At 39.0% G+C, this 120,647-nt stretch overlaps 1 protein-coding gene and 2 pseudogenes across 6 annotated transcripts; all 3 read right to left on the bottom strand.

Moving 5' to 3' along the window:
* Positions 1–13,980: 13,980 nt before the first annotated feature.
* RGS7BP (regulator of G protein signaling 7 binding protein) lies at positions 13,981–120,285 on the bottom strand. 6 transcript variants are annotated; one of them, XR_948251.4, is made up of 7 exons: positions 119,511–120,285; positions 118,423–118,589; positions 50,396–50,526; positions 31,443–31,590; positions 27,865–27,935; positions 24,811–24,895; positions 13,981–17,139 (listed from the first exon to the last, which is right to left on the bottom strand). XR_948251.4 is itself a non-coding variant. In NM_001029875.3 (6 exons), the coding sequence occupies exons 1-6, from the start codon at positions 119,673–119,675 to the stop codon at positions 17,048–17,050; spliced, it is 774 nt and encodes a 257-aa protein (NP_001025046.1). In that variant the 5' UTR covers positions 119,676–120,285; the 3' UTR covers positions 13,981–17,047. The 6 variants fall into 6 exon arrangements, 4 of the variants coding, with proteins under 4 accessions (NP_001025046.1, NP_001258819.1, NP_001258820.1 ...); NM_001029875.3 differs by lacking the exon at positions 24,811–24,895; NR_073511.2 differs by lacking the exons at positions 118,423–118,589; positions 119,511–120,285 and having other exon boundaries at positions 50,396–50,618.
* RNU6-294P (RNA, U6 small nuclear 294, pseudogene) lies at positions 52,630–52,731 on the bottom strand (annotated as a pseudogene).
* On the bottom strand, positions 86,511–86,795 carry RN7SL169P (RNA, 7SL, cytoplasmic 169, pseudogene; annotated as a pseudogene).
* Positions 120,286–120,647: the final 362 nt, after the last annotated feature.

The following is a 120,647-nucleotide window of genomic DNA, read 5'->3' as shown; positions in this document are numbered from 1 at the left end:
TAAAGAAACCTTATACTCACTAACCTTCAATTCCCATTTCCCCTGCAACCTCCCTACCCCCTATACTAGGCAACTAGCAATCTACCTTCTGTCTCTACAATTTGCTTATTCTGGATATTTCACATAATTTGAATAATATAATATGTGGCTGAGTTCTTTCACTTAGCATAATATTTTTGGGTTTATTTATGTTGTAGCATATATCAACACTTCAATCCTTTTTATTGCCATTATTATTTTGTTGTATAGGTATACCACATGTTATTTCTCCATTCATCAGCTTCTTGACATTTGTTTTTTTCTAATTTTTGGCTATTGTAAATAATACTGCTACAAATGGTTGTGCACAGAGTTTTGTATGGACATATGTTTTCATTTATCTTGGGTATATTCCTAGGGGGAATTTGCTGAGTCATACGGCAACTCTATGTTTATCTTTTGAGGAACTGCCAAACTGTTTTCTGAAGCAGCTACATTATTTTGCTTTCCTACCTGCAGTACACTAGAGCTTCAATTTCTTTACATCCTAGCCAGCTGTGCTATTTTCTATCTTATATGATAGCTCCAGTAAAATTTTAATAGGAATGGTAAAAGTGGACATAGCTACCTGTTTCTCTTCTTAGAGAGAAAGTATTCAGTCTTTCACCATCAAGTGTTATATTACCTATAGGCTTTTTGTAGATGCACCTTATACTTTTTTGGAAGTTTCCTTTAACTCCTAGTTGCTGGGAATTCAAATTTAATTCCTAGCTTGTTCATTAAAAAAAATCGTGAATGGATATTGAATTTTATCACATGCTTCCCCCCACCTATTGAGATTATCAGATGATTTTCTCCTTGGTTTCTTGATATAGGGAATGACATTGATTCTTGAAAGTTGAACCAGTCGTGCATTCCTGGCATAATCCTCCTGTTGGTCTGGCTGTATTGTCGTCTGTCTGTCTACCTATCTATCTATCTATCTATCTATCTATCTATCTATCTATCTATCTATCATCTATCTATCTATCATCTATCTATCTATCTATCTGGTTGTATTTTACTCACTAGTGTTTTGTTCAACAATCCTTTTGAATATCTTGGTGATTGTTTTGAATTTTCATTAGCTCTTTTTTTTTATTCTGTTGTTGTTTTTCTAAGAATACTCTATCTTGTTTGTTGAGGATGCAATATCTTTCCAAATGTACTAGAGTATAATTAGAACTATATTTTCTCCAGTGTCAGTGTTTCTGATTTGCTTTTTTGATAGTCTTTCTCTTTCAAGTTGTAGACTCTCCTCAAATATCTAGTGATCCTTGTTTGTTTGTTCCTAGTTAAGAATGAGCTGGTTAAAGCTGATTGTCATTTAACTTATGGCTTCATCTTTGGGTAAATGTATGAGGAGCACAGAATAGGTTCTGACATTAGAATTTTGTGGCATAATAGGTTTTAAACTATCCACCCAGCTGTCCTTTAACATTGTGCCAATTTTTAGAAGAACTATTCAGTGCCATGACCACTCTCTCCTATATACTCATGAAGCAAAGCTACTATATGTCCAGTAAGTGCATAATCTTTCTTTTGCATCAGTTTGATGTTTTCTAAGCCTTTTATCTCTCAATAGAAGATGATATCTTGCTCTGTAACAAGTCATACAATTGGCTCAGCTCAGTGAGAGACTCACCATAGCAATATGTAGCAAAAATAAAAATTTCATCTTGATCAAAATTTGAAAGAAATGTGCAATGATACCAATGTTCTAATGAATTTGTAGAAATCTTTTCTAAATCTGAGAAAAGAAAACACAAAAGAAGTTGATTTCTGAATTGGGGATGGGAAGAGGGTTATTTTTAAGTAGAGTGGGTTGCTGAAGGAGGTGGAAGAGGCAAGCCTGGATCAGGTGCCACAGTCAGGTTTCTGAACATTTGGGGGCAATGTGAATGCTGGCCCCACACTTCACCTCTCTCACTTGGGGTGAGTACTCCTCTCTTCACCTATATGGAGGATGGGTTCTGATATAGATAAGTGACAGAATGGAATCCCTAGAGATAGACAGTGTACTGCGTTAAGAGATGGAATTTTAGTAGGAGAGTTAAGGGGATTTCTTAAAAAAAAAAAAAAAAAAAAAGAACTGAATGCAGCCAGGTGCAGTGGCTCACACCTATAGTCCCAGCACTTTGGGAGGTCAAGGCAGGCAGATCTCTTGAGCCCAGGAGTTCAAGACCAGCCTGGGCAACATGGCAAAACCCCTTCTTTACAAAAAAAAAAAAACAGCAAAAAAAAAATTACCTGGCATGGTGGCATGTGCCCATAGTCCCAGCAACTCAGGAGACTGAGGTAGGAGGATCACTTGAGCCTGGGGACGTAGAGGTTATAGTGAGCTGTCATCACACCACTGCATTTCAACTTAGGCAACAGAGTGAGACCCTACCTCAAAAAAAAGAAAATTGAATGGAAACAAATTCTCCATGGGAAAATTTTCTACGTGATGTAGTTTCTTCTTTTTCTCTCTTCCTTCTTAGATACCTAGTGCAGTAGATGGGTTTGTGATAGCTTTTCCTTAGGCATATTATTTCACTTTAAACAGGAAGTTTAAAGGCATAGTGACCCAAGATCACAGGCATAGTGACCCAGGATCACATAGAATGAGAGATAAGTTGACTTCTGCAGTTATGTGTAAGCTAGAATAATACCTCATATCTATGAAGCCAAACTGAGAGCACTCTCCACCATGTTACAGTTTCCTGCATTAAAAATAATATAGACTTTCACCATGTGGAGTTTTGTGGAAGAATTTCTTCATAGGAAAGTTTATCTTGCAGAGTCAAAGGGTAACAGCTGAGGCCGAGCACTGTAAACTTATAACTCAATAGTGGTATTTTCTGGCATCTATTTTAATTTATGGATCTTGGATTATTTTCTGCCAATATATAGTGATGAAGACAGAATTTAGAAACTAAGAAGAAAGCATAGTTAGTCTCTTGGGCATTCTCAACCTCACTTTTGATAGGAAAATGGTAGTTGCTAATTTGAGAGCAAAATACTCTGATGAAAGCCCAGAGTAGAGAATGATGGTTTTGTTGATTCAAAAGAGATCTATATGTTTGACATGTCAGACGATCAGACAGTAATATCAACAACATATTCACTCAAAATGTTTCTTCAGAGATGACTGTGTGCCAGGCAGTCTTCTGGGCACTGGGGATCTAGCAGTGATTAAAAACAGACAATAAACCCTGTCCTCATGGAACTTATATTTTAGTAGGGGGAGACATGATTATAAACAAATTCTGTCATATGTAAGAAGCGGATAAGCTCTCTGGAGGAAAATAAATCAAGGAAGGGCGCTGGAATGCTCGGCCTCCTATTTTAGATAAGATAATTATATAAGACCTCAATTAAAAGCTATTGTAGAAGATGCAGTTGGTGTCTTGCCCAGATCCCCCCTCCTGCGCTAGTGCACCTTCCAGATGCCACTTCACAGCCCACCGCCCCTCTCCTGAGAACTGCCCTCTGCTGATATGCCATCTTTCCTCAAGAGGTTATTCTGCACAGCTCCCTTGCCAGATGGTCCACAGCCAATGCCCCACAAGCATGAGGGTCAAAAGCTGGCTTCTTTGCCTCAAAGGGGTGCAATTAGACAATGAAGTTTATGCCCCAGACCCTGTTCCTTCCACCCCTAACAGTGGATCAGGCTAAGCCTAGATTTTACCTAAGACAATGTCCTTGCTCAGCTCTTTCCTCTAAGATAGGAAAAGAGGAAAGAGCTGAGCAAGGAGAAGAGTATTCCTTCAAAAATATACTAATACATGCATACAAATCCTTATCTTAGGATCTGCTTCTATGAAACCAAGCCTAAGACATTGGGTACCAGAATGGTCCTAGGAGGCTGCTTCTAAGGATAGGATTACTCACCAGACAGATGGCAGTGAGGTTCCTAGCCTGATAGCAGGGACCTAATAGCAGGCTAGGAACCTCACTGCCATCTGTCTGGGGAATAATCCCAATGCTGAGCTTTGGCATGTTCTAGCAGTGTAATTTCTAAGGCATTCACCTATCCTGTTGCAATTTGGACAGGATATAGGTAGGAGGGGATGCACTGGCTCTAGCATAGGAGGACTAACAATTAGGAGGGCTGTGGAAGGGGATGGTCACTGATGAGGGAAAATAGGCTCTGGGCAATCAGTCAACAATCTAAAGCAAACTGTGAGAGTGAGTGGGCCTTTTGGGAAGAACATAAAGAGAACCTCATCTTCTGTAGCTGGAGGGCAGACATACCTGAAGACTAGACACACTAGATTTAGTTTTAAGAGGGGCAGAATTTCAAAGCAGTCTGAATTCGCAATACTAGAGTTAGGGTCCCCATAGAGATGGAGCTCTGGAAAGGGAACTTCTAAATATTTTCCCTTGAGTCTGTTAAATTGCCCAGATTCTCCAGAACCCTCCGAGCCTGCAGAAATGGCTCATTCCACCTTGTGGAAAATAGAGCCACCACCCTCCATTTTGAAGACAATGCAGACACCTCAAATGACACTGGGGCCTTACAAGACAATGCAGGTCTTCCTCATAGGAAGGAAACAGGATCTGCCTGTGTTTCCTTTTCTGGCTGCCAGACCAGTAACTAAGGTGAGATCTACAATGGACATATGCTAGGCTTATGAAAGGAGGTGATGAATTATACACCAAAGGAGCTGACTTATGTGTACCAGCAGAAACCAGAAGAACGTGGATCCTAAGGGTGCTGGATCAAGGGGTGACAAAATATAAAACTGAATAAGAAACACTCTTCTGTGACATAAGATTTCACACTTTCGTAAGGGTCCTGGAAGATGGTTTAAACAGCAGTTAGGGCACTTGGAAGCTTGAAAAAAATGATGGGCCACATTAAATAAAGCTGTGATACAAGAATGACCATGCAGAATATAGAGGAAGGGATTAGAAGACTCAGAGAAGTAAACATACTGGCATAGATCTACTATGAGACTGGAAAACCCACCAGCTGACTCTGTTCCTTGGGAGGATGCAGAGGACACTTTATTTTCCAAGACAATAAGGAATGTCCTAGTGAGGGAGTAGCAGTATTAATAACGAGTTTTGTGGTGTCCATCCTGTGTAGGACAGGGCTGATAGTAGAAGAAGCCGTTATTGAACTGGGATCCTACTAGCAATGGAGATGGTAGGATCCTGGATTAACAAAAGCCAGGGGGAATCATCTAATCATCAGAAGCAAGGTGGGCATAATTGCTGTAATGGGCAGCAGGATCAGAATAGAAGGAAGAGAGGTAAACCTGCAGGGATCTTTGGAGATGGCTGATAATGGTCATCATGTATTCCTATAAGTAAGATAAATGGCAAAGGTTTACTTAAAATATAATTTGAAGGGAGCAAAAATGATGAGCAGAAGGCTGACATCACAATCTCTTATCCAGTTTCCAGATATGAGCCGGTTTTCTCTCCTCATCTACTGACTGGGGGGATACATGTCCATTAAGATGGTCTCTGCAAACTTTCCTCTTGCAAAGTTTGTGCAGTAATGATTCCCCTAGTCCTTCCCCAAATGGCCCTATGGCCATTTATTCAGGACACCAAATGATGGGAAAAGGGGGATACTCTACTCTTTCAAGTGCTTTGGATAAAGGTTCTAAGCCGACACTAATATTCAGGGGCCCAACATCTGTTAGAGGAAGAACAAGTGGAGTCCTGACCAAGATTGGCCTCACAGTGTGTCAGTGGCATCCATGGACCCACCTAGTAATTATTTCTTCTGCTATGAAATATATAACTGAAATGGATATACTTAGCAATTGGCAGTACTATCACATTGATTTGTTGACCTATAGAGGAAGAGCTATTGTAGTAGAAAAGGCCTAGTGGTAGTTTCTCAAACCTTCCAGCCTCATCAAGATAGTTAATCAAAAACATTACATATCAAGGATAATGGAAGAAATTCATGGATGTTGATTCTTATCATATCCCTATTTAATTCACCAGTTTGGGTTCTTCACAAACTGCACAAACCATGGCAGATGCAGTGAGCTGACTGCCACAAGCTTACCCAAGAAGCTCCAATAGTAGCTGCTTTGCTGAATGTGGTACCTTTACTGTAACTGATTAATACAGCCACAGGTATGTGTGTTATGAGAGTTTAAGACAATTCCAAAGATCTCTACTAATTGTAATTATAATAAAAATTATTACAGAAAAAGATGCAAGAAGTTTTAAGAGGATCAGGATTCTAGAGATATTACAGGTTCCCAGTAAGAATTGCTAATTTTATCTTCCCAGAAACAAATCAACTATCTTTACGTGTCACTAGCAGAGGTTTTCGGGGAAGAGATGGGGAGGAAACCTTTAAAAGCCCAGGCTAAGTTTTATCAACAGGAAAGTACATGTGTACTATTACAAATTATGCCACAACATTATGGGCTTTTATCTAACAATGAAAAAAGCACTCTATGTTCTCATTGTATAATATTATTACTCAGCAGATGTATACCTGGGGTATAGCCAAACTCCATGTCCTCAGATGACTTTTTGGAACCCAGCTTCTCCATCTCCAGTAGACCTCACATGTCCACAGCACACTATGTTTTCATAATATACTTTTTAATCACTGAGCGGTTGAGTACCTGAGACATAGCATAACTCCGTGTCCTCAGATGATCTTTTGGAGCCAGGCTTTTCTCTCTGTAGAAAACCTCACCATGCCTCATGACAGCACAGTCTGAGCCTATTAATTTGAGGGTTCTTTCTAGGGAACATCGCCTCTATCCACTAAGTTGGTGGCATCATGTTAACTGGACTTGGTGACCACGAAGTACTGTGAATGCCATGGTAAAACACATGAACTCCAGGGGATGGGAAATAACCCTTGCAAAGATTAAGGGACCTACTACATTGGTAATGTTTTTAGGGGTCCCATGGTCTTGGGGATGCTGGGACATCCCCTCCAAAATGAAAACAAGTTATTGTGCCTTAAATTTCCTATCATTAAGGAAGAACTATGAAGCTTGGTCAGACCCTTCAGGGTTTGAGGCAGCTTATTTCCACTTGGGATGCAGTTGGTCCCAAGACGATATAGCTGATTCTTATCATCTTCCTTAGGGATGGAGTTCTGACCCGTGTATCAGATGATGTTAAGAATGTTAGTTTTAAGTGGGTCCCAGAGCAAGGAGCAGCCCTGCAGCAGGTTTAGGGTACAGGATTAGCAGCCCTGTCACTTGGGTTATATCTGGCAGAGGCCATGGTACTAGAGGTATCTGGGTATTTGAGGATGCTAATGGAGACTCTGGAAAACTCCTGTAAGAGAATCACAGCAGAGACCCTTAGGGTTTTGAAGCGAGGCCATGCAATCTGCAGCAGAAAATTCTAAACCATTCAAAAAACAGCTCCTGGGAGGGATGAGGCTATGATTGGGCCCAACAGCATTGATTTGTGGTAGACAGAATAATGACTCCTCCAAAGATGTTCACATCCTAATCCCTTGAACCTGTAAGTGGGTCATTTTACATGGCAAAAGGAGCTTTGTAGATTTGATTATGTTAAGGATCTTGAGACAGGAAAATTATCCTGGATTATCTGGGTAAGCCTGATGTAATGACAAGAGCCCTTACAAAAGGGAGGCAGAAAGGTCCAAGTCAAGGAAGAAGTGATGATGGAAGCAGGGGTTATAAACAGAGAGGGAGGAGAATTGAAGATGCTACACTGCTGGCCTAAAGATGGAGAAAGGGGCCATGAACCAAGAAATGCAGGAGGCCTCTAGAAGCTATAAAGGAAAGGAAATAGATCCTTCTCTAGAGCCTCTGGAAGGAATGCAAGTTGGCTGTCCCTGGATTTTAGACCAGTGAAACTGATTTCTGACCTCCAGAATGGTCTGTTGATAAATTTATATTGTTTTTAGCCACAAAGTATGTGGTAATTTGTTACAGCAAAAACAGGAAACTAATGCAAGCCTTTCTCACCAAGGCTGGCAGACATTCGGCCTGCTGAATGTCCAACCTATCGGTAACAGAGATTGACACTGTGCCCATGATACAATGTCATTTCTCGATAGGAACTACCTGCCACTTGATGGTAAGTTGACGGCATCTACCCGACTAGGATTAACCTGTTTTCTGAACGCAGGTTTGCCCTTACTGTCTGCAGGGCTTCATCCAGCACCATTCTCTGTGGACTCACTGACGTGTGATCTACTGAAATAAGATCCTGCATACCACTGCCTCAAACCAAGGGTCCCATTTTATAGGAAACGTTATCAGAGAAAACATGACTACTGGATTCACTGTTCCTATGACATACTCCACCCTGATGGAGTGATGACATGCTCTTAAAGGAGAGGATACCTTGTAACATTGGGTGTTATCCTCCAGGATGCACTATTCTCCTTAAACCAATGGTCGCTATATGGTTGTGTCTCCAATAGATAGAATATATGGGCCCAAAAATCAAAGGCTGAAAGTAAGAGTGGCCTCAGTAATCCACTGTATGCTTCCCATTTCTATAACTTCAGTGTCTGTAGGTCTAGAGATCCTGGGTCCTAGAGGGGAGAAAATGAGTCCCACTAAACTTTAAGCTACAGCTGTTACCAAGTCACTTTAGATTCCTTATGCCAGTTAACTTGTAGGCAAATAAAAGAGTTATCATACAGACAGGGGTAGCTGGCCCTGATCTTCATGGCATGAGAGGGCTACTGCAAAATAATCATGATGCAGGTAAATATTTGGCACTCAGGTTGATGCATCCTCTCTTGGTATTCTCATACCCAGGTTTAACTGTAAGTCAAAAAGAACAGCAAACACAGTCCAATAAGAGCATGGTAACCCTCAGGACCTCATATTCCTTGGTGAGGGTCTAGCCATTCTACCAGGCAACCCAGAAGGGCCAGCCTAGAATGAAGGGTTCTAGAATGGGTGGTAGAATAGGGAGATGATGAGGATCAGCTATACAATCTTGGGACCAAATGCATAAGTGGGGGCTGTGGTTTGTCCCACTATCCCTCTTTTTATTTATGGCTCCAGGAATTGTGACAGCAGAATTCAGAAGAAACTGTATCTGGATGGAGCAAATTTAATGTGAGAAGCAAGTGGATCTGAGCAATGCAAGGGGTGAATTGTCATAAATGCTGTGGTGCCTGCCCAGATTTGTGTCACGGGGCCATAATATTGTCTCTCAGCTGCTGTAAATGTTGGCTGCTGTAGCACTATGCATTCTTTCACACTTAGCTTTTGTCCACTCATCATTGTTATGGTTATATTCTTTCATATGGTTGTAAGTAGCTGTAATGTAGTTCATTTATTTGTTTTTACTGCTCTATAGCATTCAACTGCATGAATATACCACAATTTGCTCATTCCATGCTTCTATTGATGGATCTTTGAATTGTTTACTGTTTTTGGCTGCTGCAAATAATGTAGCTATGAATATTCTTTTACCTGTCTGAATACACACACATATGTTTTTGTTGGGTTTCTATCTAGGAGTGAAATTATTAGATCAGAGGGTACACAAATGTTCTAGATAACAGATATTGTTGAACAGTTTTCCAAAGTGGTGTGTGTCCTGTTAGGAACTATTTCACAATTCTACAGGTGTGAAGATATTCTCCTATATTATCTTCTGTACTTTTTACTTTTTAACTTTATATCAGTAATCAATTTGGAATTAATTTTTGTGCATGACATGAGGCAGCAGTCAAGTTTACATTTTTTTCCACATGGAAATCAATTAATGTTTGATTTAAAACACTTTTTAAAAGATTTTCCTTTCCCCAATGTTCTCCAGTACGGTATCGTGCAATGTTTTGTTTGTTTGATTTTTTCTCCATAAAAGAGCTTTAGTTCTAAGCAAGTAATTAGACAGTTATTTGGTTGAACCTCTTATGATGTTGGTGTTATTATCCCCATTTTACTATGAGGAAACTGAGGCATATGGAAATTAATTTAGTGAACAGGCTCTTCTGTACAAAGATGCACCTCATAATGCCTTAAACAAGGTAGACATTACTTTATTTATTTATTTTTGTGGGTATTAGGATGGAGGTAGGTGGCCCAGGGCTGCTAGATATGAAAATAAATAAAATTTAAGAGCTATTGGAATCCCCCAAACACTTTCAGCCTTGAGAGAGATATGACTGTGATCTGAGTTAAATATTGTTACCATCTCTGCTCTTAGATTATAGATTAACTCGCTTTCTTATTTTTCTTGTTTAGTTCATTGGCTGGAGAGAATTAAACACCAAATACTTTAAGCCTTGAGAGAGATATGACTGTGATCTGAGTCAAATATGGTTACAATCTCTGTTCTTGTTTTATAGATTAACTTGCTTTCTTATTTTTCTCGTTCGGTTCAATGGCTAGAGAGAATTAAACATCAGGAACAAAACCTCCTGCCTTCTTAATTAATGACTCTTAGATTAATTTCTCCTTTGTTGTCCTGCTTTGCCTAGACCAGATGACAGAAAACCCATGGTTATTACACCCTCTGTAAGAGTGTGTCAAGTGTACCCTTCCCAGAAAGAAACACTGCCTATAAGCAAATTGCTATGTGTGCCAACCTTGTATGAATAAGGTAATTCTGCTAAAATCTCCTCTGTCTCTGCCTATAGAAATGAAATCTTAATTTCCTTACTTTCGAACACTGACTCTATTCCTTTGGAGGTGGTGTTTCTGGGTGGTACATCTTCCCACTTGGGCTTCAAGAAACTCTCTTTAAGTTAGATTTTGATTATTTTAGGTTGACATAGGGAACCTCTGCCATCTTCAGTTGGTGTCCATTTCTGGATCCAGCATGGTTGCTTCAGTTCCCACGCTCGTGTTCTCATTGCACAGGGAAGAAAAGAAGATCACGAAAATGCATGCCCTTTATTTAATGAATGTTACCTGGAAATTGTGCACTTCTACTCATACACTTCTGGCCAAATTCAGTTATACAGCCACACTCACATGCAGAGGAGCCTGGGAAATGGGAGTCTTACTTTAGGTGACTAGTGGTGTCTTTGGGTTCTCTATTACTAAAGAAGAAAAGGAGAGAATGGATACTGGAACTGCTAGCCATAGGCATGTACTTGGTTGCAGCACATCTGAGATTCACATGAAAGTCTATGAACTCCAAGCTGTACTGTACAGCCCTTGGCATCCAGCTGGACCACAACAGTTTGCCCCTTGAAAACCTTCTTGGGATACATTCCTGTCAGAATTTCATTTCTAGATATCTCTCCAGGAATGTAGGGGTATGTGTGTGCGTGTGTGTGTGTGTGTGTGTGTGTGTATCCTTTTATTAGAAAACAAAATTATTTAACTTAATGTATTTCTTTTTCTTGCTGTAGCTATCAGAAACCCTGAGCTAAATTTAAAGACATTGCTCTTGTTAGTGAAAAAGTTTCTAAATCTGTTTTACTCCTTCCTCTAGTGACTTCACTTACCAGGTTTTGTTTCTCTCTTACCTTCTTTTCCAGGCCCTTCCTTCCTTTCTCTCTCTTTCCTTCTCACCCATCTTTGTGTCTCTCTGTCTCTTCTATTCTCAAAAGCTCTGGCGCCCTGTTGTTTCCTCTCCATATCCCCACTGCCCATATTTTGACAAAGAATAAGCCAAGGAGGGGATGGGAATAGGGTGGGGAAGAGGATGAAGACAAGTAGTGAGTCAAAAATGTCCCTCTCACATATTCATTTTTTAAAACTTTTATTATTAGTTTTTATTACACAAGTAATACATGTTCATTGTAGAAAAATTAGAAAACACAGAAAAGCAAAAAGAAAAAATAATCACCCATAATCCCACTACCCATAACTACTATTAACATTTTAGTGTATGTCCTTCTAGCTTTCTTATGCATATATATACATACATAGATATATTTATATATAATTTTCTTTTTTACAAATATTGTGTCATACTATACATACTGTTTTATAACATGTGTTTTTCATTTAATATATATTGTGAACATCATTGTTTATTCCCTGAAAAATTTTACAGACACTACATGCTCATTGTGGAAAATTAGAAGTTACAGATATGCAAAAAGAAAATATAATTGCTCCAAATCTCACCTCCCAGAGATAAATGCTTTTACACTTTGGCAAGTATCCTTTCAGACTCTTTAATGCACACATGCATACATATATTTTTAAAAAGGGATCGTACTATAAATATTCCTCTATAACTTCCTTTTTCATCTAACAATATAGCTTGTACATTTCAATAAATACACATATGGTGCTTATTCTTAACTGGTACACAGTATTCCATTGAAAGGATGTACCATATTTAACCAACCCTATAAAGTAGGCTTATTTACATTTTTCTGCTTATCCAAATAATGCTGCTATAAACATCCTTTCTTGCATATACTTTTTGAATAATGAATAAATACATCTTAGCTCATTTTATTTTCTGACCCATTTAAAGGAGAATTTCCCTAAAGTGGAATTACTAGGCATGCAGGAAAACTATATTACCAAAATATTTTTTCAGAAAGGTGGAATCAATTTACATTCCTGTTGACTCTGTAAGAGGTTTATTTCTGTACTTCCTTTTTGTCCCTGGGAATTTTAATTCTTTATACCGTTTGCCTTTCTGACATATAAAAAGGAATATATCATATTAACTTGCATTTTTTATTACTAGTATATTAAAACACTTTTTCATATTTATTATTAGTAGGTTATTTTAGTTTATTGTGCATTGCCAGTTTGTGTTCTTGGTCCAATTTTCTGTTGGAAAGTTTGATTCTCCTTGAATTATAAAATGTCATTTATTCATTCATTATTCACTCATTCAATAAGTATGTTTTCAGCATTTGCTTTGTGTAGCACTGTGTTAGGTGTTATGGATACAACAATAAGCAAAATAGACATGGTTGCTGCCTTCTTATACTTCCAATTTAATAGGGATAAACAGGCAATTAAACAAGCAATAATGAAAACGTTCAATAAGGAAAGAATGAAATGGAAACACTTGGTTGAGAAGGGGATTGTAGATCATGGAAATGTCCCAAAAGTAGTGATGTTTAAGCTCTTAATATGTATTTGAGATCTATACTTTTTGTAGCATATATTGTTTTCTCAATTTGGTTTGTTATTTTTTACTATATAGGAGTTTAGCATTTTTAATCAGTCAAATTCCATCCATCCTTTCTTTCTGTTTTTTTCCTTTGGTGTCACTCAAAGAAAGGCTTCTTTCACACTAAAATTATATAAATATCCATTCACATTGCCTGCTAGTCTTGTTGTATGTTTATTTATGTGCTTGAATATGTAAATCTTTATTTCATCTGGAATTTATTCTGATAAAAATTATGAGGTATAGGTCTAATATTTCTCTCAAGAAATAGCTAACCAGCTATCCCAATATAAATTAATAATCCAAACTTTTCTGATAGATCTGAAATGTCATTTTTATAATATACCCAATTCTTTTATATTCTTAGGTCTATTATGGTCTATATATTTAATTCTAATAATTTATCCTGAGGCCAATAGTATCACAGCTTTTTCTCATCCTACCTATGGTTACCTGAAAGTTGAGCATTTTGTATTTGGTGACATTCCTAAGACAAAGAAATGATAGACGTTGCCTGGGTATGTGGGTAGGGTGGGAAGTTTGACCGGATGATATGCTTAATCCTTTCAATGTTGACACTTTCAGAGTTTTAAATTCCAGATGGGATCATTGTTAATCTGGTCCATTTGTTTGCTGTTTAAAACAAAGTAGATGCTTTTACATTCTGTCTTTATTTCACCTCACTCTGAAGCTCAGCTTTCAGTAGGTGGCAGTATTGCCAAACACTCAGTATCCCGACTGGTTTCGTAGGAGCACAGAGAAACAAAATGGTCTGGCAATTTTAGAATTTCCCCCAAGAGCTTTAACTCATTAGAGGAGGCATCAGGACTATGCTACTTCTAAAGCTTTCTTTATACCCCTGAATAATGGCATAACCAGAGGTTTGCAGTGAGTCTGCTCCTAGATGCGTGCAAAACATTAGCGGACAGAATTTTTTTTTTCTGGCTTGTTTTTTTTGTTTGTTTTTTTAAGTGACACCTTGGCCTTGTGGGCATTTCTTCACTTATCTTACCCAAAAGTGCCTTTGGGCCCAGCCACTGACTGATTTAAAACCCAGAAATGTGGTTTTAAACAATGTGGTCGTGGTGGAATTCAGGTGATTTTTATTTTCTATTTGGTAGTATTTTTCAGATTTCCCACAAAGAACATGTATTGTCTTTGTAATTTGAAAAAAAAATCAACACAGGATAGTAAAGATATGGTGGGAAAATGGGTGAATGTATGCCACAAAAGTTTACATCATTTTCTGTTTCAAGCCTGTGGGTACATGCGACAAAATGAGTTCAATGTTCTCTTCTTAACCCTAGAGATCAGCTCAGTGTTATTGCTAATCTGAAAGCGAATTACCAGCAGGAAGCCGAGACAGTAGAACTTTATCGCTTGGAACCACACCTGAGAAAATCCTTTGGTAGGTGAGAGGAGAGTGGGGCAGCTCCTAAGGGATGCATTGGCCTGTCTAATGTGAGACGGTGAATTACCTACTGTAACCTTGGGCCAGTGTAGGTTACCAGGGTTTTGAGCACTAAACTTAATTTTAGTATATGCTACTGAAAGAGGATCTTTAGATCTTGGAGTTTATCCACGGGAACTACAAAACTGATCAAAGGCTGGAAAACAGGCACTATGAATAAAAGATACGGTAGCTGAATATATTACCTTAAATATGCAAACTCTGGCTAGGTAATTAGACAAATTCCCATCTCCATGAATAGCTACTATAGCCTTTTCAGACATGGAGGTGAGACCTGAATTTATTAACAGTCTTCAGTTGTACAAAGGACAATTGCACAGAAGGTAAGTGTTACTTTCACACTGAGGCTAAGGTGAGAATGAACACAAGTTAACCAAGCAGAAGTTATTTAGGTCAGGCATTTAGAAGAACGTGCTGAACAAGATTGGGCTTATCAGTTAATAACTTTTGCATGGATTAGTAGGAACTAGATTGAAGCTAGAGTTCAATATAGTTGAAGTATAGGAGAGGGCAGAGGCAGGTGCTGAGAGCTGCCAAACTGGGCTACTTCAAAATTTCAAAAACAATGGATCTTAAATGAAATGACCTTAGTGGGTGAAAATGAATTAGATTCAGGAAAGGATATTAAGCTGAAATCAAGGTTTGCAGACCAGATAAGTCTGGATTGCTTGCTTTTCCAGGGAGTATTTACCCTAAGAGTCTTTAAATAGCCAAATTGTTTTACAAATATTTGATTCAGAAAATTGTGATTTTCTCATATAGCTTTCCACGGCTACTTCTTTTTTTTGAAGCCAGGTATACCTATAACCATGCATTAATTACTGGTTCCTTGGAACACAACTCTAGATTCAAAGAATAAGGCCAAAAACCAGCTGGTATGATCTAAATAGAGACCTGTATAACGTTCTCTTCCAACCCTTTAATTCTTTCACTTTCAATCAAAAGAGCTAGAAGACAATTCCAAGTATAATTTCCACATTGGATATTAGGGTGAACTATAAGAAATTGCCATTTTGTAGGTCAAAACAGTCACATATAGGAAATTTCATATAATTCAACCTAATACAATAATTATTACAGTAGTTCATCTTCACTAAAGCAAAAGGCCTTAATATATTTAGTTTTTAGGTAAAAATATTGGTATACATATAAATGCCTGTGCACATAAGTATTGGTAAAGAACAGGGTTGGGACTAAAGATGTGTCTTGGATAAACCACTTATCGGCATCTAGCTCATCCTTCTATTGTACTGGACACTGGTGCCTCCTGTCTGACTTGAAGGTTTTTCAGACTATGGAAAACAAGAAAAAAAGTGCAAAGACTTGATCTCTCAACCCATGGGAAATTCTGTCTGGGAAATGGGCCAAAGGAAGAACAGGAGACGGTATAACAAAATTTGTACCATGTTACAAGTTTAGTGAAGGAAGATCACAACAAAGCTGTGAGCAGAAAAACAAAGCATGTGGCTTCCTCCTTTCTAAAATATAGTATTGCTTAATGTGTCCTGCTTTCAAGAGTCTAAGCATAAGACAAGACACCAAGTACACGTTGGAAAAATCTTATCTGCATAGTCATCTAAAATGAGACAAGCTTAGCTTAACTAAAAAACTTTATTAACAATGTAAAATGTTAAATATTTTTATAATCTGAGCTAATTCCAGCATGCCCTATAAGATTTAACACTATGCTGATGTGCAGACACCATGCTTCAGATTTCAATTAGAACAAAATGTAATAATATTTGATTTTACATTTGAGGGCAATTGTATATGTTACTACACCATTTCCTAACTGGATTACTTCATTCTCCAAGAAGCTGAAAAAGACATCATTGGATCAAAAAGAAATTAGTTGCCCATATGCATTTGTACGAAGGTATTAGGATTATTGTGTATTTACAAAATTTTAGTACTTTTCATATGTGGTTTTTGTTGCTTTATAAATTAAGATACTTTTATGTTGAAGCTCTTAGATTCTGACAGAATGGAAGACTAAATGTAAATGAGTGCAGAGAAAGCAATAGGTGAGGTGGTATATGTTTGCTTATAATATTATTTCTAATGATATTGATAGATTGGATTTTTGAACACAGTTTTTCAGTTTTAAATAGATTTCTATGTTTAAAGACTTCTTTCATATACGATAAATTTTAACATGAGATCAGCAAGAGCTATAGATATACTATTATATGTGAAATATTTTTCCTCTGTATAATACATTTAAAAAACCTTTAAATAATTTAAAAATCATAATTCTTGCATCTGTCATGGCGTGGTTTGGAGCAGACATGCACAATGTCAGCTTTAAAATTCCCTTTTAAAAACAGCCTGGTTTTTGAATCTGTTCTTTTTTTTCTTGACGGCAGCTGCTTTCAAGTGTAAAATCATTTAAAAGGGCAGGGGGAGGCAGATAAAAGTAATAAGGAAGCATAGAAAACATAGTCAAAAACCAATAACTGTGTGGTTCAGCTGTCTGGAGGTCCTCGGGTTTTGTGATTTTTTTTCAGATGTTCTCAGTGGGTTTCCAGGAGGAGCCACCTAGCTTGAGATGAGACAACACAGCCCAAAGAACCTTCTCTTCCGTCTTCTCACCAGGGGGTAGGGAGTTAGATTCAGAAGGCTGCTGTCATCTGTGATGGGACATAATGTGCACATAAGTGAGGTATAGACACAACAACCTGCTTTTTAGGAAGTGGCTTTAAAAATCCACCATCCTCCTAATCAGGATTTCTCAACCTCAGCACTGTTGGCATTTTGGACCAGATGATTCTTGGTTGTGGGGTACTGTCCTGAGCACTGTGGAATGTTTAGTAGCATCCCTCAATTCATCAGATGCCAGTAGCACTGTATGACAATTTGTGGCAACCAAGTATATCCCCAGCTATGACCAAATGTTCCCTGGGGTGGGAGGCAAAAGAGTTCAAGGCTGAGAACCACTGCTTAAAATTGAATTGAAACTGCTTAGAGGCAATCTTTCAGTTGGGAAACGTATATACCTTATTTGAAAGAACCCATGCTTATGAGTAAGGTTGGCTTCTTTTCTAAACCTGCCTCTGCTATTTGCCAGTTCTGTGACTTTGAACATGTAACTGAAGCTTGCTAAGCTGTCTGTAAAATAGAGTTTAATAAAACTTAGCCCAGGTGAGGATTACATGAAATAATCTATGAAAAACATTTAGCTATGGTGAGTAGCTTACTGTCTAGCATAGAGGAAGCGTTTAGTTAAAATAGCTATTATTAACTATTTTCCTTTACATTGGATCATTATCACACCTTCATTCATTGACTTCATGTCTCTTCATGTTTCAACTATTTCCTATTGAGTCTTTCCCCAGCACTTTCTATAGATTTCTGTACACAAGGGCATTCATAGAAGACTGCCAGCTGTTGAATTAATAAGTTTTGGTTTGAAATTTTTAGGATGATGACAGGTAGAGGTAGAAATAAACCAGTAAATCTAATCTGGTTTAAAGAGTTGGGTTATTTAAAAAAGTGCAAAGCAAAAGAGAAGGTGGGTAGAAATATCCTGTTGAAGCAGAACTTGTCAATGTGGGTCCCAGAGGCAAAGGACTATGAGGGGATAATCTAGAATTTTCCAACTGGGGCAGTGTTATGACATGGTCAGACTGGAGCTAAGGGCAACAAGATGGTTGGCATTGGTGACTGTTACGTACCTAAGCTCCGCCAAGACTAGTTGCACTTTCCTTCCAGAGTGGGGCTAAGGAGTTCCCTCCTTTCCCTGTCCTAACCTTAAAGGGGATGGAAGCTTGGCAAAGGGCACAGAAGCAGAAGTTAGATGAAGAGATAGCTAAAGTGAAGAATGTGCCCCACCTCAATCGAACTGATTCGTAGAAGAGGGCTTGTTTTTCCTGATTACTGAGCCTAGATGCTGTAAACCAAAAATAAAATTGTAAACCCCCCAACCACCTGAATGGCCCCCTCCTCTCAGCCAACTGCATTCCAAAGTTAACTTGAAAAGCTAGTTCAGGCCATGTTGGGAAGAGGCAGTTGAACATTCTTCATTATATCCTCCTCCCTTTTGGAATTTAGACAAAGCTGACTGGAGTTAACATCAACACAGAGACCTTAAGACTGATAAAACAGACTCCTTCCGTCCGATAAGAAGCATTTATAATCTATTTTTGCTGAAGTCTGCTACCTGGAGGCTTCATCTACATGATAAAACCTTGGTCTCCATAACCCCCTATCATAATAACCCAGACATTTCTTTCTGTTGCTTCCCGGTCTTTAGATAATAACTCAAGCAACTGCCAATCAGAAAATCTTTGAATCTGCCTATGACTTAGAAGCCCCGCTTCCAGTTGTCCCGCTTTTCCAGACCAAACCGATATACATCTTATGTGTATCGATTAATGTCTTATGTCTTCCTACACGTATAAAACCAAGTTGTAGCCTGACCACCTTGGGCACATGTTCTCAGGACCTCCTGAGGCTGTGTCATGGGCATGTACTTAATCTTGGCAAAATAAATTTCTACATTGACTGAGATGTGTCTCAGATACTTTTTGGTTTACAATGCTCAGGAAACTGTTGAGAGCAAAAATAGATTCTGGCTTTCCAGTCCTCTTACATAAAGTGTCATCTAAGTGCCTGGGCTTCTCCTCCCCTTCCCAAAGGCTCTAATGTGTCATACTTATTTGTAAATTAGTATCACCCACCAAGGTTGACAGTGTTCCTTGGAATGTTGCACTATGTTATATATTTAGATAGAGCTAGAGTAGCAAGTCCAAGCCAGAGAAGAAAACAGGTGCCTCCGCTGGGCATATCAAATGAATCAAACACAGTCCACCCTCCCAGTCTCCAGAGATTAAAATCCTTTCTTAAAGCTCATATTCTGTTAACATGGAGAAAAACAGGGCTATAATTGTCCTTTCCATAGTGAAAAATAATTTACTATAATCTGGATGTCAACATTATGAGAGTTAAAAAGAGGATATCTTTCTTTTAAAGTTAACTTGCTCCCAATAGTTAAGAAACTGAAAACAGTGTTAGATACTAAACATTAGCCTCAGTTTTCAGGAGAACATCTCAGAGATAAACCATGAAATATTTGGAGCAGAAAGAAATAACTAATTTTCTCATCATTTTTAGGACTCTTACTTCTTTAACCATGAATTGATCAATGTACTTAACCTAGTTGGATATGGCAAAGATATAGCAAATTCTGAGGGGTAAAGAATTTTACCTTTCAGTGTCTCTTTGGACTCTGAATACACTTTCTGAAACTCAAATTCACCTGGAATTCAATGCTTCCCTAAAACAGAGTCACCAAAACTATGAAGATATTTATGGGAAAGAAAGATCTTCATAGTGTTCTTTATTTAAGACTTGGAAGATCTATTTTCTAAATTCTGGTATCTCCTTCCCTTTCCCCAAAGACATCTAATTTGGGGAGAGACTGAAGTGGTCTTTATACATTATAGAATGCAACTCTGATGTGTTTGCTCCTCTTACATGAGGAAATACCTACCACAATGTTGTATTTACAAAGGAAAATGTGTACGTGTATGTTGTGGTCATATATTTAGTTCCACTGTCTTGTTTTTGTATATATTAAAAGCAAGTAGGTATTATACACAGATATTATGAAATTTGTTTCAAGGTTCACCCTTATATCTGTGATGCACTCACTACAGTGGATTAAAAAAAACCTAAAAACCTTTCAATAGCACAGCCTTTTGAGCTATTGAAATTCTTCTCGCTCAGCCTTCTCTCTCTCTCTCTCTCTCTATATATATATATATATATGTATCCAGATATACATATATATAGCATATATATATGTATCCAGATATACATATATATAGCATATATATATGTATCCAGATATACATATATATAGCATATATATATGTATCCAGATATACATATATATAGCATATATATACACATTATGTACACATACATACCCACATATACACATATATTTATGTGTACTATATATCTCTCTCACAAGTGAATAAATTGTTAGGATTGATGAGAAAGTGCTCAGACATGAAGAAAGGTCAGGCTGCCTATTAAGGACAACTGCTGGTTTGGGGCATCTTTGCTGCACATTTGTGAGACCTTTGCCTTGCTTAGAGCTTGTCTGACTATCACCTAAGGCTGAGGTAATAGAAAAGCTAAAAAATTATTGGCAGAAATTCAGAGCAGCTTTCTACACCATAGGGAGCTGACACCTGCAGTAAATGCTGAAATTTACCAAGCAGTAAGTATTCCTGGGATGGTTTGAAGTGAATTCAGCTCCAAGGAAATGTGTCTCTCCACATTGATTGAAATCCTGTCTCTGAAAGCCTATCTCAGCAGCTCTGGGGTGGGGCCAGAGCATCAGCATTTCTTACAAGTTCCCAGACATTGCTGCTAGTCCTAAAACCACCCTATGAGAACCACTGAATAAACAGAAGGACTGCAAGAATGTAAGCAAAAGGGAATGTTTCCCCACTCATTCTAAATTTTCTGGAATAATCCACTTGAACTTATTGGAAAATCTTTGCTTTTTATTGCAAATTTTTGTTTAGATGTGGCTTCTAATTAAGACTTTTATATCATCTTTTCTCCAAAGTACTCACTCTCAGAAAACTATAACCTAAGACAGTTTTAAATGTGAAAATGAAAGGTGGAAAGGGAAGCAGAGTAAGTAAAGCACAGGAGAAAGTAAAAAAAAAAAGAGGGAGAATAGGAAATTTGGACACCAGTAAGTTCAAACCTCAGTCATTCAATGTTTAATTCTTTTAGATTTTTAAAAAAAATTTTATTTATTTTTGGAGTGACAGGGTTTCATTACGTTGCCCAGACTGGACTCGAACTCTTGGCCTCAAGCAATACTCCCACCTCAGCCTCCCAAAGTGCTGGGATTATAGGAATAAGCCACCATACCCAGCCTCAACATTTAATTCTTGAATGCTACTAAAGCCAGGGACACTGCAATTCCCCCAAACCACTTCTCTATTGCTCAAATTTATTTTGCTGATAAAAGATTTCTTATATAGGTGATAAGGAATGCTTCTACTACACTGCAGTTACAAATATCTATTCCAGGGAAAAAAAGAGAGAGACCCTCAGCTAAGCCAGTGGTTCTCAAACATTAGCTGCATCAGCCTCATCTTAGGTCTTGTTAAAGCACAAATTGCTGACCCCACCTCCAGAGTTTCTCAGTCAGTAGCTCTGGGGTGGGGCCAGAGGATCAGCATTTCTTACAAGTTCCCAGACATTGCTGCTGGTCCTAAGAGCACACTTTGAGAACCACTGGATTAACAGAAGGCCTGCTAAGTCCAAGGCTCTACATTGGGTACTGAGGATAATACCAAGATGGATCCTAATAGAAAGATAGTCCCTGGCCTCAAGGATCTTTCCTTGAGTAACTATAAGGCTTCATGAAAAATGCCGTAAGAAAGATCTGAATACATTGCTATGAGAATGCCAGGCAGGAGAAGGGGGGGAGATTCCTCCCATTTGGAGGAGAAGGAAAAAGATGTTTATGGAAGATTCACGGAGGCCCTGGGAGTTCATGCTGGGCCACGAGGAATGAGAACTTGGACATTTGGTGAAGGTGGCAGGGGATAGGCCTTCAGAATGGAGAGAACAGTGTGAATAAAGAGAAGTGATCAAAGGCAGCCTGAATTTGGGTCCAAGTGAACAGTCCAGTCTGGCTGGAATGAAGGGCTTATGAAGGAGGAGATAGTCCAAAACAGAGTTACTTAGAATTCCCTAACGATGCCTGTACTTTCTTTTGCCTGCTGCCTTTGCACTTGCCACCTCTCTTTTCAGAAAAGTCCTCCCTCCTTAGACAAATGGCAAGCCCTTCTTCAAAGATTAGCTTAAACATTTTTTTTCCTGCAGTCTTTTCTGACTGCTCCATGCTTCTGCATTCCTTCACGTTCCCATTGCTTCTATAAACAATTGCTACAGCTCTTGGCACATCATCTGCATCCAATCCCATCTTCCCACCGCTCTGTAAGCAACTCTTTATAAAAGTCTTAATGAATTTACCCCGGCTGCCCCAGCTCATCATCTGCCATTCACTTCCCCTCCTCCTTAGCCAAGCTTCCATGCCCAAAATTCCAAGAAAGCTGTTTTTGCCAACACCACAAGTGACTACCTTGTTGTTAAATCCTGTGGACACTTCCAATTCGTATTTAACTTCACCACTGGCCATTCCTTCTTTGCAACCTTCTTTGATTTATTTAATAATGCTCTTGTGATTTTCATCTCAGTCCCCTTTGTAAACTGATCTTTCCTCTCAAACCTTCCATTTTGGTATTCCAGGACTCTTGTCTGTGCACACTGTTGGTAGGGCTTCAATTCCCACTATGCTGATGATGCTCAAATCTGTGTTTCAGTCCTCTCAGATCACATGTCTCACTTCAGCACTATTAACCACTGAGCACTGCTCCAGAAAGTTCCCCCCATGTCCAAAAGTTGTTGTTCTCTGCCTTTACTACTGCTCCTCTGTTGTCTCTAACTTGGTGACCAACATCGTTATTTACTCCATTTTCCAAGTCTGAACTTGGGTTTCTTCCTTGATTCTGCTTCTCCTTATGCACCACATCCAATTGTCTCTGTCCTCCTCTCCAATCCCCTGACTTTAGGTGAGATCTTAAGCATTTCTCACCTGGATGACTGCACCTGCCTCCTTATGGACTCCTTCCAGTGGCTCCCAAACCTCTTAACATGGCCTAAGGGGTCTTAATGATACAGCTCTTGTCTCTCTCTTGTCTCTCTCTTAAGCCTTTTGTCTAGAGACTTTCCCAACTACTTAAGTCCTTGCAGTTATCAAAATCCCCTCCTATTTCATCTCCCCATATGCCTTCACACATCCAGAATCTTCTGCCTAGACTATCTTTTTTCTATTTCTTTGGCTAAGTGCTACTCATCCTAAAAATTCTCAGCACAGATACTTTCTAAAAAGCAATCCCTAATAATCCCCCATTTTCAATTAAAGCCTAGGCTAGGTGAGAATCTAATATACCTTGTAGCAACCCATATCTAACTGTTATGGCATTATTATATTGTGAGCACTAATTTCTGCGTCTTTCCGATTGTGTGTGTGTGTGTCTGCATATGTAATAGTTGTTTTCAGCCCAACCCTGAAGGCTCTACCAGAATCTGTGAGAGAGGAGGCATATGGCATTTGGAAAAGTTTCCTAGGTGATTCCCATCCAATTTTTCCCTGTTGAAAGGGACAGGTTTTAGTGGAGGAGAGACCTCCTCAGCACCTAGCACAGAATTTGACACATCATTGGTGACCATTATATGTTGGATGAGGATGGGGACAAAGGCTGCTGGGGTGAGAGGTCTGTTCTTCCTTCAGTAGATAGTGAGTAGACATTTCACATTTGTGAGTAGGAGCTCAACATAATAGAGTAATGCATTAAGAAATTAGATTGGTTTACATACGTCACACTGAATCTTGGACAAGAGATTGCAGAAATTGCAAAGGATATGGGGCTACTGGTAAAACTGCCCAGAATAATTTTCAGACAGCAGCTAGAAACATAGAAAGTCTTTACGAGGCCCTTGGGGGAAGGACCTAAAAGGTCATCTCTAGGCTAGATGGTGGCATAACTGCCCAGTGTTCTTCAGCCAGATATCTGAGAATTCTTCTGCCTCACACAGCCAGGTTCGGTTCTGGATGTGGGGGTCCTGATTGGAGGAGGATGCTATGAGTTTGGGAGAACTATCTCTAGGCCCACATTAGTCTGGAGTAGTACTGTTCACAGGAGGGGACTCATTCTAGCCCAGGTCAATTCCTGACTTACCTACTTCTCGACTGATTCTCGTGCATGGCATCAACGACCAAATTCTATGCAAGAATGAACATACTGACACCTCCCACAGCATTCACTAAGTCAGAATTTTGGAAAAGGCAAAACTGTCCTTCAGGCTTAATTTATTTCTGCTGATTTGTTTTGTTTGATAACAGCATGCATTTAGAAGATGCTTGTCCTTCACTTTCCAATCTCCTTTTAGCCTCTGTCCGTAACCTTGCAGGCTCCCCACAGGTGGTTCCATTTGTAATCCATTTGACACAGCGAGACTATCATAATTAATGAAGCTCCCTACAGCACTGCCAGTGTCCTAGAATGTAGGACAGGAGGGGCGCTGAAGCAGGGGAAAGAACAGCGGGCTGACAGCCAGGAGACCTGGCCCTTGTCTGCAGCCTGCAGTGGAACTCAGCAGTGCAAGGGTGGCTTGCTTTTCTTTCGTGCATCTCTTGGCCTCCAGTCTTAAACTGGATGGACGGGAAAGAAAAGGCTGAAAATGAAGGCATAATCACTAACCATTAAAATTCCTGCCCTTGGCCACCTTCCTTTCTTCTCCACTGAAAGTTGATTTAAAGTAAACCATTGTGGAGCCGAGTTTTGACTGTAGTAGAAAGGGGAGAAGATATGATTAAGTCTTTAAATGCTGAAATAAACATGGAACAGTTTTGGAGTTGACGGCCAAGTTAGAACCTGGAGAATAGCGGACTCAGTCGGCAGCATTTTCACGTGGTCGGAGTTGAGATAGGAAAAATGGGGACCAGGAGTGGTATCTTTTCCCTTTTTTTCTGATTTGAGGACCCATGAAATGGAATAAAAAGAGAAAGGAAATAAGAAGGCAGAAAGAAAACAGATGGCTTTCTATAATGGTTTTCATCCCGTTAGAATCATGTTTTGACAATAAGGTCCTACAGAAAAGAACTGGAATACTTTTTTCCACATTTTACCCTGTACCATTTCCTGCACATATTAGACCTGTATAATAAATAAACCACCTGAAAAGAATTCCGGAAAGGAATTGGGGAAGCCTCTATGGTCTATCTCAGTCTATGTAACAGGAAGAATCTGTATGATTTGTTCATTAAAATGGTGCCATATGCATCTGTCAAAATGTTCCCAGGGAGACTCTTCAGGTTTCCTCTGGATCCTCCAGTTCAGACACAGTCCCCTTCCCCACTGGTCAGCTCAGCAGGCTGTGAGGTCATGTTAAACACATAGAGAACAGAGATGTATTGTCACATGCTAAGGGTTCCCATTTCTCCCCTCAGTGAAGAAACTCAAATTCCTCACAATCCTTTACATTAGTTATTTTTGATTATTAAAATCCTACTGCACCACTTCCTTCTGAATAAGTCCTTATGTCTCCTTTCTAGCTTTTTCCTTTTTGTTCCCCAGATAGATCCAAGGTTCAAGTCCTGAGTATAATTTATTTTGATGACTATTCCCTTTTCACTCATGTTTTCACTCACAGTATCAACCTTTGATTATTATTATTACATTTAAAAATGTAATTAAAATTCTAATTATTTTTTTCTGTGTATAAAGATGATACAAAGTCACATAAAATATTTATATCATATTCTTTATGATTATAAATGACCAAATAAAACAAAATTTCTGTTTTTCTATTAACACACAGTCAAAAACTGCTGGATGAATGATCACTAAATGGGGAGGGAATGTTTAGGATGATGTGGCTTAAAATATAGGTGACGTGGCACCCATGAAATTCAGACTGGGGGACCCTGGGCAGCCATCCTCTAGGAAAGCTGAATGTGAGGGAGGGCGAGAGGCCAGCGTGCTACTGATGAAGGAGGCTTGCCAAACCTATTAAGACACTGAGGACAGCTTCAAACATGAGCTGTGGATCTAAAGTCCTGGGGCCAATGCTTTGAATTGCAGGCTCAAGACCAGCCTGACATATACACTACACGTGGTCTGTTGCAGAGTGAGTGGTAGCAGGGATTCCTCTATTTGATGGTGATTTGAGCAAAGCTGGGTTGGCCAACTTGTAAATAATAATAATAACAGTGACAACAATAATAGTAACAGTGTCAAGTGTTTGCTCTCTAAGTTTGGTAGTAGGTGTATGACACATTGCTTCATTTAATCCCCACAACAGACTTCTAAAGTAGGTGATACTATTATCCCCTTTGCAGGGATGAGGAAATACATTTGCAGAAGTTAAACAACTTGTTCCAGGGTGCAAAGCTGGTAGGTGGCAGAGCCTGCATTTGAACCCAAGGCTATCCTTAATTCAAAGCCCTTGTTCTAAACACTGTGCTTATTTCTGGCAACAATCTTCCATGTGGTGGTCAGAGCAGTCTCTCATCACTAAAGCATGTTTTCTACTTTCTCAAAACACTACGCCTGTGGCTCAAGCCAGTTGGCCTTTGTGACCAGGCCCCTTCAGGGGATGTTCTGAGCTATCTGATGTGCTGTGGCCCCTGCTTCTTATTTTCTGACCTCCACCCCTGTGTAGCTCAGGCCACACTACTCCTCAGCCTCTTCATCTGGTGTTCTCACTTCCACCCCTCCACCTTCTGCTGAGCTGCTCCTGGAGCCAAGAGGAGCCTCCAGCTCCACTGCCAAATCCTCCTCCTCCTCCTCCTCACTTCAAGGCAAGTGGCACCCTGTCTTCCCTCCCATCAGGCTTTGCTCACTGAAAACAAGAAGAGTTTCTTTCTTGCCTCCTAGAAGCCTTTCTCCACCTCTATGTACCATCCTCTGAAGTTGGTACTTCACCTGTGGCTGCTCCAACCATGTATACTTAATGTAAGCACTTATTATTGGTCCTTTGTACATGTCGTCAGTCTCTGGGGCTGCAAAGGTAGGTGCAGATTTAACAAACATCGATTGTGACAGGTGTTATTCTACTATGTCCCAGGCTCCAGATACTGAGGATACAATAGTTTAAAAGGCATGCAGAGGACTTTCCCTCATTCTAGTGAACATCTCCCTCTCATTTGTGCATTAGGGCATATACTCCCATAGGATAGACCTGGAGACACACTGCCTGATTTCACATCCCAGTTTTTCTACTTACAGTCTGTGTGACCTTGGCCAATTTAGCTAACCTTTCTGTGCGCCAGTTTCTAGTAAATTGGGAAACACTAATAGCATTTCCCTCAAAGTTGTTTAGAATTAAATAAGTTAATACAGTTAATACATGCAAAGTATTTTGAATAGTGGCATGCTGTAAGTTCTCAATATATGTTAATTTTTTGGATTACTTTTTAAAGATAATTACACAAGTGGATGGCAGAGATCTTCCTTTGTAGGTGTTCTTAAGTCTCTTGCTGTGCCTGGCATGGTGCTTTCCACAGTGAGTAATAGGGCCAGTGGAGAAGGAGTTCGTTTTAAGGTCATAATGTACCTTGGGCCCCCTCAGAGCATTCTGTGTTCACCAGAGAGTTTCTAGTCTCATTTTGATATCTTCTTGAGGAAAGACTAATGAATGCTCAATGCCTTCTACTGTTTGTGTGAGACACATGCTTTAATTTCCAAGAAACAATTCCCAAGGTTATCCCATTAAAAACATCCTCTGCCTCAAAGAGAAGTGACAAGACTCACCTTGATTTTTCAATGGTAAAGGCATAGTTTCCCTGAGTTTGCTTAAAAGGTTTTTCATTTCTCTCATGTCTCTGTAAAATTGATAAAAAGACAGAATAATCAGCTGTAAATTTTCAAAATGAAATCTCAAACAATCTGTTATATGAGACAACTGAAAGATGAGGGTCTGTGTCTAATTGCACTAGCTCTAGTTTCCAGTAGGCAAATATTGAATTTATTTTGCTTTTACAAGAAAAAAAATCTGAGATGGGTTGGCTCAGGAAAAAGTGAGAGCCATTCTGCCAAACATTTCTACAGGGCATTCTCCTGCAGGAGCCCTCATCTCTGCCTCCAGTCGAACCTGGCTGAGATCAGAGAAGAGCCATTGGTCACGAGGACAGTGCTTTAGATTTGCAAAGAGAGGCCAAGGAAGTACAACTGGAGCAACAGGGCTACCCAGGGCAAACTTGAGGCTGGGTGATGGTGCTATCAAGGCTTTATGGTCAGAGGACTATAGTGGCTATGTACATTCACTTGCTGTTATTTGCTCGTTTGTTAAAATTTGTGTAAATTTAAGGAGTACAAGTGTAGTTTTGTTACTTTGACATATTGCATAGTGGTGAAGTCTGTGCTTTTAGGGCATCCATCACCCCAATAATGTACGTTTTACCCACTGAGTATTTTCTCACCCCCCACACCTTCCCACCCTTCTGAGTCTCTGATGTCTATCATTCCACACCCCATGTCCATGTGTACCCACCATTTAGCTCCCACTTACAAGTGAGAACATGTGCTATTTTGTTTTCTGAGTTGTTTCATTGAAGACAATGGCCTCCAATTCCATCTTCTGCTTGGTTTTAATAGTCTCTTGTTACTACGATTGGAATTCAGCATAACTCAGGTATTAAGCGTTCACCAGGACCAACACTTATTACATTGACTTGGAATAATGAAAGAGTAACAAATTCTAAAACTTCCAGAAAAGAGCTCCTTACAATGGATGAAACAGAAAGGGGCGCAGTATGGGAACAAGAGGGAAAACAACCCCACCTGGGTACAGCTGGGCCTTCCTTTAGCATGGACCGTCCTCCCACACTTCCTGACTTCAGCACACAGCATGCAATGCCACTGCATACATCCAATATCTTCCCTCATCTCAGAGCATGCATGGTCATAAAACCCCAGAATTGTAAAGCAGGAAGCCATCTCAGGAGGCTTCTAGTCTAAGGTAGGGGAGAACTCATCTTTTGAAACCCTTGGGACAATTGTCCCTACACACGTCCAGATGGTTGTGCATTGGAGAAAGTGCTCTTGAGACCCCAGGACATAGGGGCAGATTTCATTTAAAATAGCCAGGAACATAATTTGGTACAAAAAGCAGATGCATCCTTTAATTAACTGAGGATAGGCAAGCATTGGCAGGCACCATGGGTTTAGGAAAGTTTTGTGGGGAAGATCATCTTAAAGTTGAAGAAATTCTATCCACTTATTTTTCTTCTGTTATTTGAGGAAAGACAGTCACCATTTAATTTTAGGTATGAAACCTCTCAGTCCATTTCACAAAACACCACAGTTCTGTTGAGCACGGTTTGAGGATCGTTTTCTTAGGGTAATTCTGGAGACCTCATGGGAGCTCCTTTTCAAGTATTGACTGATATGTGAAGAGGAACTCAAGTCTCAGTAATAATTGATTGGAAAAGGAAGGGAAAGCAGCCTTGAGGATCTGCGGAAATATACCTGTAAAAACTTTCCAAATCCACTCTCATGGGTGCGAGGTGTGAGGATGTATCTGTGGGCTGCATGCTGATCAAGTGAGAGAGGAGGGCAGGAGAAAGGAAGTGTGGCCCCACCTCCACAAGTGCAAGGCACAGTCTGTTTTCATGTAAGATCTCAAGGACAGATGGAATGGGTGAGAAAGGGCTAGGAATGCAACATGGGGGATTGAGGCACTGTCTCCTCTAATAAAGCACCAATTCTCAACCTTGGCTGCTGCACAGGAGAATCACCTTAAGCCCAGGTCTCACCCCAAGAGAGCCTGATTCAGTTGGCTTATAGTGGGGCCCAGCCATCAGTATTTTAAGAATTCCCTCCTGATGACTTAACTGTGCAGTCCAGTTTGAGACCCATGATCTCTCAAGGCAGACAGCCAGGGAGAACGGAGTTAGCCACATCCTGGACCAGGTCCACTGTGCCCACCTCCATCTCCTTTGACCAGAATCTGGGCTTTCAGGCTGAACTGAAACATTGCCAACGTTGTGGGCCTTAACTATCCTACTCTTACTGCCATCCCTTCTTATAAGCTTATAAGGCGTGAATATAGCTGCTGTCTAAGGTCTGCAAAGTAAAATGGTTTCACTGATGTTTATGCCCTGATATGGCATTTCAGCAGATATTTTTTTCCCTGGGAACAGAGCTAAGAATTTTCTACTTTATAAATTAAGATAAATCACTCCCTCATCATTTGTCTATAGTGCCATCAAACGGTGCCAAACAGCTTTATTGTTTGAATTGTTGCATTTCCAAGCTTATACAAAATCCAAGTTTTATTAATAGCACATAATTACCACATGCTCCAATTTTCTATAAACACAGAAATTCGGTAATTAGCTTTAGAATTATATCACAATCTGAAAGTAGAACCACAATGGCTATAAATGCCATTGTGTGTTACATTTCTAAAAATAAAAAAAAATAAAATGTTCATTATGTTGTCAGTGACTTAACCTCATACACACAGAACACTCAGTGGAATTGCCCAGTATTCATTCAGCTGCTTGGTGCCAGCTCTGGGGACATTAGTAGCAAAGGGCACAGATATCAGTGTAAAGGCAAATAAACAAGAGGCTTATCTTTCTGCCTCGCAGAATGTCATTTTTAGCATCTAGATGGGACATGGTATTTATTATAATATTATTATTATTACTCCCTTTTCCTAAATAAAATAAAATCACTGTAGAGTCTCTTCTTTTCAAGAAAGAAACTGCCTCTCTAGAAGTGAGCTACTGAAGTTAAGAAAATGCATTAACTTGCTTTGACCACTGAGGGGCCATCAGCCACCTTGTGGAGAGTAAGAGAAGGGGGCCCTGGGAGAAGCCCTTTGTGAACTGGACAGAATGCTCAGCCCCTAAATGGCAGCTAAGCAGGCTGTTCCATATACCTGAAACCCGAGACTTTACTGGAGGCATCTTTGTGTAATTTTGGATTTTCTCCCTTAAACAAATGGGAATTTTGGGTACCAGCCCAGTAGGTGAACTGTGACAGCATGTAGACTTTTTCCCCTCCAAGGCAGCACACTGTTCTCATTTTCCATGGAGATGCAATGTGTTGGAGTGGGAGAAGCAGAGGCCTGGGAGCCTGTGCCTACTGTGGGTGTTGCTAGTGTTCCTCTGCAGGATTTGGACTGCTTACCCTCTCTTGTCTCAGTTTTCTTGTCTGCAGATTAGGCAGTCTCCAGGGTCCCTGACAGCACTATGCTCCTCTGGCATACCAAAGAAAGCTCTGTTTCTGAATCTGAACTAGAAAACCTCGTCTCTCTGTGGCCCCTAAGAACATTAACGGGAGGAGGATTGGCAGTCTATTCAGGGTAACTTCCCACTTACCTTTCAGTGTTCTCAATGTCTGTGGAAACCTGCCAGGAATGTTGCTGACTATCTACGGGGGATGATGAGGAGTCTTCTAGGGCAGGTGTTTCAGCACTCTCCTCAATTTTGCAATCCAAACTCTTGGTTCCCCCGCCAGGTTCCTTTCCTAAGGGAGGGAGGGTGTTGGTAAAGAGAAGAGGAAAAAGAAATCATAAAGGCAGGTTCTATATGCAGGATGTCAGTGCTAAGGTTGGCTATGCTTTGAGTCAAATGTTCCATTAACCCTAATAGCTTTCTGAGTAATAAAATAATTAGGTATATACATGTATGAGTATGTGTGTTTGTGTGTATAGCATGTTTTCACAACATTCCGGGAAAGACAGTTTGAGGTCAATGCAACCTAAAGATCAAGATAATATTAAAGCCCCTGTCTTTGATAGAGTATTGGTGTTTTATAACCCATTCTTAGTGAATTAGATTAAGTTAGCTCAGGAGGGGGGATTTAGCTTGTGAAACCTACTGGCTTTTGGTGCTTAGATGCAGGAGCAGGTAAAAGGGCCAGGAGCAGGTGACACCCAGCAGAAAGAATGAGAGCTCCTGCTGTTTTCTCTGATTCTAGACACTGGCCCTCTCAGCATGCAGCAGGGATCATGCAGGTGTCTTCCAATTCCTTGGCTCTCCAACCTCCTTCAACACATCCTTCTATGAGGAGAAAGCCTGACCTTGATCCAGCCTTACACCGCTGAGACCATAAAACACCGTCAACTCAAATGTGAATGCCATGTAGTAGGTAGCCGTCCACAGCAATGCACTACCTACCCACTAAGACTTGTATTTACCATGATTGATCTCAACTGAATAAATCAGTACTTTCTGGAAACAAATCTCCAAACTGGTTCAGCCATAAATTTATATGAAATTAAGTGGGAGGTTATGTCGTATGGCCTAGGCACAATCTCTTAATGTCTTTTATTCTTTCTTGAAAATCTGTGCATCCATAGGGGGGTATCCTAGTATCATGGAAATGGTCAAGTAGGCCCGAGAACTGGGTTTTAAACCTGGCTTAGTCATTTGTTCATTCATTCACTCACTCATTCATTCACTCATTTACAAATATATCTTGAGTGTCAGCTACCAGCACTGGGATTCATGCTAGAGATATGGAGGTGAAAGAAAGTCTCTGTCTCATGGAGCTTACAGTGCTGGAGTTAAACAATAAAAACATTATACAAATAATTACAAAGCTGTTGTATAACATTATGTAGTCTGGAAAAAAGGGTAGCTATTATATATAGTGTTTTTGCCTCCTTTATCCAGTTTTATTTTTGTCATGCAGATATAACTCCAGACTAGTTGTTAAGTAATTGTTACAGCCCATATCACTGAATATTCATGAGGTAGTGGCTATATCACCTAACCTTTTAGCTCAGTTTCCCTAATCCTGCTGTGATTGTTTTGCATTAACAAGAAAACTAATAAAAAATAAAACCTACAAACTTGTGAAGAGGATGGCTGCTCATGGTAAAATCTAACAGGAAGTTTTTTCCTTGGATTCCTGCTGGAGGGAAGTAGCAAAAATCTCATCCCTGAAGTTTCTAACCCATGTGGTAACAACAGAAGGAGAAAGAGCAAAGCAATTTAATTGGTTGTATGCCTTTCACCAACCTATAGTGGAACCTATAGTGGAACTCGGAATATTCAGCCAGAGCACATGCACACATTGACTCATGAGAAACTTTGATCCTTTCCTGTGTACTTTATGTGCATTGATCCTGGGTGATGGGACTTGCCTGAGGAATTGTTTTTCCAATTTTATGGTATGCTCTTGGGGGGAAATTAATTAAGCACATAATTTAGCACATTACCATTTCACAGTTGGAGGGCATTGACCTCTTAAAAGCATTTGCATTTTGCCTCTTGGCAGAGTGTGGCAAGTGCAGTCAGTCTACCAGTCATGTATCTCTAGGCAGGGTCAGCCTTAGGATGTGAGTCTGAGCAGGGGTAGCTGAGATGAGGGGAAGCAGCAAAATGAGGACTCTCCCAAAACAGTCCTCTGCTTTTCAAAACCTGAAGGCCTCTGTTACACTCCTGTGGGTTCGAAATGCCTTGGTGAATGGAGTATGGTTTGGGCATCACAGAGGAGGAGGGGAAGAAGATTCACCAGAATTCTCTGGTTTATGGGCTTTGTCTAGCTTTGGGGCCATATTATTCCTTGTCCTGAGGTCCAGACTATAGAGCCTGAAGCTTTTATTCCAATGGGGACAAGGGAGGACACCAGGAAATGTGATGTTCCTTGTTGGAGTCCTCTCTCCACCTCCTCCATATCACACCTTTTACATGCAAAGCCATAAATGGGATCTAGTTGACAACACTTTTGATTATACTTAATACCTGTGATTATTCTGCTGCTTACAAGACAAATGCCCTTCCATAACTTTTTCAAAGTAAAACATCATTTTAAAGATTTCAAAGATCCTGAAACAGCCCTATGGGCTTGTAAAGGCAGGTAATAACCTACTTTTCCTATTTTTGGTGACTTTTAGATCTAATTCTGCTAATGTAGCTGAACCAGAATGGAAACCGTGAATGTTGGCCCTCAGTTTAGGGCTTTCTGTCAGCTCACAAAATCCCTGCAGAAGTTTGATATGGTATCTTCTTTAGCTAACATGTCTTAAAAGACAGAAAAGATCAATATGAATTTAAGGGGTTTTCAATTCCAGAATGTATGTGGTGTCAAGTTTACTCTGCAAGTGGATTATAATTGCTCTCATTTACCGATAGTACCGACTTTATGTTAGGATTCTTCTCCACCACATTACATGTTTATGGCCTTCATAGAAAGGTCCACTATCAGAAATGATCTTGCTTATGTATTTGCTTACTAGTTTATTGTTTGCTGTTCCCAGCCCCACACTCATCTCTCATCTCCAAACTTCATAGGTAATCTTTGTAAGGCCAATAATTTTATCTGTTTTCTTCAATTCTATAAGTCTACTACCAAAGACCAAGGCTTACACACAGTAGTATCTCAATAGATATACAGCATTAAAAAATGTAATTATACTATATATGTTGTTATACAACTTACTTTGCTACTGTAGTCCAGCTTAGAGATATTTTCCTGTTAGTGCATTTTAATTGATGGAATGCTTTCTAATGGATGGGCAGTATTCCATAATAAAGAATTTAGGTTTTAATTGTTCTCTTTTTCCACAATATGCCAATATTTATGTAAAACAGATCCTTTGAGGCAGAATACTGAGATAAAGTATATGTATGCACATTTTAAATTTTAATATATATTGCCAAATTGGCCTCTGAAAAGGCTATGCTAATTTACACTTTACGTCCACCAGTGGTAAACCAGAGGGCCCATTTCCCCACCCCTTTCCCAGCACTTCATATTATCAACATTAATTTTTGCTAATCTAATGGGGAGAAATAGAATCTCATTGCACTTTTATTTTTATTTTTCTTTTCCTTTATTACTACCGAGGTTAAACTTCTTTTCTTTTTTTGTTTTTTACTTTCTTTTTAAAAACACTTTTAAGTTCAGGGGTATAGGTGCAGGTTTGTTACATAGGTAAACATTTATTTTCCTATGTTTAATTGACCACTTGTGTTTCTTCTTTACATTTTCTATTTGTGTAATTTGCCCATTTAAACAATGGGTTGGGTTTCTTATTGATTTGTAGGGGTTCTCTCCATATAATGGATACTGATCATTTGCTGTATATACTGCTTATATCTCTTACTCTATTATGTCTTTTAATTTTGTTTGTAATGTATTTTGTCAAAAGTTAAATTTGTATAGTCAAAGCTGTTCATCTTTTATGTCTTTTAGTACTGTGCCTTGCCTATATTTTCTTCTAATACTTGCACAGTTTTGAAATGTTCAGTTCTATAATTCATCTGTAATTTACTTTTGTATGTGGTATGGTATAATAATCTAAATTTTTAGCTCAAATGAAGAGCCAATTGCCCCAACAGCATTTAATGACTTTTCTGTTGACTTTGCTCTTTCTAATATATTAAGTTCCTACATAAATGTGGGTTTATTTCTGGATATACTGTTTTATTTTATATTTATTTGTTTATCCTTGTGGCAATTCCATGATATTTTAATTATTATGTTTTTAGTATTCAGTACAGAAAGTTCTCCTTCACTGTACTTTTTCCACTGACATTTTTGAATTTTGAAATTTTGAATCCACTGCAAAGGAAACTATAAATTACTATCATGTAAGACTTTGACTTTTATTAAAGCATGAATCATTGATTATTTTTTAAGTATTGTCTGGGTTTAATGGTTTATTTAAAATGTTTTCTCTTCTTACATTAATTTTGATAATTCATTCGTCCTAGAAAACAATCCACAGAATACATTTTTAATAGCATAAAGTTGAATGCAGTTTTCTCTTGGAACTGTTTCATACCCTAATGCTGTTTATTTATGGCTCCTGATTTCTTTGTATACCACTTTTTCTTGGATTTCAAACATATCTTCTTCTTTTTTGAATTCAGTTTTCATTTTTGGGAGCATATCCTTGACTAATTATTTCAGAGGAGATCTGTGGAATGCAAAATTCGTTAGTTTTTATATGACCGAAAATAGATTTTCTTCTCTCTCTCTCTCTCTCCCTCTTGGTGCTCACACTTAGATTCTAACTGGCTGGATATATAAATTCATGTTCAAACTAAGTTTTTCTAATAACTGGTATGACACTGTTCTCTTCTCTTTTATCTATACCTAGGGATGCACCAATTTTTTTTAACTTTGATTAAATATGATTCAATACAATTTGATTCTATACTATTATTTAATATATAGTCTATATTTAAATTTCCCCAATGGTTTCAATAAAATACTTTATCATTTCTTTTTAAATTGAGGGATCCATTTAAGGACTATGCAGTGCATTTACTTGTTGTGTCTTTTTTTTTTTTTTTTGAGTCAGGGTCTCGCTCTGTTGCCCAGGCTAGAGTGCAGTGATGATAATAGCTCACTGCAGCCTTGAACTCCTGGGCTTATGTGATCCTCTCTCCTTAGCCTCCCAATAGCTGGGACTATAGGAATACAAGACCATGCCTGGCTAATTTGTTTTTATTTTTTGTAGAAATGGGGTCTTACTGTGTTGCTCAAACTGATCCTGGCCTCAGGCAGTTCTCCCACCTCAGCCTCCCAAAGTGCTGGAATTACAGGCATGAGCCACTGTGCATGGCCTGTCATGTTACTTTATATTCTTTTAATCTAGAACAGCATCCTTGCCTTTTTCATTTTCAATGTCATGAATATTTTTGAATGAAGAGTTCAGGTTAGTTGTTTTATATAATGACCTTCCATTTGGATTTGTCTGATGGGTCCCACATGCCTAGATTCAGAATAAACATTTTTTTGGCAAGAATATTATAGGGGTGATACTGTGTCCTTAGTGCATCACACCAGAAAGAATGTGAGTCAGTTTGTCTTATTCATGATGCTAAGTATTATCAATCATTTGTTTAATGTGGTTTCTGCCAGCTTGTACCATTGTAGACGCATCCTTTTCCCCTCTGTAACTTTTTTTTTTGTTTTTTTTTGAGACAGAGTCTGTCTCTGTTGCCCAGTCTGGAGTGCAATGTTGTGATCTCAGCTCACTGCAACCTCTGCGTCCCAGGTTCAAGCAATTCTTGTGTCTCACCTACCCGAGTAGCTGGGATTACAGGTGTGTACCACCATGCCCGGAATTTTTTTTGTATTTTTAGTAGAAACATGATTTGGCCAGGTTGGCCATGCTGGTCTGAACTCCTGGCCCTAAGTGATCCACCCACCTTGGCCTCCCAAAGTGCTGGGATTACATGCATGAGCCACCGTACCTACCCATCCCTCAGTAACTATTAAGTAATCTACAAAGCGATTCATTGAGATACTCTAATATTTTAACTTTAGATATTTATTTTTTTTTTAGGGTTGGGGAATTGTTTTCTATTTTTCTTGATTATCAATTTCTCTCAATTCTCTCTGTTCTTTCCGAATTGCTATTTTATATTGGAGTCTCTGGCTCAGTCTTTCACATTTTTTTAAGTACTCTCCATACTCAAATGATTTTTTGGGCTGAATTCTGGGAGAATACCTTGACTTCATCTTTCAGTCCACCATTTTGGGCTCTCAGTATTTCCATTATGATAATGTTAAGAACTGTGAAAAGTTTGAGATTTTACCTTACTTGCAAATTAGCCTATTGTAGTTTCATGGATACTGGAAGAAGACATGAGATTTCTCGGTCAGATACAAAGGTAGTTTATTACTCACAGAATAGGAGTAGCAAGAGGATTAGCATTTGTGCTGGTTTTTTTGAGTCCTAATTCCCACAGTGAGGAGCAAAAGGGCCAAACACTACCTGTACACACAGTGGGCTGCGTGACAGGAGGGGAGAACCCTGAGCTTAGGGATTCTGTGTCTTTTATAAGCATGTCTGCCCTTTGCTGAAGAGGGAAACATTTTCATTATACTGAATAGGAAGTATGCCTTGCTCTGGAAGAAACACTGTCTCTGTTTTCCAAGGCATTTCCTAAATAAACATCCTTGAGAAGATAGGGTAAAACAAAGGGCAGTCAGTGCCCCATTTTGCAAGATGTGCCGAATGTGAGAGACCAATGGAGAATTGTCTCCCAACACTAATTAACCCATCTATTTTTATTTGATTGATAACATTTTTACTTCCAACAAATCTGGCTGCTTCCTTTATGTTGCAGACAAAAATTGTTTTATGAATATGCAGACTCATAAATCTCTTTGCATATATTGATCACATATATTTTAAATTTTTTATCACTTTTAACATTTGTTCTTCAAGTATTAATCATTTGTTATATTTGGTATCTCCTTTTTATAGTGTTTGTTTTCCTTAAAAATCTTGTCATTCCTGGATGTCTGTTCAAATTTGTTTTTCAGGACCTCTGTCTGTCTATTAATAACAGTGTCCTCCTTCTGATGATGATGGAGAAGGGGGTGTGTCAAAAAGGGCTGGATAATATGTGTCAAAAGCATTTCTTCTAGGTGTGAGAGTTTGCCATCTCCAATGGGTACCTGGGTACCCTGCCTGTTTTTGGCCCTGTGCCTGCTCTAAGTTTCCTGTTTACAACCCCTATTCCAGAGAGATATACTGAGCAATTTAGTCTGGAAAAAGCACTGTAGTCATGTGCTCACTTTCTTTTTCTTCTGCAGCTGTCCTTATGGAGGCTCAGATTTATTTTATACTCTTTCCTGCTTTGCTGCTCAGTCCTGACACTTAGCACAAAGTGTCCTCCTGGGGCAAGCACTGATAGTCTCTGCTGCTCAGTGTGGGGTAGCCCAGCTTTTCCTTAATGCAATTTTGAGCATTAATTTTCCTGACAGCAGTTCCAGCAATCTTTCCCATGATTTATATTTGTGGACTCTGAGTTTGAAGAATCTCTGGAATTGACCTCATTTTCACAGAAAATTTCTCCTGCTTGAATTTCTTCTTGAGTTTCTTATCTGCTAGGGTTTCCTCTGTTTTATTTTCACCAGTCTAATCCCAATTGCTTTTTAGCTTTGACAGATTTCTCAAAATTTCTAGTTTGTTGAAGTCATCCTTCCTTGTTTTTCAAGGTTGTGGGAGACTGTTTTGTGTTTGTCATTCTCTATTTTCTTTTCCTCTTACTATTAGAAATGGCTGTGTGACAGAGCTATGGCCAATGGACTCTGATCAGGAGTGATGTACACCTCTTCCAGACTGGCCCCTAAAAGTCCTCCTATACGATCGCTCAGGTTTTCCTTGTTTTCCCCCTGACCATTTGATGAATGCAGAGAATGGAAAGAGCAACACTGCCCACTCTACCCAGCTCTGGCATTGGACTATGCCATCAGTGAATAATGAACTTTTATTGTTCTAATCCACTGAGATTTGGTATTGTCTCATACAGTAGTTACCCTACCCTGACAAATACATGAACTAGTATGGATTTATTCCTTTCATTACATGTTTTTCCATTATTTCAGTGGATTTGCACCAGGAAGGAAAATATATGGGTAAGTTCAGTCCAACATCTCTGGATAAACTTTTCCTCTAATTATACTCTCTTTGTTTTGACAATAGATACAGAACTAAAGCAATTTATTCACTTATTCAATAACCATTAATTGAAACTTTACTCTGCCTGAGGCACTCTGCTAGGTGCTAGGAATACAACGGTGAACATACTCATGGTGATCAAAGTCTAGAGAGGACAATAGGTAAGAAACCAGGCAACCACCTCTCAATGTAACATATGCCATTATTAGTGTCATGGAAATGCTTGAGGGACACATTGAGTGGGCATTGGCCCAGGCTTGGAGGGTCAGGAAAATCTGAAGAAAGTTATGACCTTCATAAGTTATCTAAGTTATGACCCAAAGAAAGTATAGGGATGAGCCAAGTGAAAGGGACAGGGGTAGGGTGAGGTAGGATGGGTCATATGTCCAAGGCAGAGGAAAAAACTGGAAGGAACTTGCAAGTTGATGTTCCTCAAAGTAGTTCAAGATGATTCAAGTGGGGTAGGGCAGGGTATAAGGGCAGGCGAGGTGGGGATTACTGGTGAGATATGAGACTGGAGAGGTTTTCAGGGTCAGTTCATAGATATTCTTCTGAGCCACGTTAAGGAGTCAGCAGAGCCATCCAAACCTGGAAAGTGGCCAATTTGAGTTCTTCATCCCCAGCATCACCCCCTTTGGCAGGTTATCCTCAGAATTCAGTACTTGTTTTCACATATCAGGTGGGCTCCTTGCCTTCTTCTTGGAAAAGAGGCCAACATGTGCTTCCAAATGGTGACTTCATGTCAATGTTTTGCTTTGCCCAAGGGAGTTGTTGTACATTTAAAATCATTTCTTATTATGAAATGAAAAACTCTGTCCCCTGAAAAATCCATTTCAGGCCTCGGTGAACAAATATTTGCTCAGGAGGGGATGGGGTAGGGGAGGAAGAGAACCCTTAGAGCACCTTAAAATCATACCATGCTGGTTGCATCACTGTTTAGAACTAGGACATCAAAAACTTGGCCACTTTCCTTAAAGTCTTGCAAAGCTTTTAGCCTTCAGCTCCTTGGGGATTTCTATGTATTTTTAGCTTGTTTATGGATAATGTAATAGGCATGTTTGAGGAAAATTTAAGGGAAGCCACCCATGAAGCACATAACAAATTGAAAGGTTGGTTATTCTTATATTCGTGAGAAATTGCCGGTCATTCACGAGAAACAAAAACACATCTGATTGTGGGGCAGTCTCAGGGGTGCAATAGAGCACTCGCAGCTTTAGGAGTCCTTGGCACAGGCACCAGAGGAGTGGGCTGGGAGTCCTTTATCACACCCACTCTAGAGACCCCTTTCCTTCTCATCTCTTATTTCTCCCATCCTTTCTCCTCCACTCGTGTTTTCCCCACTCCTCTTTTCTTTGCCCCTTCCATTCCTTCTTGCTTTCCTGCCTGTCTTCAGCTTGCCAGTGACAATGGAAGGCACTGCCATAGATAATATCTTTTTGGATGTCCTTAGTTTGGTCTCTGTTGTCCAGTAAAGTGAATTTATCCATTTGAGTAAATTTCTCCAGGAATCAAAACAGAATAAACCAATCTTCTCTGGGATAATACTGTATCAGTGCCCTATCACTTCCTTGGTGGCAGGAGTAAATTTCCTACATCCTTTGTGCTCCTGACACATTACCTGCTATGACACTATGCACTGAACAGGCTTGCAGGGCAGTTTTCATACTGACTGAATGCGAACAACAAAATGAACATGGCTTACATTAGATTCACGGATGCTTATGAATCCAAACAGTTATACTAATTCTCATGCATTTTCATAACTGCTAGGTGCTTTTTAACTCCGTGCACTGTGAAAAGGACTGGGGAAGTATAGGCTGTTTTTTAAAGTAATCCACTTTTACTCTCTTGTGTTTCTAAAAAGCATGTAACTTAAATAGAAATAAATTATATTAATTCAGTTAGTCATTTACCCATATTAAAAAGCAGTTTCAAAGGTTTTTCCACACTGTGGTAAGAAGATATTCTTAGGGCCATAAAACACATGGCAAAAAATAATAATTATGCCATACCCGGAGCTCCATTCTTCCCATGTACTGGGAGATAAACATTTTCCAGTTCAGAAGAGATACAAAACCATCCCCTTCTCCTACTGCCCTTTGGCCTCTTCTGTGCTCCTTGTGGCACTGCCACAGCCCCCAGAGTAGCAGCCTTCATGGTAGTGCCAAGTAGCTGTGTAAGAAGCACAGAGCCCCCTTGGAACACAGGAGAAGAGCAAACAATAGAAGATACGTTCAAAGGATATCCTTATGGGGCTCTGAGTGCTCCCTTTCCAGCCCCTAACATAGAGCAGCACAGTGTCTAAGATGTATTCACTCTACAGTTAATTAATTCAGACTTTTCCATACTGGGTGTCAGGGCTAACTCCTATGCCTTTTGGATCACGTGAATGTTTCATTTTATTTATTTACTTTTACTATATGTAATAGTTTCTTAGAATTAAACTTTTTCACCCATTTTACATATTTTGTAAATAAGATGATATATGGAGTTAAAATTCTCTCCACCCTTGAAAATACCTCTCCCAACTTAGTGTTATTTTGGTAAGAAACTAAATATACAATGGATTTTAGCTATTAAGCATGGTTTTGAAATATGCTCACTAATCATTAAATAAGATAGAATTCAGCTAACTGTGCTACTATCCTTTATTTCTCCATTTGATATGCCCTCCTGCCCTTCTCCAATGTAGCTTAGTAAGAATGGTCTAGTGCAGTGGAACAACCACAAACTTTGTAGTGAGATAAATGTGCTATGTGACCTTGGGCAACTTACCTCATTGAGCTTTGAGTTCCTCATGTGTAAAATGGGGAAAATATACTTGAGGATAAAATAAGATAATGTGTATAATGCACCTGGCAAGTAGAAGGTACACAGTAAGTGGAAGCTATTGTCATTGCTATTATCCTATTCTTCAGCCAACATCTACATTGACTAAAGGTGACAAATAGTGTCCTACTCACTGGTATATGAAGACATGGAGATAGAGTAGAAGAAGGCTTTAGATTATCCTTGGATTTCAGAAGTTAGTTATGTTTATATTCTTCAAACACTACATGCTTATTCTGGTCATTGGTAATACGAATGTTCATGAAATTGTTTCCTTCTTGTCGTTCAAGTCTCAGGTTAAATTTTATCTCCTTAGAGAACTTTGACCAGCCCTTCCAAAGTAGCCACCCAGTCACTTTCTATTACATCATCATCCATTCTATTTCAATTATTTTCATTGCACTTATTAGTATTTGGAACTTTTAGAAAAGTTGTTTATTTCTGTTCTTTCTTTTCCCCTCCTCTCTTTCTTCTCCCTCCCCCTACCTCTGCTCTGTCTGTCTCTCTTTCTCCTCTCTCCCTTTGCCTTAGAATATATATTTCACAAGAAACAGAAACCTGTTCAGTCTTTTTCATTTCTGGGGAGATGGAGTCTTGCTCTGTCGCCCAGGCTGGAGTGCAGTGGCGTCATCTCGGCTCACTGCAACCTCTGCCTCCTGGGCTCAAGCAATTCTCCTGCCTCAGTATCCTGAGTAGCTGGGATTACAGGCACCCACCACCACACCTGGCTAATTTTTGTATTTTTACTAGAGACAAGGGTTTCACCACGTCGGCCGGGCTGGTCTGGAACTCCTGACCTCAAGCGATCTGCCTGCCTCGGCCTCCCAAAGTACTGGGATTACAGGAGTGAGCCACTGCGCCTGGCCTACCTCTTCAGTCTTAATCACTGCAGTCTCTCACCACCCAGAACAGTGCCTTACATATGATAGATAACAAATATTTCTTCAAAGAATGAATGCATGTTTCCACTTAGGATTTGAATCATGTCTAAGATTTATTCTGCTTTATTTCTTCTAATCCATTGTTCTATTTTAGTATCAATTGCCTCATTCCATTAGGAAATAAGGCAGCTATATTCTATTTCTGTCTTTATTTTGCTGGCTTCTTTTATTGATGTGGATCACCTCCTTTATATTTCTTAATATGATGCTGAATACACTGGAGTTTTTACTGCTCATATTTTATTCTTTGTCTTGAGTTCATCCTGTATTTTGCTGGAAGATGGTTCATTAATTTCTCATTAGTGCATCTTGAGCTCTTAGCTCCCAGCAGATTCTGAATTAAGATTTTTCAACTTTTAACATTTCTCTATTCTTTCCCTTTTGTGATTACATCTCCTCTGCATATTTTATCTCTGTATTTACCATGGTAGCACATTTTAGGGGAAAGAACCCATCTTATCTTTGGGAGAGGAAGGGAGGATGGTATACCTTCAAAGGACCTGGGGACAATTTTGCTGTAAGCTATGGCAGAGAGGACAAGCAGAGTCAGAGGGGACCACTGACAGAGCAAGGTAAAATGAGAACAAAAATAGAAAGGGCAGGTTCACATGTGAAGGGGAGCTGGACTGGAGTGTTCTGTCATCTCTGCTCTTTTCAGAATGGGGCTGTTGCCACAACTGATTGAATTGGGAAAAGAAAGCAAGAGAGAGGAAAGCCATGGTCAAAATGGCAGGATCATTCAATTCCCTTGGAAACCTGGCTCCACTTTCTGCCAACGAAGTGAGTGAAACCTGCAATCTCTTTTCATCTGGTGGCAGAAAACAGGCATTAAGGGTCAATGTGATACATGGACTCAGTAATGGGAAAAGATTTCCTACCTAACTAACTGTGAAGAAGTGAGAACAACTATTTTTCACCATAAACATAGAAATTAGACTTTGTCAAGTAATGCTTCAATCTATAACTTAAAGTGTTAGAATATGAAACTACAAGATGACTAAAATTATTCCCATCTGTCACCTTCTTAAAACAAACAAAGTTTTTCAGAGCCACTCTCTATCTGATATAACTCAGTAGCCCTTATTATATGTAGATTTTACCTCACGTTACTGTACTTTACTTTCATGTTGTTGGCCATAAAAAAAGAAAAACACTTTAGTAATGTTTTTCTTCATTTCTTTGGCAATAGGATCATCTTGCAAAGTAAAAAAGATTTCCAAGTAGATTGTACCAATCAGACTTATGAGACAGCAAAAATTCAGAAGCATGGTGCATGAAATAAACATGAAAATCCATTGAAGATATTGTTAAGGACTAGAAAGACAGTTAGAAGTTGCTTAATTGGGAGAGAAGGAAAATCTTCATTACTAAATTCAAGTTCACTGCAGGAGATTTAAAGTTATTTGTAGCTTGTTTTTCCCAGAAAGAAACTATATTCTTAACCCCTGCAGTGGCCTTGTGTGCCCCTTCTCTCCAAAGAGTAAACTCATGTCCTGACTACTCAATACAAGAGTACAACTAAGTGAGGTACATAATTCTATCTGAACTTCTGGTGGCAGCCAGGGAGGTAGATAGACATAAAAACAAATTAAATGTATAGATAAATGAAACAGTTTGGCTTCAGTATCTCATCCTAATGAAAAATTGACTAGAGACTCTCATATTTAGTGACTCAGTTGCAATCCCTTTTATTTTTCCTTGATGGAAAAGCAAAGCTGAAGAAGAGGGGAATGGCAAACTTTTAGCACTCACACAGAGGGAAAAGAGTTTGGCTTGCATAATGGATTAAAATAGCAGTTTTTATTTTATGTATATTTTGAGATGGGGTCTTGCTGTGCCACCCAGGCTGGTGTGCAGTGGTGTGATCTTGGCTCGCTACAGTCTCTGCATCCCACCTCAAGCAATCCTCCCACCTCAGCCTCCCAAGTAGCTGGGACTACAGGTATGCACCACCACACCTGGCTAATTTTTGTATTTTTTGTAGAGACAGGGTCTCACCATGTTGCCCAGGCTGGTCTCAAATTCCTGGGCTCAAGTGATCCTCCTGCCTCAGCCTCTCAAAGTGCTAGGATTGCAGGTATGATCCACCACACCTGGCCTCCAGTTTTTATTATAGCATTAAAAGAAACAAACCAGATAGAGATTCTATGCAGAAAGAGATTTCAAGTGTTAGATTAGAATGTGAGCCAAAATTCCCCTAAAACTCTGGGGACTATTTTATTTCTCAAAGGAAGGCATTTAGTGAGTTCATCCAGACAGGCTCAATACTTAACCTGAGGCCACACCAGTGGTACCACTGTTTGGTTACGAGTACATTATCTTGTAAAAACTAGTCTGGCATCTTAAATCTCAGTAAACAGACTTCTTTCCATTGGGTAAATGGTCATTTTTGCTAAGATATGACATATAAAATTAAATAAATATATTTATATTTATATTTTATATACCTATATATTTATATGGATTTATATCAGTTCTGGGGGGAAGGAGACTAATTTCTTGATCCATGCTTTCTCCTGCTACCTCCACCACCTTGCCTGAAATTTGGAATTACCTACATTTCAATTCTTAATCCACTGCTCATTTTGAGCCTATACATACTTTTCCTTAATCATGCATCTTGACTCAGGGCCTTAAGTCATATTAGCATAGCCTTGCTCCCCATTCCTTCCCCATTTCTTATTTTTATGAAGATGAAACATTTGTCTGCCTTTCTCTCCGATGGTAGTAAGTAGTAAGGTTTCTCACTTCTTATAGGCAGTAAGGCTTCCTGACTCCTCTCTGTCTACTTTTATGAGTAGGTGCTCCAAGCTTCAAGGGTTCTAAGACACATGTTATGTCTCTTAATTTGTCTAACTCTTCTGTTATAGTTTAATACTCTTGGGTTGTGGTCTATGGACCTATCTCTTCCTCAACTCATTTCTGGCTATTCATGGTCACTGGAACCAAGTATTCTTATTCTTTTAACCACAGCCTCCCAAAGAGTCATATACTTGTGTATTAACTAGAGGTTCCTGGGCAGACAGGTTGCTCTACGGTTTCCAATGTTATCAAAGAAAGAACAAAACCTAGTGGCACCAGCTGACATTTTCTATGCTGTCTTGATGGTGGGAATATGAATTAGCACACAATACAAACAAGCCAGGAGTCCAAAGTATTAATATAGTGTTAATCCCTTAGGTGTAATAAAGAAATTAATGGTGAGAATAAAGAAATAGAAAGGATGTATCATACAAATGTGTAACTAAAAAATTAAAAAATGATTTCTTTAATGTAATCACCCCTCCCCAAAAGCTAATATTTTATTTGTCATTCCACAAATTTTCAGGAAATTTGTCTAGTATATATTTTCATGCATATGTTTGCTAGTGCTTTATTTTCTCTGGTTTAATGATATTTTCTTTCATGCTTACTGCTAGTGGCTTATCTCCACCTTCAATATATTTCTTTTCTTTTCTTTCCTTTTTTTTTTTTTTTTTTTTTTTTTGAGATGGAGTCTTGCTCTGTTGCCCAGGCTGGAGTGCAGTGGTATGATCTCGGCTCACTGCAACCTCTGCCTCCTGGGTTCAAGTGATGCTACTGCTTCAGTCTCCTGAGTAGCTGGGATTACAGGCACATGCCACCACACCCAGCTAATTTTTGTATTTTTAGTAGAGATGGGGTTTCACCATGTTGGTCAGGCTGGTCTTGAACTCCTGACCTCGTGATCCGCCCACCTCAGCCTCCCATAGTGCTGGGATTACATACATGAGCCATCGTGCCCAGCCTTCAATATATTTCTCAAGCCTACATGTTACTATTTTCTTTACTCCTAACTTAATTGAGAATTTCTCACCAATAAAGCAGTCTCCTCCTCCTCATTGCCTTAACTCTACTGGTACCAAGAGAAAAGTAACAGTCTATAGGACAGCTAGTTCTTGGACTTGCATTCTGGAAACACAAGAGACTTGCCAGGAGTGTAGGGTACATGCATACTTCCAAAAAGAGTAAAGAATTATGGTTTGCTGGCTACAGATGGTGATCAGGGGTTATACATATATTCAGTTGAAGAAATATCTCAATGACTTGTTGTTTTATTTTTTTCCAGCAGTAAAAAAAGTAACTTTAGAGGCATTTCTGATTTGGTATGTCTAGGGTGAGGACTAAGAATTTGCAATTCTAACAAATGATTTGGACATCAATGCTGTTAGTTCAGGGACTGCACTTTGAGAACCACTGCCTATTTCAGTGGTCACATCCTCAGTTCATGGAGACAATGCACTGTATGAGCCATCACACAGATCACATTCATCACAGGCACCTACTCCTTTTGTATTTGCTTTTCATCAGCATGGGGGAGAAAGAACGCATAAAGCCACATTGAAAGTGTACACTTAGGGGAGTAGACAGTAGCAAAGCAGAATGGCATGGTAAGGGCTTGGAAGTTTTTCCTTTTATTTATACGGAGGGTGGGGTGTGATTTACATTTTTTTGGTCTCAAAGGGTAGAGGAGCAGTTCTTAATCCTCAATGTGTTTCAGAATCACCTGGAGTGCCCTCAGAGATTTGAATTCAGTAGGTCCTTGGATAGGATCCAGGCATCTGCATGTTTATCCAGCATCCTGGATAATTGTGAAGCAGGTTTTCTAAGGATTACACTTTAACTAATAATGATTTTAGAAGATAGAAATCCAAGTGGACACTTAATCCTACATAGGGGAGAAATCAAAGGTACTATCAGGTATTTTCTTTTTACGAGTTGTACACAGAAGTTTAGGCACTAGAGCAGGGGGCAGCAGTTTTTCTGATTATTTTTTAAAAATAGGCAGAGAAGGAAGCAGAGCAGAAACTGACAGTGAAGACAGGAGGCAGTGAAGACCAAATGAGCTGCTCAGTTAAGAGGTGACTGCATTTCATTTGCGTGAAATGACCAAATGCAACAAGAAAGCAGTCTGGATGGGGAAATCCCCTTTATTTATAAACAGATAGCTAGCAGAGAAGAGTTGTTGTTGCCTTTTCAAAAATCAGTTCTGAAAAGACAAAAAGTAAGAGTGGATGGCAGAAGGAGACCAGGTGGCAAATCGAGGAGCTACAGCAGGACTAGGAGTAGAGATCACCAGGTGTTAAGGACATGCCATCAGCAAGGAACATTCCAGTGGCAACAAGGCATGAAATCCTGCAGGTGCAGCCAATGCAGACCTGGGAATAAAACTACCTATCCCTTGTCTACTCGGTCACTAAAAAGAATGAAAATACTACTCTGTATGCGTGTTTATGTGTGAATGCATGTACATGTTTGTGTGTGTGTATGTGTCAGAGAGAGACAGAGAGAGAAAGACATCAGGCCAATGACATCAGTTTGGATGTCATAAGTATTCAATTTCCTGATCAGGCATTAGGAGTATCAAGGAGCTAATCTCTCTTATATTAATAACAGAAGTAAAGATGGAAACCCTTGCAAAATCAGCCTTCAGAAGGCAAAAGGAGAAAGATATAATATTCACATACTGGGAAAAATGTTCTCCTGTCTCTGGAGCAATGTAGTAGGATCTTGTTTTTAGTTCACCTGTGTGCATATGTATATGTGTACACAAGATTTTTTATTTTTTTTTCGAGATGGAGTCTCACTGTCACCCAGGCTGGAATGCAGTGGCCGGATCTTGGCTCACTGCAAGCTCCGCCTCCCAGGTTCATGCCATTCTCCTGCCTCAGCCTCCTGAATAGCTGGGATTACAGGCGCCCCCCACCAAGCCTGGCTAATTTTGTTTTTGTATTTTTAGTAGAGACTGGGTTTCACCGTGTTAGCCAGGATGGTCTCAATCTCCTGACCTCGTGATCTGCCCGCCTCAGCCTCCCAAAGCGCTGGGATTACAGGCGTGAGCCACCGTGCCTGGCCAAGATTTGGTTTTTACAAGTACTTCATCATGTCCTTTAGTTTCCTCCAAATTGCAATGCTTATTTGATTTTTAAATCTTTCCTTTAATTGCTTCCTCATATGAAATATCTTTCTTTTTCCTTCCGTAACTGAACCCTACCTTCAGAACCCTAAACTTTTCCCTGAGTATTTCTAAGTTCTCTGGCCTTTTCTATCTCTGAATTTAAATCATAGGCAAGGATTACCTTCTATGCACAGCCTATGCTCTACCATTCTTCTGAGCTCAAGCACAAAAACACTGTATTCTAGAAGTTCCCAATAAATTATTGTTCAATGAATTAATGAAGAAAATACAGGTTGAGTCTTCTGGTGATGGATACTTTTGGCTTCCTCTGTGACATCCTTCCCATTCCACACTCTCCCACCACAGAATATCCACTGGTTGGGTGGGGCTGACTCCACCCTCTAGCTCCAGGAATGGGCCTTGATTGCCCTTAACCAGTCAATGGAATTCCTCCCCGCTATCTACAGTGATTGGTTTAGGCATAAGCCTGGTCCAAACAGAATGAAGTTCACAACTTTTTCTCCGTAGCTGGGAGAAGTTCTCTCTCTTAGAGGACAGTGTGGTGTGCAGATGTGTTCACTGCAACTGCTGCAGTTTGCTAATGTGAGGGAAGCCAGCTCGAGGGTAAAGCCAACACCCAGAAGGCAGAGCATCATTCAGAATGGGAGCTGGAAGTCTAATGAAATCATGCTGAAGCCATGACTAACCTCTGGAGGGTACAATCCTTTGAGCCAATTTATTTCCTTTATGGTTTAAGCCAGAGAATGAGGTTATCTATTACTAACCTCCCTGTTATTTATGGAGTTCCCTCTATTTTTAAATCTTTGGGACACTATGTAATTTGTTTCTTGCAACTTAATTCATTTAGGAAAATAGCACTCTTGGATAGCATTTACTCCCCTAGTGAAATCACTACATACCTTGCTGTTTATGCTGAATCTAACAAAAGTCATATTCACAACAGCTAAAATAATAAATTTGAGAACTGTTGCTGCCCTAATTTCTGTTCAAAACAATCAGTGTTAGTACACACTTAATAGTACTGATATAGACTTCTTATTCATTTATATAGCAAGCATTTCCTGAACATTTAAATTCATCGTAATTGCATATAGATAGGCATATGATATGGTATATACGGACACTTTGCCAAAGATTAGCTTTTGTTCAACATTCCTCAGTGTTTCCGGCAATATTAAATGTAGATACCTTTTCGATGAAACTGAAGAGACCCCAGCAGACATATGGATTTTAGCATCTCTGTGGTATACATTTCTAAGCAGCACTGCAGCTGGATGTAAAGCCGACAGATTTCTGGATGGATCTCACCATCTTCCGGGCTGCAACAGAATGAAAGAGAAAAGCTGTGAACATTCTCAAGATTTCACTCATCAGCCATTTGTCTCAGCTCCGAGAGGGAAAAATGCTCAATAAAGATTCCTTAAAGCCTTGATCCTAAAATATAGGACTTCCTGCTTTCAAACCAATGACCAATGTGACAGTTCTTATGTAAGTCTCTTTCTGACTAACAGTTCTTAATTTTTTTCCCCTTCAGCAGCAGAGTTCTGCCGGGAGCTTAAAATCATAAATGCTTTACATAATTGAAAATATCAGACATCTTCAATTGAGCTGTTGGAACAAATTTCCAAAAACCATAAGAATCTCCTAGCCTGCAAGAAGAGATTAAAAACCCTTGTTTTTAGAGAAACTGACAAGAGCAATTCAATTACCAGTTGTAAGACAGCTCTTTAATATTAGGGCCCTAGTATAATGTGATTAGAGAGCAATTTACAAATTATTTTTATCAAGGTTTTTTGTCTCAGTCTAAAGATTCTTCCTTTATTGTTTGCTGTGGCTAATTTATGAAAGACCAAATGTTTTTAATGAAAAAATTAAAATTTCATGGAAAAAAGTAATAAAATTCTAATAATTATACTTAACAATCTAAAGCTAAATAAACACTGAACTTATGCTCTAAAATTTATTCTAAAGTCCTGTGTATTTCTCTATTAAATATGATAAAACATATATAAATGATAAAACATGGAGCAATCACTTTTGTTTTTGATTAAGGGGAAAAAAACTAGTTGATAAAATAATACTTTATTTTATATGCAACTAAAATAGCATGTGTTGAATAAAACAAATCAAATAAAAGGGATAAAGTTTAGAGATAGATTAGAAATAAAAGAAAGCCTAAAAGTGAACTCTATCAAATGTCTTAATGAGTTAACTTTACTTCCATCGCTATTAATTTAAAATGCAATGAAATCTGATTTTTAAATATAGCATTTGGATTTGGTTTCTTTGTAATGTGGGTCAGTGGCAATATATCAGGAGGTAATTATTAGATAAAAATAATGGCTTCAAGTTCTGGAATCACACTAAAGAGAATTTGTGTGTACACAGCACATTACAATGATAATTACTTTTCATTTTCAATACTTATTTAGTCGATGAGCAAGAGTTGATCTAACCATATGGCTTATATAACACAAGAAAATGCAAAATTCTTAGCCTCAGCATCAGTGATGCCTGCACATGTTCTTAACTGTGTCAGACAGAATAAAGTACCTCAAAAGAGCCTGCACACAAAATTTGGCTCTATCTGAAAATTGAAAGGTGTTATTTTCTCATTTGTGTCTCGTGGGTGCCACCTTAGGCCAACATAGGAAGCAAAAGTATCTCTGGGGAAAATATCGGGGTTTTTTTCAGAGCATCCTCCCATAGATGCCTTCCACTCTCAAGCTGTCCTCCGTTTCTCCCATCCCACCCCACTCAGACATACCCAGACATACACACACCCAGACACATACACCCAGACACACACACACACATACACACCCCTCTGATTATTTCATCTCGTCTTCAGCTTTCACAGTCTCTGACTGTGTCCTATTCCCTCATGGACCTGCTAGATTCTGAACAGATAATGGGCATTAATGGTTCATGTAATAAAAATTGATCCTTGTATATTATCTACTAATACATTTATTTTCAGAGCAAAATCTGAAGATAATGTCTTAATCTAAAAGGAGGGTAAAGGGAAAATATTTTAAGGCAGACAGGTCTTTTCTATGCTGGTTCATCATCCCAACATCAGCTGCCTATTTTCACCTACATACAACATTGGCCCTGGTGGCTCATAGGCAGATATTTTTTAAAATTTTATTTTATTTTTAATGGACACATAATAATTGTACATATTATGGTATATAGTGTGATGTTTTGATACATGTATATATTGTATAATGATTAAATCAGAGTAGTTGACAGATCTATTACCTCAAATATTTATCATTTATTTGTGGTGAGAACATTCAGAATACTCTGTTCTAGCTATTTTGAAATATAAAATACATTATGGTTAACTATAGTCATGCTACTTACTGTGCAATAGAACACCAGAACTTACTCCTTCTATCTAACTGTAACTTTGAACAATATAAATATAATGCTTCACAAATTTGCATGTCATCCTTGCTTAGGGGCCATGCTAATCTTTTCTGTATCATTTCAATTTTAGTGTATGTGATGCTGAACACTCATATGCAGATTTTTTTTTTAAAACCTTTAAAACCTTTTAAAAATCTGTTGTATGTATTGTACATTTTATGAGTGGGACAATTAGCCAGTACAGTAGCATCCAAGCCATGGAACATTCTTATTTTCGGAAGTACAAAATATGTGCCTAGTGGGGCTTAGCTCCAAAAATACGCAAACTTCATATATGGATGACATTTTATGTAATTTAAACAAATGACTACCATATTAACATATTTTAAGAACCAGTATATTTAGTTTATTATTTTACAGCTAGAAAAAGAGAGGTAAAGCAATGTATTAGGTGCTTCTGAGAAAAGGCAAGTCATGGAACCAACCCAAATGTCCAACAATGATAGACTGGATTAAGAAAATGTGGCTCATAAACACCATGGAATACTATGAAGCCATAAAAAATGATGAGTTCATGTCCTTTGTAGGGGCATGGATGAAATTGGAAATCATCATTCTCAGTAAACTATCACAAGAACAAAAAACCAAACACCGTATGTTCTCACTCATAGGTGGGAATTGAACAATGAGAAAACATGGACACAAGAAGGGGAACATCACACTCTGGGGACTGTTGTGGGGTGGGGGGAGGGGGGAGGGATAGCATTAGGAGATATACCTAATGCTAAATGACGAGTTAATGGGTGCAGCACACCAGCATGGCACATGTATACATATGTAACAAACCTGCACATTATGCACATGTACCCTAAAACTTAAAGTATAATAATAATAAAATTAAAAAAAAAAAGAAAAGGCAAGTCAAAACAGATTAAAATGCCTAATTCAAAACATTGCTTTGGGTGCCATCTCCCAAATGCCTCTGTAACCTACAGAGATTCTCAAACTTGTTGCAAGAAGAACTGAATAGGTGCCACCAGAAATCCCATCTGCCTAACAAAAATTAATTGATGCTAAGGTTGCATCATAAATCTTCTGGTTAACAAAGTCACATATACACTCATATATTGTCCTTTAATGTCTTGGGAAATTGAAATATAGAGAAAGAAAGGAACTATTTAAAGAAAAGTGGAAAAGCTAAGGTATCTTTTATGTTAGAGTTTCATGATGCCTAGACTAAGTTACATTAACTTCAGGCCTTGTACAATTTATTTCTTCCTCTTTAGAGCTTTAAGATTTATTACTGTTAGTGATTACTGAAAGTTCATTGAAATGCAAGTTGTCAAATGAGTTATAATATGTCTGATGTTATAAGCAGTGAACTGAAATACATTTTTGGGAAACATTAAGAGCATTTGCGTTATTTTCATAACAAATGAGTAAGAGCTGAAACATGGAGAATGAAAGAAGAGCTAAGAAAACAGCAATTTAAAAGCTGGAAACTTCCTAGGGATAAATTACAAAACCTTAGGAAACATTTATATTAAAATGAAATTGGACCTGTGTAATTCCTACAGGAATTGGAAGTAACTTAACTTAGAGGTAACTTTACCACATGTTACTTATGTTTAGTCTAACACGTTTCACTCTAATTAATCAGAGTTTAGGTCTATGAGAGTCACCCCTGGGGGTGATTCATTTAATTCAGTCAAATATGTTTTATGAGTTAGCGACTAGATTGTGATTATTTATTTTTTCTATTGAGTGTAAGTCAAGAGCTTAACCATTTTGATTAATTTCAAAGCCTTAGTATTGATAGAAAAAACCCTAAGAATTAACTTCTACAAAATTTCAGTGCTTTAGAGTTCAAGATGAATCCAAAAACATTTAAAATAATGACCAAATTATAAATCTGCTCTCAACTAACTCCTTACAGATCAGGATTTAATGACTAAATCATATAGCTTAGGAAAACTGAACTGCTGTAGGAGGAGGATGACATGAATACAGATTTTGCCTAAGTTGCCTCTTGATAATGGAAACTCTCTCTATTGTGAATATTCTTATTTTGTGGTTCAAAAAGTAATATGACAAAGGCTTACCAGAATGGCTAACTGTAAAAAAGACTCATAATGCCCAATGTTGGTGGTGATGTGGAGCAACAGAAATGCTCATACATTGTTCGTGGGAATTAAGTGGTCTACAACTCCTTTCAAAAAAGTTCTGGAAGTTTCTTATAAAGCTAAACATATACCCATCCTATGACCTGGATTCCATTTCTAGGTATTTGGCCAAGAGAAATAAAAACATATTCACAAATAGAGTTCTACAAGAATATTCATGGTATTTTATTTAGATTAACCCCAAAGTGGAAACAGCCCAGGTGTCTGTCAAGAGAAAAATGGTTAAAGAAATTAGTACACTTCTACAATAGAATAATACTCAACAATTAAAAGAAGCTAACTCCTGATCCTCAAAACAACATAGATAAATCACAAAAGCCTTATCTTGAATGAGAAAATCCTTACACAAAAGAATAAATACTGTATGATTTCATTCATATGAGGCTCTAGAACAGGTAAAACTGATGGTAAATATTAGAACAGAGGTGGGGAATTGACTGAGAAGGGGCATAAGTGAACTTTCTGGGGTGAGGGTGATATTCTATATCTAGATGGAGGTTTAGTTACACGGGTGTATACATTTGGCAAAATGTATCGAATGGTACACTTAAGATTTGCATTTGATTACATGCAAATTTTACTTAAAAAAAACCCAAAAGCAAATATTGAACTAAGTTAATGCTATGTATGCTGAATTGTTTATGAGTAAAGTTTACTGATGTCTGCAGGTTCAGAAAAATAATATGGATTGCTGGTTGCACAGAGGGATAGACAGGTAGATATGTAATAAAGCAAATATCGTAAAATGTTAATTGTAGAATCTAGGGAGTGGGTATTTATTTGATGACTGAGGATTTACATTTCCCTAAATAATTACATGGGATAAATTAATCAAAACCACTGGGAGGTTTTATAATTGGTAAGGTCAAGTTTAGGAGTTAACACACTGGGGATTTTAGTTACGAAATGTCTTGGCCCTGCATCTGTCTGCACTTTTGCTGAGGTTGCCAGACTTTGGAGACCTGTGTAGCTGCTAATAGCTTTTTAAAAAAACAGCAAAATGTTTGTTATTTTAATGGTCTGTCCCTAATGTAATGATTTATGTATTTAGTTGAATGGAGTGAGACATAATGAAAGGAAAATTGAATCTTGGAGTTAGAAAACTTAGATTTAAATATAGGTTTGCTCCTTAGAATTGCAATCTTAGGAAAACTAACTTCTCCGAGACTCAGTTTCCTCAGCTGTAAAATTGGAATAACACCTATATGAAGTATCTCAAGGTTGCTGCAAGGATCAAATGAAATCATGTGTGGGAAAGCAAGTATAAAAGGCAAAGGATGGTAAGAAGTTGGCTGCAATCCCTTTTAGCATATCAAACTTGTGTTTACTTAGCCTTCTGCTTGAATATAGTCTTTACTTATAATTATCTGCTATTCTATAAAAGTCTGTATTTGCTTTACAGTTCCCTAATATGGACTTTGCTTAAATAAATATGCCATTAGGCTGAGGAAAAAAAAGTGTGACCTCATTGACAATCACTCAGCATTTTACATAATTTAGTGATGACAGATAAACACTCGGGGTTTGTCAGCTAGCAGAAATGGAAACAGAACTCCTGTCACAACAAATATATCTAAGTTTCTCTTTTTGGAATCAATTCTGTTGTTGGCTATTATGCCAAGTGGCAAGGAAAGACCCAGGAAGCCAAAACAGGATGAGGGAAGGGGATGGTATCATTTGCTTTATTTTTTAGAGCAAATAGGAAGAAAAGGGATTAAATGACTTCTCCAAGGAGAGTGAGCTCCAGGACCTCTCTTCAAATATGCCCACTGGTTCCTCTCAAATGGATTCCATTTACAAGGATACACCCTAATTCAGTGCCAACCTCAGTGACAGCTTCAGTGCTTAGTCTTCATATGACTTCAGTGAGGGAGCTTTCTTAAGGTGGTCCCATACATCTACGTAATCATTGGATAGTTGGGGGCAGGGAAGATACAAATGTGTGTGTAAACCCAGTTATTAATTTTGGTTTCAAATTCTTAAAGGTAATTACAGACTCTCATAAATACAGAACAGATGCCAGATACCTACTGAACAACTACACTATTTCATACCAAAATGAGTACTACAATTAAAAAAAAAGAAGCCCAGTTAATCAGAAAAATAGAAATAAGACATTTTTCAAGGCACCTATACATATTATAGTTGAGTCTTGTCTCCATTTTTCTGATGGAGAAAAATGCTCCAGTGAGTTTTTATGAAACTTGTGCTTTAGGTGGAAACGTGTGTTGTTGTTTTTTTTTGTTCATAGAGAGCCTTAGCAAGTGTGATTCCACCAGGAGCCTTTGAAGAATAATTGCAGTAATTCCCCTCTCTTCACAGCATGTTGTTTCATGGGAACATATGGCTGGCTCTGTGACTTCCTCACCATTGAACATGAGCTGAGATCAAACTCTGCCCTGGAGCTATTCAGGTTCAGTCAGAAATAAAACTTGACTTTTGAAAGTAAAGGGGAACCTGAAGTGCAATGGAATTTTCTTTTGGTGGCTACTTTGGGGACCTATATATAAAGCAACAGGCCTCAGAGGGGCCAGCACCTTTTACAGTTTCTAGCGATATTCCGGTGACCATCTCCGTGTTGTCCCTTGCGTCCCTTGCTTGCCTTCGACCAGCACCTTTGCCATTTCCCATGACCCGGTTGGGAGAGTTGATAAATAATGGGTAGCATTACTAAGCACTTTATTCACTTTTTTTTTTCATTTAAAAAGTAAAAACTATATTTAAACATTTAAACACTAAAAAAAAAAAAAAACAATAACCATCAGTTCCCTGACCTTCGATGCTTATAATGAAATAAGACTAAAAATACTACTATTAAATTGTAAGTCATCTTTTATTCATCTTAAATGTAACTGTTTAATGCAATACTGGGGAAAGTTGGGAATAAGCGGTGACATTTGGGGCAATTCTGAAGGGGCGGTCTAGGCATTTCTCAGGGCATTGGTGGTTGAAGGAGTTAATGGTCGATAACATCATGACTTTGTGTTTTCATGACAGGAGTATCACTCCAAGAACTCATGCTTATTGGCAAGGAGAAAACTAATATGTACAAGGCACCATTTCTTAAATCTTTAAAATAAAATGTCTTTATTATTCTGTCTTGGCCTCTTCCTCCACCTTCCTACACTTTTTGGCTTGAGAGTCTCTTGGCCTCTCCATTTTTCCCTTTGATTCTCTTAATGTTGTCCTCTTTATGGTTTCCGGTTGGGCAAACAGCTCTTTAGGTCTTAGTCTTATAAGGTCTTGTGATTCTCAGAGCTAGCAGAGACAGGCCTGCGACTGATAGAGTCTGAGTGCTGAATTCTTCAGTCTCTGCTGGGATGAAAATCAGTACCATGGATTACATGGCTAGAACACAGCCCTTCTCCACGAATATAGCTAGGATTAGTTTATTTTTAAAGGTATTTATTTAAATATATTTGTATGTAAAGATATATATATGTATTTTAAAACTATTTATATCTATATATTATTTTAAAAGAGAGCTACATATACTTGAATTAAAGAAACATACAGGTTTCCACATTTTAATCTGCAAAATATTTTTGCATCTAAAATCAAGATTTTCAGCCTCTGATGCTTACTATTTTCACCTGATATCAATGCTCTTCAAAGGTCAATTATCATTCAATTATCATGTGTTATACTGGAAAGAAATCAACTTGTTAATTTTCATTATATCGAAAGTATGGGTCATTCATTGCAGTATGCAGTTAATTCCTGCATTTACCCACTGGAATTTTAGGGGTCAATACATTAAACTGTTGACTTATTTAAATAGTATTTAGCTTTTCATTCTTAATTATGTCATTAAGTTAGTGATGCTGTATTTCTCTTCAATAAAGCTACAGGTTTTATGGAATCAATATTGCCAAAAACAATGACACAGCTTTAAAACAACCTGAGGTAACTGGGCTGACTATGTTTAAATTATTCAATTGATCCCGATGTCTGAAACTTGAGAAAAATAATATGGATTGCTGGCTGGACAGAGGGATAAACAGACAGGTAGATATGTAATAAAGCAAGTATCGTAAAATGTTAATTGTAGAATCTAGGGAGTGGGTATTTGCTTGATGACTGAGGATTTACAAAAGAGAGATTTTAATTTAAAGAAGACATTATTCTATCATCTCATTTAACTGTAACAGCACAACATGTTGATCAATATTTTAATAATTAATTATGACAAGTTGTATAGTTATAGAATACCCGATTGTTGAATCCATGTGTTTGCCAGTTCCAAACGGACTCCTCTTCCATGTGAGAGGCTGTTTATCTAAAGTGATTGCCCACAGGGTGACAGAAAGACAATAAGGGCCCCCAAACATGGACCGCATTAGTGGTCCACACTACATACTAATAAGAATGTTCTGGGTGGTCCTCTGGGTGCACATGCGCAGTAGCTGTGCATGCTTGTTCATACGTTGCATGTCTCATTAGCATCTCAAATCTCCACCCAGGGGAGGTTTATTTTTACTATGAAAATGAGCAAAAGGTCCGTTTGAGGACAGGTAAAATTAAAGTGTATCTGTTCTCAGTAGGGGAAATTCCCTACTGAAGATAGCTTTGCTTGAGACAGTTTATCTAAAGCGATGGGCCACAGGGTGACAGAAAGACCATAAGGGCCCCCAAACATGGACCACACAGGCCTGAAATCCCAGTTTTTAGACTCACAAAAGGATTAGACTTGAAAGGCTCTGAAGCAGGATAGGTAGCAAAGGCAGTGACCATGTTCTCAGAACCCAGCAACCGTGGTGACCATACAGTCTACACAATAAACCCCAGCATTCCCACTGTAATTGAGCTCATTCAAGCAAAGCTATCTTGAGTAGGGAATTTCCCCTACTGAGAGCATGTAGACTTCAATTTTACTTGTCCTCAAACTGACCTTTTGCTCATTTTAATAGTAAAGAAAACCTCCCCTGGGTGGAGATTTAAGATGCTAATGAGACATGCAACGTATGAACAAGCATGTATAGCTGCTGTGCATGTGCACCCAGAGGACCACCCAGAACATGCTTACTAGTAACATCTCATCCCACCTCCTAATGAATAATCATGTAAGACTCCTGTAAAGCAGTCTCCCTAGTGCCAGTCTTTGCTGTCTCGCTTTTACAAGCAGCCTGCCCTGAATTCTCTCTCTCTCAGGGTGTACTGTCTATTCTGCACCTAACTTACAAGATGTTCTTTTTCTTTTGCAATAAATTACTCTATGCTGCATTTCCCTTGCTGTGTGCCCCTCGTTTAAATTATTTTAAACTAAGAAAACAAGAACCAGGGTATCACATCAGCTGTCAACAGCTCTTTGAGGAGGGTTTAGGAAGAGGGTAGTAAGTTGGCATCTGTTTATCATACTAATAATAATAATAGCAAAAACAGAGAGCTTCTACTATGTGCCAGAGACCCAGGGCTGCCAGCTTAGCTCTGTTTCATGCTTTAGTTGATATGATGAATTTAGAGGATAGTTAGAGCTTTCTTCCCCAGCCTTTTGCAGTCTTTTTCAGCTTCAGACTCCTACCCAACACTGGGGATTCTGTACACATTATATCTAATTGGATCCTGGAGTGTTATTGTCTTTTCACTGGCATGCAATGATAATTTCCATTTTTTTGCATAATTGTCAAAAATGACACTTCATGCCAATATGAGATGTATATATCTAGACAGATGTAAAATCTATTTTCTACAAAAAGGCCCATGCTTTATGCAAACAGAAGAGGCCAGTATCTATATACATGGAAAATATCATCTTCCACCATGAGTTTCTTCACTGGACTGTAAACTCTTTGAGTTAAAAAAAAGTTTATCTTATGTATCTCTGTAATCCCCAACCCTTAACATGTTGTCTGGTACCTACGAAATAAAACAATTCCAAGGTGGCTTTAAAAGCAGTGCCTATGTGGTGTGAGAAGTTGGAAGGCTGGGGTTACGGTGCTGGTTCTACCTCATCAGTTCCATTTCATCACTAGAGATTGGCTTCTTGAGGGTTTATTTTCCTGAAGCCTTCTTTTTTTTAAAAAAAACTATTTTATAAAAAATAATACGTATAAACAGAACTTTTATGCAGATACGTAGAAAGGGGAAAAGATGATTTATGCCAGAAGTAAACATCCTAACATTTTTGTATATTTCCTTGCAGATTAAAAAATAAGTATATGAATATACATATACACAGGCAAATATATATGTGTATATAGAGAGAGAAAGAGAGAGCAAGTAAGCAGCATATAATATATGTATTACACTGGAGTTCACTTTTTTACCTAACAACATACCACCTATTAGCTTACCCTTTCTAAGTGAATTAGCCTCCTGAGTCTTAGTTTTCTTATCTATAAATTGAGGATAACAGTGCCTAGCTGATAGTGTTGTTGTGATGAGTGAAGTTATTCATAATAAAGTCTCCAGTATGGTTATGTACGGAAAAAGATTAATGCATTCAGATGCTTGTCCAAGTTTCTTCTTTACTCATAATAGTTTGATGCAGAGATTGCATACTAGTGGCATGTGGTCCAAATGTGGCCACAAACTTGTTTCATTTGGCTTGCAGTGGTCAATCTTTTGTTCATGAATTCACACAACAATCTGGATTTCCTGTGTTTCTTAATGTCAGAAGATGATGGCAACAGGCCTGCTCTGGAGTGGCAGCACTTAACTGTTTCTGAGGAATAGCCACCCTTTTAGACAAGCAGAAGCTCCCCAGTTCTCCAGAGACCCCCGCCCAGACTGCTTCACATATTGACTGTATCAGCGTGGCTTCTGCTGTATCTAGATTTGCTAGTGCTGGCTTACAGCGCAAGGAATTAGGATATATAACAGTCTGCAAAGTGAGCTTACCAAACAACCACATTTTAGGAGGTAAGTCTGCAGGCAGCAAATGCTTGCATCAATTTTAGTGGAGTAGAATTTCCTCAATAAAAACGCTTTCTTTGATATGAAACATAAAATTGGAGATTAAGACTTGTTAATTACTTAAGGGTGTATAAAAAGTTCATCACAATCTGTACCCTTCTCATAAATCGTGAATTATAACTGAAAATAATTATTAAAAAGCTTCAAAAGTTCTTCAACAAACAAGAGCCCAAATCATGAAATAAGCCACATATTTGAAATATAGCAAAATAAGCCTTCTGATCTTATTCCAAGAAGCAAAAATTCAGTTTATCACTTAACCAAGAAGCATATTAAAGAAAACCAGCAAAGATCCTTGAAACTGTGTAGTTGGCTTCAGTTCCTCTAAAAATAGAACTTTGGAAATACTTCCCCAATGGCAGTTACTGAATTAACTGCAGTGTTTGTGGGCAGAGTGAGGCAGAACATGACCAGTGGCAGGGTGGTATATGGAACTGTATTAAGAGTATGGTAGCATTGTAGACTAGATGACTGAAGTTTTTTCTAGGTCATTTGCTTTAAAATAACCACTTCAATCTTGGCTAACTTAATTCTCCTATTCAATGTTAAGAGATAGGGAGTTAACTCTTTTGACTAGAGAGTGATGCTAACACTAACACAACAGTGAAGCTGATGTTTAATACCCTTCAGGTGAAGTGCATTGATGGACTTCTCTGTGAAGGAAAAAATGGGAGAAAAACACACAATTACAAATAAAAGAAGTGCAGAAATGTTTAGACTAAAAAGACACAGGCTGTGAAGCCCTAAAATCCAAGTTAATATTATCTTGAAGGATGTCAAAGAAACACGACAGACTTATTTTTGAAACTCCAAGAATTCCTTTTAGTTTCAAAATAAACACACTTAGAAGAAAGTAATCGTATTGTGTATTAGCTTGCTAGGGCTGCCATGACAAATTACCACAAACTAGGTGGCTTAATCAGAAATATACTGTCTCACAGCTCTGGAGGCTGGAAGTTCAAGATGAAGGTGTCAGCAGGGTTGGCTCCTACTGAGGGCTGTGAGGAAGAAACTGCTCTGTGCTTCTACCTAGCATCTGTTAGTTTTCTGGCAATCACTGAAGTTCTCTGGCTTATAAAAGCATCATCCTAACCTCTGCTTTCACCTACACAGAGCTTTCTCTGTGTGTGCATGTCCACATTTCCCTTTTTGATAAGGATATCAGTCATGATGGATTAGAGGCCCACTCTACTCCAGTAAGATTTCATCTTAACAAATTATATCAGCAATGACCTTATTTCCAAATAAGGTCACATTCCAAATAAGGGCTAAGACTTCAACATATGAATTTGGGGGACATACAATTCAATTCATAACATTGCTATTTGAAAAAGCAGTTGATGAATTTAAGAAACCATACCAGATTGTCCAGGCTCAAAGTATAAATGCGTTCAAAGATTAATTCATAAATGAGAGATCTTTATCTATAATACACTAGGGTTTTGAGTAGTTAACCCTACTTTCCCTTTCTACCCTTTAAAGTAATCAAGGAATGTATCATCCTAGATTTAAAATCACAGGTGTGCCAATGCTAGACTTCCAAAGTGACTTTTCATCAGGATCCAGGGAGAGGGTGCAAGCAGGAAAAAGGAGCAGCTGGGGAGACAGGAAGGGAGTGTGAGAGGGAGGGGCAACATTCTTAGAAAATGTGTTTTCTATCAGATACAGATCCTTAGGTTACAATATCCCTAGGAACAGGAAGTTTTACTCATTATCTGGCTTTCCCTAGCACCTAGCTTACTGCCTGGCTCATTAAAGGCTCTCCATCCATGTTTGTTGAAATGGATCAAACTGAACTTTCAAGGCTGACGGTGTGGAAGATGCCCAGTCCTGCTCACCCACCAGCTCACCTGGTTTCACTGTTGGAAACGGTGTTGTGCTGGATGGGCCATGGATTTGGGTCCCTGTGGTACAGGTACTGTTTTCAAAGGGACAAGGCTAGTAACTTCAGAGTGTTCACACTGGTGAAGGAAAGCAACAACAGTGCTGGGGGAGGAGAGTCCACTTGACTGTGGGAGTTCACACTTCCTCAAAAAGAGGAAAGAATATTGACATGAAGGCCACCTTCTAGCCTCCACATGAAGCATAAATGCTCCAGAGTCAGAAAGCCCTCCCTGGGTTTCTATCTTAATTTCATTACTTACAAGTGTGTGATTTTGGGCAAGTTCCTTAATCTCTCAGTGCCTCAAATCAGTATAATAACACTTCATAGCATTGTCAAAAAGGTTTAAGTGAAATAATATATGGAAAATATAAGGTCATAACAAGCAGAAATGAATGGAGGATGTGTTCCAGGGAGGCAATTCTGTACATTATGCCTAGAGAACCTTATATCTTTGTTACAGGCTTTCTTCTTACTGATTCAAATATTATTTATTGAGTCCCTGCTATTCAAAAAAGGATGAAATTGGGGAAAAAAAGAAAAGCATTACATTTTCTGGAGTCCTTTCCTAAGAGTTCATGAAGACTCCCATTATTATCCTATGTTGTTTTCATTTGATGATAACCTATTGTAAAGTCTCCTCTAACACAAATTGATTTTTCTGAATAGTGATAGAAAACTTGCAGTCCTTTATTTCCTTCCTTGATGTAGTATCATTTTATTGCCAACAAGTTTTCAACTAAATGGCTCCACCGTGGAGACCTACATATAATTTTTTCTTTCTTTCTTAATGATGAATTATAATGCACCATTAGGTGAAACAGAATGAAAGGACTCTGCACCACTGCCAATGGTTAGCTCAAGAACGGAAATAGCTCTTCAGGCAGACAGACATATGGGCAGGAGGAGATAGTGATTAGCAAACGTTTAGGTTAGTCTCTCCAATAGAGACATTACTTTTGATTTTCAAAGTGGCATAAATTATGTAAGATCATTTAGTGAGGGAAAAAAGCTTGGTGAGCTTCACTGACAAAGAACTTGAGATTAGGAACATGCTTTTATTATTTCTTGGCATTCAATTCAGCATTAGCAAAATATAATAATGTTTATTGGGAGTTTACTGTGTGCCAGACACCATGCTAAGCACTTACATCCCATTTAATTCTCACAATGAGTCTATGAGGTAGTTGCTATCCCTATCCTCAGTTTACAGATTGAGGGAAATGAGGCTTGAGAGAGGTTGTGAAAGTTGCTGAAGGTCATCGAAAGAGTAAACACAGTGATAGGACTCAAACCCACATTTATGATTTTAGCCGGTACATACCATTACCAGGGCAGAGTGCTCAGGACTGGAACTATATTTATATGTTTGTTTATTCATCCCAGGCATAGTTATTGAGAGCATACATTTTATAAAATATTGTGCTAGGAATGAAATAATCATTTTATATTTTTTCTTTGTTGAGCCCCTAAATTATTGTGGCTTAAAAGTTGGCCCTACTCCTAGTTCTTCAACTTTTCCTATAATAAGTGTACAATGTTATTTTCTGCCTAGCTCAGAGGAACACATAACACAAAGGAGGTGTACATGTCTAGCACAGGAGGACCATCAGGCTAGTGTAAGCTAGTGTATGTGGGGGTATGGGGAAAACTGCAAACAAGAACAGGGTGCTCTTGCCCCGCAGGGGTCCCAGCATCCAAGCAGAGCAATGAGAATGGGAAAAGGATATGGCAAGAACTGGGCATAGAACCCTCTCTAACTTTTTGTGCTCTTTTCTGCACACACAAAAATGAATGCATTAAGGGAAAAATGGGAAGGTGGCATCAGTGCTGTTCATGGACTGTCATTATTCTCTCTTTTTCCCAAGGAGAGACAAGAGTCAGGATGCAATGCAATGGCCTCTTCTTATCATTTTACTGGGAATGTGAGACTTCTCTGCATAAGGGTGGAAATGAGTACTGAAAATTATTTGCAAAGCATTTTAGAAGTGAGAAGATTATTAATGCAAATATATGACATTGTTAGTGACTAATGGCTCAGTTGGATTTACAAAATAAGAGCTTTCAAATATTATGCTGAGACAAGTGGTCTTCAAATTTTGTATATCATGCATTTCTATAAATAAAAAATTAAGCATGCACTTCTAGTGTACAATATGTACTTGTTGATAGATTATATATATATATATATATACAATGATATTAACTATTAGACATATTTTTAAATACAAAAAATAGAAATTAGGAAAGGAGTACGTAATAAGAAAGTTACGATATTTTCTTTCAGGTCATCTTGCACAACTTCACTTTGAAGCCCACAGACTCAGCTTGGAGGTTCTCAAACTTTAATGTGCATCAGAATCACTTGGAGGGTTTAAACCACAGAATGCAGGGCTCTATCCCTAGAGTTTCCAATTCAGTGGGTCAGGGGTGGGGCCTGATCATTTGATTTGTGTTAAGTTCCCAGCTGATCCAGGAACCATACCTTGAAAACCACTGGGTTAGTCTGTTACAACCATATGTCTGTAAACACATTAAAACAAAATTGTTTTTAAATGCTAGATATAGAGAAAGTACCATAAGGTTAAAGTTTGATATTATAAGTAGGCATTTCATGGTTTGAGTTATTTGCAGGAAACAGCCAGTGTGACATATGTAGTGCCTTATTAAATGATGAACATGCTATGTAATATGGCTTAATTTAGACTGATTAGAATTCAGGTATCTCAAATAATGATTTCTGAAACATGACAGTTACTTCCAGTAAACCTTTATCCATTCAGTGCTTGTCTAAAATGAGTGTTTTTCCAGGATTTTGACCAACTAGTTTGAGGAGGGCCTTTCATTACACTTTTAGTGGACAAGTTATTTTTTTAAAATCCCACATGTATGTTTGATTTGGTAAATACCAAATAAATGCACATATATGTCAATGGAACAACACAGTATTAAAATAAAATGTAACTATTGGAAGGATGCTCAGCACCTGGCAAATGTACTGCATCGGTAAAGCTTGTTTTGCCTTTTTTCATTTCTTCCACTAGAACTTCCTCTTTCCCTTTTCTTCCTAATTTTCTTATAGTCCTCCTCCTTCCTCTGATCCCTTCCATTATTCCTGGGTCCTGTTCTGCTTTTATTTTCTGTCTATAACATTGGCTAAGGTGTTAGCCTGAAATAATACAACATGCCAGCAGAGATATTTACATTTAAGAAAATGCTGAAGATGAGAAGGCACCTAGCACCCCAACATCCAAAGGAAATAAGTAATAATGTTGACATGCCAGTGGTAAGGTTGATATTTAAAGCAGGCAACCTGATAGGGTTCCCCCAAATATAACATACAGCCATAGAGCTAATTCCACAAACCAAAAGAGTAGTGTCAGTAAACATCCAACCACTATCGGGGGAACCAGTCCCCAATATTTCAACATAGGTTCTTTTCTATTTTCCATAAGTGTCGGCCGCTCTGAGAAATAAAGGGAAAGAGTACAAAAGAGAGAAATTTTAAAGCTGGGTGTCTGGGGGAGACATCACATGTCAGCAGGTTCTGTGATGCCCCAGAGTTGTAAAAGTAGCAAGTTTTTACTAGCAATTTTCAAAGGGGAGGGAGTGTATGAATAGGGTATGGGTCACAGAGATCACATGCTTCAAGAGCAACAAAAGGTCACAAGGCAGAAGGTCAGGGCAAGATCACAAGGTCAGGGCAAAACTAGAATTACTAATGAAGTTCCGTGTCCCGCTGTGCACGCATTGTCATTGATAAACATCTTAACAGGGTTCAAGAGCAGAGAACTGGTCTGACTAGAATTCTCCAGGCTGGAATTTCCTAATCCTAGCAAGCCTGGGGGCGCTGCAGGAGGCCAGGGCATGTTTCATCCCTTATCTGCAACTGCATAAGGCAGATACCCTCAGAGTGGCCATTTTAGAGGCCTCCCCTGGGAATGCATTCTTTTCCCAGGGCTGTTAATTATTAATATTCCTTACTGGGGAAAGAATTCAGTGATATTTCTCTTACCCATTTTCAGTAATAAGGGAAATATGGCTGTGTCCTGCCTAGCTCCCAGGCAGTCAAACCTAATGGTTATCTCCCTTGTTCCCTGAACATTGCTATTATTCTGTTCTTTTTTCAAGGTGCCCAGATTTCATATTGTTCAAAAACACAGGCTTTACGAAAAATTTGTGCAGTTAATGCAATAATCACAGGGTTTTGAGGTGACATACATCCTCAGCTTATGAAGGTGACGGGATTAAGAGATTAAAGTAAAGACAGGCATAGGAAATTATAAGGGTATTGATTGGGGAAATGATAAGATGTCAATGAAATCTTTATAATTTATGTTCAGAGATTGCAGTAAAGACAGGTGTGAGAAATTATAAAAGTATTAATTTGGAGAACTAACAAATGTCCATGAAATCTTCACAATTTATGTTCTTCTGTCACAGCTTCAGCAGGTCCCTCTGTTCGGGGTCCCTGACTTCCTGCAACAAACCACATTCCAAGACAACACGTGGAGAGAAAAATGTTTTCAGATGCCATTCAGGATAACTAGAAAAATCTTAGTAAGTAGATCCAAACACACACCTTAGCTCAAAGTTAAGCAGATGGAAGACCATGGGAGGCTCCAGGCCCACAGTGATATGGCATCCCACATGACAGGCACCCCTGAGAAGCCAAGCATTGCTTGGCAGATTATTCCAGGAGGCCTCCTGGAGGGTGTGCATTCAGATTGCAAATCCTATTTGGTTTGCACTCCAGGTTTTACTGTGCAAGGTTTTATCCTAATTTTAAAAGTGTCTTGTTTAAAAAGTTTTGCTTCATTTTGGCCTTCCTTCATTTCTTGTCCTTGAACTCATGTCACAGCAGTCTTAATATGAACTGACATCTTATTACGAATCAAAGAAAAGGCAGCAACACCCACTTTACAAATTAGCATAAGAGTTAACAAAGAGTCCCAAATGGTGAGATTACCAGAAAGGGGCAATGTTCTAGGCAAGGGCAAGGGCAAAGTCAAAAGTGATAAACTCAGAGGCTTTCTGCCTCCTGTCCTAAATACATCACTTACAGTGGTGTTCATTTAAAAGCAACTGGGAAAGGCAGGGGATACACAAAGTCATGTTCCTGCTCACATCACTAAAATTCCAGAGATCCATAACAGATATCCAATATGCCTACAGCTGATAAAAAGTGCTTGAAGGATGTCAGGCTGCAGCCTCCGCTGGGACCTGAAGTCTCAGCAAAAAAGTAGAAAGACAGCTCTTGTCTGTCTTGGGTATCCTGGCTGGGCTGTCTGAACCTGCTGCAAAGAGCACTTGTATCAGGATGGAAAACATCGTTCATTAGAGAGTGGGAGGGATATTAGGAAAGTTGGTCCAGGCAGAAAATGAAAGAGTAATACCAGGAAAACTGGCTGACAATATGACAGAAGGAAAGGACCCATCAGGACAAATCTGCTTGGGTACGTTGGGGAGCATAACTACATTTCTCCAGTGGAAGTTTACACATGCTGGCTGCTAGTGCTGTAGTGAAACATCTTACAGAATACAGCCCATTCTTTCCCAAGAATTTAGGTGAGCAGGAAGTATTTTCTTTTTAGTTTTTACATTACAGTTTTTGTTTTGTTTGTTGTTTTAAGCAGTGCAGTTCCACTTTTTAAGAATGTCATTTATTTTCCAAGTTGACTGCTTAGAAATACAAGTACCAGTGTGGACTTAAGTTACATTTCCAAAATATGAATAAGTGAAGTCTCCAAGTGATGTGCACTAATTCATTTCCCTCTAGTAAGAATTATGAAAAGCAGTCTCCTTTACAATTTAAACATGTTGTCTAATTAAAGATACAAATCTCAAAATGCCTTTCTTCTCTCAGCACTCTATTCTTTCTTTTACACACACAGAGGCACACACACACAGAGATTTTTTTTTTTTAGGTCAAGCACACAGTGTTCTACCAGAAAGGGATAATGTCAAATAAAAATAATAGCAGGGATAAAGAAAAATAATCACCCAGTCTACATGGAGCCAGGAGAAAGACTTAAAAAACAAAGGCTAAGAAGTGGTAGGGCAATTTTCCCAAACCTCAAGCAAAACTATATATTTTTTGCTCTTTGAAGATGAGAAAACAGTATTATGGCGACATTAAAGTCATTTTTAGATAAAAAGTAAATTTCCCCAAATATCACTATCTTAATGTATCTAAGTTAAAAATTGTAACAAATTTTCCAAACTAACCATCTGGACATTTTCTTTTACTCCGTTAAAATCACTGGAAGCCAATTTTGTGTGTGTGTGTGTGTGTGTGTGTGTGTGTGTGTGTGTGTGTGGCTGGGGAAGATTGCTTTTTTTTTTTTTTTACTTATCACGATATCATAAACATTTTTCCACTTTAAATCATTTCCACTTTAAATCATTTCAACCACTGTGGAAAAACATAAATAGGAAACTCACAGAAAAGGAAATATGAAAGGTTAATAATGACATAAAAATACTCAGCCTCATTAGTAATCAGGAAAGTGCAAATTTAATTCAGTGAGATATATCATTTGATACCCATTAGATTAAGAAAAATAAAAACACAAAAATAGCAAGTGTTTAAGAGGAGGTGAAGCAATGTACCGATTGATGGAAGAGTAAATTGATATAATCATTGAGGAACAATTTAAAGTATCAAGCAGAATGGAAGCTGTACATATCAACAACCCATCAACTCTACTTCTACACCTATTCTCTAGAGCAGCACAAATCGACAGAATTTCCTGCGATGATGGAAATATTTTCCTGTGCTGAGCAATATGGTAGCCACTAGCTTCATGTGGCTAAGGAATACTTAAAATGGGCTGGTGGACTAAGAAACTGAATTTCAAATTTAAATTATGTAAATTTAAACTTCAATGTTTCTAGCATTGTGTAGCATATGTGTACCAATTTTACCACAGAATTACCAGAACTGAATGTTTTTAAATTTTGACATTTTGTTAATTTACAATGTGTGAAATTCAATTTCTTGTTTTACCATGTGCTTTTTCAACTATTAACACAGTTGAATATTTTTCCTTGTGTTTGTTTATTTCAATTGTCTGTTCATACCCTTTGTCCATTTTCAGCTCAAGTCCTTGCTATAAATCCCAGGTAATCATTTTCTTTTTCTCTGGCAATAGTTCCTACTAATTTTATATACTCCTTAATTTCTTTCTAATTTATATCCCCTAGAATTTCAGTGCAGTTTCCCCCATTGTATTTTTCAGTAAGCATTAAAACATTTTTGCATTTTTACTTAAAGTTTCTTGTTTGAAGGTTAAAAAAACTTTAGTCAAGATCAACAGGTTCAACTATGTAAAAAATAAACTACTATTGAAACAAAACAAATACACATTGAGTAAAACAGACAAATATGTTTGTCTAAAATGTGATGAGCTCCTTTAGTTCATAAGAAAACAGCCAATTGCGAAGTGTGGCAAGGTGTTCATTGGCTGTAATCTGCTAAACATTTTATTCTGTTGTCATCTGGCTTCTATTTTTGTTGTGGAGAGACTCACTTCAAGCTTAATTGTATTGTAGTTCCTCTGTAGGAAATGTCTTTTCTCTCCTGTTGCTTTTAAAAACTTCCTTTGTCCTTAGTATTTTGTGGTATCATTCCATTGTCTATTTTCCTGTTCTGAAACTCTTATTAGAAATATGTTGGATCTTCTCATTCTGGTCTTCATGTCTTCTTAATCCCTTTTTATATTTTCTATATCTTTACATTTCTCTGTTGCATTTTCTTCAGATCCATCTTCCAGTTTACCTTTTTTAGCTGTATATAATATACCCATTAGGTTTTAATTTTAATAATCATATATTTTGTATATATATATTCATTTTTAGAATTTATACGAGTTATTTTCCAAGTATGCTTGGTCTTTTTACATACTCTTTTGTCTCATGTTTTCAACTCTTCTCTTGTGTCTTTAATAATTTGACATATTTATTCTAAGTCATTAACAGGTAATGGTATTAACTAAAGCACTTGAAGGATTAAATCCTGCTGTTGACTTTGCATGTTCACTTTCACCTTTGCTAGATTCTTTCCTTGTGTGTTTTACAATTTAACTTGTGATCTCATATTCAGCAGACTTTATCTGTAGATTCCCGAGATGTATTGCTTTTGGACTATAACAACAGCATAGTCATGATTCTTAGGATGCCAAGTCAAGCAAACATCCTAGTTATCTTCTTGGGCTGGTGGTACATTTTCCCTACCTCTTCACTAAGCATGTAGCCCTTTGAAAATCCTGGCTTGAATCAGAATTGTAACAGGAGACAAATGGATGATTTGAAGAGCATCTCTTTACACAGGGAGTAATTACAAAGGTATGGGTGGCAAACAGAAACACCAAGGAATTTGAGGTTGGCTGTATGGTGCTGTCACTACGAAGGATGAGAGGAGGAAGAGGTTCCTGGCACCTGAAAGGAGAAACAGTTGTATAGTGCAGGCCTCCTTGTGTAGAACAGTGACCTGAAGTTATGGGAGACAGTTCAAAATAACCTTATAGAGAGGGAAACGGGAGAATAAATACCCTGGCTTAACTCTTCTCCTTCCTTCCAATGTCCTGCCAGAGTTCCCGATTGACCAAGCCAAACTGAAATCCAGAGGATAAGGGAGTGGGATGATATAGGGTGGAGAAGGGCAAAGAGCAGATTTGGAGGGTCAAAGAGCAGATATCCAGCAAATGACTTTATGTGTATATCTCAGTTCTAATTCCTGCTCCCATATGATCTTCTAACTACAAGCCCCTTTTTAATGGAGTCAACGAACTCCCTCAGGGAAGCCATAGTATCAGACCATGCTGCCTTTCAACTCACTTTTTGTTCCCTATTCATTTTTGACCCTGAAGATTTCTCTTCCTTTCCTGTGAGCTTAGTTATACATTTAAGAGGGTGTTTGTATACATTGTACAACTTAACTATCTTGTTTGTTTTAGGGTTATTTAACCAGTGTCTTGCCAGAAATAGATACATTATCTCACTCAATCTTACACAGACCTTATGATGTATAGATATTATTAATATTTTAAAGATGAGGAAACTGAGACTTGGTTAATTCTCAGGGGTCATAGAACTATGAAGCCTAGGATTGGTACTGTAACCCCAAAGCCTAGGCTCTTTCTACTACACTAAACATTGGGTGCAAGCATGCTATCAAAATGTTGGCTGACATTTTGAAAAAAAAAGTGTCATTTTGAAAGAAAAGAAAGAAAGAATGTAGAAAAGAATAAAGGAAGAAAGGAAGGGGCTGGGCATGGTGTCTCACGCTTGTAATCCTAGCACTTTGGGAGACCGAGGCAGGTGGATCACCTGAGGTCAGGCATTCAAGACCAGCCTGGCCAATGTGGTGAAACCCCATCTTTACAAAAATACAAAAACTAGCTGGGTGTAGTGGCACATGCCTGTAATCCCAGCTACTCAGGAGGCTGAGGCAGGAGAATTGTTTGAACCTGAGAGACAGAGGTTGCAGTGAGCCAAGATCATGCCACTGCACTCCAGCCTGGGTGACAGAGTGAGACTCCGTTTCAAAAAAAAAAAAAAAAAAAGAAAGAAAGAAAGGAAGGAAGTCCTACAGATTCAAGTTACACTAAGTCATCTGAAAGATTAACTATAAAGCTCCAAAAATAAAAGGCAGGCTAAAAAACAAGAATACTAGAGGTTCATTAATAAGGACTGACATTTAAGTGTTATAGGTTGTAGGTGCAAATCTGACATTGATTCTCCCATGGAAGCCATTATTAAGGGAGGAAGAAAAGAAGTAAGTCCGGATAATTTATTTTCTTTTGGACAGCACAAGACTGTGAAACAAAAACATCCTGATTTCAAATTATCTGGGCTTTTGCAACTGTCCCATGTTACTTCAAAACAGAATCAACTACTTGGGAGGCTGAGGCAGGAGGGTTACTTGAGCCCAGGAGTTTGAGACCAGCCTGGGCAACATAGCAAGACCCTGTCTCAAACAAAACAAAACAGAATCAAAAGCCTCTAAATTGACAAAATAGTCAATAGACACCATGGAAAGAAAATAGCAACATTTACAAGGCCAGAAAGCCACAATCTAAATTCAGACCCAGGTGATAAAAGTTGATGATGCAGAGTGGAAATTCTCATTCCAGATTATGTCAAATCAGGACAAACACTTATTTCATGTATAGAGGCAATTCAAAATGAAGATATGTTAGGTATGTCGAGTCAGTTCTAATTCTCCTTTGTTGAGAAATTAGTACAAAGATGAAAGAAAACAAGAAAAAGAAAAGAGTATTCCCTCAAATTCAATAAGATACTTTCTACTTCATAAGTTAAATAATTAAGAAAATGTCAGAAGTAGTTAAGATAGTCTAAAAACTGACTAAGTTTTGGAAAGCTATTTAGAAAATATTACTGACTTTGGAAAAAATAATCAGAATTGGGAGAAGAAAAAAGAGTAACCATTTCTGAAAATAAGAACAGAAATTTTTTCTAATAGATACAGTTTAAAATACCATTTTAGGAGATGTTATTTAGGGGATAAATTTTTCTAGACTGTTTACATTAGACCACATTATCACCATTTGTGATCATCAAAAGACATATTTTATTGAGTGTTGAATACACTTTAAAATATACCTTGAAAATAAGGAAAGTTAGTTATGCAGATAAAAAGTGAAGAGATGCCTTATTTTTTCAAAAATTTTGATAAAGGCACATATCCAGCTTCTAATACAAATTCTAATCCAGTTTATAAGGTATCAAACATGCAGTTGTCAAGCTAACCTGCTTCTGTTTTTAGTATACTGATGAACTTACTGTAAGGATGTCAGCTGAACAAATATATTTTTAGAAGAAACTATATATGAACCAGATGATATGTAATTGGAACAATTGAAAAGTGATCTTAAAATTTAAAAAGTAAAAGATTTTAGATTAGCTATAAAGAATAGAATACTAATATATAATGGACAAAGTAATTATTAATAACTGCTTAACATATAATAAAAGGAAAGAAAGAAATTTCAACAAAATGCAGAAAAACATGCTGTGTTTTCCAGACCTAAAAACGGCCAGAAGCTCTTTAGAATAATCCCTTTGGTCTTAATAGTCAAGTGCTGATTTGAAATATTTTTTCTAAATACTTGATGTCTAAAGATGAATTGAAGCACACTCTATAGTCTTAATATAGGGTGACTCCCATAAAAATCCTTAAGACACACAATTTAGGAGGCTAAGGCCGGCTGATGGCTTGAGGTTAGGAGTTTGAGACCAGCCTGGCCAAAATGGTGAAACCCTGTCTCTACTAAAAATACAAAAATTAAGCAGGCGTCATGGCACACATCTGTAATCCCAGCCACTCGGGAGGCTGAGGCAGGAGAATTGCTTGAATTGGGGAGGCAGAGGTTGCAGTGAGCCAAGATTGCGCCACTGCACTCCAGGCTGGGAGACAGAGTGAGACTCCATCTCAAAAAAAAAAAAATAAAATAAAAAATAAATAAAAAAATAAAAAAAATCCTTAAGACACAGGATGCTTCTATAGACAGTAATCTTTGTCTGTTTTAACACTGTGTTGGCAGAAGGGGGAACATTCTTGAATATGGGTGACAAATAAGCAGAAAACCCAATACAGAGAGTAGGTAGAAATGACTTGTGTTTCAAGGAAATGAAACCTCAGTTGAGCCAGCATTCAATATGGGTAATTGCTGCTATGATTGTATTCTGGTTTAAAAGCTTTAGAAAATAATATTTATATAATTTTGAACACTTCATTTTTAATATATTAAGAAAATGCAGCACATATACACCATGGAATACTATGCAGCCATAAAAAATGATGAGTTCATGTCCTTTGTAAGGACATGGATGAAACTGGAAACCATCATTCTTAGCAAACTATCGCAAGGACAAAAAACCAAACACCGCATGTTCTCACTCATAGATGGGAATTGAACAATGAGAACACATGGACACAGGAAGGGGAACATCACACACTGGGGACTGTTGCAGGGTTGGGGGAGGGGGGAGGGATAGCATTAGGAGATATACCTAATGCTAAATGATGAGTTAATGGGTGCAGCACACCAACATAGCACATGTATACATATGTAACAAACCTGCACATTGTGCACATGTACCCTAAAACTTAAAGTATAATAATAATAAAATTAAAAAAATGCATTTGTTTTACAAAGTGAGAAATATTCTACATTATGGCCTGAATCCCCTCACCAAATTCATATGTTAAAGCTGTAACTGTCAATGTGATGATGGTATTTGGAGATGGGGTATTTAGATGAGGGTTAGATGAGGTCATAAGGGTGGGGCCCTAGTCTGAGGGGTTAGTGCCTTTAGAAAAAGAGACATCAGAAAGCTTGTTCTCTCTTTCACTCTGCCAAGTGAGAATACAGTGAGATAGTGGCCATCTGCAAGCCAGGAAAAGAGCCCTGGCTCTCAACTATGCTGGCATCCTGATCTTGAATGTTCAGCTTTCATAACTGTGAGAAAATCAGTGTCTGTTGTTTAAGCCACCTGGTCTGTGGTATTTTGTTATGGCAGTCAGAGCAGACTGCTATAACAAATACCTAAACATGTGGAAGTGGCTTTGGAACTGGGTAATGGGTAGAGGCTGGAAGAGTTTCAATGTACATGCCAGAAATGGAGGTTAAGGGTGATTCTGGTAAGGTATCAGACAGAAATGAGGAACATATTTTGGAAACTGCAGGAAAGATGATCCTTGTTATAAAGTAACAAAAAACTTGGCTGAACTGTTTTCTCGTGTTTTGTGGAAGGTAGAACTACCAAGCGATGACATTGGGTATTTAGCTGAAAAGATTTCTAAGTGTTGAAGGAGTGACTTGGCTCCTCTGAGTGCTTACAGTAAAATGTAAAAGAAGAGAGATGAATTGAAGAAGGAATTGTTTAGCAAAAAGAAACCAGAACTTGAGGATTTGGAAAATTCTCAGCCTACCCATATTATAAAAAATAATGAGAAAGCTTGTTCTGAAGAGAACACCAAGGGTGTGGCTGGACCATCACTTGATAAAGAGCTTATGGGATTATATGAGCAGAAGCACTGCCAGTTTGAACAGAAGGGGATGGAGACAGGACAAAATGAAGGAAAGCTGTCAGACTTTTCAGACTTGACAGGAGGGAATGATCAAGCTATTCAGCCATGTGTGATATTCTTCAAGAAGAAGAAAAAATGACCCTGAAGGTGATTCAGAAATTTCAAGGCCACTGCCTCAGTATCAACAGGCCAGATGGCCTGTGCCTGAAGCCTTGAGGGCAGAACTGCTTGGCAGAGCCATGGGGGCAGGACCCCCACCTGGAGCCATAGGCTGACTCTGCCACCCAGTTGACCTGGAGGACAGAGCATTGAACCAGAGAGGATTATTCCCAAGCCTTAACATCTAATGGAATTTGTTTTGCTAAACTTTGGACTTGATTGGGACCTGTCACCCCTTCCTTTTTTCCTATCTATCTCTCCCTTTTGCAACGGGAATATCTAGCCTGTGTCTGCCACATCATTGTATTTTGGAAGTACATAACTTGTCTGTTTTCACAGATATATAGCTGGCGAGGAATTCTGCCTCAGGATGAATTATACCTCAACTCTCATTCATATCTGATTTAGGTGTTATTTAGATGAGACCTTGGACTTTAAAATTTAGAGGTGATGCTGGAATGAGTTAAGACTTTCAGAGCTATTGGGATGGAATGTATTTTGCGTGAGAGAAGCATACAAATTTTGGAAGGCCAAAAATGGAATGTGTGTGACTGAAAGCTTGTGTCCCCCGACAAATTTATATGTTGAAGTCCTAACCCACAATGTGATGGTATTTAGTGATGAGGTCTTTGGGAAGTAATTAGGGTACTTAGTAAAAAAAAAAAAAAAAGGAAAGGGCTTTCGACTTTGCCTTTTTTTAGAAAAACAAGAACAAGGCCAGGAGTGGTGGCTCATGCTTATAATCCCAGCACCTTGGGAGGCCGAGGTGGGCAGATCACTTGAGGTCAGAAGTTCGAGACCAGCCTGGCCAACATGATGAAACCCCGTCTCTACTAAAAATACAAAAATTAGCCAGATGTAGTGGTGGGTGCCTGTAATCCCAGCTGCTCAGGAGGCTGAGGCAGAATTGCTTGAAACCAGGAGGCGGAGGTTGCAGTGAGCCGAGATCACGCCACTGCACTCCAGCCTGGGTGACAGAGCGAGACTCCATCTCAGAAAGTAAAAAAATAAAAAAGAGAACAGGTTGGTTGTCCAGTAAAATACTTCAAATCTTGAATTTATGTTTCTATGTGGTGTAATTTAACTTGCGTACAGAAATTTTAAATTATTATATAGGCAAACGTGTCAAACATTTTTGTTAAGTTCACTGGTTTCAGTGTCACTTTTATAAAGGCCTTTCTGACTCAATTGTATAAATATGTGTCTCTATTATTTTCTAGTACTTTAATACTTCAGAATTTATACTTAAATCTGTAACTTATCTTATTTTGGTGAAACGTTTAAACAGATTTCTAAATATATTTACCATGATACTTGTGAGAATTGAATAAATTATTTGATGATATTGACAATATTGTATATAATATTAACAGAAATATTTATTTACTGCAACAATAAGTTATATTGTTAGATAATAATAAGTTATATTGCTGCGGTAAATAATTATGGATAATGTTATATGAATTGTCATATATTTATTTCCTTTGTCAGGTTTTAGATATTGCATCAAACAGAAACTTCATCAAAGAGGAAAAGACCATGATTCAAAATATAGAAGAATCAGTAGTCAGTTTTATGTCAATAGTTGATTTTATTATTTTTCCCCAAAAGGCCTATTAGCATTCTTCAAAGTAAGTCTATACTTCTGATTATAGTGAATGATAACTTCAAATGTAGCATTCAAATAAAAATGAGAAGAGGAAAGAGAACCATTACCTCTAAACTTACTACTTATACAAAATGTAAATTGGAATAGATGCATCAATGAGAAACTTCCATCATCATGGAAGCTATTTGCTTCTTTCTAATATATTAGATGATAATATTTCCTACCTATTCAAATTACGGGTGAGACTATTTCTGACAGAATTTTTCTGATCATTATGTTATAGTTAGATAACTTTAATGGATAATTAAATTACTTATTTCTCATAAAATATCCTGAATTATGTTTGCATGTTTTTAATATTAGGTTTGTTTTACTGGAAAGGTGGTAGCCAATGATGGGAAATACTTAAGGTAGGAAACTTTGAAATTGTTATAAGTACCAGCTGAGAAGCTGTGGTTTATAATCTCAGAAAACCTGAATTTCAAAATGTCTGCTCACCAGAGGCTAAAATTAAAAAGACAGACAACACCAAGCTTTGGTGAGAAGAATTTCCATACACTGCTTTAGGGAGTGCAATTGATTCTACCCCTTTAAAAACTGTTCAGCTTTATTTATTCGAGTTAAATATATATCAACCCTATGCTCCAGAATTTTGTTTCTAGATATTTACCTAAGAGAACTGAAAATCTTTGTCCATCAGAAGATATATACAAGAATATTCATAGCAGCTTATTTCACAACAGCTCCAAACTGGAAACAACTCAAATGTCATTCAATAGAAAAATGGATAAATTGTAACACATATATACAATGAAATACAGTAATAAAGAAGAAAACTACTGCTACTTGCAACACATGGATGAATCTCACAGATATGCTGAAAGATTTCTTTTACATGAAGTTTAAGAACTGGCAAAAGTATGGTGATGGAAGTCAGAATTTTGATTGGGGTTGAGGTTGAATTCCTCTTGGGGTTGAGGTTGATGAGAAGGGGCATGAGGGAACCTTCTGGGGTGCTGGAAATGCTCTACATTTTTGTCTGAATGGTGGCTACACAGGTGTATACATATGTAGGAAATAAATGAACTATATACATAGATTAGTTCATTGACTTGCTTTACTGTACATAAATCCTGCTAATTTCATAAGAGACAATAAATTCTACTGCTGATGATTTTAACTGCATGAAAGTTGGAATAAATATATTCAAGTTTCTCCCATGTTAAAAAAAAATTCTTAATCTGTGTCCCTTCTCAGTATCTGCCTATCTTTCCTTCCCTTTAGAGACAAAGTTCTTTCAAAGATGTCTGAGTTCACCTTCTTTGATTCTCACCTCCCCATCTTGTTTCAACCACTGTCCTCTTCCCTTCCCTGAAATGGTCATTTTCAGGGTCCCTAATATCCTTGCTATTAAATGTAAGGGACTGTTTTCGGCTATTTTATCACCTGTTGGGAGCATTTCACACTTTTGACCTCTCTTGCTCCTCCTTGAAATTCTCTACTCCTTGCTTCTGTGACGCTGTCTTTCGTTGTTTTACTCCTACCTCTCAGGGTGCTGCTTCTTGGTCTCCAGGGTCTTATCTCTGTCTGTTCATTAATCTTGGTGATCTTCAGGGTTCTGCCCTAGCACTCTTCATCTCACATTACACAGTCTCCCTGACCACCTCATCCATTCCCAGCTAATTTTTGTATTTTTAGTAGAGAAGGGGTTTCACCTTATTGGTCAGACTTTTGTTTTGTTTTGTTTTGTTTTGTTTTTGAGACAGAGTCTTGTTCTGTCGCCCAGGCTGGAGTGCAGTGGCGTGATCTTGGCTCACCGCAACCTCGCCCTCCAGGGTTCAAACAATTCTCCTGTCTCAGCCTCCTGAGTAGCTGGGACTACAGGTGCACACCACCACGCCTGGCTAATTTTTGTATTTTTAGCAGAGATGGGGTTTCACCATATTAGTCAGGCTGGTCTCAAACCCGGTTACTTTCATTAATACTTGTAACATTTATTTCCGGCCCAGAGCACTTTACCAAGGTCCAGATCCATTTATCTAGCAGCCTATTAGGCATTTCCACTTTGATTTCTCACAAGTTCCCCAAATTCCATATTATTATCTCACCCCTAAACCTCCTTTCATATGCCCTAGCTCAATGAATCGCATTCCCATTTACTCAGGTGACCAAGCTGGAATTTAATGAGTTATCCTGTTATCTTTAATTTATTGCCTTCTTTTCTTAGATGCAGTTAACTACTTTGAATCTACCATTTGAATTATACTTAATTTCCTCCGGTTCTTTCTACTCTCACTAATGAAGTTCAGGTTCACATCACTGCCCACATAAATTATGCAGGCATCCTCCTAAGTTTTGCCCCCTTTTCACTTATTCTCTACAGTATAGCTAGAGTAAACTTTCTAAGATGCAAATTTAATTATATTATTGTTTTGCTTAAAACTCTTCAATGGTTCTCTATTGCCCTCAGGATAAAAGCCGACTCTTTTTTTTTTTAATTATTACACTTTAAGTTTTAGGGTACATGTGCACAACGTGCAGGTTTGTTACATATTATACATGTGCCATGTTGGTGTGCTGCACCCATTAACTCATCATTTAACATCAGGTATGTCTCCTAATGCTATCCCTCCCCACTCCCCCATCTCACAACAGGCCCCGGTGTGTGATGTTCCCCTTCCTGTGTCCATGTGTTCTCATTGTTCAATTCCTACCTATGAGTTTTTTTTTTTTTTCAAAGACATTGTCTCACTCTGTCACCCAGGCTGGAGTGCAGTGGCATGATTTCAGCTCACTGCAACCTCTTCTTCCTGGGTTCAAGCTATTCTCCTGCCTCAGCCTCCTGAGTAGCTGGGACTACAGGTGCCCACCACCACACCCGGCTAACTTTTGTATTTTTAGTAGAGACGGGGTTTTCGCCATGTTGGCCAGTACGGTCTCAATCTCCTGACCTCGTGATTTACCTGCCTTGGTCTCCCAAAGTGCTGGGATTACAGGCATGAGCCACCACGCCCGGCCAAAAGCCAACTCTTTAATGTGTCTTACAACATGGTTCCTGCTTACCTCTTCAGCCTAGTCATTTTCTTCTGCTCATTGATTACTACGGCCTTAGATTCAATATACCATGATTTATTGCATCCCAGAGCCTTTGTATATGTTCTTCTTCTAGTCATCACACTTTTTTCAACTCCTTTTCCCTTACCAACTAGTATATGGTCTTTTTTTCTTCTTCTTCTTAAGAGACAGGGTCTCGCTTGGTTGCCCCGGCTGGAGTGCAGTTACATGATCAAAACTTACTGCAACCTTGAACTCCTGGGCTCAAGTGACCCTCCTGCCTCAGCTTCCCAGGTGGCTAGGACTATAGGCATGCACCACTACCCTTGGCTATTTTTTTTTTTTTTTCAGAGACAGGGTCTCACTATGTTGCCCAGGCTGGTCTCAAACTCCTGGTCTCAAGCAATCCTCCTGCCTCAGCCTCCCAATGTGCTGGGATTACAGACAGGAGCCACAATGCCTGGCCTCCTATACATCTTCAAGTCTCATCTTAGATATCTATATCACTTTCTTTGGGAAATCCTCCCTAAAATCTCTAACCAGCATTAAGTACCATCCCTGTGAGATCCCAGTACATCTTCTAGGATGATACACATCATACTGTATTTTCACCACCTGTTTGCTTCTTTTGCTCCCACTGCAGCGTAAGCTTTATGAAGGCAAGAACTGTGTCTTGCTCACTTTTGTGCCCCGGTGCTTAATACAATGCCTGACACATTGGCTCAGTATTTGTTGAATGAATGAAGAGTAAGTTAACCATTTCTAAAGTACTATATATCAAATATCATTAGTTCACTTACACATGTAACTCTGCTATTAACAGAGATCGGTAAATCCAAAGGTGCCTAAAGCATCATCTTTTTGGCATTTCTGGAAAGGGAACCATTGAAAAGTTTTTAAAAAATGCTGAAAGTCTACCTGTTGTATAGAGATGCCAGGGATTTTATTTTGGCCACAGAAACTAGACCTCAGGCTCTAAAGTTAGTGATTGAAGTCTACAGTTTAATGGCCTCTGCCCTTCCCTTTTCTTTTCATTATTTATAGGGAAGATAGAGTGGACACCCTTGCTCCAGCCCTACTCAACCTTCACTTTTGTTGGGGCACAGCAGCCCCTGGGAACATGACTCTCCCTGCTCCACTTATGCAGCTCCTACAACCTGTCATTTTCTTGCATGACCCTGCCACCCTATCCACAGGTGATTGGTTATACCTGGACATTGGACTTAAGCTGTGTTAATCATAATATCTGTCCCCTGCCCCTAACGGATTAGTCCAAAGATGGGCACAAATCTGTTTCTTTTCTGGGATTTTTTTTTAAACTTTTTTCTCCAGGTAGAGGGAGCTGTCTTGAGTGAGAGATAACTGTCACAGAAATGAGAAACAGAGAATCCTCATGGTGTTTAAGTTCTGGATTCAGTTAGTTGTGAAAGTTACCCTTATGCTTGTCCTTCCCATATTTAGTTTCAACACTTTCATGGGGTTTTTGCACCAATTAATTCTCTTTTTGGCCTAAGCCGATTCAGCATTAGTTTCTGTCACTTGCAACTAAAAGAATCTTGTCTACTTTAGAGTGAAATGTTCTACTTTTGATTCTGTCTTGGCTGATGTTGACAAAAGTAAGCTCCCAACATTCAACAGTCTGGCTCAATACACAAAATATAGATAACATGGTCATATTTTACCAGTAGAGGTCTTTTCTAACATAAGTCTCCTATGAGTGTCCTCAGAGTGATTACTCCACCATTTTTCTTTTGTAGATAGATTCCTGTATATATCATATATACTCTAAGCACTTACTTTTAAATATGAACTATCAATATCGTGCCATTTTCAAGATGGAGATATGCCTCCTTGTATGGCTCAAAAAGATCATAAATATGACATTAATGAGTCTACTTCCACAAGAAAGAAAATATCTGGAAGAGGGTAAAGGAGTTCTCCCCAAACATTGACTTCACAGAGTCGTATGGGGCCAAAAGGAGACAGTGCATATAAAAGAGACAAGCATCATGTACTTAATAACTTCGTATTTACTTATTTGCCCATTCTTGTGATGAAAATGCTGTGCTATAAAATGCTGATGAATTCTAGACATAGAGCTCAGATTATTCAATTCATTGGGCTGGATGAGATGTAAAATGTTTCCTTTTACTGGTAAATCAAGCCATGTCCACATGGAACACAAAGGGTTAACAGCAGCCCTGAGGCTCCTTCCTCCCTACTTGGGGAAAATGGTTGACCTCAACCAGGGCTCCTTGTAAACATGCTATGGCTTTTAAACTAGTGGAAAGATACCAGAGAGTCCCTATCTAAAATAACGTTTTTGGGCAGCATAGACTTGATCTGTCTAGACTACATATTATAAATAAAGTGGTAGTTTATGGATTTATGGGTCATGGCTGGCTAGAGATTGGGAGGTAGTCCTGTAAGCATTTTTAATCTAACTGAAGGAATATAAAACTGGGAACCCCCAAACCAAAATGGCATTTTTTAAAAAACAGCATGTTCACATATTGTTCAGAACTCAGCTGTTACTCTGAACCAAAGCATGTCCTAATGCAGGACAAGGGGAAGTTCTGGGGAGCTGCATCTGGTAGACTCAGGCACCTTCAGTAACTCTTCCATGTTGGTTCTTGCCAGTACCTTTGTATCATTAGTAAAGTCTGGTGTTGGGTAAGACGTATGATACTGACAAGTCTACCCTAAACTTTCAACTCTTTCGTTAACACGAAGTATATATAAGGAATAAGAAGATGGCAAATGCAGCATGTCAGAACAGACAGAGAGAGGATAGATTATTTTAAAAAATAGCGCTGTGAAAATTCGTTAATATCTAGAAATACACGGATTCGTACCTCAGATTATATACTAGAACAAAAAATAAGATGGAAAAATCGTAAAAAAAACTAGAATAGAAAATATATGAAATGATTTCTGATTTTTACTTAGGGAAGTTCTTTCTAAGCAAATTAATTAATTTAAAAAAATCAAAAGAAGAACCAGCAGAGATAGGATTGGTAGACAAAGAACAAACTGGGGGAATGTATTTGCAATGTATTTGACAGAGGTGGATTTAGTACACTGAGTAAAAAAAAACACTGAAAAAAAATAATGCTACTGTAGGAAAATGGCAAAGGTGATAAACAAATAATTGTCAAATGGAGAAATACAAAGTGTAAATAACTGTAAGTACAACTACATTCTAATTAAGAAAACTCAGTGAAAAAATGAGATACAATTTTCTGTGTATTACATTGGCCACACTTAAGAATGATGAGAATACCCTATGGTGATGACCAGGATCCTGGAATGCAGTTGCTGTCATCTCCACTGCTGGTAGGAAGTGAATGTGGCAGACATGGAAGAGAGAAACTGCTGTGCAGGGTACGTGAGCTCACCACCTACAGCTGCTGCGTTTTGGGGACCCATTGATATGGCTTGGCTTGGATATTAGTCCCTCCAGACCTCATGTTGAAATGTGATTCCCAGTATTGGAGGTGGGATCTGGTGGGAGGTGATTGGATCATAGGAATGGATCCCTCATGAATGGTTTAGCACCATCCCCTTGGTAATGAGTGAGTTCTCCCTCAGTTAGTTCCCATGAGATCTGGTTGTTGAAGAGCATCTGGGACCTCCCCCTCCCCTCTCTCTTGTTCCCACTCTTGTCATGTGGCATGCTGGCTCTCCTTTGCCTTCTGCCATGATTGTAAGCTTCCTGGGGCCGTCACCAGCAGAAGCAGAGGCTGGCACTATGCTTCGTATATGGCTTGCAGAACCATGAGCCAATTAAACCTCTTTTCTTTATAAATTATCCAGTCTCAGGTATTTCTTTATAGCAATGCAAGAATGGACCAACACACCCACCAAAGCGTTCATGCCAACACCGAGCTCTCCAGAATCACTAGCCACTGACTAAGCATGGTGATATCACTAGAACTGGGTCACTCTGTTCAATGCAGGACTCCTCTAGCAGGTCATCTTTGCTCAGGGGCTTCCCCTTGGCCTGGTTGAGGCTTTTTTTGTGCTGCACAGCTCTTTGTAGCCCTCCCTCCTTTCTTCTGCCTGTTCTTTCACAAGTGTCTGTCCTGATGAAAGCCATCCTGTCTTCCCACTGCTTTCTCTCCCCTTCATCCTTCACAAGAGTTCCCCCAATAATAATCTTGCATTTCTAATTTCATCTCAGTGTCTGGTTCCCAGAGGACTTGAACTGAAGAAAACAAATTAGTATAATCTTTTTGGAGGTCAATATAGTAATACTCTCTGACTTGTATTTTACTTTTATAAATTTATACCAAGGAAAAAAGCAGACATATTTATAAAGTTTTATGTAGGATTATTTGACACATATTTATAATTGAAAAAAGTGAAAATTAATGATAAATGATTGGAGATTTTATTATAGTCCATAAAACACTACACATGGTCTATCAAGTTTAAAGATATGGGAAGTTCACTGCTGCTTGTTTGGTTGGTTAAAAAAAAGAAAACAAAGTTATGGCAAATTACTTATTATACTGTTAAATGAAAAAAGATTATAAGTGGTACATACAACATGAGTTCAATCTTATTAAAATATGTATGTAGACAAAACAACAAATTATATACTTGAGGATGTAATTTTAATTTTATTCTTTGCATTTTCCCTGTAATTTCTAAACTTTCTGCAATAAACACATTATTTTTACAGTAAAAATGCATATTATTTAACTATAAAGGAATTTAAAAATCAACTACAGAAAATATCAAAATATAATCAATGATTATTCTTTGGGAGATAATATTATAAGTAATATTTTTCTGCTTTACTCTCTTTAATTTTTAAAATTTTCTAAAATCAAAAAGAATCTTCATTAAAACTAGATTTTACTGATTTTTTAAAAAAATTGTGCAAATCAGTTGAACGAAGAACAGATAACCTCAACAACAAATAATACTGAAACATTGGGCATTCATATTTTAAAATATGAACTTAACCTACATATCATACTTAGTTCAAAAATTAGCTCAAAAGGGTTCACAAACTCAAATGTAAAACATACAACAATAAACTTTAAATTTTTTTTAAAAGAGGGTTTCACTATGTTGCCCAGAGTGAAATGCAGTGGCTATTCACAGGTGCGATTCCACTAATGATCAGCGCAGGAGTTCTGACCTGCTCCATTTACAACCTAGGCTGTTTCACCCCTCCTTAGGCAACCTGGTGGTCAGGTCCCGGGAGGTCACCATATTGATGCCAAACTTAGTACAGACACCTGATAGGCATAGTTAACTACAACCCAGAAATGGGCTTAAGCAAGCTTTCTGCCTCAGCCTCCTGGGTAGCTGGAACTATAGGCCAGCACCACTGCACCTGGAAAAACTATAAAACGTCTAAAAGAAAACATAAGAGAAAGTCTTTGTAGCCTTAGATTAGACAAAGAGGTCTTAAATAAGACACCAGAAGCACAATCCATAATAGACAAAAATTGGTAAATTTTAGTTTATCAAAATTTTTAAAAATTTGCTCTGTGAAAAACACTGTTAAGAAAATGAAAATACAAATCTCAAACTGGGAAAAAATATGAAATTACATATCTGACAAATGACTCATATCCAGAATATATAAAGAACTCTCAAAACTCAATAGTAAGAAAACAAACAAACCAATGAAAAATAAGCCAAAGACTTAAACAGACACTTCACTAAGAAGGTGATGAATGCTAAATAGCACATAAGCAGATTCTTCACATCTCGAGTCATTAGGGGAACGCAAATTAAAAACACAAGATATCTCTCTACACTTTTAAAATGGGCAAAGCAAACAAAAGCTAACAATATGTAGTACTGAAGATGTCATTAAAACTGGAAACAACTGAGAGTGAATAGATAAACAAACTGGGGCACAGCTGCACAACAGAATGCTACAGAACAAATAAAAAAGAATGTGCATTCAACAATGTGGATGAATCTCAAGTAGAATCGAGTGGAATCTCAAATGAATTAGGCTAGTGGAAGAAGCTAGACTCAAAGGCTACATGTTGCCTGTAATTCCAGCACTTTGGGAGGCCAACAAAGGTGGGTGGATCACTTGAGGTCAGGAGTTCAAGACCAGCCTGGCCAACCTGGCGAAACCTCATCTCTGCTAACAATGCAAAAATTAGCTGGGCATGGTGCGGGTGCCTGTAATCCCGGCTACGCAGGAGGCTGAGGTAGGAGAATCTCTTGAACCCAGGGGGCAGAAGTTGCAGTGAGCTGAGATCGTGCCACTGCACTCCAGCCTGGGTGACAGAGCAGGAGTCTGTCTCAAAAAAAAAAAAAAAAAAAAAAAAAAAAGAAAAGGAAAAAAAAAAAGAAAAGAAAAGGAAAAAAAAAAAGAAAAGAAAAGGAAAAAAAATGGCTACATGCTTCTGATTTAGCTTAGATGATATTTTGACAAAGACAAAACAAAGGCAAAACAAAGACAAAATAGTAGGAACAAAATACAGATCAGAGTTTGCCGGGGCTATGAAAAGGGGAAGGGATTGACTATGAAGTGGCAACATGAGAGAATGTTTTGGGGGTGATGGAACTCTTCTGTATCTTGATGTTGGTAGTGGTTATACAACTCTACACATTTGTCAAAACTCATAGAAATGTACAACAAAAAATGAATTTTATTGTGTGTAAGTTAAGCCAATTTTTAAAATTAGGGAGACAGAAAAAAGTTAAAGATTGTTTTATAAAAGCATTCATATCTTTGATAATAATATTAATTAAAATTAGCTATGTATATGGTTTCCACTAAGTAGGTAAAATAATGCATACTTCTTAGGTTTATCAACTTTAAAATTCATAAATCCATAAGAAAACAAGTTAAAGAAGAGGTTAAAAAAAGAGCTTTCTATTTACTTGGATGAAACATTAGTTCTGTCTAGGGTTATGAGTTCTTTCCTCTTTCTTTCCTGTCTTTTCCACTCTTCCCAGTGTTCCCATGTGGCTGCCTGCAGATTTTTAGCACTAAGAGAAGTTTGTCATATGGATCTTCATTTATCAGGCTTTGAATAGCATAATGGAATGCTTTTAGCAGCATAGCAGAGCAGGCAGAGATATTCTTCATATGACAGACTCTTCCCTGGATCATCAATGAAAGTCAAGAGTCTAACACTAAAATCATGTCTCTGTGAAGGAATTTCTATCATAATCTAAAGCAAAATGGTCCATGATGTAGCTTTCTGGGGCTCTGTCTTGATCCAGGAATAGAACTTAGAGAAACTCACATTCCTAGGCTCTTTCTCTTGAATACCATGATTTTAGCCAAGTTTCTGGGGAGAGGTAAAGCTTAGAGAGCCCAAAGTGAACATCCCTAGCAGGTACAGTAAAAACTCTCCTACCCAGTTTACCAAGACAGGTAATTGGGTGGTTAAAAATTCAACGCTAACTATATATCTTAAACTTATTTTAAATTGAGACACATAATTATACATTGACCTACCAGTCTTCTGGTGATAGCCTAAACCAAGCTTGTAACCCGCGGACAAGGGCTACAAGTGACCCAGGAAGGCTTTGAATGTGGCCCAACACAAATTTGTAAACTTTCTTAAAACATTATGAGATTTATTTTTGCGATTTTTATTTTTAGCTCATCAGCTATCATTAGTGTTAATATTTTGTGTGTGGCCCAAGAGAATTCTTTCAACATGGCCCAGGGAAGCCAAAAGATTGGACACCCCTGGACTAAGACCTTCTCTTTGAGTATGAATCCACTGGTTGGAGTTCTTCATCTGGCAAGAACCATACTCATTATACATCATCTCCACTTGATCTTAGCCAAAAGGCTGAGAAGCGACACATAAAACATCATCTCCAATTTCCAGTTTTAATTTCTTTAAAGTCTAGAAGAAACTTGAAGATACTTGCAATGCACACCTAGTGCAGAATCATTCTGGAATTTTATGATTATTTGTCACAGTCTTTTATAGTTACCTTGGCCACACCAAATTTGATAGCATTTTTTTTTCTTACTAGCTCATCAAATTAATTTTTATGTTAACAGCTCTTTTTTCCCTCCTATTTCATCAAATCACCTAATCAAAATGTGGCAAAAACAGGTTTGGAAACCAGCATAGCTGACTCTTGGTAAGCATACAACTGAATGGGTGGGTCAGAAGTCCATATCTGGTACTAGAAGTAGCTTGCTAAACAAGGCATTAGTCAATAGGTTTCACAGAGGGAATGGAAAGTTTCCCTTAATCCAGTGACTCACGTAAGTGAAGGTCAGTTAAAAGAATACCTTTAGCACCTGAAATGTAGGTATTCTATGTTATTGATACATTTTGTTTTGAAAGTAATGTCTGTGATTTGCACACTGAATTGCAGGGATACATGTAAATAGGATGAAGATTTTCATCCTATAAGAACAACTATTACTGTTACTAAAGGTATTTGGATTTTTTATTGTGAACGCGTGCGACAATAAACACCATAAGGAACATAATCACCCTAGTTAACATAATTTCTTTTTCTTTATGCTCCCTGACCTGAGATATCTGATGCTCATTGGATTTCTCACATAGTCCCTCTCAGAATTTCCCATATGCTCTCCACTTCCTCACTGTACTCACAAGCTCTTGCTCCCAGTTGAAGTTTGTCTACAGAAATCAGAAATATCTTCCCTTTACTGGTACGGCTATGGGCTTCTGTCTTCAAACTCAGCCCTGCCCCAATATCATGAGCTACTTTTTGTCTGTTCCTTGATGTTTAATGAGGATATTACCTACCCAAAGAGACTTCTGGACTTCAGTTCTGAAAGTCCTGCTACACAGGGCAAGACTACTGTATTTTGACTTTGAGAGTGACAAATTATCCTTCTGTGCAAAATACAGACTTAAATTGGCACCTGTAGAGTAATTTATTTCCATCACAATTGTACCCCCAAGGGCTTGTCTACATAGACACCCCAGACAACTAAGTCTTTTCAAGACTTTCTGTGTTACCCATTTTGATTCCCAAGACTTTCTTCCAATAAAGTAGATTTTTACCTTTTTCAAAGCTGATATTAAGCTGCTCCTTTGACAATAACTGGCCAAATATTCCGTTGCTTCTTGAGGTCATAATCTAAAAGATATTGGCAGGACCATTTAATCTCCATAAAGGAGGATGTATGTCTTCCTGTCTGCTATGGAAGGAGAGTGAAAATCTAGTTCAGCTAAAAGCTATTTGAATTTATTCAGGTTTTAAGTTGAATAGGAATGTGAGAAAGTGTTACTTTGTGCTACTTAAAATTGAAGCTCTCTATGTTGGATAACCTTTCCTGTCATTTAATAATCAACCTTTCTTTCTTTCTTTATAGGCATTTTAAGGGGATCATATATTTTTCTCTTTGATTATTTATGATGGTTAGCTGAAGAGGTGGGGCTGGGAGGGAGCATCTTTCCAGAAGTTATTCCTGCATGGGGTGAGAGCAGAGCTAATCCTCTCCTTAGCATTCATTCATGTTTCAAGTTTCTTGTAGCCATTAGGTCAAACACGGGATGCACTGAGTATATTTAAGCTGAGATCAGGCATCTAGTGTATACACTTGTTCTTTAAGAAGAAAAATGTGCATACTTTAATAGATCTGTATATTCAGAGGTCTAGATCAGGATAGGGAATAAGTACATGTTTCCATGAAGAGCAGAAGCTCTTGGTAGATGGGCCAATAGCCACTGCCTCCACGTCCTCACATCTCACTTTCTCTTCAGCCCTCCAATCCAGACTTCTGTTCCCAGTGCTCCTCTGGCTGCTCATGTCAAGGTCACCAAGAACCTCTCTCACAAAATTCACTGGTCCCTCTGTCCTTATCTTACTGGACATTTCAGCAGCATTGGCAAAACTGTCTCACCTTCCATCTGAGACAGTTTTTCTCTTGACACCCAGGGCCCTATCACCCTAAATCCCTGGCCCCTACTCAGTCGCCTTTGCTGGATCTTCCTTTTCTTCCTAGGTTTTAAGAGAGCACCTCAGTGCCCAGCCCCTAGCTCTCCTTTGTTTTCTATCTACATCATCTCCCTACATGAACTCATCCAGTCCGAAAGTTTTAAATACCACCTCTATGCCAGTGCCTTCCATATTTAAATTTATAGCCCTGACCTTTCTTTTGAGCTCCAGATTTGTCCTAATGGACATTATCTTTTAATGGGTATTAATGGATGCTGAAAGGAATCACCAAGTTATTATGTTCAAACACAGCTTTTGATTTTTTGCTCTCTCATCTGCCAAAGGGTACCTCACCTAGACCTCCCTGTTTCATGGCACAGCACCACCATCAAATCAGTTACTCAGACCGACTTGTTTCTGATTCTCCCCTTTCCCTCATCCTCATCACTGCCCCTCCAAGCTGCAACCCTTCTGCAAATTCTGCTGGTCTTACCTCTAAACAGTTGCTTACCTCTAAAACAAGCAACTATTACCCAAGGGACGAATTCCTCTATTGCCCTGTACAGTCTTTTCTTACACATCTTAAAAACATAAATCTCATCCTCCAGTGGCTTTTCACTGCATTTTAAATCAAATCCACTCTTTCTTGTGACCTAGCGAGGCCCTGACAGGCTGGTTGCTAACTCCTTCCTGACCTTGTCTTGTCCTGCTTTCCTGCCTCTCACCACACTCCAGTCTGTCAGGCTCTGGAACTAGCCAAGTTCGTTCCTGCCTCAGGGTCTTTGCATTCACTCCTCCTTCTGCCTGGCATGCTCTGCCCCAGATCTTCGCATGGCTGGCTCCTTTACCATTCAGATCTCACCCCAAATGTCATCTTCCCAAAAAGGACTTTCCTGGGTACCTGAATCAGCTGCTCTTTTCCTCCACCCACAGATGCAGCACACTTGCTCTCATATTATCCTTTTTCTATTACTGTCCTTATACACATCCCACTTTTGTAATAATCTTGTTTATTTATTTGCTTTCTTATTTATCATATGTCCCCTCTGGCAGAAATAAATTTCACAAGTGTAAGTCATGTCTGCTTTATTTCCTGGGGTATCCCCAGTGCCTGGTACATAGTAGGTACTCAATACATCTTTGTTGAAGGAATAATTGTAGAATAAATAGTTGTAGCTTAGAAATAGACATGAGGTGGGGAGGGAGAAGGTTGGCATAACGTTTAAACTTCTAACGGAGTTTTACTTCACTGTATCAAAATACAAAGAGGCATAAAGCTTTGAATGTATGTGAAATTGTTGTTAAAATCTGGGTCTCTTGTACATACTTTATTTATGGAAGAAAAATATGAGGTGATGATCTTTATGTTTAATTCCTCATCCTGCCACTTTCTAGGGCAGGGGTTCATAACTTTTTTTGTCCATTGGGATCACCTCAGGGGCAGGGCTTCGATCCCACCCCCCAGGTGGTCCCAATTGATGTGGGTCGTGGCCTGAGCATTAGGAGTTTTAAAGATTTACAGGTGATTTTAGTATGCAGAAAAACTTAAGAACTCGTGTTCTGGGAGATATTTATGGAACTCATGAAATATGCTTTCCAAAGCTCATGTAGTCTGGGAAATAGAGCCATTTACCTGAAGATCTAGCATTAGAGTCTTCAAAGCTTCTTATTCATTAGTATAGACAGGGACAGGGCCTAACTCATTCTGGCTGAGTTTGAGTATCACCAACCACATCAGTCTCTCTCAGCTCTAGATGTTTCAGGAGCAAAGAGAAGAGAATTTCTGAATGCAGGTGGAAGATGAAGGTCCACTCAAGAGGGAAGAAATGAAGGGACTACCTAGGTGGTCCAACTGAGAAGCTGGTATGGTCATCACCTGGGCCATAGCAAGAGGGAAGAGTTCTCAGGGGTGGCATCCAGAAGCTGTTTGGCAGAAAGGGAGATGGACTGGTAACAACAGCCTGGTGTGAGCAATGCCCTCGGAAATGAAGGCACAAGAGTGGCAGTCCAGATTCCAATCAGTATGTGTATATTGATGAGGCTGTGAGGTAAGTGGGCCAGAGGCACAGAGCTGCAAACAATACTGAAGGGGTAGTGTGATTATGCTAGGGATTCAGGCTGCAGCATGGGCTGACTCAGCAGTGAATGTGGGACAGGCCCTCCGCTACCCAAATACACTAGAGAAGAATGGCCTGAAAAGGGGGTTGGGGGTGTGTGGGGGCAACAGACTCCACAAATAATATGAGAGGTGGGGGCTCAAGTCATTTTACTTGGGTACTAAATGTAAGGGTAGTTTCCAGGAACTGAAGAATTTAGAGAAACTTTTGTTTCATTATTTATAGAGGTTTTTAGCAGCTGATGCTTTTACTTTCACCAGGAAGTAGAAAACTAGATCATCATTCTTTTTACTTATTGTTTTTAAAAGGAAATGGCTTTCCAAATACCTAAAAAAGCAAACATAGGTGCTCCTACATTCAACTTCCAGAAACAAAAGGTTATTATTTTGACACTTGAAACGGTATTTACACAATTTCTCCTAAGAATAAATGCTCTTTCTAAAGCCTATTCTGCCTCTCTACACTTTGCAGATTAAGCCTCATTGTTCTACGGGGCTCTTCTGTTTGGGTTTATGAAAACAGACACTGGGCTGATACAACCCAGGTACAGCTCCAGGAAAAAAAAAAAAAGGATATTACAACAAATTGTGGTGGTGCTTGCACTATTCAGAAAAAGATTTAAGCAATGATAACATCAAGTCATTGTTTAGCTCTTCCCATATACGGCTCCAGTTCAGTTTTTATCATCCAAATTAGTCCAACTTTAAGTATAAATCTGTCTTTGGTGAGCACCTTCTTTTTCATTTTCTGAAAGACAGTAAGCATGCCAAAAAGACTTATGAAACGAAATCTTTCAAGACCTAAGATTCTGTCTAAAAATAGCACTTCCCGATAAGCAATGAGCAATTTTTATTCTTTACTTGTGCTTGTATGCACATAGCAAAAGAGAGAGGGGGAAAAAAAAACTAGCAGGTAGGAAACTAAAGGATAGAGCAGGAGGGGAATTTCCAAGATGATGAAAAATTTTAACATTGTTTAAACATATTAGTAAATATGCTACTCCAATGTTATTAATAAAGGAGTTCTCTAAATTACCTAAATACCCTATGTTGTTTGAAAAATTCTCTCTAATTCTTGCATAGCAACATACGCTCAAAATCATGTGAGAACAAGCCTACCATACATGTGCACAAACAAGATTTTTTTCAGGATCTGTGAATTTTTATCTTCATTTTCCCAGAAGCAGATGCTGGAAACCTCAGTGCCTAGGACACAGAAAAGTGCATAATAAATGTAGGCTGAACCAATGAATGAGTGAATGAATGAATGAACAAACGAATAAGGAGCATATTTCCATACTGTGCCCTAGAATGGCTGTGACCTTATTGCATGGGGTGACTTCTTCACGGACTGCAGCTAGATTAGAAAATGAATGAGTGTAATCCCACAGACCTCCTAATTTGGAAGATGTCGAACAACAAACTCCCCAGGTGCAAGTTTTGTATTTTTTTTTCTCAGTGTGCAGATTGATTGAGTCTCCAATGACTCTGTTATTTACCACAGATTTTTAAAATTAAGATTGAATAAAGTATTCTTTTTAAAATAGCTTGTAATTTCCTTGGAAGCCTCTCTTACAAGATTTTCTAATACTGCAGAAAAATAGAAGGACGTATAGTTTTGAAACACTGTTCTGCAGGAGCCATTTTTTTAGTTGTCTTACATTCAATCCTTCTTCCTATTGAGGGACTCCCCATTATTGATGGTATTGAGGGTGTACAATGTCCACTATAGAAGAAGTGTCTTTCCATGGGGAGAGTATTTCCTCTCCTACTCCCTGCAACCAGGAAGCTGCACATGACCAACTGGGTTTTCGTACCAGAGCTTTGAAGCTGGAGTGTTTGACCCAAGAGGAAGGGATAATTAGGATTCATTTAGGGCAGCAGCATCCATCAGTGGTGTTGGCTAGGGCAACATCCTGGCCAGCCTGTCTCAGCTATGTAGACTGTGCATTCTCCTTGGTTTGTGTCCATTTTCCAACCCCTTTTCTCTTGTTTCCCCATGTGATTATAATGGTTCCCTTTGCATTATTTGGAATAATGATTCCAATAAATTATTCTACTTAATAAATATATCTGGAGCCACCTGCTCTTGCTTGCAAAAAAAAAAGAAAAAACCCTACTGACACATCTCCTGAATTACTGATTAATAACAGAGCTAAGTCTATTCTTGGCAGTTATAAGTAAAATGAAGGGAAAAGCAAAAATTATAAATAACCTAATACACTTGAACCACATTTAGACATGATTTGTACTTCCAGTCATGGCACAGTGGAAAGTATAGTGGCCTTTGAATCAGGGGGATATAAGTTCAAGCACTGACACTAGCATTTATTGCCTTTGTGACCTTGAGCAAGACACTTAATCTTTGTGAGCCTTCATTTCCTCGTCTATTACACAAGAATAAAAATATCACACAGGTATGTTCCAAGGACAATGTGAGATTATTTTTATCACGAAAGCACTTTTAAATCTTGAAGCTATTTTTGTCATTCTAGGCCAATAATATCTCTTCTATATAATCTCATTTTGTATGCAATCTACATTCATTACATATTTCCTACTTTCTTTTTCAGATAAACCTGGGAGATGAAATACTTCTGGCTTCAAATTCTAGTTTTTAAAAGGCCCCTATGTCATTACTTCCAATGTGAGCAATACAGTTAAAGTATGTTGTAAAGATGAGTAGATAAGTTTTTTTTCTCAATTTGAAAGCCAAGTTTACATTTGACCCGACTATCTCACTCTCCTAATGACGGGTGCATGCACACAGAGCAGTTCAGACCACAGCTCCTGACCTGGTGATCCTTCAAAGATACCATCTGAACACTTTGGCTTCTACTAAAAATTAATGTGGTTGAAACATATTTTCCTGGTTTATTGATGTCACCTGGTATGGAAATGGTATAGAAGTCCTGAAGTATAGAAGTATAGAATTGGTATAAAAGTCCAGCCCGTGGAGGTTCTTAAGTAGCCATAAATGGAAGTTTTCTGGCCATGTGATGCAGGAACACAACTAAAGGAAGGTTGTGAAAACTGAAGCAGAGATACAGAGAATGGGAGATGACATGAAGCTAGAACAGCAAGGATCCAGAATCTGGTCACTTGTCTTGGTGAAAGAGAAAGGGAGACAGCCCTTCTTGGAGGCTATACTTGTTCAAATAGATCCCTTGTCTATGCCAGTGGTTCTCAAACTTGTCTGCATATCAGAAACACCTGGAGGTATTTTAAAAATTCTGGAACCCAGGCCATGCCCCAGACCAAGAAAATCAGAATCTCTGAGGGTAGGACCCAGACATTGGCATTTTTTTAGGCTCCCCAGGCGATTCCAATGGGCATCACAAGCTTGGTAACCACTGGTTTGTATTGTTCTCATAACCTTTTTATTTCAGTAAACCCTGTGATCTGAAACCAACAATATCTTAGAGTTTCTTTTCTCCCATTCCTGTACCCAGTCCTGGTTCTCTTGGATCTTGAGCCTGACAAAAAGCCAAGATACAGTCATTATATGAGGTGAATATTCTATATCATTTTGAAAACATTTCTAAAGGCCTAATCACTTTTATAACAGAAAAATACTTGCTTTAAACCCAAAGTCATTTCCTTTATCAGCAGCTCGTCATTTCTCTAAGGCATTCTTTCTGAAATGAAATATTCTATTTTTGGTGTCAGACCTTGGACTATTTTTAAACACTTGAAATAATTCTCTTTTTTTGGTATTAAAATGGCAAAAAAGTACATTTTTCTAATCAAAATATAACCTCCCAAACTATTTTTATTCTATCCCAGATTGTTAAAGCTAAAATCTATAAGTTTTTATAATTCTCTTTTTCTGAATTACAATAAAAGTGTTATCAATGCCGCAAGTATTTTTGGTTAAGGAATATTGGAATACGTTGTAATAATAATAATAGCTGGCCTGTATTGAATACTTCTTATGTGTTCTATGTTTTGCTTAGTTCCTTACCTATATCACATCATTTAATTCTCATGGCAACCCAGTGAAATTGGTGCCATTATTATCCTCCCTCCCACTTTTTTTTTTTTTTTTTTTTTTTTTTTGAGATGGAGTCTTGCTCTGTCGCCCAGGCTGGAGTGCAATGGTGCAATCTTGGCTCACTGCAACTTCTGCCTCCCGGGTTCAAGCGATTCTCCTGCCGCAGCCTCCTGAGTAGCTGGGATTACAGGCTCGCATCACCACACCCAGCTAATTTTTGTATTTTAGTAAAGACGGGGTTTCACCATGTTGGCCAGGCTGGTCTCGAACACCTGACCTCAGGTGATCTGCCCACCTCGGCCTCCCAAAGTGCTGGGATTACAGGCCTGAGCCACTGCACCCGGCCTATCCTTCCTTTTTCAGGGGTGGAAACTCAGGCTCACAGGGGATAATTCTCTGAAGTCACATGTTTGTTAAGTAGCTGTTACGGCATGTGTGAGTGAATGAAAATTTATTGAACAATTGTGTGCTTAAATGTGACCTAATCTTTTTCACTGATGTCTCTTATTTTATCTTCATAACCACCAATACACCAGGCAAAAAATATCACAGGATGCTCTAGGGAAGAAAAACGGATCAAGAGCCTTCTCTCCTGGCTCCCTGGCCTCCTGACTTTCTCACTTCTGCTTCCTCTCTCATTATTCTCTCCAATGAAATGAGGGCAGCCCCGCCAGGACCCAGAACAAATACTGCAGGAGAAATGCCTTCTCCGTCTTCTCCCTAGATCTTCGGTCTTCAAATCAGGAAGATGAACAAGTCTAAGGTTAGTACATTTTTGTAGGTAACCTAGAGGACAAGCAAAGCAGCCAGTTTTTGCATATATCTTCGTAATAAATATAAAAGCTAAAGCTCTACCTATGGAGATATAATTATTTTTGAGATTTTCTACAACTATATTTCAGACTGATATGCAAGGTTTGACATGTGTGGATAGATTTTTTCTCTCTCTTAGTATTTACCACAGAATATTTAGAAAACAGACATGTAAAAAGAACAAAATGAAAGTCATTCATCAGGAAAGGAAAAACTAAAGATTTTGGTGTATATCCTTGCAACTATATACATATCTACATAATTTTTTCATTTGGCTTCAAAAATGAGGTCATAGAGTAAAACTATTTTATAATCTGCTGTTTCACTTAATGTCATTTTTTATGTTTGTACTGTATTCTAGCACCTGGGTATGCGTTATTTATTTAATTAATCCTCTGTTGGATATTTAGAACATTCCTCTTTTTTTTTTTTTTTTTTTTTTTTTTTTTTTTTTTTACTGTTATAAGCAATGCTTTAATATACATACAAATTTTTGTGCCTAAAAGAAACTTAGAAATGATATGAAAACCGCAACCAAGAGTGGTCAGGGAATTGACCAAAATTACCCAGCTGAAATCTTGGCAGAAACTCTAAGTGGGGTCTTCTGATTATCAATCCTCGCCTCTTTCCTCCATACCAGTAGTTCTCAATCCCTACTGCAGATTCTCAAATCACCTGCTGAGATTTAAAAATATATCATGTCCTCGCTTCACCTCCAGACATTCTGAATTAATTGATCTGGGGTGGAGCCCAGGTAGCAGTATTGTTAAAAAACTCCCTGGGGGCTCTAATTTGCTGCAGGATTAGGAGCCACACTGCTCTATACCAGGCAGGCAGCTGCTGGAATCAAGACTTCACAGAGAGCTGTCCTAGAACCCTCTCAGCATTAGCTTCTGCAAGTTAAACAGGGAATGGTATAATACAGTCTCTCAAAACATCCTATAATTATTCTTTCTTGAGCTAACTGGACCCGAGTATGTTACTCTGGTAACTTCTTGGTCCATTTTCGTGGGGTATTTGGTCTTGAAAGAGAAATTTCAAGTGTGTATTCAGGAGAATACATTGGAAGAGAAGTGCTTCTTTATGTAACTGCTCAGGTTTTAAGAAAGCTTTGAATGTTTGCTTTACAGGTGGTAGAGGGGAAGGGCTGGAGAGCAAATGAGGAGCTGCAGCTTGAGTATCTCAGGCTTTTCCCATTTGTACTCACAGCCACAGAGCCCTTTAGCATTAGCTCACACACAGATCTCCATGGCTCTGAGCCCCTCCTGCTTGGTGGCAGCATCTCTTGAGGCATCTCCAGGAACCCCAGGGTTGAATTTCTGTAAAATAATGGTAGGTGTCTAAATGGTTCCATTAGTTGCTCACTGCCATGGTAAGCTGGCCTGATCATCTGTAGCCTCAGGCCCTAACTGTCCTACAGAGGTATCAGTCGGACTAGGACTTGGCCATCACTGCCATTCATTGTGCCTTTTTGGTTGCAGGGAAGTTGGAAATAGGTTGTAAGCTGAGGCTAGGGAAAATGGTGCTCACCCACCATGTTTTCAGGCCAGAGATTGCAAATTAGGAAAAGACTGCCTTCTGTGTTTTCCAGTTATTTAGACAAGTGTCTGGAGGCAAAGTTAATTGGCCCACAAAGCTCTAGGATTTAGTGATTCAGCAGTTCAATTCATACCCACAGGTTCCCACTCCAGGGCCTGAGCTGAGAAGAGTTTGGGGCCATGATATACCCAGAGTACCACTCTCTCAGTGAAACTGGCCCAGTTTTCCAACAAGCCAGATGCCAATAGAATTGAAGCAAACTTACATTTGTACAATGAAACACACCTGCTGCCTGCTGACCAACTCCTTTTCCTTGCCCCTCCTGTTTTCCTTTGCGGCTATATAAACCCGTAAGTTTAGTCAGGAAGAAGGAATGGATTTGAGATCTGGCTCTCGTCTCTCTGGCTGACGTCACCCGTAATATAATAAAGCCTTCTTCCCTTGTCAATACTCATTGTCTCAGTGATTGGCTTTCTGTGCAGTGAGCATCAGGACCTAGCCTGGACCCCTGGTGTTCAGTAACATTAGAAACTACAGCAAAGTGCTAGATTCCCTTCTCCCTTATGGTGGATTTGCTCCTGGGGGCTTCCTGCTGTCCTTCCTGTGATCTGGATGCTTCAGGTCTGTATAATACATCAGAACACCAATTGAAGATAAATGATGAAATAAAAATGGAGGAGATAGATGTCCATTTACAAGTGATAGAAGAATCTGCTTGGTCCTAGCTCTGCTTACTCAGAAATTCTTCACAATAAATAACAGGATGGCTGGAGAGGGGCACCTGTGGGGTCGTGGGCAAGATCGTGGGCTAGAAGTCAGGAGATCTGGCTGCTCATTCCAACTCAGTTGCTCACAAGCTGTGTGACTAAGGCAAGTCACCTCACCTCTCAGGGCTTCAGTTTCCTCATATGTAAAACAGGGATAATAATTCCCAGCACATAGAGGTGTTAGAAAGGATTAAATGACATAATTTTGGTGGAAGCACATTACATCTTGCAAATCACTAGAATATCCACAGTCATAGTGGGGTCCACCCTTTCAGTAAAGGGTAATTGTGCCTCTTGGGAGCCTCTCATTCTCCAAGATATCAAGGAGTAGGATACAGCACACCTTTAGCTCTAAAGTTGAAGTCTAAAACCACAACAAAAACCCTGTAAGGGACTTCATAAGACATCTAGGAAGGAATACAGTCCCAATAGCTGTTCTTTCTGTTATTCCTTGCCTTAGATTGCTGAGCTAGGGTGGAGACGCTCCTACATTAAGAACACCTCCCTCCTTTATCACTTGCTCTGTTCCTATCTCTACCTCCATCACCAGTATTTGCATACGCCTATCTGCTTGGGGGCTTCTATTTCATCCCCGGAGGAGGGAGGAAGTTGAAATGGCTGGGAAACAGACCTAGAAAAAGGCAGAGGATGATGGCGGGTTGAGTGGTATGTTTACCACCTGGACCCTAGAATAAACTCAAACCTTGATGAGATGGAGTAGAGGCAGAAGTGACAAGAAATACATGAAGTTTATGAGTGGCACTTTCTCAAGCCCCAGGCCACCAAGTATGGCATAGAATTGGTGGAGAGGCCAACTCACATTTCACTATATAACCCACCCACTCTGGGGACTGCAAGCTTTCAGAGCACCTCAAGACAAGCCCCGTGCCTGGATTTTTCAGAATGATGGCAAGGAAGTTGTGCTAAGGGGCCTCGTGGGCAGTGGGCATGGACAAGGGACAGCTGAAGCAGGAGAGGGAGAGAGGAGGGTTGAAGTTGCCGTGCGATGCCTGTGGTTGCAGACTGATTGGTGGGCTCATGTGCACTATCTCTTTGGGGGCTAATACAATAATAAAAATAAAATTTTTAAAGGACATGAAAGTTTAGGAGTTAGGGATTCAATTGTCCTCAAAAGCCCCAGAAAAATTCAATTGCATTAGCAATATAATAGTGATGTTTAAAATGTTGATGTTGAATCTATAATTAGAAGAAATTATAGAGGAAAAAATTAAATTTTCATAGAAATCTCAGATCTTAGAGTTTTAATGAAACTCTGTGTTAGTCATATGATCCAGTTTCCCTTCAAATGCACACATTTCTTCCCTAGACATCACTCCGCGGTAATACCCACATTTCTTGATCCCTAATCTCCTTCACCTTAGTTCCCTTTCACTTGACTACTTTATTGGATGAGGGAAAGGAAAGGGCAGGAGAAAAATGGATGGGGTACATTAAATCTTGAGTCTTAGAATAGGGACAAAATAACTTTTGGAAAGGAAATGTTTGATATAGTTTCCGCACTTGTAAGCAGAAAAAGCTGATGATAGAATGAACACTGTGCTGGGAATTCAGAAATAGTTGTCTAGAAATGGCCATAACTCTTTTGTGTAGATTGACATCTGACAATATTTCATATACAGTGTTCTCTTACAGTTAAATCCTACCAGCTACTAAATCATATAAATAACATGAAAGTAGGTTAAGAAGTTTTTTTCCCCTTAGGGTCTCACTTAGGTAAAGTTAAATATGTATGCCCAGTATTTAGCATGCATGTGGACCTCAGACTCTGTTATATACCTGACAGGCTATTTGTCTTGATCCTAATTATAATAAGATTGATGGTTCCTGTTTGATGCAAGAGAGTAATATGTGAGCCATATGATAATTTGCATTTGTCTTCTTGGCAAAAGAGAGGGTCTTTCAAGCAATTTGACTTCAGAACAAATTAACAAATATGATAATTTCTTTATGTTCAATTCCAGAAAGGTGTAACATGTTCCTAAGGCTAATTAAAAAGATTTGGTCTTCATTAATAATTCAAAGCCAAAATATATTTCCTTTTTTCTCAATATTTGGTGTATTCTTTTTATTTTAATTATGTGACAGGTACTGACAAGTTTTAACACTCAACAATGTGCCATTCTGAAAGCAGCAAAGAAAGAAGGTGATAAAGGTCACAGTTACTAATATAAACTCGAAGTGATAAAACACTCAGGCATTTCTTTAATTGTTCACATCCAACAATCTACAAATATTCTGAACAAACAAGCAGGTGGTAATTAACAGAGGTAGACACTAATGGCTGAGAGCCACTTTTAGTCAGCAAATTTTTCTATGGGCCAACATATAAAAATAGTGGTATTTCACATGTAAACTTGAATTCATAGATTCTCTTAAGAAAAAGCCACACCAAAAAAAAATGGCACATTTGGCCAATATTTCCCCATGGGAATCAGCAAACAATGAAGCCTGGGTGGCAGCTGCCTGCTTCAGATCCAGGGGCACGGGCTCACCCCAACAGCACTGCCCCACTGTGTCCACTTTACTTTTTTGCTTCACCTACCTGGGGCCCTGCTGGACCTGGGTTTGGAGACCTTGAAATGCACACTCCCTCCAATCACCAACTCTAAGACTGGATAGTCCCTTTTATTTTCCTTCAACTACATTCCTTTATCTCCTGGCAGTACCCACTCCTTAGTCAGCATAGTTCCCAAAGAACTGGTTCGGCCCTCCTTCCCCATTTTCTCTTTTCTTTTCCAGCTGAATCATTCTCCTTCCCTGCCTCTTTCCCCCTCACATCCCACAGAATTTCCCTCTCAGAAGATGGAGAATGCCTTTATAATGCTGACACGTGAAGCAAGACTTTCCTGGAATGAACTGTGTGATCACATATATCTTTTGGAAAGATTACACCTAAATAGATATCTGAACTCGCTTCACATTTTCACATTAGATCTACAATGGCGCTGTGCAATAACCTAATACTAAAACTTAGAGAAGAATTTAAACCACTCTGAGCCTGAACAGATTTGGTAGCTTAAAACATATTTCATCCTCAGAAAACAAAAGATTGAATCTATGAATATAGAAACAGTTGATATGGCTTGTTTTATGGAAGGAACATTTGCCAAGTGATTTTGCATTATGGTGCATGCTATGGTCTAAAATAATCCTCATTATTCAATGATGGTACAGTACTCAAACAGATGCAGCCATTTGAGCTCAAACTTCAGATAGTAAGAAAATGTGACTTATGGTGGAAAGACATGCATGGGAGTCACCCAGTTTGGAGGAGACAGCAATCTCCTTCAAATCATGTTCTTCCCTATATAGAGAGTCTTTAGTGAGGGCTGAATCATGTTCTGGTTTCTGACTGTGTGCACACAGATAAGGCTTCTCAAATGTCCACTGGTGACTACCCCAGCTATACTCTTTCAAAATGATGAAAACTGGGGTCTTTGGCCATCTGCTGTGGTCAAGGGAACTGACCCAACTTGGGGAGAGACCTTCCATTCAGCCTTCCATTCAGTAGGGTGAGTATTTCTCTCTTCCAGGCAGAGGATAGCTGTACTCATTGGAACTACACATTGCCAAATTATGGTCACAAAAAGATTCTGACCGTTTATATTTGCCTCACCTAGCTCACTTGAGGATAGAGAATCTGTTGTAGTCCTCATAGGGGAGGTCTTTCTACACTGGCCACTATTTTTGAGCAGGACCCAGATAAGGATTATCACAACACCAAAACAAATAGATTTTTGTAGAAGTTAATAAAGTGCTTGTAAGAACAGGAACAAGAGTCTGAAGGTGATTGGTCTTTGACTTGTTTTCCAGTTACTTTTTACTCTGTAGGAATGTATCCATTTCTTCCCACCCACATTTTGTTACAGCAGCATAGAACAGAATGGAGTAGAATCATTTATTAGAAAAAAATTACACAAACGCAAAATGTTTTTGATGCACAATTCAAGAAACATTAAGTGCTTATTATATATCAAGGACCATTTTAGCAATAGGTTTCTATTGCTACCTAAACTTTTCCTACCTCAGCAATATTTTGGCGAGGGTAAGGGAAAATGGTTTATTCTTTAATTCTAAGATAAATAGGACTGTTCATGGTAATGGAAAAATAGGAATATGGTATAAAAGATGAAAAATCAGAAAATATCTGTTTACTGACAATATGTAAAAGACACAAAAGGCCAGGCGCGGTGGCTCATGCCTGTAATCCCAGCACTTTGGGAGGCCGAGGTGGGTGGATCACCCGAGGTCAGGAGTTTGAGACCAGCCTGGCCAACATGGTGAAACCCCGTCTCTACTAAAAATACAAAAATTAGCTGGGTGTGGTGGCGCATGCCTGTAGTCCCAGCTACTTGGGAGGCTGAGGCAGGAGAATCCTTGAACCCGGGAGACGGAGGTTGCAGTGAGCCAAGGCCACGGCGCTGCATTCCAGACTGGGTGACAGAGCAAGACTCCATCTCAAAAAATAAATAAAAAAGAATTTAAAAAACCCATCAAGTTCACAGATTTCCTCAGCTTAATGAGTGGATGGCAAGACTGGAAATAAGAATTCCATGCCAAAATGGAACACTTCAAAATTAGACCCACTAAGGGAATAAAAGAGTCTAAAACTCAGAGCCTGAAGCCCTAACAATCAGTCATTTTGGCTGGAAACTAGAAATCTCATGAGGGAGGCAATTTAGATAATTACCGTGATGATTTTAAACACCATTTGTGGGAGAACAGGAGCTCTTGCGGATTTATTGACAAGGGATTTCAGTATTTTAAGTCGTAGTGTTTTTGAGATTGGTCTGATAATCTCTCCCGGATCTCATTTCCTATGACTTCTTCCCATCTTTTCTCCCAGCCTCAATGTTACTTCCTTAGGAGTGTCCCTGTCACCCCAGGGGGAGGCTGTCTGTCCTTCAAACCCTTCCAGCACTTCCTACCATTCCCCACCCTCACCCCCTGTGCTCATTGGGGTCCTGAAGGGGAGCAGGTGGCCAACACCATTGTGGTGATGGGGAGTTCTGCCCCTGCTAACATGTCCTACCCTGGGAAAAAGTAGGTCGATTCTTGAAACACCCAGAATTCAGCCTACCCAGACCTGGGTCAGAGTCTGATCCCATAGGGTCATGTCTAGGACTTGCATAGTTAAACAACCAGGAAAGAAGGTGCCCCCAAATGAAGCGATGTGAGTAAATATGGTATAGGGAAAGAAAGACTGAAAAATTCGGGGTCCAGAGAAAAGTGCTGGGGCCTCAAGAATGCAGAGCCAAGATCCATTTACATTCCACTGGCAGCTTCAGTAAGGCCATAATTTTGTTATTTTTTTCCTTTCTGCCTGTTTTCCTCCTCTTAGTAGCTGAGGAAACCTTAAAAACCCTCAAATCGGCTGTGTGCTGGCTGAAGAGATCCTTGTTCTGAAGTGTGTCCAGGGGAAAGGAGACTCTGAGTGGAAATAATAGTTTGTGGCAGTAGAAAAGAAGGAAAGCAATCCTGTGGCCAGTCCAAGAAAGAAGGGTCTGTCGGGAAACAGCCCAATATGGTGGCAAGAATAAAGACTCTGGCACCAGAGAGACCAGTGTTCAAACTCCAGCTCCACCAAACATCTTGACCAGATATCTCAACTTTTCAGAACCTCAGTTCACTATAAAATGGAGATTTTAAAAATACTTAACATTTTGGGTTCTCTAGAAAGTTTCCAAGTGAGCTTCACCTAAAATCCAGAGACAGCTCTGGAGCCTGTTTGCTCTGGACAGGACCGACATCTTGGAACCGTAGGGAAAAGGCAAAAGAATCATGAAGATATCAGTCCTGACATTCTTGAGTTGGTGAAATAATCTCAGCTCCCATCCACCTACACAGTTGGCTCTATGATGAGGCCACTCTGTGAACAGGTTGGTCTCTGCTATTTGCAGGTAAATGTGCTTCCCAGTCAACATACCAGCCTTTAAAAACAGTATCTTCCCAGGTTGTAGGTAAACGTTATTTCAGATGAATCCTATTCATTTCATCATGAATATGATTTAAACATGAATTATATGTGCAAAGGGAACAGCACATAGTTGGCTCTTAGCACATTTAAACTCCTAGTTCTCTTTCCCCATGGTTCAAAACAGACAAATAGTGTCTCCTGAGGCTTACCTATGGCAGGAGGCTATGACTGCATAACTAAAAGAGAAAGGACATTGCTATTTGCTCTTCAAAGTTCAGCCCAGGTGACATCAATCCCTTTATGAAGTCGTTTTCCCTGGCTACACCCAGTCAGGCAGAGCTGATTACTCTTCCTCTACTGTATCCTCTGCCTATTTCTATTGCAGAGTTGATTCTGTTGTTCTGCAATGATTTGTTTAATGTCTATCTTTATACAGATGCTGGGTGATAAGCTCCTCAGGGGCAAGGGCCATGTTGATTCATCTTTATGCTTCTGGAGGTTTGCACAATGTCTGGCCCATAATACGTGTTCAACGTTTAATGAAAGGAACAAACGAACTAAGAGGGAAATGAGGAGGAAGGAGAGGTTGATGCTGAGGGATCTACCTTTACTTCTTTCTCCCAGTCCAGCACCCCTCTTCCTCACTCCTCACATCCAAGCTCCATACTCTTCCGGTCTCCCCAGTCTTGCTAGAGATCCTGTCCTAGGCCTCAGGAAGCATGACTTTGGCTTATAGATTAGGAAATTTGTGTTCTCAGCAGACAGCTGGTATGGAGAGAGATGTATGCAAATCAGATCATGAAACTTGCAGTCAGGGAAGTTGCATGACACCGCCCTGGCTGCTGAGACATTCAGGAAGTTGCTGTGTGAGGCTTCTGAGAAACTCTTTTAAGAAGGGCCACATTTAATGGGCTTATGTCTGTGCTCTCTGCCCTTTCTACTTGCCTGGAACATAGATACAATTTCTGGAGCTGCAACATCAATATTGAGACCTTGAGGAAAAGCCCCAGAGAACTACAGAAATCTCAGTCATGATGTTCTTCAATCATGAACCAATGTTTGCCATCCCTACCACTTTGGGTGTTTAATTATGTGAGAAAAAGCCACCTTTATATGTTTAAGTCACTGATGTCTGGCTTATGTTACTGCCAGCTGAAGATAATTCCAAACCGATAATGCAGTCTTCAAGGATCTTTACCTTGCTGTTGTTGCTGCCTCAAATGCTTTTCTCTGAAATTATCATAGGACTGGTCCCTTCTCAGAGTCAGATATTCAGTTCAAATGTTACCTTCTCAGAGGTGCCTTTTTGACCACCCTATCAGAAGATAACTACCCACGCTGCATATGTCATTCCTTAATAATATCATCTTGTTTTATTTTCCTCACTGCATTTATCACTATCTGAAATACTCTCTTTTGTTTGTTTCTTCTCAGTCACCAGCCCCACCCCCGCCACCACCACCACACACACCATGAATACAAGGACTTTATTTTGTTCAAAGCTGTTGTATCTACCGCACCTAGAAGAGCACTATGAATACGTTCCCAGAAAGAAAGATGACTTCTGGAGTTGGGCATGAATCTATTTTCCCATAGGAAATACTGTTATATATGATGAAAAGGTTTATAATTTTGGAAATTATGGGTTAAATACTGTTTATGACCTAAGTACTATGTATAACATTGTTTATATGGGATAATGAGTTCCAAGTCCAATTTCCCTTAATGAGCTCATTATGATCTTGACCATAGATCATGTTGCAGTTTATCCCCATCTCCAGAAAACCCTTCCTGCTTCCTTGCATTTTCTAGCTGCTTCCCACCTTTTATTCATAACAGTTTATCAGATTTTAACTCCTTGATGAAATTTTTTCTTTGGTTTATTTACAGGAGGTTTAAAAAAATTTTTTAAAGAGTCTCAATCTCAAGTAGATTTTTTAAAACATTAATTTCTTGAGTGCCACTACCTATACTCCTTGCAGGCTCTATCCCATTTCACATCCTGTCTTGTGAAAATTATACTTAAGTCCTTTCAAAGCCAACTCACCTAACTTCCTGCCTTCCCAGTGGTTTCTAAACTTCATATCTTTTCCATGAGTTCATTTAAAAGCAGCAAAATCTTTTTCTCAATCCTTTCTGGACGCTTTCCCCTGTTCTGCTTTTCAGTGTGAGGAGCATGGTGGACTATAATGAGGTGCAGGTAAGACCTTGACATGCAGAGGAGTGAAGTTTTTCTTTTACTGGTTAACAAGTATGGATTTACATATAGAAACCATATATGTAGATGAATAGGATAGGGTCACTCTGTTACACACACTTAAGGAATAAAAAGTAGACCAGTTTGAGGAAGTGGAGTGTTTAAAAGTTAAGTGGTAAAAAATCCAGGAATATAGGTTGGGTACTGTGACAGAGATCGTTAGTTGTTTCCCAATATCCATTCTTTCCCTTTTCCTTAGTAATGAAGTCCTTTTTATTTAAGGTGGCAATGAAAAAAGACTGTATTCCCAAGTCTTGCTTGCAATTAGGTGTGACCATATGATACAGTTCTGGAAGTTTTGTTTGAAACTGATTAAGGAGAGCTGATCCATCTGGACATGGTGGCCTTTTGACCTTCCTCTTTTCTTCCTCCTTCTATGCTGGAACATGGACTGATGGCTGAGATTCTGTGCTCATCTTGCCTCATAAAGCGAGGTTGAGGATAGAAGCCATAAACAAAGAATGGGTGCAGAACCATCTGGTTTCATGGAGCCACTGTACCAGTTCCGAATTGCCCAACCTAGGACTTTTTTTTTTTTTTTTTTTCTGGGCGAGAATAAACCCTGGTGTCTTTAGCAATTGCTACTTTGAATTTTCTGTTAAATATAGCCAAGTATAATCTTTTCTGATACAGATGCACACTTGGGAAGCTTTTAAAAATACCCCAATGCCCAGGCAGCATCCCAGACCAATTAAATCAGAAACTCTAGGGATGGAACTCAAGCATCAGCAAATTTTTAAAGCTTCCCAGGTGATTTCCATGTGCAGCCCAGGTTGAGAATCGCTATTCTAGGCAGGTAGGCCTCATATGTTGCATGTTCAACAATCTCCTGGGAGATGCAGTGGTGCTTGTTAAAAATTTGGATTTCCTATCCTTACCTCCCCAGAGGTTTTGGTTCTTCAGGTCCGAGGACATCCCACCCACATGATTCTGATACAGGAAATCTAGTTTCAAATTTGAAGAAACACTGCTTTAGGCAATAGGAAATCTTTAGAAGTTTTAAAGCAAAGAAGTGACAAGATCAGAGGAGCGTTTTAGGAGGAGGATTAGCCTGGATCTAGAGAATAAATTGAAGAGAAGAGGTGAGAGACTGAACTCAAGGAGACCGATTAGGACGTACTACAACAGCTGATGGCCTGAGGGGATACATCTGTGAACTAACAGGTGGCCACAGAAATGGGGAAAAAAGAAGGGACACAATAGACACTGAAAAAGATAAAGCACTACAGGACTTGGTACCTTATGGGATAGGGGTGGGGGCACTTCAAGATATTCTCAGTGACTGAAGAATACGAGGGCTTTGGCTTCTTCTGGGTTAGTATATATTTCCCCTTGTGCTCAAACTCAGATTGGTGTAGTTTATTAGTTCACTGTGTATCTACAGCTGCAAATGTTAAATTGACTTTTGTTAACCTGATTGTATCTAGAGTCTTCTATTAGGTTGAAAACATTTATTTCGGTCGAGAGCGGTGAGTCACACCTATAATCCTGGCACTTTGGGAGGCTTAACTGGGAGTGTTGCTTGAGGCCAGAAGTTCAGGACTAGCTTTGGCAATATAGCAAGACCCCAGTCTCTATAATAAGTTTTTAAAAAATTAGCTGTGTCTGGTAGTGCATGCCTGTAGTCCCAGCTACTCAGGAGGCTGATGCACAATGATTGCTTGAGCCTAGGAGTTCAGTATCAGCAGAGTGAGACCTCATCTCTAAAAATAAATAATAATAATAATTATTATTATTTGCTAAATCAGTTCTATTTAAAGGCTCAGATACTTTATCCTAACCAGAGTCAATCTCACAAATAAGTTTACTCTGTGTGTGTGCATTATATGTGTGTGTGTGTGTGTGTGTGTATGCATATAGGCAAGTAATTAAATGTTTTTCATGAAGTTTTACCTTTTTTAAAGTCATGTCTTGTAAAGCAAAGGAAATAAACAGGCAGTATAGATACTGCTCTGGAGCTGTGCTTTGTGTAGTTGTCTTTCTGGGATAAGACACAACCAAACTCTCAGGGCCTAGAAGTTTAAAGAACAGTTTGAAAAGGTGATCTCAATGGTAACTGATTTATTAACAATTCAATGTAAAGCCCCTAAGCAGAGAGATGTTATGATACTATTTTATCAAATAACATAAATTAAATATAATTACTTTATGAGTAATCCTAAGATACACACTGCCTGCTGATTTGTTTTAATAATGAACACCTATGCCTCACAAATTGCTCTTAGGTATATAAGCTCTTCAAGTCCTCTGTTATTTAAAAACCAACATATTGGTTTTAGAGTTAAAAACAGAAAATAATAATAGTTAAATGTAATAAGATGTAAACTAATCGAATCTCTCAATTCTTACTAAAGTTGGTATCAAGACATGGCTTCTTTTAAGAATAGATTTTAAAATACCAAGTAAACTTAATGAACAGAAAAGACAAATATATCATCATTGAGCTTACCACTCAGGGTGCAAAGATGAATGAAACAGCCTTGGTCTCTTGCACTTCAGAGTATGCATAATAAAGTGACGGGGAATTTTTCCAAAGTTAGTTTTAGATTTAATTTTCTCTCTAATTGGAACATCTATTAAGAAGACTCTAACAAGGTGAAAGTCATTAAATCTGTTCAAAACATAAAGTGGCTAAACTTCAATAGGCAATGGGAGAACACTTGTCTTGATGCCATATCACATTTAGTCAAGTTGCTAATAATAGCACTCTTCTTTAATCTGGTGTGAGTTAGAACCTTGTCCTTGCTCCAGAGTATGCTTATGGTCCTTAAGCAACAGTATTAGCACCACTGAGGGGCCACCACCTGCTCAATTCTCTCATGCACACCAGGGAAAGTGAACACCCCGGGTGTGGATTGTTAGATGCCTCACCAGCTCTCCCCAGTATTCCTTCTTGTAGCTGGGTTTTGGTTTACCTTTATAATATAATTAAATTGATTAAAGAAAAGTGCTAGCTGTATTAGAGACTCAGTATCTTTGTGAATAATCCATTTCATACAGAAAACATTCTATTCCATGGTCACAAACTCTACCCTTACATGAGTTACGATCTTGCAGATGATTAAACATTGGGCCCTGGGATGGCTTTGTATGAAAGTGTGGAGAGAGTATACAGAAAGTCCTAGGTAAAACCTCACCTCTAGTTGGGGCAAAACAACCCAAAGTGTGTATTTAGCTGCAGATAGGTCAAGGAAATTTATCATGGGTTAAATTATGTGCCCTTTCCCCCAACCAAATTCATATGTTTAAGTCCTAACCACCCAGTACCTCAGAATGTGACCTTTGTTTTTGGAAAAAGGGTCATTGCAGGTGTAAATAATTAAGCTAGGATGAGTTCATACTGGAGTAGAATTGGCCCCTAATTCAATATGACTACTGTCCTTGTAAAAAAGAGGAATTTGAACATGGATGCACACACAAGGAAAAGGCCATGTGAAGCTGAAGGCAGAGATGCTTCACCAAACCGAAGAATGTGAAAGACAGCAAGCCACCAGAAGCTAGAGGAGAAGCATGGAGCAGATACTTCCTCACAGCCCTCAGAGGGAACCAACCCTGCTGACACCTTGACCTTAGATTTCCAGCCTCCAGAACTGTGAGACAATAAATTTATTTTGTTTAAGCCACTCCGTTTGTGGCACTTTGTTATGGCGGCCTTAGCAAACTAATACTGAATTGTTCTTCCATCGTTATCTTTATGGATAGTATATTCTTTTGGTATAGACATAACTTGCCTTTCACTATTTGACCAGTGAGAGCTAAACATTTTAAAGCAAAACACCTTTAATAGGAAGAGAAAAGAAAAGACAGAGTGGGTGGCCTGGCATGCCTGCCAACCACAGGTCCCTTTTACTAACGGCAGAGGCTGTCACTGCCCACATAAGGCCTCCTCCACCGTGTGGATCAAAGAAGGCTGAGAGCTGCTTCCATGGTCACCGAGCTCTTCTTCCATACTCTTATCACCATACATCGTTGCTGCTGGCTCAGCCAAAGTGTTGAAAGGACTATTACTAAGCTGCAATTCTTTATTTTCCCTTATCTCACTCTCCCACCTCCTAACTTCCTAGCAAACAGAACAAGGGTAGGAACAAGAAATCAACTAGAAGTGGGACTGAAAAAATCAGGGCGAAAAAATCAGGGCAAAAAAATTAAACACAAATCAAAACCAAAACAGACTCCACCCCAACCCCCCCAGAAAAAGGCAGGAGGAGGAGAAGGAAGAGAAGGAAAGAACATGAGGAAAGAGAAGGAGAAAAGGAGAGAAACAGGTCTGGTTGGTCAGGAAAATCATTGCTGGAGGGAAAAACCTGAAATCTGTGCTTCTGGACCTCTAGGATGTTCGTTACATTGCTCTAGAAAGCCAATAGGAAATTAAGATTCTTCTTGTGAATGTACTAGGTTTGGATCTCAACATATTATTTCCGGAATTCAATCATCAAACTTCTTGCATGATATTTATTTTTTCATAGCTCAGTTCTGTAAACAAGGTCCATGTGATTCTCTATGAATTAATGTAGAATAATGGAATGAGGAAGCCAGGAGATTCAGAAGTCCTTCAATGTAACACTGTCATTTTGGCGTGCAGAGAATTTAACAGACTTGTCCAATGACATATAGCCTATACCAGAACTAGGCCAAAAGATTTTATAAATATTATTTGATATATGAAGAATCTAGGCTGATTTATGTAAAAAATTTCTAAACTTAACTACTTTTGAATCTTCATATCTCCATATAATTTTTATGGTATCTCAGAACAGGCTTTTTGATAGCCATCTGGGAAACTTCCACCTAGAAAATGTCTCAGAATGTAATATAAGAAACCAAGGTAAACAAAGATTTATTCCAGCCAAAGTATTTATTTGGAAAATATTTGATGGATTAACTTTTTATATAAATGTATCTCGGCAATCTGAATTTTTAAATGTCTTATTATATTACCACTAACTTGCACTTAATAGCATTTACTATATGCTTGCGGTCTCCTAAGTACTTGATCCTCACAATGCCATATACTCTGGTCCCATTATTCATTAACTCCATTTTGCTGTTGAGGAAACTGAAGCAGAGAGGGAGAGACAATATCTTTGCCCGACTTCATACTACATGTGAATAGCAGCACAGCCAGACTGCCAGTCTGGTCCCAAAGTCTATGCACTTAACCACGATACCAGACTACCACTAACCACTCTGTGAATCAATCTGCATACAAATTCACCCATGTCCTTAGCAAGTGGTAAAGCCTGGTCTAATCTGATTTAGAATCAGTGCTCTTTCCCATCACACTCTACTGTCTCTCATGTTGTCATACTTAAACTTAAGATCTGGAGTAAATCTTTCTACATTTAGATTCTCTTGAGAGCCATTAACCAAAAGCAGCAGTGTGAGAAAGATTCAGTCCAACACAGACACCACAGAAGCACAGCAGCAAAAAGAGAATCCTGACCACCAGCCCCCCAGCCATAGCAGTAACTCCCAAGGTGTGCTGGAGGATGTTGGCTCCTGGGGCCACTCCTACCTTGTATGCTGTGCTCATCTCTCCTCATTCTCAGGTGTGGCTGATGGAACAGGTACAAGACCAGGGAGCATGAGATCCAAGTCCCAGTCTTAGAGCAGCCTCTGACTGGCAGTGCCATTGACAGTCTGGACATGTGGTCCCTGCTTCACATACCTAGCTCAGTTAACTCTCTCAACTACCCCATGAATGGGCATGAAGGACTTCATCCTTACAGATGAAGGAATTGTGACTTAGAGAGCTAAGCATTCCATCAAGGTCATAAAAGATGACACTCATTCCAGGTCTGCCTGACTCCAAAATCTTCACGTATTCTTTGTCAAGTTGCCTCAAAAGTCACTTAAATCCTCTGAATCTTAGACTCCTCAAATATAAAGTGCCATGGAGCCCTAGGGATTCTATGAAGTGTCTCAGAAGTCACTTTGAGAAGGAAGTCCAAAAGGCAGGACCTGACCTACTCCTGATAGGCACGTGGACACATACACACACACCCCAAGCAGTGCAGAGTTATGCCACTGCGACTGTCTTTATAAATATGGCTTTCTACATTTAGATTGAAGGGAGGATTTGCTGCTAAAAAAGTTTGAGGCCCATTCTTGCAAGTGATCTTTAAGGCCCCTCTTAGCTTTAATGTCTGGGACAGGGTCAGAGTTGTAAAGACATAACTTTAGTAAATCAAGACAGTCAGAGGATACTTTGTATTCACCTGGCTGGGTCTGTCCAGAATGCAGATATCTGATGCCTTTGAAAGAAAAGGCTGTGCCTGAACTCTGCTGATCCAAACACAATTTGAGAAAGCGTGTTGATTGTATTTGTGGAGATGGCCTTCTTAAACAGGGCCAGTTAGAAAAAACATAGTCTGAGTTTTCTTCTCCCGTGAGCTCCACCATTCCTTGAGGGTTTCAGTTGGTCAGGGATGAAAGGTATGTAGCATTAGTGGCTTGTTTAATGCTAACTCCTTGTTTTTCCTCTTCCTCTCTATCTTGCCTCATCTTCTTTTTACCCTGTCCACCTTCAATCCTGTCTACCTCCTGTGGCCCCAAAGCCAGCTGGTAGACCAGGAAGTGGGAGTCTGTATTGGTAGAAAATGAATAAATTCACTTACTCCTTCAAGTCCTGCCTTTCCCACACTTGTATTCCTACACAGAGCAAAGAATTGGTGCTTAAGCAATAGCCATGAGGCAGGTGTCTTGAGGAATGCATGGGGAGCCAAGTATTACTTTTCCTCCACCCTATAGCTCATACCCCTTCATTAAAAGCTACATATGTAGAAAATAATAAAGTTGACAAAAAACCAAGTGTTAATCACGGTGATGATGACAATACCTTTCTAAAAAACAATTATTGAGGTATACTTTATATGCCATAAAATTAGCTCATTATTAGTTACAATTCAATGACTTTTAGTAAATATACAGTATTGTATAACCATCACCATAGTCCAATTCTGGAACATTTCCATCATCCCAAAAAGATTTCTCGAGCTCATCTGTAGTCTCTACCTGCTCTCGCCTCCAGTCCTAGGTAACCACTAATCTACTTTCTGTCTCTATAGATTTGCTTTTCCTGGGCATTTCACATGAATGGAATCATATGACATGTGATGTTTTGTGGCTGGCTTCTTTCAGTTGGCATACTCTTTTTAAGGTTAGTTTATATTTTATCATGTATCCTTTATACGTAACACCTTTTTGAATGGCAGCATTATATAGAGGAAAAAGCATGAAAATCAGAAGCATGCAAACATGGGGCTGAATCAAAGCTGTGTCACTTCTTAGCTGTGTGACTTTGGGCAAGTTCCTCAATCTCTCTAGACCTATTTGTAGAATAAGAATAATAATCCCTCCCTCAGCTGAAAGGAAATAGCTGGGTTGTGATGACAAATAGTGGGCGCGCAAGAAATCCAGTTCTTCTCTCTAAATTTCGCCAAAAACCTTTGCTTTTCTCACTCCTGCTTCAAACTTTAAAGTGACTCCTACAGCCTCCCTACCAGCCTTCACATCAAGCTTGAAACAAGAACCCACATAACAAATGATATCAGAAACGGAATTCCGCCAAAGGGAATCACATCCTTCATTAACGGAGCCCAGATGGTGAGGAACTAAAGGGATTTCCTTCAATTATATTGCTGTCATTTTTTATAACGAATGTTAAATTGCATTTAATTATTATTGTAAGGGGGGAAATGTGTCAAGTTCTATCCTAGAATATTTTATGGAGTTGGTTTTCCTTTGGCAAGGCTCTAAGAACATCTTATTTTCCCACTAATTCTTATAAAACTGCCCCCATTAACATCAACACACAGATAACATGCAAACAAGTAGCAAAGAGCTAAAAACACCAGAGTAAATAAAATCCACCTCAAGCCAGGTACCATGGTGCATTCTTGTAGTCCCAGCTACTCTGGAGCCTGAGGCGGGAGGATTACTTGAGTGCAGAAGTTTAAGACCAGCCGGGGTAACATAGCTATAATACCTCTCAAAGAAAAAAAAAATCCACCTGAAATCCTCCAAACTCAACTTTTAGTCAATAGTTTCAGACCTTTTCTTTCCTGAACCTTCAGAAGACCCTGAATTTTGTGTGTGTCGCAAAATAGACTGAATCGAACTCCTTGTTCATTCCTCCAGCCCACCATCTCTGATTAGAACATGTTCTCATTTTGAGTTCCAACTCAGAGGGATCCTAAATGCAATCCCATCCTATAATCTAGGACACAAAGTTTACAGAGTTGCTACTCCTTAGCCTTGAGAGAAAATTTCCTGTCCTAAATCTGCTTTTCCTTTTGAATTACTGTTTATCTGTACTTCTAAATTTACCAGTGCTCCTTCACATTTCTGATTTTTTTTTTCTGTCTCTCTCCTTGTCTGAGATTTATCACAGCTGTATTTCTTCACCAAACTCCTGAACCACTTAATTCCCCTCCATTTCCCGGATTTACTTCTTGTTAAGAATAGTATAAGAGTTAAAACAGAAAAGGATAAGGCTTCTCAATATTTTTACTAAATAAAATATGGTTATAACATATTTTGTTTATCCCTCTCTTCAAGGAGATGAGTACAGCATATCATTTTTCATGATATAAAATGCCTGTGGTCAAATGTAAAGTAATTATTAACAGAGGCAGTATATGGCTTTCCAATCTTTATAAACTTTATAATCACTATACATATTATTGGAATTAAAGATGGCAAACAGTGATTCTTTCAAATAGGTAAATTAGATATACTTCCTACAAGTGATCAGCTTGTAACATTATCAGGTGAGTCTAATTTGAACTTCTGCTGCGATAAAGCTATACTCACATAGATAAACAGGTAAATACTATATCCAGACTGAACAAAGCACTTAAATTAATGTATTGATGTATTTGTATAAGGATTCCTGTGTTTCCTTGCTCTAAGTACTTATCTTGAAAATAGGAACTGTTAACAAAATCCATGGCTAACTTTTTCCCCAATATTAAGAGATGAAAGAAAGTGTAGGTAGGGTCCCAAGAGAGAAGTTTTCACATACTGAATTATCTCCTAATACAGGCTAGAAAAACGATAAATCTGATGAAAATAAATAAAAATTTGGGGGACAAAATCATGTTAGGTTTATTGAGATATGTGAATTTCCCCAATCTTTAAAAACTGTTCTTATGCTAAAACTTACCCCTTCCTATCACCACAGTGAAGAGAGTAATTTATATCTAAGACCTTATTTTAGGGATTTTATTTTAGGCGGTATCATAGGAATTTATCTCATGGTATAAATAGTTTAGTAAATCTGGGATTTGGGAAAGAGTTTTTCTCTACAGCACAGGCCTTTTGTTCAGCAGCAGATGACAAAATAATTTTGAGGCAAGATGATTTAACTTCAGTTTGATGTCCAGCCATCCACCCCAAATCTTATGCTCCAAATTCCAGAATGTGGCCAGAGTATTGAAAATTAAGTTTTTAAAAAATCATTTGATCCAAATCTTCTAAATATATATACATATATGCAAGAATGACACAGCCTTCAAATTATGGTTTGGCCTATAGTTTGTGTATAGCTCTCTAGAGAATTTCGATCTTAAGGTTAAAATCTCAAATATGTGGAGATCATGTCTGAGGACTTGACTACCATAAAATTCTGTCAGCATCCATGCATCATGTATATGGATTACCAAATAATGCCGAGTCTCCTACCCTGAGATGGCAGCCAATTTTTGGTGTGCCTGACGGGCCATTTCACAGCCTTTGGTTCTTGTCTTGTGCATTTCCGCCCGGAGTGAGGGGCAGCTGACCGAGACATCCCCAATAGAAATGACCAGCTCTCGGTACAGGGCCACTTGTGTGTTGAACTCTTGGACAAGCTGGAAAAGAAGTGAGTTTTTTTTTTTTTACCAAACATTTCTCATCAGAAAGTTTCCTGTTTCGGAGTACATAAACAGGGGCTTTCACTGACCCCTGAGTCAGCTCCCCAGATCTCCAGCTAAGGAACCTAGGAATTGTTTAAAGCAGAAGGCACCAAAATGGCAAGTCTCTTTGTCCAAGGCAAGTATTTATTTCCATAGGCAAGCCTGGCCATGGAAGCTCTATTTCCAGACCTACTTCCCCTCACCCTTTCAGACTCAGTTTCTGAAGAGCAAGAGAGCATATTTGGAGCGCTACCATGCCACTCCCAGGCCAACAGAGAATGATGCTGGGGACTCCTACATAGACGGTCCCCTCTCCTACTGCTAGGACATGGCTTTTAAGTTGCACGGCGGGAGGGGCGGGGGAGGCGACAGGTAGGGTGTAATAGGCAAACCATTCACCTTTTGCTGGGCCACTGAACCTCTCGGCCTGACGGCCTGACGGGAAGACCAGCTACAGCCTCTGCGCTGGAACCTTCGACCCCTCCGCAGCGCCCCGTGCGCTGTATTTGGGTTTGTTTGCTACTCTGTCCCCAGAAAGCAGCATCCCCACCTCCTCATCCCTCCCTCCTCCGTGAGCGAGCCAGTTCACTGTGTCTTTCGCATCCACCATTCTTCGAGGGGGTACAGGCACAACCTACAGCCGCTGATCCCCAAGACCCTTGCTGTCACACTTCTTTCTGCAGGGTTATTACGACCAGGGTGTCACCCTGAATTTGGGGGACTGCAGATTTAAAAATAGTGCATGTGCCACGTGATCGGCATTGAGGAGCTGAGGGTGGGGGAGTGGCTGGCACTCAGGCAAATGATTAACATACATGACTCCCCCCACCCCCTCTCAATTAAAAAAAAAAAAAAAGAGGCGCAGTTTTCACCCACCATCTTGCAGTCGTCCAGGGCTCGTTGGGTTTTGTGGGCGCTCTCGGAGCCGCTGCCCCTGCGCTCCCAATCTCCGCTCTGCAGCGGGGGCTTGCTGATCTGGAAGATCGAGGAGCGGGTGGACCGGCTGGGGCGCTTTTTGCGCCCATTCGGTGCAGAACTCATGCATACACATCCACCAAGCCGAAGCCGCTGGTGCAGTGCGCCCCGGCGCGGGCGGCCCGGTTGTTGCCCTGGGCGCCGCCGCCAAGCAGCCGGAGCCCGGACCTGAGGCGCGCAGCTCACAGTGCTGGGGCTGGCTGCGCGGGTCGGTAACCTTCAGCTTGAAGGAGAGCCGGGGAAGCGCTAGCTGTGCCGTGCAGCATCGCTTCCACTAGCAGCGAGGAAGGAGCGCGATCAAGTTCTGCTCAGCAGCATTGCCGACCCTGTCCCGGGAGCTGGGCGCTGGCGCGGGCTCGCACTGCCTTCCTCTCGGCATGGATTGCAAGGCTGGGCGAGAAGGAACGCGCCGCCCGGCGGTTCCGAGTTTCCATTCAGGTGGGGGAGCAGCTTTCAAAGCCTGCGCTGCAAGGTGGGGGGCGGAAAGGGGTGTCGCTCTTGCTTCAGTGTCTTCCCGCAGCGGCACTCGGTTCGTCTTTCCCCTCCCTCCACTGTCGCCAGGCCTGGAAGGACTGGCCGTCCCCAAAGCAAGCAATTGGCTCTAATCGGCTGCCTTGATCCCTCGTCTCTAAGGGCTTGTCTGTTTGAAGATCCCAGATGAATCTGTGGCGGGACTGGCAGACGCAGAGAATCGGTCCGGCTGACGTTGTTCGCGGGCCCGCACATTGATAGGACGGGAATACTAATGTGATCTGTCCATGCAACCCCCTTCCCCCTCCACAGTTTATGCACTTATCCAATCAAATCCCCGGGAACATCAATTGCAATATTACTTCATCTGCTCTATTATTAGAAACGAAAAGTGTCATCAGAGTGGAGCACATGCCACATGCTGGGACCTAAACATGGATTTCAAATAAGCCAGTGTGGGCTTGAGGCCCTCACCAACTGAGACTGAGACAGGGGCCACAGGAGGGAGTGAGGTTTTGCTCCAAATGGAAGACCTCTTGATAACCTAAAAGGAGAGCTTTGTTTCCC

Source organism: Homo sapiens, chromosome 5, assembly GCF_000001405.40.
Source record: "Homo sapiens chromosome 5, GRCh38.p14 Primary Assembly".
In the NCBI taxonomy this organism is placed as follows: Eukaryota; Metazoa; Chordata; class Mammalia; order Primates; family Hominidae; genus Homo; species Homo sapiens.
This window is presented reverse-complemented; position numbering and strand designations above follow the sequence as displayed.

What these genes read in the sequence shown, in the direction of transcription:
- RGS7BP (NM_001029875.3), bottom strand. Translation starts at nt 119,675, where the DNA reads ATGAGTTCTGCACCGAATGGGCGCAAAAAGCGCCCCAGCCGGTCCACC. An exon ending in TCTTCAGTTTCATCGAAAAG is followed by an intron (nt 31,591 to 50,395) that starts GTATCTACATTT and finishes TCCCTCCCTTAG; the next exon opens with GAAAGGAACCTGGCGGGGGA. An exon ending in GACATTGAGAACACTGAAAG is followed by an intron (nt 27,936 to 31,442) that starts GTAAGTGGGAAG and finishes TCAATTTTACAG; the next exon opens with AGACATGAGAGAAATGAAAA.